Genomic DNA, 144,179 nt, shown 5'->3' on the forward strand with positions numbered 1-144,179 from the left:
AACATGGCCATTGAAATTTTTTTTTGGGGTCACACCCAGCAATGCTCAGGGGTTACTCCTGGCTCTGCACTCAGGAATTACTCCTGGCGGTGCTTGGGGGATCATATGGGATGCTGGGATTCGAACCTGGGTCGGCCTCATGCAAGGCAAACTACCCTACCTGCTGTGCTATTGCTCCAGCCCTGACAACGGAAAATTTTTAAGTAAGAGCTTAGATGGGGCAAACAATGACTCTGTCCACTCTTGGATCAGATAAAAACAGGGTAAAAATCGGATTGCAGATCGGTTGCATCTTTGCTAACAATATCCTACCTCTGCGGAGAACTTAAAAAGCGTGTGATTCTGTGGCTCCATGGTGGCGGCACGGAGGGATCTGAAGCTAGAGCTGTATGCAAGTATCACTTGTGGACCTTCTTCTGGAAACGTCCACCACACTGTCCTTTCCAAGCCCTGGCTGTTCTGCTGTCTTGGATTTGGCAGGTGACTGGGGCAGTCTTCCGGCTCCAGCTTCCTGAGGTTCTGGATGCCGCCGCTTCCCTTTCTCCCAAGTGCATCGGCACTAAGGTAACCCTTTGGCTCCGAAGAACAGAATTCAGCCTCCGGCCTGCTCTGGCACCCTCCATCCCTGGACCACTGCCCAAGCAGCTTTACTTACCCCTCCGGCTTTCTGCTACCAAGAAGTTGACCCTTCACCACAGCCTGCTGCTGCCACCTAGTGGTCACAGGCTTCATATTTTGCCCCCTAGACGCCTCCTACTACGCTTCTTTCACCAGGCAGGACTAAATGAACAGTGAGGTGGGGGCAAGCGGGGAGTGAGCCTGAACTATTTTGAGATTAAATGTCTTGGAGTAAAAAAAAAAATCCTGGCATTGAGGACTGAAGATAGCTGAAAGGTCTCGAGGCTCGAGTGTCTGTCTGTCTTGCCAGGTCTCAGGTTCAACCCTTGACACCACATGGTGTCACCACCCCGAGCATCCCTGGTCCCAAAGGGACTGCATCACTGGGGCCAGCACTGAACACTCTGGTCTGCGCAGGCAGCTGAGATCACTGGGAGTGGCCCTGAGGCCCCCTGAACATTGGCTAGCTCACTTGGAACACCCCCTACTGTCCCCATGTGTCACTCTTCTGTGTCACTGTCCCGTGTCACTGTCCCCTGGTGACCTGGACTGATAACTATCGCCCTAGCCCAGCAGAGAGATGAAGGAACAAGCGAGCGCCACAGGCTGGTTGGTCATCAGTGACTGTTTATTCAAATCTCTCATCATTAATGACAGAGAAATCGTGAAGGGTTGGGGGATAGCAATTACATGGGGTGGTTGAACATTCACATAAACAATGAACAGAGGTAAAGCCCTTCCTTCCGGGGAAGTTCTAGGAGATCCAGCCAAGGACAGAATCTCATCTAGGGGCTCCAGCACTCCAGATTCCCACAGGAGATCCACCCAAGGGTGGAATTTCATCTAAGGGCATTTTGCTTTCTCCTTTCCCTTGTTAGTGATCCACTTAAACAATCATATTAAATTAATGGCAGAGTCTCTTGCCCCCACGCCTGGCTGTCTTCACCAGGGCCCTTCAGAGCAGGGCAAGTTGAGTTTCCTTCCCTGCACCGAGCAGAGCCCCCGAAGCCGAAGACCTCCGGAACCCAGCCACAGCCATGCTCAAGGCCACTCTCCACACACTCGGATGAGCCTCGTGCTTGAAGGAACCAGCAGAGAAACCCAGATGTGCGGGACCCGGGGCTGAGATCTCCATGCCTGCTTGGATCGGGACTGGGCCTCCTCCACCCAGATCCCCCATTTTTCCAGCAGCTAGGCAGCCACACCCACAAACTGTCCCTGGCACCATGTAATCTCATCAATGGCCAAGATCCAGAGACTAAAACAATGCTCCAGGAAGCACACAACCTCTTATAGCCTAGTTCTCCCTCTCGGAGAATCTAGCAAGGTACTGAGAGCATCCTGTCCGCATGGTAGAGCCTGGCAAGCTCTCTATGGCATATTCAATATGCCAAATACAGTAACAATGATGGGTCTCATTCCCCTTACCATGAAAGAGCCTCCAATGCGGCACTGCTGAGAAGAACGAGTAAAGAGAGGCTGCTAAAATCTCAGGGCTAGGACGAATGGAGATGTTACTGGTGTCCACTCGAGCAAATTGATGATCAATGGGATGACAGTGATATAGTGATACAGTGATTAAATTAACTTCTTTATCTTATTTCTAGTCATTTAGTATGAATACAGTAAAAGATATAGGATTTATCAATACCTCAGATTAAGCTTTTCCTGGGAGCATCTCACTATATTTCCCAGACCACAGTCCTCAGACCAGGTTAGTTTTTCCTCACCCTGACAGGGCCCTTATTCAGTTACTTCTTTTGGGGTCTTAACAGAATTTGTTCCAGGACCATGCTCTTAATTTATCGTACTTTTCATGGCCCTCCGGCTGCCCCTTCCTCAATGCCAGGGTAGCTTACGCATGCCCTGGGTCCATCCAAGTCCCTTGGCACAACCTGCCTTTTGGAGTGTTAGGAACTAAGGGCAACTGAGGCTTAACTCAAGTAAATATGACAGATGCCAGGAGTAAATATTATTTGGAGTCAACCAACTCCCATGTTACAAAAGTATAGCTTTGTCTTCCTGGGCCTAGATAAAAAGGATATTGCTCTAAAATAAACCATGTGAAGGACATAAAGGAAAGAGAAAAGCAATATTCCACTTACATACACAAAGTCCAGAGCGCTCAGAAGATTTGACTTTACAAGTTAGGGTGTCTGAACTGGAGATATTTGTGAGTAACAGATAGGGGAAGAAAAGCACAAAGGAGAAGCTTAAGATAAACTGGAGACTGTGAGTGCCCAATGAGATAGGGTGTGTTCTCAGGAGCACTGTAGTGGGGGTGAGACAATAAACATAAGCTCCCTGTGGCGGAGAAAGGACAAACCAATGTTAAACCTAAAATGATAGAAACTATAGTCCAACACCCTTGTACATCCCCAGGCTCTGGCAAACAAAATACCTGGAATTTCCATATTTCCCACTTGAGATTCATCCTCACTCAGCACAGAGACCCCACATTTAAATTATAAACTGTTACTCTGCACTTCTTCTGACTTTGAAATAAAAAAAAAACATGCACAAGAAACTCCTTGTAGCTTCCTAGACAATAGCAATTAGGTAAGAAAAGGAAACAAACAAACAAAATAGCAATGAAGAAGTAATGCAATGATGCTATGTAGATGACACAAAACTATTTTGTAAAAAAAAAAGCCTATTTAAAACAAAAAATACATAAAGTAGGGGGTGACAAAATCAATATATAAAAATCTACTGCGTTTCTATACACAAATACACAATGAACTAAAACAGAAATGAACGACACCGCTTTCTCATTCTTATAAAAATAAAAAAGGATGAAATATGTAGAATAACACGAGCAAAGGAGGTGCAGGAGCCAGGGATATGGTCAATGAGCCGGTCCTGCATGCTCTAATCCAGTTTCAATTCCAAAAACCCCATATGGTTCCCCAAACCCTCCCAGGAGTGACCCCTGAGCAGAGAGCCAGGAGTACTCCCTGAGCACTGCTAGGGGTGTCCCCAAAGCAAACAAGCAAAAAATAAAAACAAACAACCCCCCCAAAAAACTAACAAAAGAACAAAAAAAAACTAACAGAAAACTAACAAACCCTTTTATTGTTTAATAAAAGAGGTGTAGGACCTATACTGTGAAAGCAGACATTGGTAAAGGAAATAGAAGAGGGGACGAAGAGATAGTACAGCAGGCAGGGCTCTTGCCTTGCATATGGCTGACGTGAGTTGGTTCCCCAGCACTACATATGGTCCCCTGAGCTCCACTATGGCTATGAGTGATATCTGAGCACAGAGCCAAGAGTAAGCCCTGAGCAAAGCCAGGGGTGGCCCCAAAGCAAGCAAGCAGCAAACAAACTTAAAAACAAAACAAAACAAAACAGATGATATAACGAAATAGATAATCCATGTTTGTGGACTAGAAGAACACACAGAATGACCATCTTACTAAAATCAGTACTCAGATTCAGTACAACCTCTATCAGAAAAATGCTTTTTCCATAGAAATAGAATTTAAAAATGATATGAAAACACCAAAGATTCTGAAGCATCAATGCAATACTGAGGTTAGAAAAAAAGACAAAGGAAGCCTCATGCTTCCCGATGTCTTCGGTACTAACAGCAATGAAATCATTGCAATAACGGACTAACAACAGACACACCAATCAGAGGCACAGAATGAAGAATGAAGATGTAAACCTACAGGCATATGACAACGAATACACAACACAGAAGGCCAGAGTATACAATGGAGAAAGAATAACTCCTTAGACCGCTACATGTAATACGTGTAATGTATATATGTAATGTATACCTACATTTGTCTATGTACACATATGTGCATGTACGCATATATAATGTAAATGCAATATAACTAGAACACCATACGCAAATATTAATTCAAAATATATTTTAATGTAAGGCCTGAAATTATGTAATACACAGAGGAAAAAACACACTCATTAAGTTCTTTAATATCACTCGTTAGATGTCTTTGAGGATTTGACTCCAACAGCAGGGAGGAAAACTGATATAAACAAGATAGAAACACGGTACCAAGTGTCTGCACAGCAAATCATCAGAAAAACAAAAACAAAAGGGCAACCTATTGAATAGTATAAGATATTTGCCTCTTGCATATGAAAAAGGATTAATATGCATGATTCAAAAAGCACTCAGACAACAAATGAAGAACGTATACAACTCAATAATAATACAACCCGATTTAAAAATAGATCTGAATAGACACTTCTCCAAGAACAGATGCAAAAGGTTAAGAATCACGTAAATAAATGTTTATCATCATGTATCATTGGGGAAATACTGTCAAAACTACAATGGTATCATGTCACACCTGTAATAATAGCTTATATAAAGAAACAAACCCCTCTACTTCTGGTCCTTCAAAACAAAAAAAAATGTTGCTGAGAATGGGGGTAAAAAGAAACCCTCAGACATTATTAGCAGGAATACAAATGATGCAACTATCATGGAAAGTACATAAAATATTAGCAATAAAAATATTATATGATCCATCTATTCCAATTCCATATATTAACCTGAAGAATACAAAAACATTAATTCAAAGAGGTTGTCAAACACCCTAGTTTGACCACAACAATTTTTTCATAATCAAGATAGGGGAACAACCAAAGTGTCCATTAAAAGGTGATAAATAAAGATGTAGTATATGTACAAACAGAATACAACTCAGGAACATGTGTGTATGTGGGTGTGCATTAAATCTTGCTATCTGCAAACCTAGATGGACCTAGAAGACATTATTCTAAGTCAAATAAATCAGATGGAGAAAGACATCTGATCTCACTCAAATGTGGAAGATAAAATACATGAACAAAACAAAGCAACAGATAGCAAGAACAAAATGGTGGTAACCAGCAGGGAAAGGGAAAAAAGTGTGTAAAGAGGATCAACCATATGGTGGTGGAGGAAAAGTAGATTTTCCGAGGTGATCCTGACACTATGCACAGACGCTGAATTACAAGGTTGTGCCTGAAACTCATTTAATATTTCAAACCAATATTATTTCAATAAAAGTTTAGAATAGGCAAATACATTGAGACATTCTAATAAGGTTGGTAAAAATGTAGCATCAAATATTTGGGAATGACTTCACCTGTTAAATACATATAATAAAACATAAGTCAAAGTACTTCATTTCACAAAATAGATTTGATACAAAGACCTATACCTAAATTAAGTTTAAAACAGCAAGATGAGTTAAAATGTAAGTAACTGTCAGTTTCTTCTACACTTTAGAATACCCCTTATGTATTTTAAAAATTACTGACATACAGTTCAATTTCTAATATGAGTGCTCATTATTTATCAATATTAAAGAACAAATAATCCATTTCAATATACAAAATGAAGGGTTGTTGTCAGTTTTCAATTCTTAAAGCTAGTTGCTAATATTTATTCTGCTTAAAATATAGCACTGAAAATTACTTACATTTAACACGTTATGAATAAAAATAAGTAAACTTTTACCTTATAAGAATAGCTGATATAAAAAAATTATTCACCTGAGAAAAAAAGTCTTTTAATTTATGCAGTGTTTTCTTTTGGGGAAGAAGATGAAAAATTAATGTTAGCAATATTAAAAATAATTTAAGATAAGCATTTATATCTTTCAAAAATTAATGCTCGTTTGTACACTACATGAAATAATTGTATTTAATTCAGAATACATCTAAATTAAAATGTCAACTGACCAATCATCAGAAAATAAAACCATTAACACTAATGAAACTGTGCTCCAAGTATAATTGCTAGAATCTTTAGCAAAGCATATGTCATATATTATAATATGTTATATAAGTAACTATTTTCTTACTCACCATACTTTAAAATGTCACAGTGTCAACAGTGATAGTTCTCTTTCAATCCAAAGAACACCATATTTTAAACAGTTACCAAAATGTCTGTTTAATTAACTTACTGTAACAACATTTTAATGATGAAAATACTGATGTGATCATTTGTGTCAATTTAAAAGAAAAAATGTTTTTAAGAAATCTCCATTTATTGAGAACAAATTATAAGCTCAGGTTAAGAGTCAACATAGTGAATACATAGTTCACTCTCATAAAACATTTTTGTTTTTCCAAGAACCTAATTCCTAACCACTGCACATAGAGGTTTGCCTTAGAGGGAATAACCACAGTCACTCCATCAATTGCAGCCTTAACTTTAAATTGTATCAAGAATGAAAATATGAGCTGTTCTTTTCAACTTTACCTACCATGTGTCCTTAGACCAATTTGTGATTGTATGGAAAAGTTATCATAATCAATTTTAGATATTTTGAAATAAAGAAATATGTGCTTTAAAATGTGAACTGTATGTTATGAATAAAGATATATGTCATATCTGACTTTCTGCCTCATGTTCTTATCATCCCATCTACCCTTGCTTTCCTAAATGCTAAGTGAAATTGTACTTCTAAATAAGAAAGATATGTGAGGGGCCGGAGCGATAGCACAGTGGGTAGGACGTTCGCCTTGCACGCGGCCGACCTGGGTTCGATCCCCGGCATCCCATATGGTCCCCCAAGCACCGCCAGGAGTAATTCCTGAGTGCAGAGCCAGGAGTAACCCCTGAACATCGCTGGGTGTGACCCAAAAAGCAAAAAAAAAAAAAAAAAAAAAGAAAGATATGTGATAAGAGAATCAGAAGACTCCTAGAAATAACATTAAAAACATGACCAAACTATATTCACTTCTAGTGTGTAAAAATCTAAAAAAAAACCATAATATATATTTTCAAAAAGTCTACCAACAAAAGCATGATAATGGTACAAATAGAATAATGAAAATATTGGTTTGATGTATAATATAAGTATAATCTTACATTTAACTTTGCAGGGAAAAGCTATACTTGACATCTTTCACACATTCACAGATATAAAGTGAAGGTGACCAAATAAATGTGAAAAAGCAGGTATGTTTCATGTTGGTCATGTTCCTCTTCCAAAAATCGCCCATCTTTGCCTGTATGGTCAGTTTCCTGAAAGTCTATCACTTCACAGAACATTCTGGTATACTATAGACAGTTCTGTTTCTTATTCTGAGTTATATTTAGTATTTGAGATAACATATAGTTTTTTAAACACATAGTTTTCTAAACACATAGTTTAGAAAAAGAGAAATCCAAGGTAATTATCTTAGGCATTAAAAGATGTCTGTAAATCCGTCACTGTCACTGTCATCCCATTGTTCATCAATTTGCTCAAGTGGGCACCAGTAACGTCTCCATTGTGAGACTTGTTGTTACAGTTTTTGGCATATCAAATACGCCATGGGGAGCTTGCCAGGCTCAGCCATGCGGGCAGGATACTCTTGGTAGCTTGCCAGGCTCTCTGCGAGGGATGGAGGAATCGATCGGCCTCATGCACTTTTTTGGTGGGAGTGGGGCTTGGACCATACCCGGTGGTACTCAGAAGTTGCTCCTAGCTCTGTGCTCAGTAATCACTCCTGGCAGTCAGTGCTCAGGGGGCCCTATGGGGTGCCAGGGATCAAACCCAACCTGCTGTTCTATTGCTCCAGTCCCGTAAATTTACAATGCCTACTTAGCAATGGCTCGCTGAGAAAATTCAGTGTGCTTTTTATTAATTTATCTACAAAGGTAAAGATTTTTTACCCCAATGTCTTTGACTAGTATTCATCACGCAGACCTAAAGTTAGCAAAAGTTATAACTTTGGCTCAAGATATGAAAATGAGATTCCTAGGTAAAGAATAAAAAGTTTGGTACCTGGAGGCAAGTGACTTGATAGAAAGAGATAAACTGGGTCTGGCATGAATTATCAACCAGGAAGGGGTTGCCAAAGCCAAGCAAAGTTTTCAGACAGCTTATTTAGTCAGCGGACCTCAGAGATAGTTGGTAAAGTCGGTATTTTTAGAATATGCATAGTTGTAGCCAGAACACTCAAGGGAATATGTCATGTCTCTAACTGAGGAAGGAGCCCTACTTCAAATCACAAACGTCTCAGAACCTAGTAGAGTTAAAACCTATGTTAAGTAGGTAAAGTTCATGGACTGGAGCGATAGCACAGCAGATGTGGCATTTGCCTTGCATGCGGCTGACCCAGGTTCGATTCCTCCATCCCTCTCGGAGAGCCCGGCAAGCTACCGAGAGTATCCCGCCTGCATGGCAGAGCCTGGCAGGCTCCCTGTGGCATATTCGATATGCCAAAAACAGGAACAACAAGTCTCACAATGGAGACGTTACTGGTGCCCACTCAAGCAAACCGATGAACAACGGGAGGACAGTGCTACAGGGCAGTGCTAAGTAGTTCAAACATTCTGGAAAGACGTGGTGATTTAGAGTGACTCTGCACCAGACCTTTTGCTTTGCTGTTCTACTAGAATACAAGAAACACATTCCTAAAATACTGACTTGCAAAGTTAATATTTTCATTTTATCTAACTGAAATATGCCATCGAGCATAATTCATACTATTTCATGCCTATAGCCCATATATGTGTTCTACAGGAAGTGGTTCTAAGATGATATTGCCCATAACCTTACTTGAACTGTTAGAGTGCAATTCTGATTTTTTGCATCAGAGAAAACCATACACAGTTTACTGCTAACCTTCAATTAGCCAAACCTCACTTATAACGTGCCACATTCCAAAGTGAATTTGAGGTGTCACTAAAAAAACCTAAATAATGAAATACTGACAATTCTATAGGGATATGAAATACTAAAGTTTACCAACAGGGGCCGGAGTGATAGTACAGTGGGTAGGGCTTTTGCCTTGCACGTGGCCGACCCAGGTTCGATCCCTGGCATCTCATATGGTCCTGTGAGCACCACCAGGAGTAATTCCTGAGTGCAGAGCCAGGAGCAACCAGTGAGGATCTCCAGATGTGACCCCCAAAATCAAAATTAAATAAAAGAATAAAGTTTATAAATAAAAAAGAGTGAGTACTACCAAGAAAATTATTTTATTTTGAACTAAAATTTCACGTCTTTTGAAAGTTATTTTCCATGAATGGTCTAAAGGTACAGTTTAATTCTTCCAGTTCTATAGATGTCTGTGCCTTCTGGTCATAGCAAAGAATGAGAATGCTTCTAATAAGATTCTAGCCAAAAACTTCCCTTCATTATCGTAATGAAGACAGTTCTGGATTGCTATAAGCTAAAGAAACATAAGCTCACTGTGATTACACAACGATGTAGGATGACATTGGCTTGTCCTTTCTCCTCAGTACCTAAGTTATCCATGTTTTAATTTATCTAATAAAATGAGATCCCAATACATTTATTATGCTTGATGGGTGTCGCCTATGGGTATAACTTCCTGCAAACCTCTAGCTGCACTGAATGTGTAAAATTTATGCTTCAGCATTTTAGAATGTCAACTTCCATAGAAAGTTTATTTTAGAACTCAAAGGGAAACAAGGAACTTTTATGTTTTTATATGCATTTTTATGTATTAAATTTTGTATCTGATAGGGATAGTACCTATGCAACAAATGCGGCCTCGACTTAAAAATAAAAGTCACTGTTCCACATGAAACTGCTCCACCATTATTTCCTTAAATCATAAATTTCAGAAGTGCTGCTTTAGAAAGGTGAAAATGTAAATACACATTTCCGCATACAGACTACAGTTCAATGCATTTCAGATACGAACCTGAAGTGTGCAATTAATTATACATAAGTTTTATTGAAAGAAAAGCAAAAGAAACACCACAACATTTCAATGATAAAAATTAGGGGGAAAAAAAAATCTCATCTGCTTTCGTAGTTCTCCAGTTACCATTCAAATCATGAACATTCCAAAGCCAAGTAAAGTGAAAAAGAAATAAACCCGGTAAGCAGACTCCACAGTACAATAGAAATACGGTAAGCAGACTCCACATTACAAATCAGAATACTACTCTATCTTCCTGTGTCCTCTGCCACCACAGCGTACTGTTTAAAGTCCCGCAACTGTTATCTTCTTCCTCCTGTTCTTTAGTGAGTTCCACGAAAACCTAAGTGGAAGGAGAATAAATGAATACGGAACTCTGCGTCACAATCATCATAGTTCAACTAGAGCTTTAAAAATGACTATGTGTCTACAGCAATCGTCAGAAATAATTTACACTAGCTAAAAAGTGAGTATGTGTCTAACGACATTAATGCTTGAAATATCAAGCCTTGCTGTTGGAATCTAAACAGAACCATCTCCACTATCACAGAGAGGCACGTAGAGAATAGATTGTTTTTGATCAATGGATTTCAGTAGGATTTTCACGAAGGGTGGTATATATTTAGGCAACTGTCATTTCAAACATGCCAATAATTGATTATGATAATCTATTTTCTTTACTGGAAGATGGAGCTATTCACAATATAGAGACGAGACGAAGAACATGTTTTTAAAATCATGCAATGTTTAAAAATAATCTATAACAACCAAGTTTTTATGCTTTCTTCCTTCCCTGCCGAACTACTTTATTCCACTTAAGGATTTTTTAAAATTTTAACTTTATTTGGCAGCTCAGTAAAGGGTGCTAGGAGGGCCCATTTGGGATGGGAGATGCGGGCTGAAAGTAGACTATAGCCCGAACATGATGGCCACTTAATACCTCTACTGCAAACCACAACACCCAAAAGGAGAGAGAGTAAAAGGGAATGTCCTGCCACAGAGGCGGAGTGGGGTTGGGGGGGATGGGGTGGGGGGGTGGAAGAGATGCTGGGACCATTGGTGGTAGAAAATGGGCACTGGTGGAGGGATGGGCACTCGACCATTGTATGACTGAAACACAAGCATGAAAGTTTGTACATCTGTAACTGTACCTCACAGCGATTCACTAATAAAAATTTTTTTTAAAAAATTAACTTTATAGTACCTGTTCCAACGTTGCTTGAGAAAAGCTATATTCTTCGATGGCAAAAGTATGTTTAGCTGTTAAAAATATAAAAACAGTATTTCACTTTTCAAATTTTTTAAAGAGTAAAGGATAATAGCTCTATGTGATTTAAAATGTTTTTGAAGTGTTTTTGCCCAATAAATATTTTAATCTCAGTAATCAACTCGCTGAAACTTGAAGCTGCCAAAACATATTTTTCTCTTCCTGCTTCTCTTCCTTCCCATCTCCAAGGCCTCCGCACTCCTAAGCACTTAGGTTTACTTCCTAAAATGTTAAGATTTTATTCACCATTGTTTAGTTCCCATGACAGAGTTCCAATTTCTAAACTTTGCAAACACAGTTCTTTTTAATCACTTGAAAGCCACCTCACAATGTTTTCCAAATATTAATTACCTTCTTCCAGTTTAGCAAAGGATTGTGACAGGGACTGAACGTCTTCCTTAGGAATTTTATAAGCCAAGATGGAAGAAAAACTGAAAACAAAAAGAATGCATAAAGAAACATTTTAAATTGTGAATTTAAAATGTGAATTTAAAATTTAAAATGTGAATTTAAAATTTATTATTTTCTAAAGCTGAAGTTCAAAATTAAAATTAATTTATATTCCTATTTTAAAATAGATAAATACAATAAAATGTTTTATAATATATAAAAATAATTTGTAAATGTATGTAAAGAGGTATAAATAGCTTTAAAGCTTGATATTTCGTTTTGTTGTTGTTTTTTGTTTTGTTTGGCTTTTTGGGTCAGACTAGGCGATGCTCAGGGGTTACTCCTCGATTTGCACTCAGGAATCACTCCTGGCAGTGCTGGGGGACCATATGGGATGCCAGGGATTGAACCCAGTTCGGCTGTGTGCAAGGCAAATGCCCTACCCACTGTACTATCCCTCCAGCCCCAAAGCCTGATGTGTCTATGCATAAGATAGTAACTCGCTTTGCTACTGAATAAGAGTGTGACTACACTATCCAATATTGAAAGAGCCAACACATATAAAACTTTCATATGAAATTTCCGTCATCGGACTACAATTACTCCAAGATTAATAATATTATAGACTTTCCCCAATCTTCAATAAACCAGTTTTTATGATGATTCTGTTACAGAAAATAAAACTCAAATTTAAGAATCTTTACCTTTCCTGACGGCTTGCATTTGGGAAAATATACTGAATTTCTCTGTGAAGACGGTCTATTTCGAGGTTTTCTATCCAGTCCTTTAATTTAATTTCCAAAAAGTAGCCTTTCCCAAATTTACTTTTCAGATGTTGGACTGTCCCGATACATCTGCAGTAATGGAAGGAAGTACCTTGTAAAATTACTTACCAGGTTTAAAGACTTCTCACTTAAAGAATGATTCAAACAAAATTTTTGCTTGAAAACTTATAAACTTATAGAAAAGTCACAAAAATAATGGATCATCTCCTACTAATTTCCTTAATATTTTTCATGTCAGGGCAATTTGTGCCAATTGCAAGAGCAATATTGTTTATTACCATTAACTTAACTGTCAACGGAGTCCACTCGTCTTTCTGGAAGTCCTTTTTCTGTTCCAGGATCTATCCAGGATACCACAGAGTACTTGGTACCACTTCTCTTAGTCCCCACTAATCTATGAGTTTTTCCCTCTCCTTCTTTTTCATCACTCAGACAGTTCTGAGAACTGGTGGGGCTTCTGGTCGAATGTTTTCTTATTTAGGGTAGTCTGACATTTTTTCCCGCCTGACTTGACTGAGATTACAAAGTTGTTTTGTTTTTGCTTGGGGGCCACACCCAGCGATGCTCAGGGCTTACTACTGGCTCTGCACTCAGGAATCACTCCTGGCAGGGCTCAGGGGACGATATGGTGGGGGCCGAGGATTGAACCCAGGTTGGCTGCATGCAAGGTGAGTGCCTTATCCACTGTCCTATCTCCCCAGGCCCCAGGAGACACCAGGTTTTTGAAGAAACACTAGCGGTGAGCACCTTTCTCATCACATCGTATCAGGCACTCCATGATACGCATATAACGCTGCAGAGCTGATGTGATGTTTGTCAGGTTTCTCTACGATACAGTCCCTCTCTTCCTCTTTTCATGCATCAGCGGGGACTCGCTAAGCTTGTCCTTAGGAGATGGCGAGTGAAGCTTCCTGCTTCTCGAGGGAGAGCTACCTAATGCATTACTGGCATCCTTCAGAGAACAAGATTCGCCTTCTCCCACACGATCATTTATTGATAAATGTATAAACATACTGATGGTTGGGGGTTAAAAATCCATCATGACGCTTAACAAGTTTTGTTTGCTTTTGGTTTGGGGACCACACCAGGCGGTGCTCAGGGCTACTCCCGGCTCTGTGCTCAGGGATCACTCCCACCAGGGCTCCGAGGACCATTAGGGGGCGTGGGGGAGCCCAACCCAGGTCAGGCGCAAGTAAGGCAAATGCTCTGCTCACCGTATTCTCTCTAGCCCCAATGCTCAACAACTTTTTATTTATTTATTTTCAACAATTTTTTAAAATAACAATTCCAACCTGCTGAAGCCAATTCCAAATGCAAAAATTAGACAGCCATTTTTTTTTGAAGAATACTATGAACAGATTTCCAAATAATTATATTGGAGGCTCAAATCATTTGAAAACTCAGTTAAAGGTTTTCGAACTCAGCAAACCTTTCAGAAACATTTCCGTTCATATGCATTACTACTGGTTTTTGAAATGCTACTCAAAAGCCCTCTCTCATGTCCCCCCGAGGGTGCGTTCGTTGTTGTGGGGGCCTGTACCTTAACTGCCCAGCCACCATGATGGCCACCCGGTCACACACCGCCTCTGCCTCTTCCATGTAGTGGGTGGTGAGAATAGCAGCCCGCTTTTTGTTTTTAAAGGCAGTTCGAATGGCTCGCCTGCAAAATGAGGGAGGGAAGAATGCATCTGAACGTTAATCAAAACCACTGGGTCTCTTGAAAGCCAACTAGTTATGAAGTTCATTACAGTGTATCAAATTACCAAGTGTTATGAGAGCCAAGCAAATTATGATTTCTCGATTCTAATTTATTTGCCCTTAGCTTTGAAGACATGCCAAATAGTAACTCTGTTGATTTTTATATAATGCCATGTAAGAAATATATTTTGAAAACTGATATTGACCCATGCTATAAAAATATGCGACAAAATGAACACACACACACACACACACACACACACACACACGTATGTGTTGCAGGCAGCAGGGCTGATTCCTGTCTTTGTGCTCAGGAGCCCTTCCTGGCAGTGCTCAGGAGCCCAATAGGATGAAACTGGCGTGGCCGTGTGCAGGGTACGCACCACCGTCCATACCCACTCTATTATTGCTCCAGCCCTGGGCATCACACTTTATTTTTGCTTTTTGGACTGGAGTGACAGCACAGCGGGTAGGGCATTTGCCTTGCATGTAGCCAACCCGGGTTCGATTCCTCCGTCCCTCTCGGAGAGCCCGGCAAGCTACCGAGAGTCTCCTGCTTGCACGGCAGAGCTTGGCAAGCTCCTCGTGGTGTATTCAATATGCCAAAAACAGTCACAAGAAGTCTCACAAGGGAGACGTTACTGGTGCCCACTCGAGCAAATCAATGAACAACGGGACAACAGTGCTACAGTGCTACAATGGGTCACACCTGGCGATGCACAGGGGTTGGTTCCTCCTGGCCCTGCACTCAGGAATTACTCCTGGTGGTGCTCGGGGGACCATATGGGATGCTGGGAATCAAACCCAGGTCAGCGGCATGTAAAGCAAACACCCTCCCCGCTGTGCTATCTATCACTCCAGCCTCTGGGCCGCATATTTTTAAGACATTAAAAATTTATGCTCCCAGGGCTGACGTACAGCACTGTGAATTCCTGAGAGAACTTCTGACTAAAACTGAAGACAATCATTTGAGGAAGATTATTTGTATGTTAAATGACTAAGGAAACAACTGGGGGGGGGGCTTGTTTTGGGGCCACACCTGGTGGTGCTTACTCCTGGCTCTGGGCGCAGGAGCAGTCCTGGTTTCGGGACCACGTGGGACACTGGGGGTTGAACCTGGGCTGGAGCAGGTGCGCTAAGCACCTCCCCCACTGTACTATCTCTCGGCCTTGGGGAAAACCTACTTTAAAAAGCATCCAGGGCCTGGTGTAAGGCTCAGTGAGACAAGACATGACCCAAGGCCCGGGGTTTCACGCCCTGGAATCACATAAATAAGAGAAAAAGGAGGGAGAAAGAGAAAGAGAGGAAGAGAGAGAAAGGAAGAAAATTAAAAAAAAAAAAAAGCTTTAGACAGAAGTGCTCTGTGTTTCAGTAACTGCCTATGTAGCACTGTAGCACTGTCGTCCGTCCCGTTGTTCAAGCACTATCGTCCCCCTGTGCATCGATTTGCTCGAGCGGGCACCAGTAACGTCTCCATTGTGAGACTTGTTGTGACTGTTTTTGGCATATCGAATACACCACGGGGAGCTTGCCAGGCTCTGCCATGCGGGTGGGATACTCTCAGTAGCTTGCCGGGCTCTCCGAGAGGGATGGAGGAATAGAACCCGGATTAACGGCGTGCAAAGGCCCTATAGGCTGTGCTATTGCTCCAGCCAATTATCTGGAATACATAAAAAAAAAAAACCCACTTCAGGAAAAATATTAAGTTTCCAAGTGTTAAAGGGAAATTTAAATTCATCTCTAATTACTATGGGATTTTAAATTAAAATATCTATAAAACCAATGTAAAGCCATTAATTATCATTAAAAAAACTGATTCGAAAAAAAATAAATAAAAAAAACTGATTCTTTTTCTCTAAAGTATAATGCAATACAGAATGTGTCTTATCTGTCTTTAGTATCATACTCACCACATATGCTGTTTGGCTTTAGGATCCATACCTGTGGACGGTTCGTCCAGCAGAGTGACCTGAGGATTTCCCAGCATACTCAGAGCAAAACACAGCTGGACGGAAAGAAAACAGTGGGGAGAGAAGCAATACTCAGACTTCACTATTAGCATTCTACCAAGGCATTAAACTCTCAATGAAATAGACAACCTTTTTTATTTTCTTTTTGGGTCACACTCAGCGATGCACAGGGGTTACTCCTGGCTCTGCACTCAGGAATTACTCCTGGCGGTGCTCAGGGGACCATATGGGATGCTGGGAATCGAACCCGGGTCGGCTGTGTACAAAGCAAATGCCCTCCCCGCTGTGCTATCGCTCTGGGCCCTAGACACCTATTTTTTGTTTTAAAAAAGTACCTTTCGCTTGATTCCTGCAGGAAGTTTCTTTATCGTTTTCTGAGAATGTTCTTTTAGATCTAGTGCATTTGTTATTCTGTAGGATAAAAACACACACACACAAAATGAATGTACTGTGATGTATATAAATACCAAAAGTTTGTGACTTCTGGCAGGGCTGTGTCTAGCACAGTCCCTTGAAACTTACTATGATTAGACCCCTAATTGACACTGTTGGAAGCAAATTAAGAACTTGATTTTTAAAAAGCTCACACAGCAATTGTGCAACCTCAAAGATTCAGCATGCCACCCCACCCGTCCATTCCTCTCAGCAACAACCCCATGACGAAGGGAATTTATTAGGGAAAGAGCAATTTTATGTTTTAGTTGTGTGTTGTAGCAAACAACATAAAGTAAATTATTTTGTGCCTGCTAAGAGGACAGGCTTGTGGGGGTGCTGGGTGTGAGACTGGGGACATTGGTGAAGGAACGTCACCCTAGTGGTGGATTTGGTGCTGGCTGAGACAGGAACACCTAAAACAACTGTGGAATTCCCACAAGAACGGTATTATGAACAACTCTGTAAATCTGTAGCGCTGTGCACTGTTGTCCCATTGTTCATGGATTTGCTCGAGTGGGCACCAGTAACGTCTCCATTGTGGAGACTTGTTGAGACTGTTTTTGGCATATCGAATATGCCACAGGGAGCTTGCCAGGCTCTGCCGTGTGGGTGGGATACTCTCGGTAGCTTGCCGGGCTCTCCGAGAGGGGCGGGGGAATCAAACCCGGGTTGGCCACGTGCAAGGCAAATGCTCTACCCGCTGTGCTAATAATGCTCCTAAATCACATATTTAAATAAAGCTTGAACAAAAGGGGCTCATGTTAATGTTAGTTTATAGGACTTACAGGGACATTCAAATAATGTTGTAATTAGAAATTTAAAATCATCTTTAAATTTTCACGGCTGTCCCAATTTCGTAAAGAATAGAAGAAAAAAGTAATCAGCATTTTCTATGAAAATGATATTCCACAGACATACGTGTTGCTACCAAATTTAAAAACAACATGGAAACCATTCTCCAGATGAGCAAAGAAGGTCCTGAATCTTACCGAGGGATGACTTCTTTCATGTCACTTGCACTCATTCCTTTCACGGCCCCATAAATTTCAAAGTGTTCTTGCAACGTCAGATCTGGCCACAGCGGGTTGATCTGCGGACAGTATCCCATACATTTCGTAGGCTCGTCTTCATCAGCGGCATCTAAAGAATAACCTCCTAGAAACACCTACAGAAACACAAATCCAATTTCAGAAAGTATTTTAGGCTTAATCTCTATTGCGAAACAAACAAACCAACCAAAAAATTCGAGTAGATGATTTTAGATTCCCTCCTACATCAAGCGTCATAACTGGTCAGCATTATGAGTAAAAGAAGGAGATAGACGCCATAGCCGGGTCTACTGATTTGGCCAGAAAGAGGGGAATGGGGAAACACAGCGCTGAGGAGAGAGCAGGCCCCAGTTTGTAACTAGGATTATCAAGAAAGCCCCACCGGAAAGCAGTATTTGGGACAGGTGGTCAGTAGATTTAGTCACGTGGGGTTTTATGAGGTAAGAAATAGGAAACATGAGAAAAAGCTAAGGAAAAAAAAACACACACACAGCAAAGCATGTGTCTGGTTAGTTCTCAGGAAGGTGAGGATCTTACTGGGACTGGTCTGACGCAGACATGGCAGGAGAGAGGGGCAGGAAACAGGTGGTACCAGAGCAGGGTTCTTTAGTGGGGGAGATAAGTGTATGAAGATGCTTTGAGGACAGGGTCCAGACTAGCTCCAGCGCCTCCAGAAGTTCGTACACACTGCCTTCCATGGAGCGAGTGAACAAATCCCCCTCACACACAGTAATTATATAAGTATACTTATATGGGTGCTTGCGTATGTGGCCGGAAATCTAACCATGGGCATCATTTTTCACAGATCACCCAAGTAACCAGACTTTGACCAAACTGCATTAAAACGCTAACACTAAAAACGTTTAAGCATCCAAAGCCCAACGGGTCATAATACATTTATTTTCATTAAAAACGTAAATCATAGTTAATCCCACACCCCTGCAGATGATACCTGGCCTGAGGTTGGTTGGATATCACCCACCAGAATGTTGATCATTGTGCTTTTGCCCGCACCGTTTGGACCCAAGAGCCCCAAGATCTCTCCTAAAAGAGTAGAAAGGGGAAAAAAAATCATCATATACTAAGTTGCGCTGCAAATTAATCTTTTGGAAGTGATTTTTTTAAAAAAAAAAAGTAATTAAACACTAGCCTTTTTTCACACAGAAAGAGACGTATTTAGTAGCCACTTTCTTCACTTTTCTTGTAAGAAAATCTTTCTTGTCATCAAACTCTTTATGCAAATTGTTGACCATAATGGCAGGTTTCTAGTAAGGAAATAAAAACAACGAATTATAAGGTAGATACCTATCATGAAATAATAGGCTACATACAAGTCATCACCATGATAATTAATTTGCTAGTAAAGCAAATTCACTTGTGACTGAAGTAATGGCTAATTTAAAAGTAAGTGGTCAAAGCAAGTGGAAAAAAAACATAAACAAATGGACTACATTAAACTAAGAATCTCCTGTATCTCAAAAGAAACAGTGACCAAAACAGAGAGAACCCACGGAGTGGGAAAAATTATTTACCCAATACCCATTAGATAAGGGGTTAATATCCAGGATATATGAGACATTAGTAGAACTGTAAAAGAAAAAAAAAACCCAACCCCATCAAAAAATGGGGAGAAGAAATGAACAGAAGTTTCCTCAAAAAAAGAAATATATATGGCTAAAAGGCATTTGAAAAAAATACTCCACATCACTAGTCATCAGGAAGATGCAAATCAAAACAACAATGACATGTCTTCTCACACCACAGAGATTGTCACACATCAAAAAGAACAAGAACAACCAGTGCTGGCACGGATGTGGGGAGATAGAAACTATCATTGTTGGTAGGAATGCCGACTGGTCCAGCCTTTCTGGTAAACAATATGGGCATTCCTTCAAAAACTAGAAATATAACCCCGAAATACCACTTCTAGGAATATATCCGGGGGTGCTAAAAAGCACAGTAGAAATGACATCTGCAACTATATGTTCATTGCAGCACTGTTCACAATAGCCAGAATCTGAAACCAACCCAAGTGTCCGAGAACAGATGCTGGTTAAAGAAACTTTGGTACATCTACACAATGGAATACTATGCAGCTGTTAGGAAAGATGAAGTCATGAAATTTGCTTATAAGTGGATGGACATGGAGCGTATCATGCTAAGTGAAATGAATCAGAAAGAGAGGGACAGACATAGAATGACTGTATTCATTTGTGGCATATAAAATAACATGAGACTGACACCCAAGGAAGTAGACACAAAGGCCAGGAGGACTGCTCCACAGTTGACTGCCTGTCTCATGAGCTGGAGGAGAAGGCAATTAGGACAGAGAAGAGATCACTAAGCCAATAGTGGTTGGAGAGATCGTTCAGGATGAGAGATGTGTGCTGAAAGTACATAACGGACAAAATATGATGGCCCCTAAGTATCTGTATTGCAAACTGTAATGCCCAAAGGTAGAGAGAGAGTAAGAGGGAAATTGTTGCCATAGAGGCAGGGGGAGGGGTGGGATGGAGGGGAGATGGATACTGGAATATTGGTGGTAGATAATGTGTACTGGTGGAGGGATGGGTGTTCAATCATTGTATGACTGAAACTCAAACATGAAAGCTTTGTAACAATCTCATAGTAATTAAAGAAAAAATAAGTGTCTACAAAAAAGAGGGGGATAGTGGAGAGATAGTGCAGGGGGCATGTTGCTTGCCTTACACCCGGCCAACCCAGATTCAATCCTCAGCACCCAGATTTGGTCCCCGATCACCACTAGAAGTGATTCCTGAGTGCAGAACCATGAGTAAGCCCTGATCATTGCTGGGTATGACCCAAAAGCCAAAACCAAAAAATGAAAGTGAACTAAAATGATTTTTTTCCCAAAGAAATATTTTTTTTCAATTGATTGTTCTTAGAAAATGGTGTCTGGTTTCACACCTGTAAGTGGGAGACTGCTCTTTGTACATTTGTTTATTTTGCATTTTATTGAATGAGTCCGATCAAGTTTTATTTCGATCATCTTGTGGTGATCCTTTCCTCACTACACCGCAGCCCAGTTCTCACCTTCCTTCACTGCAGAATGGGCCGCTAACCATTCTGCTCAGTCCTGTGGGGACTGTCCCCTTTGCACACTTCACTCGACAATACCGTCTGGATTACCTCTTCACAGCACTGGCAACTCATCAGCTCCTTCACCTTCAGTCTTTCTGCTTTGACATCTTCATCCTCATCTTCATTGATTGGAGGGTCTGGAAACTTCCTAGTTTTGGGTTTTGTTGACAGGGCCCTAAACACACAAAGTTTTTCAAACAATTAAGAGTTTCGAACAATTAAGATTGTAAGAAATGTAAACACCACACTGAGCAAAGACTGAAAAAGATGCCAAATATGGGACCTAGAGTTTTAGAGGTGAATATGAGAGCTGTGTTTAATTTATTGACACGGTTGAGATACATAATCTAAAACCATTCTTTTATTCAAGTCTATTTTTTAAATCTTATTAATTTTTTAAATTGGATCACAGTGAAATATACAATAACAAAGTTGTCCATGATGGGGTTTCAGGAATACAATGTTCTAATACCTATCCCTTCACCAGAGCACACTTTTCCATCACCAATGTCCCCTGTTCCCAGTTTCCCTCCTGCCTGCTCTCTCTCTCTCTCTCTTACTCTTTCTCTCTCTCTTTCTCTCTCTCTTTCTCTCTATCTCTCTCTGTCCCTCTGTCTACATCTCTGTCTTTCTCCTTCCTTCCCTCCCTCTCTCTTTCCTTTTGGCTTATTTTTTTATTTTTATTTTTTTTGCTTTTTAAGTCATACCTGGCGATGCTCAGGGATTACTCCTCGCCCTGCAACTCAGGAATTACTCCTGGCGGTGCTCGGGGGACCCTATGGGATGCTGGGGATCTAACCCGGGTCGGCTGAGTACAAGGCAAACACCCTCCCTGCTGTACTATCAGTCCAGCCCCTCTCTTTCCTTTTAGGCATTACGGTTTGTTATACAAATAGTGAAAGGTTATCAGGTATATCCCTTTACTGACTTTCAACATTTAGTTCTTGTCCAGAGTGACCATTTCTAGCTATTATAGTGGACCCTCTTCTAGCCTAACTGCCCTCCACCCCCACCCCCACCCCAACCCCGTATACTGTGGCAACCTTTCAACCAGTTTAAGAATATTTTTATGACCAGTTTATGTCAGGCAGCGTTTTCATGCAAAGATACAAAATTTTTTGTATTTTTTTTTAAATATGAATCATTGCCTCAAAGAACTTACAGTCTGCGTATAAATGAGCTCCCCCAACAGATCAGATGCAAAAGGGCAGAGAGAGAAACTCTGGGCTATGGAAGGAAGAAGATACAGGAAGGAAACGGAGATAGAGATGAACAAATCTCAAAATAATGCTGATGGGTCTGGCTTTGGATTAATGTGACTTTCTCTACCCCAGAAAGGCCCCAAAGGGAAAGCTACAGAGTGAGAAAGGAAACTGACTGAATAATATCCCTAACTAGACAAAGTCAATGACGATTTTGAATAGCTGCAGAAGTTCTTCTGGGACTAGGAAAAGTCAAAATTGATGGAAGATGTGAATAGCACTGGAGCACTGTCATCCTGTTGTTTATTGATTTGCTCGAGTGGGCACCAGTAATAGTTTCATTGTGAGACTTCTGGTTACTGTTTTTGGCATATCAAATTCACCACGGGGAGCTTGCTAGGCCTCGCCAGGCGCGTGGGCGGGATACTCTCGGTAGCTTGCCGGGCTCTCCTAGAGGAATGGAAGAATCGAACCCCGGTGGGCCACGTGCAAGGCAAATGCCCTACCTGCTGTGCTATCGCTCCAGCCCAGAAGATGTGAATAAGTGTGCATAATTTATAATAGTTTGTTTTCTGAGATGGCAAGGCCTTCTACTAAGAAGCAGGAACAAGTTGAGGTAAGGTAAGTTTGGAAGCGTGAGGGCTACAGAGACAGCTTAGGATAACTATTTAAATCAAGGGAGATGCAGCAATGGGAAACAAATTATCAAATGCTTCCTTTTCAGCAGGTCCGACTTTAAGCGGGAGAAACTCCAAACAATAATAGTGAGTTTTGTGTTGAAATACGGAATGTAATCAAAGTAAAGAGAAAGTAAAGTGAAATTTATCAGCTACACAGGTGGGGTGGGGGGCTGGGGATGTGGGGGGGGCAGGGGGGGCTATACTGTGATTCTTGGTGGTGGAGCATGTGCACTGGTGAAGGGATGGGTGTTCGAGCATTGTATAACTGAGACTTAAACCTGAAAGCTTTGTAACTTTCCACATGGTGATTCAATAAAATAAATCAATCAAGGGAGATGGGCCCTGGCAGCCATGCTATCAGCTCCATGCATTGCTTCACTAATAATAATAATAATCGCAGAGACACCAATCTGTGAAAAATTTCAGGTACTCCAACCCTAAAGTCTCAACCTTGCTGCCGCATTCCACAGCGTTCCAAGTCCAGCAGGAGTACACCAAATTAGACGGGGAAGTAACGCAGGAGCCAACTAAACTCAACAACAACAAAAACCCAGTCACACAGAAGGCCTAACTAGCAAGAACCAGTTTAATTAGTCCTCAGACAAGGATTTAACGATCCCGTGGTGAGACAACAGTTTTCACAAATTTTCTTTTACTGGAGTATTTTTTTTTTTATAATCCCGTAGCCATTTCATTGTAACAGGCAATATAAAATAAACTGCGCCTGCGAAGGAGGCAGGCTCGGGGTGGGGGCAGGAAAACGGGGACAACGGTGGAGAGAAGGTTACGTTGGTGGTGGGATTGTGTCAGAATATCCACAGTCCATAACAACTGTACTAGGAGCAACACTGTAAACCTCAGTACTTAAACAAATTATTTTATTTTTATAAAAGAGATAGGAACATACCAAATGGAATAATGAGACAGGATTACCAAATAGCGTTAAAAAAAAAGCTCAATTCATATTCGGGATAAATGTCATTAAACTATATACTTCATGTTATTTTTCTCCTGCTTATAATTATCACTGTCACTGTCATCCTGCTGTTCATCGATTTGCTCGAGCGGGCACCAGTAACGTCTTCATTGTGAGACTTGTTGTTACTGTTTTTGACATATAGAATACGCCACAGGTAGCTTGCCACTTATAATTATATTTCCATTTTTTTTTTTAGTGGACAGTGCAAAGCAGTACAGAAAATGGGGCTGCTGAAAGCCTGAAAGCCTCAAAAAGTGATTAACCATGTGGAAAGGCTGGTTAGAGAAGAAAATAAAGGTAGGCATTAGCTAATGCATTTGAGAGAACGGGGAAAAAACTCAGGCTCATAAAACGCAGGCGAAAAGAAATCCCAGGGTCATAAAACGCAGTTGAAAAGAAAACTCAGGGTCATAAAATGCGGGAGAAAAGTCCCAGGGGACTAACAAGAAAGATGGAAAAATAAGATTACCGTTAGAGTTCAAGATTATACAGTTACAGATTGCACAGATCGTAAGCGCATGAATAGTACTGATGCAAAAACATGGATCCAGTGGAACAGACAAAAAATTCTGATTTAGAGAAATTCAGACTGGAGCGATAGCACAGCGGGTAGGGCGTTTGCCTTGCACGAGGCTGACCCGGGTTCAATTCCTCGGTCCCTCTTGGAGAACCCGGCAAGCTAGCAAGAGTATCCCGCCCGCATGGCAGAGCCTGGCAAGCTCCCCGTGGCGTATTCAATATGCCCAAAACAGCCACAACAGATTGTATCAAAATGGAAACGTTAATGGTGCCCATTCAAACAAATCAATGAACAACGAGAAGACAGTGCTAACAGTGCCAGAGAAATTCAGAAACTGAGGGATGAATGCTGAACCACCCCCTAAGGCAGGCAAGGAGGAAGCAGAGACACCCAAGGCAATGTTCTCTATGATGTGAGGAGCACACAGCGAGGAAGAACTCTTACACGTTTTTGTTTTTTTTGCTTTTGGGGTCACACCCGGCAATGCACAGGGGTTACCTCCTGGCTCTGCACTCAGGAATTACTCCTGGCGGTGCTCAGGGGACCATATGGGATGCTGGGAATCGAACCCTGGTCGGCCGCGTGCAAGGCAAACGCCCTCCCCGCTGTGCTATTGCTTCAGCCCCCAGAACTCTTACACGTTTATTGACGCTTTCCTGATGCTTCTATATGTCAAAATTCTGCAAGTGATTTTTCTTAAATGTAAGACTTTAAAAACTCAGAACCCATTTCATACAAATAGCTACAATTCAATAAAGTTACTTCTTCCTGAAATTTAAAATAACCTTTAAATAGAAAATGCAGATTTGGAGAAAATATTTTCCAAGTCAACTATCTGATGAGAGATTTCATTCTGAATCTGTAACTCAGCTTCTGAAGCCAATGTAATTTCTTTTTAGTGGGAAAAGAATTTAAACTGACATCTACCAAAAAATATATGTACACACATATACACATACAATATGTGTATATATGTAAACATACACACATACCTATATATGTAAATATATTTAATATATATTAAATACATATGTAAATATATTTTACATATATGTGTGAATATATACATATAAATATGGTATGTGTGAATATATATACAGATACAAATATCTATATGGAGACAGAGAAGAAAACAATGAAAAGACATTCGCCATCATGCATTACCAGGGAAATGCAAAAGAAAACAGTAAGACATCTCTTCACAACCACTAGAAGGGCGCTACGCCTAGCACGTCTGACAGAAGGGAATGCTGTATCCCGTACCCGCAGAAGGAAGGAGGCCCAGGGGCTGACGGGGACAGCGTCTGCCTTCTAGCATCTGTTCCCTATGAGACGCGCACTTGTCAAACCCTCTTGGCGGTCATCTCAGTAAAACCATTGTGTTGCTGAAATAACTAAAAGCTTTTTTTTTTTTTTTACTCAAGTTGACAGTCTTTGCGATACAGCCATACAATAATATTACTCGGGAGGAAAACTGGGAATGAAATGCCACTACGAACTATGAAGAGGAACAGTCTAAACCACCCCCAAATCTGCATCTTTCATGCAAAGATTATTCTGAACTAGTTTTTTTTTTCTTTTAAGTAAAAACAGGTTTTATTTGGAAGCTCTGAGGAAGGCGGGGTTGGGGGGGAACAAGGGAGAGGGAGAGAGACAGAGACAAAGAGAGACAGAGAGACAGAGAGAATAACGCTTCCCCAGAGTGCGGAGAGAGCTCCGGTGCCCACCCCAGTGGTGACATCAAGCGGGTACCCATCTCAAGAGGGGAGGCTGGGCCAGGTGTGCCCAGATGCTCAGACACACGGACCAGGCAGACACGTGCTTGAGAAGTGCATGTGCCTAAGCTGTTGTTTTTTTTGAAAGAAGCAGCAGACCGAGAAAACTTTTAGAAAGCCCATATAAGTCACTCGTTTGTAAGACACATTTACATTACTTAGGAAAGGTTTTTGTGTAAGGCTCTCTCTCTCTCATTCTCTCTCTCCATCTCATTCTCTCCCTCATTCTCTCTCTCCAATGGGGCAAGCAAAGCCTTAAATTTCTATAAAATCATGTGGTTTTCCTCCTGAACTGGCCTGCCCCCAAGTATATAGGAAGAACATATATAATATTATATGAATAGATATAGCATATCCAGAAAGTATAAAGATCACCAACCTTATGCCAATTTTCTCCCATTAAACATTTTTTTCTATTAAAGATTTTTATTGTAAAGTATCTTAGCCAAGAACTCAGAATGATCAAAGGAAAATTATATTTGCTCCCCTATAGCTGCACTAAGGATGCTTGTCTTCAAAAATCACATGCACATAAGTCCACACAACCCAAAAGACTATATAGTACATAATTCCATTTATATAAATGCTCACACTTTGAAAATCTTGATAAGGACTTTAATTTTTTTAAGTATATTAGTGTCGTACAGGGTTGGGGGGGGGGGTCAGGGGAGGAATATAGGGAAATAATAACAAGGTTCCTTTGGCATTGATGGAAATGATCTAAAATTTAGATTATGGTGATGACTACACAACTCTGTCAACATACTTAAAAATATTGAAACTTGAAAAAAAAAAGAGAGAACTGACCTGAAAAAGGGATCCTTTCTTATTAATCTGCCTCCATATTTTTTCTCATAGTATTGTAAAATGAAAATCCATAGCACACACTGTATATAAGGCTAAAAGAAAACACACGAACAGTTCAATATCCATTTTTTAAATACCACCAGACTGAAGGCCACATACAGCGGGTTTCCTGCCCTCGAGAGAAGACAAAAACAAAACGAATCACAACATTTTTTGTTTGTCAAGTAAGTTAAGAATAAATTGGTCCTACAAACCCAGGCAGAGAGGGGGGGAGGGTGTCTGCCAGCAGTGCTCAGGGGGGCCCTGGGGTGGGGGGATTAGTCTGCATCCCTAGCCTAGGGGGCTGCTTCCCCACCCTCCCAAAACAAAACTGCAGCACTGCACTGTCCTCCCCTTGTTCATCCATTTGCTATAGCAGGCACCAGTAACGTTTCGATTATTAGGCTTTTTGTTACTGTTTTTGGCATATGGAATACGCCACAGGTAGCTTGCCAGGCTCTGCCGTGTGGGCAGGATACTCTCGGTAGCTTGCCGGGCTCTCCAAGAGGGATGGAGGAATCGAACCCGGGTCAGCCCCGTGCAAGGCAAATGTCGTACCCGCTGTGCTATATCGATCCAGTCTAAATCCTCGAATGTCTTGAATCCTCTGCGTTATTTACTGGTTTTCAACTTCATCCAATTTTTTTAAAAAAAAACTTTTATTTTTACTTCTAAGAAATTCACAATTACTATTAAATAAAATTGTTAGTGAAAAGAAAAAAAACCAAGTTACTAAAAAATTGCCATGTTCAATAAATAAAAGGTATGACCACCAAAATGCACATTAGCTCCATGAATGAACATATTTTAATTTCATGTGCCTTCATGGTTGGGGGGTTTTTCATGTTTGGTGTGTGTGTGTGTGTGTGTGTGTGTGTGTGTGTGTGTGTGTGTGTGTGTTTGGGCCACACCCTACAGAATTCGGGACTCCTCCTGGCTCTGGGGGATCCCTCCTCGCTGCTGCTGGGGGAATGGGGATACTGAGATACAGCACGGGTCTGCTGCGTGCAAGGTAAGGACCTTCTCCACCGTACAAACTCCAGTCCCTACGCAACTTCACTCATATGCATTAGGATAAACAACAACAACAACAACAACAAGCAAACAAACAAAAACCCCAGAAATCTAAAAGCAACCAAATGACTCTTAAAGTAACATGCGAGCACACTTAAAAAGAAAAAAAATCTTACCGTTATAACTGCCACAACAATTCTGGCCCAAGCCTTACTGGGGTCCTCAGTTCTTTGAATATTCTCCCAAGAAATCTAAAACAAAACAAAAACATGTTTGAAAATGTGTATGCGGCTGGTATTGTGAGATATGTTTGATCCTTTATTCCTGGCATAGAATTTCTAACGCTCTTGGAATTCCTGAGTGACGGGAATGACTGGGGTATCTTTCATGATTTAAGATAAGTCCCTTCAGATCACAGCTGAGTTTGCATTTGTGACGTGACTCGCAGACGATGGGGGCTGGTTACTGGAGGAACCACGATCCGGTCAAGGGGTTCCAGGGGGCTGGAACTTTCAGCCCTATCTACTGCCCCCAGGAAGGGTTTATTCAGGGTTTGGGGAACTAACAGAGTTTCCAGACACATTTCAGCAGAGTGGGGAGAGCTTCCCCAGATGGTAACTGCATCCAGTGCAGAGTGGGGAGAGCTTCACCAGATGGTAACTGCATCCAGTGCAGAGTGGGGAGAGCTTCACCACATGGTAACTGCATCCAGTGCAGAGTGGGGAGAGCTTCACCCGATGGTAACTGCATCCAGTGCAGAGTGGGGAGAGCTTCCCCAGATGGTAACTGCATCCAGTGCAGAGTGGGGAGAGCTTCACCAGATGGTAACTGCATCCAGTGCGGGGAGGTGAGGACACGCTTCAAACTCCAGGGGACTCCCAAAGCTCCAACACTCGGAGCCCTTCTGGGTTTGCCCCCTGGTATCGTTAACTCTTCTAATAAGCCAGCCTGGCACTTAGAAGTCCCATCGCAGCTAATCACGGAATCTGAGAATGGGGTCACTGAGCACTGGACTGCAGCCTAGTCGGAGGGAAGTGCGGGTATCCTAGGGGCCCACTATTTCCAAACAGCATCAGAAGCACGGGGCAGTCTTGCGCTTCATTAGACACTCAGTGCTTCAGCTCTGGGGCTCTTGCTAGTGTCAGAATTGCTTTGCAGGGACAAAAGAACTCCACACATTAAAAATCAAGAGTGCTATTAGTAGTAATTTCCCTTTAGCTACAATGCGGGGACACATTTGAATGGAAATGAGAGAAATGCATTTGACTCAGCAAAAAACTATTCTCCATAAATAAATTAGTTATTATATCCTATTCCCAACTATTTTTTTTATCTTTGGATGTATAAATTGAATATTTAAACTAAAGCATAACAGAGGTGGGTGACTAGAACCATCCTAAACAATAACATTATTTTTCTAGTCGCATGAAAATTCCTTTCCATATCCAGACTTAATAAAACCAAACTATTTTATCTTTTCTTATAAAAAAAAAAATCTACTACTTTTTTTTGGTGGAAGAGGCACACTCTGGAAATTTCCTAGGGGTTATTCCTGGCTCTGTATTTAGAAATGTCTCCTTGTAGGCTTAGGGGAGCATATGGGACGCCTGGGATCAAACCCGCTATACCATCTCTCCAGCCCCAAATCCACTATTCTTCATTTTCTTTAATGCCCTTCCTAGTACATTACATTATTTAGTCCTTGAAAAGCTCCTCCAAATCAAACATTGAGTGAAGTCAAATGATACTTAGAATTTAGAATTCATTTTGAGTAACAGAGAAGAACATAATTCTTCTCCCTTAAGACTAAGACACAAATAAATGGCTGTGTTCGTAGTATTCAAATCAAACCCTAGCAGCTAAATGGTTTGCTTTTTTTTCTTTTTTTTAACTAGTCTTAGTACAAGAATTAAGATCTCAAATTAGGAAGAATTTATACTATTTAAATACAAAAAGACCTACCTTTATGAAAGAAATCAGACAGCCCAGAAGCGGATAGATCGGAATGAATATGCAAAAGGTAGCATGAAGAACAGTTGTAGCCGTGTGGTCCATAAAGAAAGTTATTTCTGTGACTGCAATGCAAGCCAGTGCTAACTAAAGAAAGGGGGAAAAAAGTGTTTAGGAGTTTCCTAGAAACTACTACCAATTTGCTTCTATTTAATTTTTTTTATTATTGAATCACTGTGAGATACACAGTCACAAAGCTGTTCACAGTTGAGTTTCAGTCATACGATTTCCCACCACCAATGTCCCCAGTTTCCCTCCCGCCACTCCTCCCCCCAGCCTGTCTCTAAGGCAGTGCTCTCTTAACTCTCTCTCTCTCTCTCTCTCTCTCTCTCACTGCCTGCCTGTCTCTCTCTCTCTCTCTCACTGTCTGTCTGTCGGTCTGTCTGTCTCTCTCTCTCTTTGGGGGTTTCCAATACGGATACTGAGAGGATGTTGGGTCACACTGGGTTGTCCTTGCTCCTCCCGAAGGGAGCTGAGGGTTTACTGAGCCACTCTCACAACAGTGCAACTGAGGCACACCCAATTCCATCAGGCACTGACAATCCTAAATTGCTCTTCTCTTTCTTTATATCACTGGCACGGTCTATTTAGCAATGTCCTTTTTGTACAGACACAGGAAGACAGTTGATGCTACGCCATGTAACATGGGAGTTAACTCCCCCAAAATCAGACTTACTCCTGGACAGCCACAGTTACCTGACTTAAGTCTCAGCTGCCCTTCGCTCCTGGCACTCCGAGAACAGGGTTCTGGTGAGGGATTGGATGGACCCAGGACAAGCTGTGATACTCTGGCATGTGGGATAACAAGAGCTGATCCTGTTTGTTCCTTGACCGATTGTTGGCACACAGCTCTTATCCAGAGTGCTCATTTCCAACTATTTTTCTCTCCCTTCTCTAACCCACTGTCCTCTCCCCAGCACCCGAGGCAGGCTTCCAACCATGGGCCACTCCTCCTGGCCCTTGTTTCTACTCGGGTATTCGTCTCATATTGTGTTTTTTTTTATATCCCACAAATGAGTGCAAAGATTACTGATTTTATTCCTCAGTATTCATTATGTTTTTCTCTAAGTGAAACATGGAACCAGAAATGACAGCCAAAAAGCATCAGGATGCTGATCTAATTTGTAGTTGATAGTCTTGTCATGCAGCTGTTAAAAATTCTCTATATTATCTCCTCCTGGAATGGATGATGCAGAAGACACACACACACACACACACACATACACACACACAGAGACACACATTGCCCACATACAAATCACACATACCACTCAAATACCATACACAAACACCACACATGCCACACCACACACATACCACATAGACACATACCACACACCATATGCACACCACACATACATATTCACACACAGTCAGCTATCTAATGTCTGTACTCAAAAGACACAGAAACATTTTTAGTATAATTATGAAAGAGCTCATGACTTTCAGATAAACTTCTATAAAAAGTTGGCATAAAATAAAAGGTAACTTACCACAGAATAGATGAATGACCAAAATTCTTTGGTATTTAAAATTTTTTTAAAAGAGAAGGAAGCAATATATGTAAACAAAATAACTGAGGGAACATAACCAATTAAGCAAAACACCTGTGAAAAAATGAATCAATTTTTAATAGTTAGCAAAAGATGTGATACAAAACATTGGAAATACTTAAAATACTAAGAAATAATTCTCTTCAAATTTTATTGCTCAAAAAAATACTTAAAAAACTGTAAGCATTATTTATCTGAATTACTAACCACAATGATCTTAAGTCAATAAAATCCCTATTTTTTTCCATGTTTGCTAAATTTATTTATTTATTTATTTTAATTTATTTATTTTTAATTAGTGAATCACCGTGAGGGTACAATTACAGATTTATACATTTTTGTGCTCATGTTTCCCTCATACAAAGTTCGAGAACCCATCCCTTCACCAGTGCCCATTCTCTACCACCGGTAAACCCAGCATCCCTCCTACCCTCCCCAATCCCATCTCCCCTCACCCTACCCTGCCACTGAGGCAGGGTATTCCCCTTTGTTCTCTCTCTCTAATTAGGTGTTGTGGTTCATAATAGAGATGTTGAGGGCCACTGTGTTCAGTCTCTAGTCTACATTCAGCCCGCATCACCCTTCCCCCGCATGGCCTCCGACCACATTATACTTGGTGATCCCTTCTCTGAGTTGCCCTCTCCCCAGAATGTGAGGCCAGCCTCCAAACCACGGAGTCAACCTCCTGGTACTTATTTCTACTATTCTTCTGTTCTTGGGTGTTAGTCTTCTATTCTGTTATTCTATATTCCACAGATGAGTGCAATCTTTCTATGTCTGTCTCTCTCTTTCTGACTCATTTCACTTAGCATGATACTTTCCATGCCGATCCACTTATATGCAAAGTTCATGATTTCCTTTTTTCTAACAGCTGCATAGTATTCCATTATATAGATGTACCATAGTTTCTTCAACCAGTCATCTGTTCTAGGGCACTTGGGTTTTTTCCAGTAAAATCCCTATTTTTACCAAAAGTCAAAATAATCCCAATTGTCATTTAAATAAAATACCATTTGTAGTTATTTCTTACAAGTAAGATGCTCTTATCACTTTCACTAGCTAGTTACAATTTTACTTTTCTTGATCGACTTGACTTTGAACATTTTTATAGAAAAAATTTTGCCAATTTGCAAGGCAAAAATGAACATGTAAGTTCAGTGTGGTCTGTAGAAAACATTGCTAAGCTGATTATTAGCAAACCCAATATCACCTAGTTGTTTTTCCATTTTCCTAATATAAATCATTAAAATGGAAAGGGCTTATCTAAGTAAATATAGATGCAAATAATACCTTTCCTTAGAATTTTAAGCTATGTTTTAAATTATGTGTCAAAGGAGCTTATCTAGAGAATAAAAAGGAAAGTGTCTGCCACAGAGACGGGGGAGGGGTGAGGTATGCTGGGGACACTGGTGGTGGAAAATGGAAAATGTGCACCGGTGAAGGGACGGGTGTTTGATAATTGTATAACTGAAACTCAAACATGAAAGCTTTGTAACTGTATCTCACGGTGATTCAATAAAACTAACTAAATAAATAAATAACATTCTGTTCATAAATAGTCTAAGTAGAACAGATATTAACTTACCACAGAAAGGGAATCTGGAGCATAAAAATATAATCCATAATGAAATGCAAATAAACTTGCTAGCATCAAAATAAGAACAAGGAAAAATAAAGGAATATCGACAATAGCTTGTCCAATCCAATATGCAGATGGTAAAAGACCTGAAAGTTTTAGTTGAGTATAGGCTTTTATCTAAAAAAGGAAAATGGGAGGGAAAATGATGGCAATTGACAAAGAACTCTAGCAAATTATTATAGAACTCTCAACTTCACATAAACAAACGATACTTCTTGCATCATATTACAGTCTTGTGGATAATAAAAGCTGCTATGAAAACTAAATATAAATTCCATTAAATATAAATGCATCTCATTACTTCTGAGCGTAACAACTTCAACAAATTTTCTTAAATCAAACTAAAGCAATGTAGTAAGAAATTCTAAACTAAAATGAAAAGTATCATGGGATTACAGTGGTACAAATGGTAAGTAGTTAAAATAATGTATCTCAAAATCTGGAAATAAGAAACATGTTTAAACAGAAAAAATATTCTCAGGTTTTAAAAGTATCCTTTATAAAGGCACTAAGAAACTGCTAATCCTTCCTGGATTTATGTAGGGCTTTTAGCTCATGTGTGAAACATTTGCTAATATATTTAAAAGCTTTATAAAGTGCATAAAAGTTGTCATTTCCACCATAAGTAAATAGCATTCTCTGGGTATGCATAATAAAATGGCCATAATTTTATTTTCATGCTCACTATTTAACTTGAAAATTTTAAAAGCTTTTATACATACAGTTATCTAACAATTTTACTCAGTCAATTTCTGTCATTTACTATATTAAGTACATGTATGTAAAAGAACTAGCAGTGAGAATAGAAAAATGGAAAGATATGATAAAAGTGGACAACTTCCTAAAGTACTGAAACATAAACCAAGCCAAATAATTTTTTTTTTAACATAATCCATGTTACTTGCTCAGAGATTGTTGGTGAGAAAGTAAAACTGTATATCCAATTCAGCAAAAAGTTCAACAACTTCCTTTTTTTTTTTTCTTTTTGGGTCACACCCAGGGATGCTCAGAGGTTGCTCCTGGCTCTGCACTCAGGAACTACCCCAGCAGTACTTGGGAGCCCTATGGGATGCGGGGAATCGAACCCAGGTTGGCCGCGTGCAAGGCAAACGCCCTCCCCGCTGTGCTACTGTTCCAGCCCCTCAACAATCTCTTATAAAATGAAGCACGTAAACATCAGGTTCTCATCAGGTCGGGTTCTGATGAGGATAATAATTTTCTATACTTAATGAAAATGCTTTTTCATGTCACACACACAAAAAAAATCAAGTGCCTTAAAAATAGAATGTGTTATCTAAAAAGTTAAGAGGTAATTTCCCATGCCAATTAAGAACATAATGATCACAACTCGATTCCTAGGTCGGTTATTTAAATGAATCAACTCAAGTGTGTCATATAAACACCCCCATTCTTAATGTCCTGATATCTTAAACTGGGTAACTAAACTTACAATGTAATAGGAATAAAAGGATATAACGCATGTGGAAAGACCTCAAATAATACACTTTGTTGTATAATAAGTGTAATTTATACTTACTTGCTCCTGAAACCTGAAAAAATAATAACCTTCACTCTTCAAAGATATGTCGCTCTTTATATGAGATTTATTATTAGCAAACTCTATCTTGCAATGTTTTTCTGAAACTGAGTCATTACCTTATGATTCTCTGCATTTTCCATGGCAAAGTATGGTGGCATAGCAGTAACAATGATTCCAAGTAAAGCTGCTTGAAAGTACAGCTCAATTCGAAACACGATGTCTGTGATTTCCTAAAAGACAGTCAGAGAACAACAGAACAACGGAACTGAGAATAACTTCCTGTCATCCTAATAACTTCTAACAGACTCTCAAAGCCTCTGAAGAAGGCGTCAGGGAGATTCCACGGCACATCTCCCGGGCATGGTTCACACGAAAGTAAAGGTGATAGTTACTGACCCCAGAAAGACACATGCTTAAACAGTGATCTGAACCATGCAAATCATTGTACTTCCATATTTTAATCTACAACGTAACAATCTAGTATACAAATTAAGCTCTGCCATTCAATTTAAAATAATCCATAGTGCCTGGAAATTAAAGTAAGCCAAACCCCTCGTTTGATCCCTGAAGCTATGTCGTGGTCTCCAGCATGGAACCCTCATGCCTGTATCTCTGACCTGGCAGTGGCCCCCAAACATATCCCACACTACAGTTGGGTGAGGCCCCTATTTGAAAAACATAAAATGAATAATAATATGTGTGACCCGGGCTCGATACCTCTGTTCCTCGTGGAGAGCCCGGCAAGCTACCGAGAGTATCCCGCCCGCACGGCAGAGCCTGGCAAGCTACCCCTGGCATATTCAATATGCCAAAAGCAGTAACAACAAGGCTCACAATGGAGACGTTACTGGTGCCCAGTTGAGCAAATCAATGAACAACGGGACGACAGTGTCACAGTGCTATAGTGAAAATCTATAAACCTATGCTCATCCTGTTGGATACTAACCCTAAGTGTTTTAGGCTTCACGGGTGAATTGTCCCTTTTTCTACTCCCAGAGAAGCTTATCCTGCCCTTGCTAGCATCCCTAATTTAAAGTTTATCTTTAACCTTTCCTTTGTGTTTTACCTCTCATGGCCTCAGTTCCCCAAGTCAGCCTTGATGACTTATAAGCCAAACCTTTCTGGCAATTCTGAACTTTGTATTTGTACTGGCTTTGTATTTGAAGTGCTGTCTATTTGTACCTGCTTTTCTATTTCCCCTATAGCCTTTTTATATTTTACTATAGAGCAATGCTCCTTGGTTAAACACAGAAAGGCCATTAATACCATGCTCCTAATATCTGGGAGTTGATTGACTCTGAAATATACCTACTGGACATATGTCATAATTACTTGACTCAGGCTTCAGTTGCTATTGTTCCTAACACCCCAAAAGGGCCCACCATGGGGACTGGCATGGACTGGGGGCAAGTACCCGGCTTCGAAATGGGACAGTCTAGAAAGCATAAATGCATGGTCTTGATGCAAGCTGTTATGACTTAAGAGACAGGTCCGCCGTGGGGAAGGACAGGCTTAACTGGCTTGAGGACAGTCAGGGATTTACGGTAAAAGCCTTGCTTGCTCTCAGAGCCCAGAGAATTAAGTGTCGGGATCTCTGTCTCTTACTGTGTTCATCCAAACAACTGCAAGTATTGCTAACTCAGGGGCTGGAGCGATAGCACAGCAGGGAGGACGTTTGCCTTGCACGTGGCCAACCCAGGTTCGATTCCCAGCATCCCATAGGGTCCCCCGAGCACTGCCAGGAGTAATTCCTGAGTGCAGAGCCAGAAGTAACCCCTGTGCATCGCTGGGTGTGACCCAAAAAGCAAAAAAAAAAATGTATTGATAACTTATACAACTAGAAGGAAAGATAAAAGCAATGTAGACGTCCCTGGAAGACAAGAGTGTCTCCTTGCCTTATTCTCCCCAAGAGAATTTCCTCTGCCAACTGTTGGTATCTGTAAATGACCAGTCACACCTATGCCCTTACCTCAAGGCCCCTCAGATATTCTATAAGTACGATAGCAGCTCTGCATTAAACGGGCCATTTTCCACCATCAGGCTGTGTGCGGGCTGGAGCGATAGCACAGCAGTTGGGCGTTCGCCTTTCACGCGGCCGACCCGGGTTCGATTCCTCCGCCCCTCTCCGAGAGCCCGGCAAGCTACCGAGAATATCGCGCCTGCATGGCAGAGCCTGGCAAGCTACCTGTGGCGTATTGGATATGCCAAAAACAGTAACAATAAGTCTCACAATGAGAGACGTTACTGGTGCCCGCTCAAGCAAACTGATGAGCAACGGGATGACTGTGACAGTGACAGTAACCTCCCTTGTAACTATTAAGGAAACACAGTAATAATTATTAATTCCAACAGTGTTAATATTTATGATTCAGGCATATAAAGTTGCTGCACTAGACCCACACCACCAGTGTCATTATCTCTCCATCACTGTCCCTAAGTCCCTCTGACCTGCCCCCTTCACCTCACACACACCCTGGGGGGTTGTTTTCATTGACCATATTCAAGTCCCTTGTTTAGTTTCCTTATATGCCACCTATAAGTAAAATCACCTTGTGTCAGTCTTTCTACTTGTGACTTACTTGGCTTACATAAAACCCTCTAATTCTATGCATGTATGAGTAAAATGCAGGAGTCCATCTTTTCTTATGGCTGGGCAGTAAGTACATCATGTACATATACCACAATTTCTTTACCCACTCCTGTTTTGAACACCTGGGCTATTTCCAGATCTTGGCAATTATTAATAGCACTGTAATGAACGCAGATACATTAAAAAAAAAACAAACAACAACAGCCACTTTACAAATTCGTGTTTTGTGCTCTTGGAATAACACAGGATTGGAATTTTTAGATCATAAGGTACTTCCATTTTAATTTTTTTGAAGTCTCCAGAAGTTTTCCCAAGACAGCTAACAAACCTACAATGAATGAAGGTTCTTGTTTTCACTGCATTCCCTCTAGCACTGGTTATTCCTAACCATATTTTTTATATAGACCATTCGCACTGGTGTAAGGTGATATTGCTGTGCATTCCTCTGATCATTACCAGTGACGACGAGCACTTCCACGCGTCACAATGTAAGTGATGCCCTGTCTCTATCCACTACTGCCTTCTCAGGTCTTTTACAACACTTTTTATATCTGATTTTTTTTAAAGTTGAAGAGCCATGATTTACAATACTAGTAATGATAGGGTCTCATGCATACAGTGTTCTGACGCCCACCCTCCACCAGAGTGTCCACGTGTCTCCACCGCTGTCTCAGGTCTCCTCCTGCCCACCCTTTGGCCTTCCTAAGCTCAGTTCTGTGGGCCAGCTGTCAGGTCCTGCTGCCTTTGGCCATCTCCTACTCCAGTACTATATTTCTGTGTGTCTCACACAGAAGAAAGCGTCCTGTATCTGTCCTTCTCCTTCTGGTCCATTTCACTCGGCATGATTCCCTCCTCACCCTCTAGTACCCAGAAACATGAAAATGAAGGAGAGAGAAAGGGGAAGAGAGAGAGAGAGGGAGAGACAGACAGACAGACAGAGACAGAGACAGAGAGACAGGAGGAGGAAAGTGAGAGGGAGTTCCATGACCCCTCCAACTATTTTTCTCTTTGTCAACCTTTTTCTTTTTATTATTTCTTTTATTAATTCACCATGTGGAAAGTTACAAAGCTTTCAGGTTTAAGTCTCAGTTATACAATGCTCAAACACCCGTCCCTTCACCAGTGCACATATTCCACCACCAAAAATCATAATATACCTCCCCCTTCCCCCCACCTCCCCAGCCCCTCACCCCGCATGTGTAACTGGTAAATTTCACTTTTCTGTTTGTCAACCTTTCACACCTAAAATTCCTTTCTTATTTATTCATCCATTCATTGCTCAACTCTTGAGGGTCTGTCTTTTCACACTCATCTTCTGCAATTCTAATCAAAGTAAGAAAAATTTTTTATAAAGCCAAAGGACAATATGCTTAGTATGATTTTATCTTACATGCAAGCCATCTGATACAAACCATACCTTTTTTTTTTTTGTATTTTTAATCTTGGTGAATGGCGTTGGCTATATCAACCACTCAGTGTCTACCAACTACAAGCCGTCATCCTCACCGGCTATATCCAAAGAACTATTAAGTCCTGAGATGTCTGTCTTGTGTCTTTTTAAATCTATTCACTTCTAACCATAAATACTTATTCCAACTGTAAGTCAAATACCACAATTTCTCAACTGAGTTACTCCAACAATTCACTACTTGGCATCCACCTCCACTCCTGTCCCTCTAGAACATTCCACACTGACAGCTTAGGTGTCATTTAAAGCATGACTTGACCTGTGTCATTCGTCTGTTGAAAACCACTTAGTAATTCCTTTCATCTAGTCAGAAGGGAATGAAAATCCCTTAAGACAACACGAATGACCTTTCGTGGCCTGGTCTCTGCTGAAATGTTAAGTTTCATGACTCATCATTCTTTCTAACTCTATTACAGTAATGTCATAAATACATCACCTTTCTGGAGTAATTTCCTTTGCACTTCCAAGCCTTTGTACCTGCTGCTTCTTCAGTGAGTACGCTGTTCCTACTTCAGTTTTCAATTAGCAGTTGCCCTTAAAATCTTCACTAATTGCTTCCTACACTTGACCCCTGATCTTCCACCCCTACTAGCTCTGTGCTGATGTTCTTCTCGTACACTAATGTCTTTATTTTATTACAGCTCAAAGCTTCTTTTGCATATTACCTATCCCCGCCTGCTCCTGTGTGCTGCCTCCATAATACCGAAAGCTTCTTGTCCTCCATCGACTACTCCCTCCCTAACGTTAGCAAAGTGCTCAGCTTCTAGAAACACTTGATAAATGCATCTAAGTGAATACTGAGATATGTTATGAGATTCTTAAAGGAAACATGACATCTCCTCTCTGAGCTATAAAGATAATTTTCAAACAGTTGATTAAAGAGTATTAGGAATTTGGGGCCGGAGCGACAGTACAGTGGGTGGGGAGCTGGCCGCGCAAGCAGCCAAGTCAGGTTCCATCTCCAGCATCCCATATGGTTCCCTGGGTACCACCAGGAATAACCCGGAGCACCTTCATGTGTGGCCCCAAGAAGCCAGAAAAAAAAAACCAGGAATTTAGTATATAACAAAATAATTATGGTTTCATAAAAGGAAGGTTTTTTTTTTAAAGAACCTATTAAGTATCCGAGTGAAAAGATATGCGATTTATCATATTGAGTTAACAATTCAACATGATAAAATTACATAAATATGCAAATGAAAAGTATGTATCACTGAATAGATTTCTCAGGAATTGATATAGCTGATATATTTATGAAAAGCTGATGCTTGACTAAATTAAATTAACATTTTAGTCCACAGAAAACATTTATGACTTCAAAAGTCGTATCCAGAAGAAAAATAGTTTTGTTGTGGGCCACATTCAGAAGGGTTTGGGGTTGCTCCTGGTGGTGTTTTGGGGGACATGCGGTGCCAGGGATGAAACCAGACCTTCACGACAGGACGCACGCACTCCTGCCTGTGAGCTCTTTCTCCTGCCCCCAAACGACCGTGTGGGTGAGCTCTCCCGGTTCTTTCAATAGACCACATCTCTATTTTTTATGAACATTAGTTCTTTTGTAGCACTGTTGTCCCATTATTCATCGATTTGCTTGAGCGGGCACCAGTAATGTCTCTATGGTGAGACTTGTTACTGTTTTTGCATACGGAATATGCCATGGGTAGCTTGCCAGGCTCTGCGGTGCGGGCGGGATACTCTCGGTAGCTTGCTGGGCTCTCCAAGAGGGTCGGCCGTGTGCAAGGCAAATGCCCTACCCACTGTGCTATTGCTCCGTTGTAGTCATCTTAATTTTATACTATGATTAATAAAAAATCTGTATGCTTTACCCAAAAACATATACATCAAAGTAGAAGTTCCTTGAGCCTACAATATGCTCCTAAATTCAGAATGTAAGCCACCCCCAGCTCAAGTTTAAAGAAGAGTAGAAAAGGTCACAGGATGAAATGATAAAGATTTTATCAGCTACCATCACAAATTTAAATCATTATTTTATACATAACACATATACACAGTCCCTCTCCTACGCAACCACATGTGTGCATATGGGCACACACACACACATGCACATACACACGCGCACACATACACATGCATTTAATAATTTGCTTACCTGGAAGAATGGGGTATTCCAAATTTGAATGCGTTCCGTTATATTTGCACGATAAAGATAGTAGTTACTAATAAGATTCATCAATACTGGCAAAGAATATACCATGGTACTGTTGAAAGCAACGGTAAAAGTATATTCCTGCAATTTAAAAGAGAAACTCATTTATCACTATTGAAAAATATATTGTTGCTGTGCACAAAGCTTTTTTCACCAAGAAGTTTCTTATTAACTGTCATAAAAGTTGACTCAATCAATTAAAAAAAAAACCATTCAAAAACTTCACACATAAAGAAAGGCTGGCTTGGAATCTACACATATTTTGATATCTTAAAGAAAAATTAGATGCCTTATAGCTGTTCTTTACTGATCCCCCACTAGGGCTAGTTATTTCCAGAAGCAAGTTCTAAGTCTAACTAATGAGGGGAAGCCAGCACGAAACTAAGTCCAAAGAACAATGAATCTTTTAGCGCCATCAAAGGGACAGTCACCCAGGGCCATTGCTCTTACCGGCTCTGAATGCATCACGTTTAACGCGGCACTATGCGGAGAGGCGGAAACGTAGTCACTGTCGTTAAACATCGTGACCATTATGTTCTGGTCTGTCAGAAAGCTAATAAGATCATTGATATCTGAGTCTGCAATTAGAAAACAGGCAGATCATTTTTAAAAGTTGGTTTAAATGAGAAACAGACGTAGACTTTTAATAACACTGGGAAGAGCTCTCTCTTTAAAAAGGAAAATCTCATCACGATTAGCTGCGATTTCATTAAGAACATTAGCTCTGGAGCCAGTTAGCCTAGATTCAAATCCAGTCATGCATACTTTGGGCCTTCAAACACAACTACAGTTCCTGTACAATTTTCAGTTGCAACTGCTGTTACTATCATTCTTCACATTTGACACATATAAATTAGTTCAATCATGAGGTTAAAAATCTTTCTGTCAATCTGATGTAACAAGATAAATCAGCCAGAGTCAAAAAGGTAGAAACCAAGGAGTCAGGCGACACCATGCACTGGAGAACTTAGTTGAACAGTGACGTTTTCTAAGTGCCAATTACCTAACTTCCTCAAAGTTTTAAAAGACATCATCAAGACTCTGTGTTCTTTAAACTGTCTGGAGCCAAGCAAAGCATTTTTGGATGCTCTCTTGAGATTCAGATTCTACCAACACGCCTGAGAATTGTCAATAGTCCCCCTTACACCATCACAGAGTCAGGCTTCTAGGAAAGACAATCGTGACTTTCAGAGAAATTAAAAACAAAAGAAGGGGGCCTGAGTGATAGCACGGCGGGTAGGGCATTCGCCCTGTACACGGCTGAGCCAGGTTCGATTCCCAGCATCCCATAGGGTCCCCCGACCATCATCACCAGGAGTAATTCCTGAATGCAAAGCCAGGGGTAACCCCTGTGCATCACCAGGTATAACCCAAAAATAAAAATAAGATAAAATAAAATAAAATAAACTGAGCTGGACTGCAGGTGGAATTACACTCAGCACCAAACTTCAGCATCAGAGAGAAAGATGGTTTTGGTAATATTTCTCTCTTAATCTAATGCCTTAATGGATCTGCTGTTTCCAGAGTAACTTCGTATTAAGAGGAGGGATACCTGAGAGCTGAAGGAGCACTGATCAAGGACAACGATCAAGGAGGCTGGCAAGGGGCGGGAGGGGGAGGGGTGCAGTATTCACACAAAGGGCAAGTGATTGCTAATGGGATGTGGTTTTATTTAGGACCAGTGAGCCGTAAGAAAACATGGGAATCACAATGCTAAAAGATACCAAGAAATGAAACTTTGAAGTTACTTTCTGTAGATCACTGAAAAATATACTGAAAGCAGAGAGATGGTGGTATATGTACAACTCCCCAAATTCACACACAAAAAAGAGTCACATCACAATATCAGTACTCTATTTTAGCAGTACTACATTTTAGCAGCATGAAATGAATATTTAAAACTAAAAATAAGGCTACCAGAAAAAATATTTTTTATCAAAGTGCATTCTGACTCCAAAATAGGGCTCGGTATAAGCGGCAAGTCAGGATTTAAGAGAAACGTTTCTAAGAGCAAGTTATGATCAATCCTAAGTCTGATTATTATTTTTTTTTCTGATTATTATTTTAACTACAGGCAGGAATTTGAAGCTAACAGTAAATCAAAAGAAGAAGTATATCAGAGTATAGGAAACGTTGAAAAATAATAAACCCAACAGTGTTTTTAAGTATATAACATTCAGAAAAATATTCTAACAATAAACAGAGATATGTAAAAGATTTTTCTTCTGCTGTGAATGTGCTAGTTAAGAAAACTTGATTTTTCTCCTCAAAAATCTTGAGAACTAACCTTGGGCCTGATAGGATGTGTCTAGCTCAGCTGCCCAGACTGACCTGGATTTGATCCGAGGTACCCCATAAGGTTCATCTAGAAAAAACCCTGAGTGCCACTGGCTGCGGCCTTAAAACCAAAAATTCTTGAGACTCTAAACTCTCCAGGAAGATGAGAAATATAGAGCAAAGGGATCATGAATGAATAAAATTCAGTGTTAGTTTTTGATTTTTTTCTTAAAAAAAAAATCAATGCTACTGTAAATTTTATTTATTTATTTATTTTTGCTTTCTGCGTCACATTCGGTGATGCTCAGGGATTACTCCTGGCTCTGCGCTCAGGGATTACTCGTGGCGGTGCTCAGGGGACCATACGGGATGCTGGGAATCGAACCTGGGTTGGCTGCTTGCAAAGCAAATGCCCCACCCGCTGTGCTATCGCTCCAGCCCCACTATTGTAAATTTTTTAATTTGTTCTGAACCTTGCTGAAGGCACATGACATTTTCAGTTTTTCATTTCTATTATATAGAAATAATCAACAACAAATCCAAAATATCCATTCCAGATTTAATGCATTTGATAGTTAAGTATACATATGGTGATTTTTATTAATTCTAATTCCTTTTTTATAGTCCTTGAAAAATTAAGCATTTTCATTTAGTACACAAGTATTACATTCTGTAATTCTTTCTGAAGAAGGTTATATTATCATTAACGTTTTTGCTCTTTCCTCATAAATGCTGAGATCAAACATGGTACTCCGGGGGTCTGGAGAGCTAGTACAGTGGGTAAGGTGATGCCTTGCCCATGGCTGGTCTGGGTTCAATCCCCGACATCCCATACGGTCTCCTGGAGCACTGCCAGGATTGGCGCCTGAGTGCAGAGTCAGTAGTAAGCCCAGAGAAGAGACATATGTGGCTCCAGAACAAAATCAACAACAACAACTGCCCCCCTCCCCCCACACCCCCCCACCAAAAGCGGCACTCTGAATGTTGCTACTATTCAATCGGAAATTTTAATAGATTTAAAGTTGTGAATTTAAGGTAGAACAGCTACATGTTGCTTTTAATACTGAGTCCCTAAAGCTTATATAATGCAGTATATTATTATTGACTACAAAATTAAACCAAAAAGAAAAACAAAAGTTTTATGAAGTGGTGAGCTGGAGCCATAGCACAGCGGGTAGGGTGTTGGCCTTGCACGTGGCCGATCCAGGTTCGATTCCTCCGTCCCTCTCAGAGAGCCCGGCAAGCTACTGAGAGCATCCCGCCCGCACGGCAGAGCCTGGCAAGCTCCTCGTGGTGTATTCAATATGCCAAAAAAAGTAACAACAAGTCTCACAATGAAGACATTACTGGTGCCCGCTCGAGCAAATCAATTAATAATGGGACGACAGTGCTACGACAGTGCTATTAAGTGGTAGAAGTCAAAATATTTGGGGGCCAGAGCCACAGTATAATGGGTAGCGCATTTTCCTTGCCAAGCTGGGTTGGATCCCTGGCACCCCAGATGGTCCCCCAAGTCCTACCATGAGTGATCCCTCAGCTAAGAGGCAGGAGTAATGCTAAGCATCTCCAGTGGTGGCCCAGAAACCAAAAACCAAAACACAAAGAAATCAAAAAAGTCTGACATGATGACCCAGACTTAAACCAAAATTTCCTTTCTGGCCTATATTACTTGGCACCAGTAAGTTTCAAGTTTCTTGCAGAAAGGCCCTATCTTTACCTTCCATATATTTCTAACATCCACATCTCTGACCTATGTGTACCCATCACCCCCTGCCCCGGCCACCACACATTCACAGACCTTCACACACTCTCACCAGTAGAGTTTTGAAGAAGCAGACTTGTTCTGTATTTATGAGGCTTCTCTTCAGGTTTTAGAAAATATAAGTCCGGAGCAAGTTTGAGGGGAACCACAGCATTTTTAAAAGAGTGATGCACCAAAAACATAAAAATCTGAACTGCAAAAAATATTAAAAGCAGAAGCAACCTGAAAGGAAAAACATATACAGTTCAAGGCATATCAACATCTAGGTCTATGTCAAAAGTCTTCCTTTACTTGATGGGATAAAGGTACTAATCTTACACTGCTGACGGGCGTGGTGTTGAATTATATGCATGAGACACCATTACTAGTAGTTTTGTAAACCACAGAATCTCAATGAAAGTATAAAAGAGAAAAGAAAAAGGTACTCATCTGAAAAAACGAAGAAATTTTAAAAAATATTTAAAGGTATCGCACTGGAGAGCAGAATTTCTCCTCTCTAAATAATCTCATGTCAATAGTACTGAAAAAGTCAATAGTCAATGGAAAAATTCAAGTTATAAAAATATTATTTTAGAACAGGATCACCCCAAAAATTCTGTGAATAAACCAATAGGTACAACTCTTGAAAACCCAGATATTACATCACATTTATATCTCTATGTTCCTAAAAGAAATGCTTCCTGCCTTACCTCTAGTCTATTTGCTCTCTTTAAGTGTCAGAAGATACGTAATATAAAGACATTTTAGATATAGGGATGAAAGTTTAAATAGGGTAAAATTCTAATTCTAAATTCTAAAATTCTAAAATTTCAAATATCTTTGAAATTTTATCCTCCCAACATTAAATTCCATTGTTCCTTAAAGTCTTAAGCAAAACAAAACACATGAAAGTCACAAAAAGTATATCTCTATGCAATACTACATAATTATAGTACTCAAAACCTACCTCTATCTGTAAGGAAGACATACTAAGTTAGCCTGGAAGGATCTCATTATAAGTGACAGAAATGGGCAGAAAGTTTGGATTATTGTACTTTGCATTGTATAATTTTAATCAAATACAAGTTTTTAAAAATTGTTTTAAATGGCTATTAACTACATCTAAGCCAAATTTTCCACAGCACACTACACTGAATTCTACTTCTGAAAAAGTTATAAATTTTTAGGTTTTAAAAATGTCATGATTAGGGGCTGGAGTGATAGCACAGTGGGTAGGGCGTTTGCCTTGCATGTGGCTGACCCAGGTTTGATTCCCAGCATCCCATATGGTCCCCTGAACACCACCAGGAGTAATTCCTGAGTGAAGAGCCAGAAGGAATCCCTGTGCATCACTGGGTGTGACCCAAAAGGCTAATTAATTAATTAACTAATTAATTAAAATGTCATGATTAAATGCTATTTGGAAACACTAGGTCAAATAAAATTGATGAAATCAATTTTTTACAATGAAACTCCTAGTATTTTATATGCTAATAAACAACTCTTCTGGAGAGAGAAGACTCAATATTTCCTAAATACATAATGGCCATCTGAATATTTATTATTTAAAATATGTGCATATACGTGTAACATGGGCTGGAGCGATAGCACAGCGGTAGGGCATCTGCCTTTCATGCAGCTGACCCTGGTTCAATTCCTCTGCCCCTCTCGGACAGCCTGGCAAACTACCAAGAGTATCTCACCTGTAAGGCAAAGCGTGGCAAGCTACCCGAGTCGTATTTGACGTGCCAAAAACAGTAACAGCAAGTCTCACAATGGAGGCCTTACTGGTACCTGCTTGAGCAAATCGCTGAGCAACGGGATGACAGTGACAGTGACAGATGTGTAACACAGGACTGGAGCAATAGCATAGCAGGTAGGGCATTTGCCTTGCACAAGGCTGATCCGGGTTCGATTCCTCCATCCCTCTTGGAGAGCCTGGCAAGCTATCGAGAATATCCTGCCCACATGGCAGAACCTGGCAAGCTACCCGAGGCGTATTCGATATGCCCAAAACAGTAATAACAAGTCTCACAATGGAGACAGTACTGGTGCCCGCTCGAGCAAATCGATGAGCAATGGGAAGACAGTGCTACAGTGCTACAGTGATGTGTAACACACATGCAATTACATGTGTGTTATGGTTCTAATGATAGGTTCATCTTTCCCCCAAGTGCTTGTACTAATGCCCTAAGCCTGAACATTAGGAAATAAAGTTCAGGAGGTTATTGGGACTGGATCAGGCCAACAGGGATTCCTTCCCGGTAAGACTAGTGGTCAGTGACTTCTCCGGGAAGGAAGGCCCATCCCCCTGCTCTGACTCTCCTGGGCTCTGGGCTGACAGGTGACTTGAGCACACAGGCTGAGGGCTGGCCGTGAAGCCAGGAAGAGCCTTAACCAGACCCTGCTATGCTCAGACCCTCCAGTCGCTAAAACCTCGAGACTATTCATTTCTGGGGTTTTAAGCCACCTGGTTGTTCTCTCTGATTACATGGCAGCCCAAGCTAAGACACTTTCATTCGTTTGCAAGGAGTATTTTGTTCAATATAAAGAAACAGGCGACTTCAAATAAACATTTTTTTGTCGGTAATCCACAGGAGTATTGCTCATGCTTGACTTGGCTGACATTTCTTTGATCCTCAATGATATTTCCAAAGAATTCAGTGCCTAGCAACCTATGGAGACCCAGTTGAGATTAATAAACTAAATTGAACAAATTCATCATTTTAATCACAGCTCCACCATCTAACTATGAAAGCCTGTCTTCTAGCTTCTACAATAAGATTTTTTTTATTTTTTAAGTGTTTATTAATAATTGTAGTAGATGCAAAGACCATCATAAAAAAATCCCATTGCTCATCGATTTGTTCAAGTGGGCACCAGTAACATCTCTCATTGTGAGACTTATTGCTACTGTTTTTGGCATATCAAATACACCACGGGTAGCTTGCCAGGTTCTGCCGTGCAGGCGCGATACTCTTAGTAGCTTGCCGGGCTCTACGAGAGGGGAGGAGGAATTGAACACGGGTCAGCTGCATGAAAGGTGTATGCCCTACCACTGTGCTATCACTCCAGCCCATCATAAAAAAATACAAATAAAAATTTGAACATAATTATAATGGTTCCATAAGTGTACACTTGAGAATATTATTTGCCATTTTCTTATTTTAGGGATAAATCTTTTATAAATGCAAGCTTAAAAGAAGGGTGACATCTAACAGCATCTGATGAAATTAATAGAAGAATGACTTTCTTTCCTGGCTTTGCACTCAGAAATTACTCCTGGCAGTGCTCATGGGACCATATGGGATGCTGGGAATCAAACCCAGGTCGGCTGCGTTCAAGGCAAACGCCCTACCCGCTGTGTTATTGATCCAGTCCCGAAGAATGAGCTTCTGATATTGTGAAATGATAACGGGTATTTCCAACAAATCCATTTGTTTACACTATACACGTTTACGGCGGTAAATCTAATGTGGATCCCCACAAAATGGCCTCCGCGGGCAGGAGAGAAATGAGCCTTACACTGATCTCACTGATTTGCTTTCCCGTTTCAGGGAGAGCAGGTGAAACTTGGCCATCGTCAACATCTGCTGCTTCCACAGGCGCATGGTGCTCACTCGGGCAGCCTTGGTTTCCGAGAGAATGAGGAAGCTCTGCTCCATTTCATCAAAAGATTTGGAATCCATCTCTTCCTCGGGCGGCTTCTGAGTAAATATGCTGTAGTCTAGTTGTCAAGACAAAAAGGCAAAAGTAGAAATTTACAAAATATTACTTGAAGAGGCAAAAACCTTTCTGAAGAACGTCAATTCTCAAAAAGTGCAATGTGGGGTGGGGGGTGGGTGATGGAGGATAAATGAAAATTTTCTTGAATTTTTGCTTTACTACTAAGGTTGGACACAGAGACACAGCTCTTAGATCCTGGGAAATTCTCTACTGGGTATAAAGACAAGAAAGGCATGTAGATAAGGTCACCAAGACACATGCCCAAGAATAATCTTTGTTAGTGCCCTATCTAGAACAGTCATAAAATATTAAAAGAGCCCAGATGTCTCTCAATGGGTGAATGTATGTGCTGTGAAATACTCCTGCTAACAAAACAATACAAGAGGATCAAAATACAAGATAGTACAAAATAATGAAATCCTCGTGTTACAGAACGGCATAATATGTGCGCGACAAGTTACTCACAAACACAGTAGTCTGATTCCTACCAGCAGGACATTAAAAGCAGTGAGAAATGAGATTTTGTTGACTGATTCCGTTCTACCAAAATCAAACAAAACTAATTAATGGCCGTAGAAGCCAGGATCATAAAATTTAACTTCAGGAGATGAAAAACTGGCTTCAGCATTTAGAAAAGCCACAAAGAATGACTTCTGAGACTCATCTATCTTAAAATTAAGCAAATATTAAAAATCTCAAGAGTGGATTGTTCTAAAGTATTATTTCATGGGGTCAAAGTGATAGTAAGGCAGGTAGGGCACTTGCCTATAGTATCACCCAGGTTCAATCCCCGGCACCCCATATGGTCCACCGAGCACCCCATGGAGTGATTCCTGGGTACAGAGCCAGGAGTCAGCCCCGAGCATCACCTTTTCGGCGTACCACTCAACAGCTTTGATGAATGACTTGGTAGGATGAACCAACAAATAATTTTCTGCTGATACTCAGTTGACTGCCCACACTAAAAGTAGATACTAAGCAACTGCACACCCAGGTATTCAGTGAGCACTAATTTTTCTTCTGCAGCATTCGATCATTTCATATTACACTTAACCTTAGAATAAGAAAACCGAGTCTTCCAAACTGAAAGCAAGTCCACGTTAGCAGTGAATTTATTCTGTGTGGCAAATTAACGGTACTATAGAAAAAAGCTAAGTAAGACCTAACGGGTATAGCTCCATTATGCTAAGTAAGTAGGACATACACAAGCATTGACTCCATCGACTTCCTTTCCATTATCCTAAGCAATAAAAAAAAAAATGTATAGATCGATGTGCTGATAACGCTTTCTGCATCCTGGCCTCTAATTGCATTTCCTCTTAAAATGGCCCGTGGCCAAATTCAAGGTCTTTGTTATGTCTCCAACTGCAATGAAAAATTCCCACATTTCCGTCTGAGCTTTGCCGACTCCACATTCTAATATGTTCTCATCAGTGCGACTTTTCTCCGTCTTTGGGGAAACATCCCCGTTCCTTCCCCTGTCCTACCACTACCACCATCTCACCAATTCTCAGTCCGGATCGTTTCCTCAATGCTCCATCTCGACCCGAGTCAGAGAGACCCGGGGCCAGGATCTAAAGACCTTCCTCTAAAGACCTTCCAAGAAAAGATGTCCTGAAACTGGAAAACTGACGCCTCATTTTCCAAAGCTTAACCCTACGTAGAAAGTTTCTTTTGCAGGGGCAGAGGCTTTCTCTGGGTGCTAAGCCATATAGATTAGGGAACTGTAGATTATTTCCATTTTGTTTTTGTTCCTCCCCGTTTTTACATTTTACGGCAGCACCAGCCGGGGGGTAGGGGGGTATCCTTATTCTCTGAGGGAGCCATCAGTGAGATCTGCTTTCAATTATCTGTGCGAGCAACAGTCTGAAGTTTCTGTGGAGAAGGAAAGGTTTCAGACTCTTTAATCAACATTCCTTTCTTTGGCAACATGAGTTCAGGAATCTGAGAGGTTGGTGGCCCTTTAGAGAAGATTCCAGCGTGTGAAGGCTCATCGCTCTGCTGCAACGGTCTTGTCTGTTGGTCCCTGTTAAAAAGTTCTCCTTCACTGTTTCTCATTTTATTAGATTTTACTTATTGTACAATTGCTTTCGGGCTAAATGAATCATATTAAGATGCCTTGAAATTATAGCACTCCTTGATTGAGAAACTGAAATGTTTCCTGTCATTTACTCCCTTAAAGACTTAAATTAGTCTGTGTTATTTTTATTTTTTTGCTTTTTGGGTCACACCCGGCGATGCACAGGGGTTACTCCTGGCTCTGCACTCAGGAATTACCCCTGGCGGTGTTCAGGGGACTATATGGGATGCTGGGAATAGAACCTGGGTTGGCCTCGTGCAAGGTAAATGCCCTCTCCACTGTACTATCGCTCCAGCCCAGTCTGAGTTATTCTTTTTTATTTATTTACATAGCACTGTAGCACTATCGTCTTGTTGCTCATCGATTTGCTCGAGCGGACACCAGTAACATCTCCATTGTGAGACTTGTTACTGTTTTTGGCATATCGAATATGCCACGGGGAGCTTGCCAGGCTCTGCCGTGCAGGCTGGATACTCTCGGTAGCTTGCCGGGCTCTCCAAGAGGGAGGGAGGAATCAAACCCAGGTCGACCGCGTACAAGGTAAACGCCCTACCTGCTGTGCTTTCGCTCCAGTCCTTAAAAAAAAAAAAAAAAGAGGTAGAAAGAAATGGTGCCCAGGTTCCATTCCTGGATTAATGACTCCTGAGTGGGCGTAGCCCTGGTGGCCCCCAGCCCTCAGGGTCAGTCTGAGCTGCACTGTCTCCAGTCTAAGCACTGGCAGCCCCACAGAGCAGGACTTGAGCAGCACTTAGTAGGCACTTTCCAACATACTGACCCAGCTCTGATGTGTATTACGCTGAAGGGGGATTATCAAGGCCCCTCGGGCTTCCACGCCACCAAAACCCGCATTGCCTTCCACTGATAAAATCATCTGTTCTCACTGTATTCTTCACAACAGTCAACAAATAACTGACCAGTGCCTTCTTCTAAAACCCCTACTTTCTCTGGGTCTCACTACCCCACCCCACTCCCTGCCTCTGAGGCAGGTACCATCCTTCTTACTCTCTCTCTAATTTGGGGCCTGATTATTGGCAACACAGCTACTAAGAGGCCATCGTGTTCGGTCCTTGATCTACTTTCAGGGCACATCTCCCATCCCGGGCGATCCCTCTAACCATCACTGACTTAGTGGTTCCTTCTCTCGAGATCTCCTTTTGTGAGGAGAGAAATCACGGTTTCTTCCCAGCCGACTGCCTCTGTCCCTCATTGCTCCATCACAGGACTTGCCCTTCTACTTTCATCTCTGCTTTCTACCTGAGTGACTTCATCACCTCCATAACACCCAAACTCGTCTCTTTAGTTCTCATATCTCCATTTGGCTATAAATGTGTTGATCCAACCACACTGCATATCCCCACTGTCACTGTAGCACTGTCATCCTGTTGCTCATCGATTTGCTCGAGCGGGCACCAACAACGTCTCCACTGTGAGACTTGTTGTTACTGTGTTTGGCATATCCAATATGCCACGGGGAGCTTGCCAGGCTCTGCCATGCAGGCGGGATACTCTTGGTAGCTTGCCAGGCAATCGGACCCGGGTCGGCCACATGCAAGGCAAATAAATGCCCTACCCACTGTGCTATCGCTCCAGCAGTGCATAAGACACACAATTTAATTTTCCCAATGATTTTGCATCTGCTAGCTCTGTTAGTATCATATGATATGACAACTACATCTACCTTTTAAAAATAATCCTATTTCACTCATTCCACAGGAATAAAATGATCTCTTCATTGGATAGCTATAAGTTATGAGAACAAAAGCTACATTTAAAAAACTCAAGGGTTGTGAATTCATTGGTACATCTAATACATTGGTCTGCGGGGGGCGGGGGGTGTCTTAAGTGTATTTAAGTGTGTTCTTAGCTCTAAGAAAATGTCACACAATTTCCTAGATTTTTTATTTAAAATTTTTCATTACATTTTTTTTTCTGGTGCTGGGAATTAAACCCATGGCCTCACAATCGCTAGGGCTGAGAGACAGCCCTGACGCTAAGATTCTAAATTCTACAGCAGAAGGACTTCACTTTAAGTTTTGAAAGTGGGAGAGGAGGCTGCAATTCCAGAGAACACTCAATCTCTCAATGAAAGAAGACACCCTCGGAATTCCTACACAGCAAAACGTCCTTGATGGCAGGGACTGTGGGCCACCTCAGACTAATTCCAGCCCTTGTTTGAAATGAAAATTTCTACCTGAGCATCAAATATCAGACAAACACCTCTTCCTTTTTTGGTGTGGCCCTATCAAAGTCTACACATGGACATACTCAGTTTCAATCTGAGGGCGTACAGCACCTGGCCCTCTGCTCTCCTATTTATATGGCTGTAGCCTACGGGGCAAATGGTGTAGTCATTTTTCTCTGCAACTAAACAAGGTAAATAAAGCTGATATATTGGTACCTCACCCCGCCACTCTGCATATGGTGCACATGAGGGCGGTATTCATTCGCCATCTGAACATAATTCCTTTTGCCACATCTCCTAGTAGTCACAAGCAGTAAATACAGACTTGCCGTGCTGGAACTGAGGGCCTGCATTACATCATGGAGCACTAAACATCCTGCACCTTCTGGAGAATGTCATGGACCGCGTTTTGATGTCACCTGACCGCGAACACTGCCAGCATATTGCTTCAAACTGCCTTGATGAATTCTTGAAGGAAAAAAGAAAATGCACACACACACACACACACACACACACACACACACACACACACACACATATATATAGGGCAGCCCTGATGTTGGTGCGATGGTGTGCCAAGTAGACAGACGGAAAAATCACCTTCCTGACAAAGAGAGGTTCATGCCCCGGGTGTGAACGGGCTCAGGGTCTCCAGCGTCTGGTATCGGAATCCGTGAGCGGTGGGCACCGCATGCTAAGGGAGCATTCCATTCTCTCCACATGCGGCATGCTAATAATGACTTGGAATCAATAAGCTTATGTCACGACAAGCCGAAACACTTTGTTTCGTCATGCGCATGCGTATCCCCGCATGAAGGTTTTAATCACCATCCGAAACAATGTGACCCAAATTCATGCCTAAACTAACTTCCTCCTATAAGATGCTTCTTTCCCATTCGCAGGAGATGCCAATTCCGTACCATTATCAAATAGACAATTGAAACTTTTTTTTTAAATTCTTCCCATCCCCCTGGCCCGAACAATCTCTCAACAAGCCAGTGTCGATAACACTGAATCACTTAAATCTGTTCCTGTTTCTCCTCCTTTCACCACCATCCTCATTCCAGCTAAAAATAACTCTAATGATTAACTAACTGGTTTTTCTACTTTCACATATTGCCTTGCAATTCATGCATCATATGACAACAAGAATGTGTTTGTTAAAAACACAAGGAAGATCGATCCTGTCAACATTTTGCTTTAAATTTCTTGGTAGCCTCAGAAGTAGTAAGAACACAATCCAGATTTTTTTCAAAATGTGAAAAAAAAGGAAAAGCAAACACGCTGTGGCCCCTCATGTATGCGTATGTCCTTAGCATGTACTACTTTCTCCTGACTCGCTCAGGCGCAGTCATGTGGCCTTTTTTTAGTCATCACAGGCTTTCGACACATTCCTCAATGAACAGCTTTGCAGATGTAGTTCCCTTTACCTAGAAAACTCTAGAATAAACACTTCAGCTATTTAAGATTCTTGTGATCCAAGCCTCCTTTATGTATGAGTTCAATAAAATCCTTGATGAAGAAAGGAACTAAGTTATCTATGTCTCAAAACCCTCCATTATTTCCTTCCTAACTTGCATCACTTTTTTGTTTTTGTTTTGTTTTGTTTTGTTTTGTTTTTGCTTTTTGGGTCACACCCGGCGATGCACAGGGGTTACTCCTGGCTCTACACTCAGGAATTACTCCTGGCAGTGCTCAGGGGACCATATGGGATGCTGGGAATCGAACCCAGGTTGGCTGCATGCAAGGCAAATGTCTTACCCGCTGTGCTATTCGTATCACTCTTAACAAATATTTGATAAATATATATACCTGCCCCTACCCCACCCTATCCTTTCTAGCAAATTTAGTTTTCACGTATTTTTTTTCCCTTACATTAGTTATTTGTCTGGTTCACTGTGCAAAATGTTTGATTCGTTTTGTGCTTACCTGCTTGGTCAATTTCTGCTTCAACTTCTAGCTTTAAGAACACATCTTCCAAAGTCGTCATTGAAACACCGTAGGAGATAACACCCAAATTTGAATGCGCATCCAGAGCAGAAAACAAACCTAAAAAACAACAACAACAACAAAGCAGATAAAAATGTCATATTAATCATATTCTTCTGAATTACTCTGAAATACCTGGGGAGGGGCTGGCCCCCAGCAATGCTGCCCCTGGCTCTGCGTTCAGGGATCACTCCTGGCAGGGCTCAGGGGACCACAAATGGTACAGGGACCACACCTCGGCCCGCTATATGCAAGTGCTTAAGCCTCAAGTGCTATATGCAAGTGCTTAAGTCTAGATAGGTGAGGCCCAGAGTTTGAACTGAGGGGCACCGCAGACATGCCTGAGCAATGCTGAGATGGAACCCGGTAGCCCGGGTCACTGCCCCGTGTGGTTTCTGTAAGACACTGAAACATAAAATTCTCTGTGAAAACTGACTATCACAAAATTTATTTTGCCAGCATTGTCAGTTTTAAACTTCTGATCTCAGGACCTCTTAATTATTCTTCGCAGTGCAAAGAATCACAAGGATTACTTGTTAATGGAAATAGACCTATTCAACACTTCTATTATAAATTAACACTAAGAAACATTTTATAGATAGAATGATAGAGAGGGCACATTAAGTTAGCATAAAGTTAATTAATCTTTTTTTTCTCTAAAGAGTCCAGTTAAAATCCTGTTGTTCATTGATTTGCTCGGGTGGGCACCAGTAACTTCTCTCTCCATTGTGAGACTTGTTACTGTTTTTGGCATATCAAATATAACAGAAAATTTCTAATTATGAAAAAAAATTGCTGTGGAAATACTCTACCTACATCAATACTATCCTTTTAGTTACTAAGAAATTACTAAAAAAAAAAAAGGATAAAAGTCACTGAGTTTGAATTTCTCATAAGTTAGAAAAATGGCACATTAAAATGATTCAAGGCAAAAAGAAAAAAAAATAAAGTGGGGCTGGAGAGATAGCACAGCGGGTAGGGCGTTTGCCATGCACGAGGCCGACCCGGGTTCAAATCCCAGCATCCCATATGGTCCCCTGAGCACAGCCAGGGGTAATTCCTGAGTGGAAAGCCAGGAGTAACCCCTGTGCATCACCAGGTGTGACCCAAAAAGAAAAATAAATAAATAAATAAATAAATAATAAATAAAATGATTCGAGGGTATAAGCATGTAATTATGTATGACTAAGTAATTCATTCAGGAATAATACGACTATAAACAAAGCTGAAGACATGCTAAAACAGCTATATGTGTACATATGCATATATGTGTGCTCTAGTCAGGAGTCCTAGAAGCAAATGGAGTGATTTCTTTCTGGATAATGAGGCAAAATCAACCGTTTACTTCATATATTAGTTTCTTGCATTTTGTCTAAAAAAGAAATGCAGGAGAAACATATTAGCTTCTGAGTCTGGTTTTCAAAATCGGAAATTCTGAACACCTCTGATTCTGGAAGAAAATGCACAGAAAAGTAACAAAGTAAATATAAAAACCAATTTGCAGAGGGCTGGAGCAATAGCACAGCGGGTAGGGCGTTTGCCTTGCATGCTGGCCGACCTGGGTTTGATCCCCGGCATCCCATATGATCCCCGAGCACCACCAGCAGTAAGTCCTGAGTGCAAAGCCAGGAGTAACCCCTGAGCATTGCCGGGTGTGACCCAAAAAGCAAAAAACAAAAAAAACTATTTCCAGATAGGTCAATAACCAAGAACCAAGGAACTAACCATACCTGAAAATTTGTCCATGTCCCTGAAAGGTAAGCTATATATAATCTGCTGGTCATTCTGCTGCAGTAAAGTAGCTCCGGGTATGTGTTGTTTAACCAGAGAAGAAAGAGATTCGGTGGCACAATATTTGTCAACGTGCATGCTAGAATAAAATAACAAATCATTAATTTTTACAGTTGCTGAAGGAACTTCAGCAAAACAAAAACAAAATTCTCAGTGCTTTCAGTTTACATCAAGGACATAAAAACAAAAAGCCAACATCAGGGCGAAGCCTAGACATATCAGCAACCAATCAAGTATATAACAAAGAAGCAAAAAGGAAAGTTAATGAAGAATGAATGATACCTCAGGCGGTAGCCAATCCCCCATTTACTCTTGAGAAAAATTGAAGAACCAACACATTTCAACATTCCCTGTGATATGACAGCTTTTCTATCTGAAACAGAGATTTATATTTCAATGTTTAAGTTTTAACAACATTAAAAAAATCATCCTTTATAGTTTTTAATCAGTATGAAATAGCAATGTATTATTAGCTAATTAATGTCAACAAACATGAGGAAAATACTAGATGATCCCCTCTTATTTTTTAAAGAAAAACACAGTGACAGATAGAAAACATTTAATTTATCCACAATAAAGCTAAGACCTATACACCCAGGCAGTCTAACTCTGGAGTGCATTTTGATAACACTATTACAACTGTTTCAGACTCTTCCTCAAAGACTTATTATTGCAAGCATGCTTCTATAATTTAATTTAAAGCCAAATGTGAAAATGACAAAAAGCAACATTTGCAATTGAATTTGGCAAAAAACAAAAACAAAAACAAAAACTACCAGACAAATGAATGATGTGCCAAATCCATTACCTTATAGCTACATATCATAACCTCACTATATCACTGTCATGAGCCCGTTGCTCATCGATTTGCTCGAGCGGGCACCAGTAACGTCTCCATTGTGAGACCTGTTGTGACTGTTTTTGGCATATAGAATATGCCACGGGGAGCTTGCCAGGCTCTGCCTTGTGGGCGGGATACTCTTGGTAGCTTGCCGGGCTCTCCGAGAGGGGCGGAGGAATCAAACCCGGGTCAGCTGTGTGCAAGGCAAACACCCTACCCGCTGTGCTATCACTCCAGCCTCATCCCAATATATATATTTAAAATAATTTCATATATACAGAAAGTGCAAGAGCACAGTTTAGTAGCGAGTGACCCCAAGAGAGTAAGCAGGCATCCCTCTACACACGCCTGCGTGCGGGGACCCCTGGGGTGCTTCCCTTCCTGGGGATGAGAAGAGCCCAGAGCTGGCGGTGTCAGTTTGCTGACCTGTCACTGGGGCTGCGCAGGGCTGGACTTAGGGGTTAAGCAGGAAGAGGCTCTAGCCCAGCCCCCGGCCAGCCTGGCTGCCCCAAAGTGAGCCACAAAAGGTGACCCTTAGAACACCAAAAACAAGGGCGTTGACCCCTGGGCATTGAAACAGCAGCGGCAACCACAAATAAAAGTGGTGGAAAAAATTTTTTATTTTGTTTTAAAACAGTAACAAGTCTCACAATGGAGACGTTACTGGTGCCCGCTCGAGCAAATCGATGAACAACAGGAAGACAGTGACAGTGACAGACAGTGCTTTGTTCAAAACTGCACAAAACATTGTGAACATAGGAGAACAGAGACTGTTTTCTTAGACAGGCAAGTTTGTAAGGGTGACCTCTGACTCTGTATCTGAAAGTCTGGACTTTAGGGGGACTTCTCACTACTCCCAGAAGAGGGGATAAACTCGACAAGTTAAACAAGGTTGTCCTGAACACCTGGCTTTCCTCTGGGATTCTCGTACATGCTTGCAGCAGGAGCCCCCCCCCCAGAAGACCAGCACCCATAACAACCTTTGGCCATTTGGCAGCAATAGGGCACAAGTGGGTTTCACTATTAGACTACGCTTTGTACATGCTCTGGGTTCCGTGGGGAGAGGATGCAGAGGCCCTGCTTCCCCACAGTTCATGGCCAAGAGCCTTCCCCTAGGTGGACTTAACTCTCCCAGGTCCTATGAGTGGAACTGTACACACACACACACACACACACACACACACATTTTGCAATCCTTTCCAACTTAAAACCATTATTTTAGGAGCCGGAGCGATAGCACAGCAGCGTTTGCCTTGCACGCGGCCAACCCAGGTTCGATCTCCGGCATCCCATATGGTTATATGGTCCCCCAAGCACTGCCAGGAGTAATTCCTGAGTGCAAAGTCAGGAGTAACCCCTGAGCATCACTGGGTGTGACCCAAAAAGCAAAGAAAATAAAAACCATTATTTTACAAAGACCCCACATAAATCCGGAGAGTCTGTGGAACTCTACACACACATACACACACATACACACATACTTTGCAATCCTTTCCAACTTAAAGCCATTTTCTTACAAGGACCCCACGGAGCCATTCAGCATTCCAAGATTCCTGCATCTCTATGTACCATCTCCTATTTGGTCCCGTGGCCTTATCCTCCCAAAATTAAAGTAAAAGTTAAAAAAAAAAAAAAATCTCACCAGCAAGAATGTCAGCTTCATCCATGAAATGAGTACTAAACACGGTCACCCGATTTGCTTTTCTGTATTTTAGAAGATTCCAGACAATATGCCGAGAACAGGGGTCCATTCCAGCCGTTGGTTCATCTAGCAAGAGTATCTGGGAGGACAGGGGTGAGAAAACCAAGAAACACATGGGAAAACTCAAACCCAGGATATGCATAGGAAAGCTAAAGCATACCAAATTTATGTGGACACGGAAAAGTTACGTTTTCAAATTTTTATTTCCAACCAGAATTATTAAATCTGAATTCTTCACTCATATGCTTAAAGTGAGCATAACTTTACAATTATTGGCTTGATGGGGCTGGAGCGATAACACAGCGGGTAGGGCGTTTGCCTTGCACACGACCAACCCGGGTTTGATTCCCAGCATCCCATACGGTTCCCCGAGCACCGCCAGGGGTAATTCCTGAGTGCAGAGCCAGGAGTGACCCCTGTGCATCACCAGGTGTGACCCAAAAAAAAAAAAAAAACACAAATACAATTATCGGCTTGGAAGGGGAGTAGCTTTCTTGGTTAGGTTTTAGAGGACTCAGAGAGACTCCGCAGTGAATCCCAGAAGTCAGCAGCTGACCAGAGAACTCTCCAGACCTCGTGCTGAGCTAATTTCAGTGGGACACCTCCGATGGTGCGGTTGTCCCCTCCTCACCCACCCCAGATGAACCCCCGCAGGGACTAAGACTCCAGCAAGAGCGGGAACGGGCTGTCCCCCTCCTGTCTGCTCACCCCCTGGGGTCCCAGCTGTCATGCTCACGGAACTGCCTCCAGGGGATGTGGCAAGAGTTTGACCCAGAGACCCACAGATGAACCTCAAAATGGATTAGCTCCCTAGAGAGATGTCTCCGAACCCCAATCATTGACAATTTTAGAATTCCAGGAGTGTGCAGCCGCTTTCATGGCCGCAGGACTTCTCATGATATTCCTAATAAGCAATAGAAAATAAAGCATCTAGCATTAGCCTGCGGCAGGCAGGCTTGAGTGGTGGTGGGAAAATTTGAAATAATAGGGGTGGGAAGGTGTAATGGTGGTGGGATTGCTGTTGAACTATTGAACGCAATCAATTAATATGGACAACCTTATGAAAATAAAATTCAAAAATAAAAACAATAAAAATAAACTAGTAAATAAATAAATAATATATAGTAAAAATTCCAAAAAGTTTTAGAGGACTCATATCCTTAATATAAAATATGCAACTCAAAGCAACAATAAATTAACCTTAACCTTTAGTACATTATTTTCATCTGAACTACTAGCTTGTGGGTACAATTATTGTCTGAGAAATCTTAAAACAACAATAAATAAATCCAACACATTTAGTCCAGTATTTTCATCTAAACTACTAGTTTGTGGACACAGTCATTGTCTGAGCAATCTGGTCTTATTAGTTCAAGAGAAGCAATTTTTTTAAAGAGTACTTTTAATTTTAAAGACGTGATATTAGGAGTCGGAAGAGAAATTAATATAAAGATCAGAAAAACCCAGTCATTCCCAAGCTAAAGAAGAGATAGGGTAGGACGGTGGGAAGAAGGGTTCGCTTGCTGTAAGCCTTCACTCCGAAGCTTCCAGCACAGGGCAAAGTCTGTTATCTGCTGGCCCGCTGACTACAGGAGATAGAACAAATACAAAATAGGGCCATCCAATAGAAAATCACCACACCAGTAAAAAAAATTTTTTTTTAATAATTATATTTCAGGAGTAGTAATTATTATGATAAATATTATTCTTCATATTTTTCTCTATATTTGTAATAATTATTTGAAATATAACTACTATTGAAATTTAACATTTTTTTTTTGGCCATATTCTCCCGAGGTTTGGGGCAGGGGTGAGGCGGGTGGGTGTGGAGACATACCCAGCCGTGCTCAGGGTTTACTTCTGGCTCTGAACTTGAGTCACTCCTAGTGGTGCTCAGGGGACCGTATGAGATGCCAGAGATCAAACCTGGGTTGGATGTGTGCAAGGCAGGCACCCTACCCACTGTGCTATCTCTCTGGTCCACCTCCATTACCGTCCCCAAGGTTATTTTTGCTTTTTAAGAGACAAAACACTCCATACAAAACAAAAGTTAATCCTTTTCATTTTCCTTGATGGGGTAACTATTATCATAAATGTTATCTTTCCAGATTCATTTGAAAATCTCATTACAGCAAAATGGATAGCAGTCGTGTTTTACGTGTATATACATATACAACTTGAAATTATCACATCTGAAACACTAATATTTATTTACCTTTGGATTCCCAAGAACAGCAATTCCTAAAGACAGTTTTCTTTTCTGACCACCACTTAATTTTTTGGCTTGATTATCTTTGATAGCTTGCATGTCTAAATCCAGTAAAACCTTTTGCACCTGTAAGAGTCAAGTTGAACACTGTTATCTTTTAAATCATACATTTATATAATTATCAAATATAAAATGGGCCCATTTTAATATAACTTTAAGAAAACTTTTTTAGTACACAACTTAATTTTGCTTTAATTTTGACATAAATTTATATATAATTTTGAAATAACATGCGACCTCTCCCAAGGGAACAGTGCTATGGGTATGTGCATGTATGTGTGTGTATGTGCATGTGTGTGTGTGTTCGTGTGTGTGTATATGTGTCTGTATGTGCTCATGTGTATGTGCAGATGTGTTTGTGTATGTGTGTGCGTGTATTTGTACCAAAAGGAGGGTGAAGAGGGGAATAAATAAGAAAGGAAAGGAAGAAAGAAAAAGAAAGCCTCCTATTGAGAGGCTATAAGCATGCACTGTCGCACTGTCACACTGTAGTCCCATTGTTCATTGATTTGCTCGAGTGGGCACCAGTAACGTCTCCATGGTGAGACTTGTTGTTACTGTTTTTGGTATATCAAATACGCCACGGGTAGTTTGCCAGGCTCTGCCGTGTGGGCGGGACACTCTCGGTAGCTTGCCGGGCTCTCTGAGAGGGACAGAGGAATCGAACCCAGGTTGGCTGAGTTCAAGGCAACCGCCCTACCCGCTGTGCTATCGCTCCAGTGACAGTGCTATAAGCATCCCCCCCTCAAAAAATAAGGACTACCTTATATGTTCCATCACCTTTGTCTTGGTAATAACATGGTTTATTAACTTGGAGCCGGCTTTCTATTTGGACTTCCACGCCTATTTTTACTCAGCAAGTTATTAACAAAAGATTATTTATTTACAGGGAATAATGACATTTAGTGAATGACATACTTCTTGTATTACATTATTAGCTGGTATTCCTTTGATTGAAGCCAAAATAGATAAATTTTCTTCTACCGTCAGAACGTCAAAATGGATATCTAACTGCGGACAAATGCCAATCATTTTTCTTGCTTCAAACATTTCATCTATTTCTGAGACTCTATGTCCATATATAGATGCAAACCCTAAAAGCAAAATATATGTTTAAATTTACGTTAAGTGTTAAAAGCAAATATGCTTTAATATAGACTAGTAACTTAGCTATTTTATATGGAACAGACGTACGGTAAGAGCAAATATAAATCTGAAGCCACAAGACTAACACATCTTCATTTCCATACTACAGGTGACTGTCTTCTGCTATCCTGCATCTCATGTTTGGGTGTCATATTACATAATGGGGAAAAAAGAACTGAAACTTAACACTAAACACAATTATCTGTTGGTCTGTTAGACATACTTCTATTCCAGCAACAATTTTCCTTCGTCTCCAGTTATTACGCAATAGTGGAGAGTATAAAGAAATAAAAATTTTCCTCCAAACTGGGTTGTGTGGGCTTGAGAAATTCACTTAATCTGAGCGCCAGCCTTTTCTCCTCTATAACCTCCCTTGTAACTTTCATGGCAAGTCCTAACAACAGCCCAAATTCTTTCATGGGTTTTATTAGCATCAAAGAGCAACACAAACGGGAACGGGCATAAAATCTAATTTTAAAGCCACACTTAAGAGATGGAAATACAATACATGAAAATGTGGTTCTTTCCGAAAATAGATGCCAAATAAAAATAGGTGCCAAACTCAGGATTTTTAATTAAACAAGAAGTCATTGTATCCTCAACTAAAAAAAACAATTAAGGGAAAAAAAACACCTATTTCAACACCAGTTAGTCACAATCATTAATAAAAATTAATCAGTTCATATGTCAAGAATAAAAATTACATCAGGTCACCCTGGTCAATAACATAATAAAATAAGGTATTGTTTTAAGTCAAAACAGCTCTCACCATCAGAAGGTGGACACAATCCACAAAGAATATTCATCAATGTACTCTTTCCTGTTCCACTGTGGCCAAGTAACGCAGTTATCTGACCCTCATAGATGTCAAATGACAAACCTGGTTCAAGAAAGGAAACTCAAATGTAATTCTTATTTTTACTGAACTATAGAAGATAAGTCATCAAATGAGAGCAATCTGAAATTTCACCATCATCATTATTATCATCATTATCCCGTTGATCACAGAATTTCTCAAGCGGTCTCAGTAACGTCTCCATTTGTCCTAGCCCTGAGATTTTAGAAGCCTCTCTTTACTCGTCCTTCCCAACGATGTGGCATTGGAGGCTCTTTCAGGGTCAGGGGAATGAGACCCATCATTGTTACTGGTTTTGGCATATGAATACACCATGGGGAGTTTGCGAGGCTCTCCCATGTGAATAGAAACTCTTGATATCTTGCCAGGTTCTCCCAGAGGGAGAAGTGGGCTATAAGATGCCGTGCGGCCGCTAAAATTACGCCACTAAATTCAGAGAGATGCAAAGTTACCAGCACACTCAAGAGCATACTGGATTATACAGTACAGTATAACAATAGTTCTGTTCTGGTCAGTGGAATGGCCACATGAAATGGAACAACAAGAATGCTTATAAAATAGTGATATTTTTGGTTACACAAACACATCATGGGGATCTTCAAGGCTATTAGAACAAATAAAAAAAAATGTTTCCAGGCAAGTTAAAAATTAGTTTCAGGCAAGTTAAAAATACTGACAGCACTTCTGTATGAAAATCGTTACACCGTGAATAGATGATAACGATAGGACATAAGAAAATCCTATGTGTGTATGTGTATATAGTGGCAAGAAACCAGAAATTAACTAGTAACATGTGACTGGTTCAGTAAAAACAAACAAACAAGCAAATAAACAAACAAAAACACCTGAAATGTTCAACATCAAAAGAAGAAAAACAGAATGGAGAAATGTCACTGGTTAGAGGCACTACTGATGGCTAACAGGAGAAAGGGATCTGAAAACCCAACTTCCAATCACTGTAGTCCTGATTTGATTCAGTAATGAGAAGGGCAATAGCCCCAAGCTGGAAGAAGAAAAAATGAATCCTCCTTTCATCCAGAGCACCAAATCAACTCTACCCTGCTCAAATCATCTCTACTCTGCTCAAAAGCAACACGCAACACTCATTCAAAAGCAACCAGGCAGGAGAAAGCAACATAAAACCATAAACATCAGAAAGACCGGAAATACAGATCTTTAGGAAAAATGCTGGCAGCCGGTAACAAAGAGTTAAGTCAAACTGTGCTATCATTTCACAAGAGGATGTTGACCAAGGACTAAAAACTATATACAAGAATAAAATGGGAAAATAAAAACTAGAAATGAGGAGTGGGAAAGATTTCAAAGAGTTTAACAACAAATGGGCACCACCTAAAAGGAAGCTTAGTGAATAACATACCAGAGAAAAATGTGTAAATTAAAGCAAATGAAGGTATGTAATTAAAAATTCAGAGAAGAGAGCACTGCCAGGGGTAATTCCTGAGTGCGGAGCCAGGAGTGACCCCTGTGCATCGCCGGGTGTGACCCAAAAAGAAAATAAAAAAATCAAAGAAGAGAATAAAAGTCAACAAAATAAAAATGAGAGAGTACAAAGGTTCAGGCATTTGCCTTGCAAGGTCCCCTGAGCATTGCTGGGAGTGAGCCCCAAACACTGCCAGGTGAGATCCAAAACCTACAGAGAGAAAAAGTCGCAACATGTATAAAAAAGAACTTGAGAAAATAACAGAATGAGTACTGGGGGGGGAAATGGGGAAATTCTAAGACAGAAGAAAACAATTATCAAGACAGATCTGTGCTTTAAGAATCACTATACAGGGGCTGGAGCAATAGCACAGCGGGTAGGGCATTTGCCTTGCACATGGCCGACCCGGGTTCGATTCCCAGCATCCCATAGGGCCCCCTGAGCACCGCCAGGAGTAATTCCTGAGTGCAGAGCCAGGAGTAACCCCTGTGCATCGCTGGGTGTGATCCAAAAAGCAAAAAAAAAAGAATCACTATACAACTGACACATATAAAAATAAACCAACAGAACACTAAGGCATGTTGTAGTAAACTTCAGAAAGCCAAAAATTTATCTTTTAAAACAGGTTGAAACACCAGGAGAGGAAGAGGCACAATACTCTCAAATTTTAAAACAACTTCAATATCATTGCAAACTAGGACACCTCCAATTTTAAAAATCAAGTAGCAATAAAAATTGATATAAAACAGAATTTCAAAAAAGCACTGTTACAATTATAAAGATAAAAGTCAGGAGAAACATATATAAATACTCACAAGAGAGAAATAATGATGCCACACTTTTGCAGTCAGCACAATGGGAACAGGACAACACAGAACTATATTTTACAGTGTTAAGTGAAAGTGCCAAAGTAAAATGATATATCCAGAGAAATGTCCTTTAAAAAGGAACTGAGGGGCTGGAGCAATAGCACAGCGGGGAGGGCGTTTGCCTGGCACACAGCTGACACGGGATTGATTCCCAGCATCCCATAGGGTCCCCCTGAGCACCGTGAGGAGTAATTCCTGAATGCATGAGCCAGGAGTAACCCCTGTGCATCGCTGGGTGTGACCCAAAAAGGAAAAAATAGAATAAAATAAAATGGAAGTGAACATGTAAAATTTATAAACAAAACCGAGAGAATTATCAGGGGCAGACCAGCAGTAAAGGGGATGCTGAAACCTCCTGCTAAGGGCAAATTCTCCTAGACGGAAGACCAGAAATGGAAGCGGTTCATTTCTAGCTCCTCTGGACCTAACTCTTATGGAAAAAAGTCCTTGGTTTTATTTGTCCTTGTTCATGTCAGGAAAACAACTCAGTGACAACAGTCAATTATGTGTGGCCCCAAATACCCTGTACATGCTTCCATTGGCACTCTCTCTGATCAAAGCTCCTCACCATAATCTCCAACACTCAACCTTTCCTTCTCCTTCCTGAGTTATGGGTCCATCAAAGAACATGAGTCTTACCAAACTCCCTGCCCAAATGGCCCCATGGAAAGACCCAAGAAAGAGAAAAGATTCCCCAGGACTCGGCCCAGCAGGCCTCCCTGTGCGGACTCTGTGTCTCTCTGGCCAGGGGACTTTCTAATAAACTGTCATTTTGCTCTTCAAAATGCCCTTCTTTGCTAAGTGCTTTCTGCCAAACCACCGCTCAGGACAATCCCCCAAGTCTCTTCAGAAACACAGGACTTTGGCAGACATTTCTCTGGACTTAGTTACTAAAATACTAAAATACAGAAATCCAAAACTATGCTGCTGCTAGTGCGGCCTCCTGACTGCATATCTCTTCATTCTCAGCAATGGAAAACAAATTACCAAATGCTTTCTTTTCAGCAGATCGACTTTAGGGGGGAGAAACTCCAAATCAATAATAGTGAATTTGTTTTGTTTAAATATTGAATGTAATCAAAGTAAAGTGAAAGTAAAGTGAAATTTACCAGTCACACATGCGGGGTGGGGGGCTGGGGAGGTGGGGGGAAGGGGGGAGGTATATCGTGATTCTTGGTGGTGGAATATGTGCACTGGTAAAGGGATGGGTGTTTGAGCATTGTATAACTGAGACTTTAACCTGAACGCTTTGTAACTTTCCACATGGTGAATTAATAAAAGAATTAAAAAAAAAAAAAGAAACACAGGACTTGACAAAAATAAAAGAGGTGAAAAAACAAACGATAGGTGAACTGTCCTTAAATATATATATATCTCAATTACATCATCCCTGGTTTTAAAAAACAAAAATACATGTAAGAAAAAAATACATGAAAACAAAAACAGACTGGAACAAGGACCAAAGTAAGAGCCTGGCCTTTCGAATGCTGGGAGACTAGAAATGTGTTCACTTTAATAAGAACGCACAGTCGGCAAATCTACCGCCGCCTCTTCCAAAGGCACATCAAGATTTTTGCTGCCATGACCGGGGCCTTGAGTACCAGTCCAGGTTGCCTGGATGGATGGACACATCGCTACACCTTTCCCCAAAAAACTGGTGGGGCCCAGAGGGGCATAAGTGCTGTTAGAGCAAAGAGCAATGTGGCTAATTTCTTTAAAGGCTGATCCTTGTAAATAGGATTGAAATGCTCCCAACCTCTCTCTCTCTCTCTCTCTCTCTCTCTCTCTCTCTCTCTCTCTCTCTCTCCCCCCTTCCCTCTCCCCCTCTCTCTCCCTCCTCCTCTCTCTCTCCTCCTCTCTCTCTCCCTCCCTCCTCTCTCTCTCTCTCCCTCCTCCTCTCTCTCTCTCCCTCCTCCTCTCTCTCTCTCCCTCCCCTCTCTCTCTCTCTCTCTCCCTCCTCCTCTCTGTTTTGGGGCCACACCTGACAGTGCTCAGACTCTGTGCTCAAGGATCACTTCCAGGCGGAGGTCAGGGGGCCATATGGGGTGCCGGGAATTGAACATGGTTCAGCTGCATGCAAGGCAAGCATGTGACCCTTCAGCCCTGCCCCAAATCTCCCAGGGGAAGAAGGAGAGAAGGAGGGGAAAAGGGAGCGGGATAGAGAAGGAAATTTGGGGGTTCCCAAGGTTATTTGCAAAGGTACAAATTTGATCCCCAGCACGAGGCGCCCTAAGCACCACCCGAAGAGGACCCTGAGTACTCAGCCAGGGGTGAGTCCCAGAGCACCTCCAGGTGTGGGCCCCGAACAAGGACCTGCTTCGCTTACGGAGGAGAGGAGCCCGCGGTTAGAGTACTAACAGGTGTTCGTGTGCAGTGGCTTCCAAGAACCCCCTAAACTCTTCCTCCTTGGGGCTGGAGCGGTAGCACAGCGGGGAGGGCGTTTCCCTGGCATGCAGCCGACCTGGGTTCGATTCCCAGTATCCCATAGGGTCCCCTGAGCACCGCCAGGAGTAATTCCTGAGAGCAGAGCCAGGAGTGACCCCTGTGCGTTGCCAGGTGTGACCCAAAAGGCAAAAAAAAAAAAACCTCTTCACTCCTGAGGAAGGAAAGAGAACTGAACAAAAGCCACTGGTTTAGTGGCCTTTACTGAAGCATCATTTTATCCAAAGGAAAGCCTACGATGCTACTTTTTTCTCTTTTTTTTTCTTCAGTGAAGTAAAAGCAGTCTCTATTTGCAAGTCTTAAGGAAGGACAAGGAGAGAGAAGAGAGAGAAGGAGAGAGAGAGAGAGAGAGAAACAGAGAGAGACAGAGAGAGACTAAGGGAGGGAGGGAGAGAGAGAGGGAGGGAGGGAGGGAGGGAGAGAGAGAGAGAGAGAGAGAGAGAGAGAGAGAGAGAGAGAGAGAGAGAGAGAGAGTAAGGTGCTCCCAAGGGAATTTGGGCTTCTGCACAGCAGGGAGAGCCCCAGTGCATAGCCCAGTGTCACCCTATGAAGGTGCGAAAGTGCACAACTAAGAGAGGAGATGGGTGGGCGACACATGTGCTGGGGCACACGGGCAGCTGGCCACGACACATGGGCTCGAGCAACACACGGGCGCGGGCAGCTAAGCTGCCTGTAGTACTCGGGCTATCTGTGCACAGGCGTTCCTGACACAGCTCCCACTCGCTTTCATGTGTGTGTGATTCTGTTTCCTTTGGGGGGACTCACCGGACGGTGGGAAGTGGGGAGAGCAGGTGGGACAGGATAGATCTCAGGGGTGATCCCCACGCTCAGAAATAAGGCCTGACCAGTGCTAGGATGGTCCCCCAACACACACACACACACACACATACACACACACACACACACACACACTCAGAAATAAGGCCTGACCACTGCTAGGATGGGCCCCCAACACACACACACACACACACACACTAGGATGGGCCCCCAACACACACACACACACACACACACACACACTAGGATGGGCCCCCAACACACACACACACACACACACACACACACACAAACACACACATGGCCAGAGCAGTAGTACAGAGTGTAAGGCACTTGCCTTTGTGTACAACTAACCAGGGTTCAATCCCTGGCACCACATCCCTGGTGTCCCAAGCAAGCCCTGCCAGGAATAATCCTTGAGCACTGGAGTCTGGAGTAAGCCCTGAGCACTGGCGGATGCAGCCCAAAAAACAAAGCTGTGGATTTATAACAGGGAGAATGAAAAAGTGCATAATAAAAAAAATTCCCAATTGCTTCCAGGGCAACCAGCCTAGTGGGATGTAACTCGCGGTCAGTAAAGGCAGCAGAGGGATATTACCCTAGCTGCAGTCCTAAACTGCCAGTGTGTGAGACCCAACCAGACCACTCAGCGAAGCCACCAGGCTGACTCAAGAACTCCCCAGTCGAGAGAAGAGTCTTTAGCCAAAGTACAGCAGCAGCCTGAAATCCATTAAGCTTTAGGGTGGTGAAAGCATAAAGGATAGTACAGAAATGGACAAACAATTTCACATTAAAACGCTAGGGAAGGCAGAGCTAAGATCCCCAAAGAGAAACACAGAAATCGTTTACCATGGCTTTGCCATTATTAGCTTGACAGAGACTATTCACCACCACAAAAGATTAAATGTCAACAGTTTAAATTTCCCACAAACAACACAAATCGTTCTTCCACTGACACTTTAACCCCGACTAGATACGAGGAAGACTACTTACTTCTCAAAGCCTCCACGTTTTCACCTTTCTTTCTGTACGTCTTCTGAATGCCATTGATTCTGAAAAACACCGTTTTTTCCATTTGAACTACTTAATGGCAATCGTAAGTATCTGTTTGCACGTATAAAGTTTTTTTGGATCCCAGTGGTCGTATTTATTAGGAACACTATTATATTTGCTTCCCACTAAGACAACAGAGCAGAGTGCTGAAATGAACTGAAACTCGAAGAGAAAAACATAGCATTCCTTTCTCTGTTTCCGGCCTAGGATGGGGCTGGAGCGATAGCACATTGGGCGTTCGCCTTTCATGCAGCCGACCCGTGTTCGATTCCTCCGCCCCTCTCGGAGAGCCCGGCAAGCTACCGAGAGTATCGAGCCTGTGCAAGCTCCCCGTGGAGTATTGGATATGCCAAAAACAGTAACAATAAGTCTCTCAATGAGAGACGTTACTGGTGCCCGCTCGAACAAATCGATGAGCAATGGGGTGACAGTGACAGTGACAGGGTGGGGATTCAGCATGAGAGATTCCCCTTCCGTGCAGTGCCGGGAATCGAGTTCAGCCTCACGCGTGCATGCGGCCTGCACCCGGGTCTGCACGCTCAGCCTCTGAGCACTCAGTCCCGAGTCCCACTCAGGACTCCCCTTTCCTTCAGTGGGGCACGGCGGGGCCAGCAGGCCGAGGACACGCCCAGTGGGCTGTGCCAGGGAGGCAGAGATCTGCGGGTAGAGGGGTGCGAGGGAGGCAAGCCCAGGCCCTGCCACCTCAGGCCACACACAGCCCAAGACTCCTTCTCCTCCTTATAATGCATCATTCATTCGCTGTTGCTGTGGTTGCTGTTTTTAATAATATCTGCTCCCGAAAAGAAACAAAAGGACAATTGACAGATTTCTTTTCCTACTTTTCTTAAATGAATCAACTACGTTTTTGTTTGTTTGTTTGTTTGTTTGTTTGGGGGCCACATATGGCGATACTGTGGGGTCACTCCTGGCTCTGCACCCAGGAATTACTGCTGCTGGTGCTCGGGGAGACCGTATGGACACCCGGGGATTGAACCCGGGTCGGCCGTGTGCAAGGCAAGCGTCCCACGTGCTGTGCTATCTCTCCTGCCCCTCAATTACTTTTTACATCAGTTACAACTGCGAGAATAAAACGAAGTGATATTTCACACAGCAAACATTCAAACTACCTATAAACATGGGGAGATTCTCTCATCACATTACAAATACTTTATATAATGTTTTAAAAGAATTAATGGTTGTGTTGTCTATTTGAATTTTACCCTTGAGAGGGCAAACGTTGGCCACTTATTTCAGACTCTTGCTTTTAAGCATCTTTTAGCTTTTCTTTTTTTTTTTTTTGCTTTTTGGGTCACACCCGGCGATGCTCAGGGGTTACTCCTGGCTCTGAACTCAGGAATTACTCCTGGTGGTGCTCGGGGGACCATATGGGATGATGGGACTCGAACCTGGGTCGGCAGCGTGCAAGGCAAACACCCTACCCGCTGTGGCCCTACCCGCTGTGCTACTACTCCAGCCCCTTGCTTTTAAACATATGACCCTCTTGCTTTTAAATATTTTCAAAGACAATTCAAATGAGGCAAATGCCACCAGCAATTTTTATACCTACACTGTTCAAAGATTTAGCCATACCTTATTGCTTCTTTTCCGATAAATTCTGAAGAAATAGGTTCAACAATTTCACTGAAACTAATATTCCCATTAATATTGCCCTCTGATAACTCCTTATAATTTCTCTTGCTCTTGGACCAATACGATGGTTTCAGAAAATATAAAGATGATCTCCGTAAGCCAAACTCCCCTGAAAAATAAAAAATGCCGAGTTATCATAACAATTATTTCTTATAATCATTAACCTAGTTTTTAAATCATTGAGAGAGTACATAAAACATGGTAGCCTAGATGTGACGCTTAGGTACAAAGTACTAAATCAATATTGGGGGGGACGGGGTGTTAGCAAATAACTAGTTTACAAAGTTTTCAAGTTGCTGAGAACGCACACAGGAATATAGAGGCAAGTAAAATCATTTTATGAACTAAAGCAACTTACACTTAATGGGCCCATGTATACACCAAATGACTATAACTCAATGCAGATCATGAGTTATGTCACATAATACTAGTAATACAAATAGCTGTATAGAGGAAAAGTTTATATCCAGGGGCCAGAGAGGTAATATACAAAGGAAGGCATTTGTTTTGCATGTGGCAGTTTTGGTTCAATCCTCAGTGTCTCAGAAGGTCCCCTGAGCACCGCCAGGCCTCTCTCTGAGCACAGAGCCAGCGATATTCCCTGAGCACTGCCAGGCGAGGCTCCAACAAACCATGAATAGAATCAAGGATACTCAAGACACACAAAAAAAAATTTTTAAATCAAGTTGACACTATGTAGGTGAAACAAAATGTCTTTAGGTCAAATCTAATAACTACCTGCATACCTGGAATGACTTGATCAAGATAGACAGCCAATAGCACATAAAATATACTATTAAGTGTTAGCATAATCAGAGTAATAATTAGAGGGTATGGGCCGTCCGCCAAATTAGAAAATAAAGCGCCTTCATTAAAATCTTCTAAATGCATGACCTGAAAAATAGAAATCCCAACTTTAATGTGACAAAACTAGGTAAAAGCTAAGGCTACTTATTCAGCATAATCAGAACCACAGTAACCAACCTTGTCCCTCCCTTGAAGCGACTGAGCAGTCTACAAAATTATTTTAAATTCAAATTCACCAAAATATGGCTAGCAGAGTTAAGCCCTTCGGTTCCCATCAGGAAGTTTGTTTTGTTTTCCAGGAATCTCACACAGAGGCACCAGCAGGCTCACCCCGGCACTCTGGGAATTTGCCCTGGGTCCTTTCTGAATTTGATGATGCATCTTCCCAGTGTTTTCTCATTGGGGGATCCCAAACTGAGAGCCTATCAGGACCACCTCAGCTCACAAGTCAGCACCTGGGTTAGAACTCATAGCTTTCTTTGCACTTGCCAGACAATCACTCTGCCGTCTTCCAGGGCCCTGGAACATGTGTCTGAAATGCTGTGCTTTTGAAAACTAGCGCTGGGGGCTGGAGCAATAGCACAGCGGGGAGGGCGTTTGCCTTGCACGCGGCCGACCCGGGTTCGATTCCCAGCATCCCATATGGTCCCCTGAGCACCGCCAGGGGTGATTCCTGAGTGCAGAGCCAGGAGTAACCCCGGTGCATCACCGGGGGTGACCCAAAAAGAAAAAAAAAAAAAAAGAAAGAAAACTAGCGCTGACTGTGACTATGGCGTAAAATGAAAATAAACGATGGTGCTAAAATTAGCTGCCGGAAACCAAGGGGTTATGGTTTGCACAGGAATCCAACGAAGTCTTAGAGGAAAAGACTCTGGTGGGCATCTTTTCAGGCCTGAGAGAGAGAAGTCCCTCTGGCAGACAGGATTTTTGAAATATTCATAGCAGAACCCAGTGCTAGAGCAGGAGGAAGTATACGAGAGGTGGGGGCCTTAATTAGGCCCGGCCCTTTCATTAGGTGAAGGAGCTGTAATTACATCCAGTACTGCCTTTCAAAATGACGATGAACGCAAGAGTGACATCTTCAGTCCCTCCGATTCACAACAAAACTCTTTATGTTGACGTCTGCACTTGCAAGTGAAAGGTACAGGTTCTCAAAAATGCAACACACAGCCCTTAGGTCTTAAGAAACTAAAATTAACTCCGTATTCATGAAGAATCTCTTCTGCTTCACCAATCAGAACATTCTGTCCAATGTTACGGATATGTCCAAGATATGGATAATCTTGAACTATTGAACTATGTTTTTCTTTATATAGCACCCATGTTTATGTTCTATTACATGAATCAGTTTTTTCTAAGAATTTTCCTCTTTAGCTGAGTGCTTTTGTGATGAACCACGAAAGCCAAAATGGAACACCTAGGGGCTGGAGTGACAGCACAGCGGGTAGGGCGTTTGCCTTGCACGAGGCCGGCCTGGGTTCGATTCCCAGCATCCCACGTGGTCTCCCGAGCACCACCAGGAGTGCAGAAACAGGAGTTAACCCCTGTGCATCTCCGGGTGTGACCCAAAAACCAAAAAAATAAAAATAAAAATAAAAAACAAAATGAAACACCTAAATAAGGCAATTCCATGAATCCTAGACCAATGAAAACAACAGGATTTATTTATTTCAAAACTAATGTCATGGAAAAGTCGCTCTGTTTCACACACAATTTTTTTTTGCCAAGTACACCTCTAAGAAAATTTCAGAATGGGCAGTAAAATTTCAGAATTGCCATAGAGCAATCTAGAATACCTGAAGCTTAAAAAGATGATTTCTAACAAAGTTTCCGATATGAAACAGAGTGAAGCAAAAAAATAAAACACTTATAAGCAGATCATAAAAATGAATAACTTACAAAGTGGGGAAATATAAACAAAATCAATATAAAATTAACTCATATTCAAATATCAGTTCATTCTGAGGTTGAAATATTTATTTCATCGCAAGCAAAGATATTATTGGTAGTTCATATCAAATGTTATATGAACAAAAATATTTACTGAAAGCAAGGGAAAGGAATATTACATACCTGAGCAATGCCAATCAGAAAAGTACACTGACAAAAGGGGCTGAAGAGCCACACTAATGATTTCGGGAAATTTTCCATGAGGACTATTAGCAGGCCAACAAATCCAAAAGCCACAGTGACTAAAAATTCAACTATTCCCACATGCTTTGATTTTTTAAAAAGAGGTGTCAGCATTAAAGCAAAAAATACCTATAAGATATAAAGACTAAAGTTAATGCAATGTTCATAAGCTGGCATAAACATTAAATTTTGCTCATCAAAAAACATTATATTCATTGTACACGTATTAAAATATAACTAATATAAAAATGTATCTACATGGAGCATCTTATAGCAAAATAGTTTGAAACTCAGAATTTCAGGAAAACAAAAGGGGAAAATCTATGTATAGTTAAGAGCATCTTAACTATACATACGAAACTAGTAAAAGAATTCAGAGGTATTTCATGTGAAATACATTATTTAAAAAAAAAAAAGTTAATTTAAAATCGAGACAATTCTGTAATACCCCTAAAAACACAGAAGCATAGATCATTTCATCTTTCATGGCATATCAACTAGAAGTAAATGAAAGACTTAAGACTTTGCTTTACCAAGCAAATGTTTTAACAGTCCTTTATTCCCATCTTAAGTTAAAATACTCACAGATGATAATCCATACAGGAAAAAAAGTAGAAATACCACAATGCAGCTACTTTGTGGGAATAACGAAGAGGCTGTTGCAATGACTGCCATAAGAAGGGACATAAGAAAAATCAAACTTGTATACAGAAGAACCCAGGAAAGCCTACAATTAAAATACAAATACATTTTTGGATAAATGCAGACAGAGCCTGAAATAGTTATTAAATATCATAAAAATCAGCTTGATTTCAATTACTTATTTCTTTAAATTAAGTCAACCATTTCTTATGTATTCTCATGTATTAAAAATTAATTTTTCTTTTTTAATAATTTAAGGTCCAGGACTGATTAAAGTATAGGTAAGTGTGTAATTGGATACAGGTATAAGATGTTGTCTTCCCACAAATGAAAGAAGTTTACAAATTAACAATTCATGATTAATTTAAATCTAACAGTCTTAAAATTTAGAAAGTACACATTTCTGGTTTTCCAAAAACAGGAAGAGATAGGGTTTTTTCGTGGCAAAAACTACTATAAATAAAAGCTTCCTCACGAACTGACAACATATCAGCTACACTTATACAATGTGACACAAGAAGATAAACAATGGATTCACTGTTCTACTCAAAAATTTTCCACAAAATCAGAGCTCAATGGAATCGCCACAATACTTATTTTTATTTTTCAATGACATATCAGGATAAAATGCATTATGTAATAAAGTCATTTAAATTGTGCTTAAAAATATCAGTGACTAAAACTGAATCTATCACCATACAGAGGCAAAACTGAGGCATCAAGAGATTAACTGATAAACTTAAATCTTCCAATAATTGTTTCCTACAAAAATCTTTAAGAATTCAACGCATTTTTTTTTTTTTTTTTGCTTTTTGGGTCACACTCAGTGATGCACAGAGGTTCTTCCTGGCTCTGACTCAGGAATTACTCCTGGCGGTTGCTCGGGGGACCCTATGGGATGCTGGGAATTGAAACCAGGTTGGCCTCATGCAAGGCAAATGCCCTACCCACTGTGCGATCGCTCCAGCCCAAGAATTCAATGGGTCTTAAAAGCCAATCAATCACTATAAAATACACTGGAGTGGAGAGGGAGAAACAAAACAAATACGCTTACATAATGATCAAGTGTTATACTTGTTGAAATGGAATAAAGGTTTTTTAAAATGGAGTAAAATACAACTTTGTATGCAGAATATTAACTTTTCTCAAAACTAAATGGGATCAAAACCAAATTTTTATCTACAGAGTAGAAAAAGTAAATAAAATACTTAAATTATCATTGTAATAAAATGCCAATATATTAAGGCTGACTTGTAAAAAATATTTTTTCACTTGTTTCTTTAAAAACTACTTGTATAATTTCATCTTAATTCATACAAATAACTTTTTCTTAGGGATAGAAAAAGCCTACACATACTACATATATGTAGCACTATAGCACTGCCGTTCTATTTTTCATCAATTTGCTCGAGTGGGCACCAGTAATGTCTCCATAGTGAGACTTGTTGTTCCTCTTTTTGGCATATCGAATACGCCACGGGGAGCTTGCCAGGCTCTGCCGTGCAGGTGGGATACTCTCAGTAGCTTGCTGGGCTCTCCGAGAGGAACACTATTTATTTATTGAAGTTTATGTAAAACTTATTTATTGAAGTTTTTATATGCAGTCTCTCACTACATATATAAACTTCAATAAATAAGTTTTTCTAAGGAATAAAAAAGTCAATAAACTACATACATAAACCTCAATAATTTTAATGATATTTTAATACACCTTAATTCATACAAATAAGTTTTCCTAAGTGATAAAAAAGCCAATATACCACATATATAAACATCAATAATTTTAATAATATTTGAATGGCATGTCTGTACTATAACAGCGTAGAAGAATCTAGACAGGCAATTTCTAACTTCCAATCAAGATTTCTTATCTACAATATGTTGAAATGCATAAAGCATGTCTCATTGATTCATATGAAATGTGAAACCAAATTTAAAGATGTTATATCAATATAAGCCTGCCAACTCCCCTTGCCTTATGTTCAAACAAATCAAACAGTTGCTGAGGTTTGCCAACTGGCTTCAAATTCCAAAACAAAAGCAATCTTGGGGGAAAAAAACAACCAGACTCTGCATTTCATCAAATCAGATATATAATAAAATTACATTCTGAACAATTTGTATCTTTAATATGATAACTAATTATATTAAACAGAAGCTCTTAATAACATACCAAAAGGCAGTATCATGAAGTCCCATTATCTTTAAAAACTCTTTTATTTTTTTCTCTTTCTCTGCTACAATATGAATTGCCAAGAAATATCCAAAAGGTGAAAATGCTATCACGAGGTATATTAAAATCACTCCTCGGGGAAAGGTATCTATTTCTACAACAGCGGTTTCTCCCATAATAATAGCTTTAGTTGACTCCAGCTCCTTCCAAAGAGAGATATTGGTCTTCAACTAAAATTCAAAAATGAAAATACATTTCATTAATCTATTTTTGTCAGTAGTCCAAATGTGATCATTATTATTCAAATGTTAGTCAATCCCTTAACACATACACACACACACACACACACACACACACACAAACACACACACACATGCACGCACTTGGGCAATCCTCAAAAAGTTGCACACTAACAATAATATTCTAGACTCTACTATAATAATACAGGATATAATATTGCTTTTGAAATACTGTATCAGATCTAAGCAAGTCTTAAAAATGTTAAGTGTAATATCTAGTCACAATCCTATGACAGTAAAGTATTAAAACTGGCTCAGGTGCAAAAAAGGCCACAATCTGAATTTTTACCACTAGTCAATTGAGTTTTGGAAAGTCACTTACTGACTCTATCTGTGCTTCAGTTTCATATTAAAAAAATGGAAATTATAACCAATCTCACAGAATTGTCAAAGATCACATGTGCTAATATTAGTAAATAACTTAGAAACAATTTTGGCAAATTAGGAGATAAATGTGAACGTTCTAATAATATACTACCGTGATTGAGATAATGAAGACATTCACTTTCTTTAAACTTCTTTATTCTAGGAAGAAAGTTCCCAAATACAGATCCTTAATATTACCTATGTTAACACAGATGTATTACAGACATGTAGAATGCTGAATCATATGATGCTTAGAAACCATCAAATAAAAGTAGACTTCCAAGGGCCCAGAAAGACAGTACAGCAGGTTCAAAGTCGGGTACCCTGATGGTCCCTAAAGCCTCACCAGAAGTGCTCCCTGAGTGCAGGGCCAAGAGTCAATCCTAAGTATCACCAGGAGTGCCCTCCCCACCACAAGAAAATACAAAGATTTTCAAAATATTCAATCAGAAAACGTGACTTATCTCTTTTCCTGAAGGATTCTACCAAGTCAAACCAAATCTAACTATACACCTTAGGTTATAATTACCACAATATGGTTTGGTTCTATTTTTCTTGTGTTGTTACGGTTACCTGGATGATGGCAGCATCTATTGATGCTTGTAAGACTGTGAACCCTGAGGACCAGAACAGAGCAGCCTCACATGATTTTGAACAGCCGGCTGTGGGGAGATGGGGAAACTGAGTCATGCTTTCGGACACATGCAAGTGTTTTCTGTCACAGATAAGAGCATTCTCAAAGGAACGTTACATGTGTTAGTAAGACTGAAGGATGTAAAGACAAAAAAGATCAGTAACAAATATAATTATCTGAAAGAAGACCCTATTCTTTTTTTTTCCTATTCCTTTGATAACATGTCTCTTTATAATGACTTAGCCTCAAAGCACGACCTGATTTAAAGAAAATGTCAGATTAAGAGAAGGAAGTTGGGGGGGCGGGGAATCTCCTTAGGGGCATTTTGGAATCAAGTCACACATTCAGTACTTAGTTTAGAGATTTTGTTTGTGGTTGATAATATCTGCTCATTAAAAGAATGAAGACTGTTTCCCATGTTTTAAACATAAAACAAAGAAAGCTGACTTTTTACCATTACCACATGAAACATAATTAAATGGAAAAAAAGAACAGATTTAGAAAGCCATATATATATATATATATATATATATATATGCAATAGAGAATTTGTACTTTGTGTTACTCCAATCAATATATGCATATTTAAAATTTTAAATGGGAGTGGAGAGTTAGTACTGGGGGTAAGACATTTGCTGTGTTCACAGGACACTTTTCTGAACAAGCGAAGATATTTTAATATGCTGATCATACCCCCTCATCAAATTCTGTGTAAGCAGCAAATACATGCACTTAATTTATTTTCAAATGCCTATTGAGGGCTATTTACCTCTTGAATCCGTATAAATGGAGGATACAGGAATCAATTCAGGGAAAAAACGAAGTTCGTAGGACATCGAATCTCTGAAGACCACCCCGGCAAATTTGGTGGGCTCAGAAAGACTGGACGCTACCAGTTCTCTTTCATTTGCATATTCTTTAGTAACTATAACTAGAAAACATTAGAGCAATATAATCAATTCAAAATGGAAAACAATAAAATACTGTGATAAAACAGTAACAAATCTAACATTATTATCTGTGGACTGTGATGTTTTATAAATACTTCAAATCCTTAGAAAATGAATACAGCCCTTCTAATAAAATACTGACAGACAAGTCACATAAGGTATTAATCTGTAAAGTGTAATATTAAACAGAACAGTGTAGTCCATTGACCTACATAATAATAACTTCATGATAAATAGACATCTTATTTTTATAAACTTCTTGGAAGGAAAATCCCATAATCCCCAGGAACTAAAATTGTACTTTTAATAACTATAATCCAACTCCTCTAGGAATTAATTTTGTCATTTAAGACAATGTTGTTTCTCCTTCGGAAGTGTATTAAGGAAGTGTGTGATCACAACTCAGCTGCCTTGTACACGAGGTAATCCTAATGTGTAAGCAATTTCTCAAAGCTTGATTTTTCAGCAACTTGACTTTACTAGAGACTATGAGAATACGTTTCAGAATATGTGAATATAAAGAATATGGGATTAGCACCAGCTAAGCATGTGAGCAACTTAATTCTCTGAACTCTCATAGCCCGTATTTCCTAGCTGATTATATTGAGGGCCAGGATCAAATGTACTTCCAAACATGAAAATGTTTTCTGCATTATGAAATATTAATTGTCAATTATCGGGGCTGGAGTGAAAGCACGGCAGTCAGAGCGTTTGCCTTGTGTGTGGCCTAGCCAGGTTGGATTCCCAATACCCCAGACGGACCCTTGAACTTGCCGGAAGTGATCCCTGAGTACAGAGCCAGGAATAAAACCTCAGCACTGCTTGGTGTGGCTCCCAAACCCCCAAATAAATGTCAATTATTATGATTTTCCAGGCATGAAGGACATGGAATTCCAGGATGGATCTTGGTAAAGAGGGTGGGTGTTAGGTCAACAAGCCCACAAGACACATTACCATGTACATGTAAATACATCCAACTTTCAAGCATCATTGTTAAAAAGACCGAACTTTCAAAGAAGTTATTTTTTTCCCAACATCTATGTTAATGCATACTACCTAGAATTTCTTTGGTGCTTACATGTTCCTTCTATTCAGTCAGTGATTTTTTTTTCAAGCAAAGCAAAATAGTTTTTTTTTTTTGGGGGGGGGGTCACACCTGGTGATGCTCAGGAGTTACTCCTGGCTCTACACTCAGAAATTACTCCTGGTGGCGCTCAGGGGGCCATATGGGGTACTGGGAATAGAACCCAGGTTGGCTACATGCAAGGCAAATGCCCTCCCCGCTGTGCTATCACTCCAGCCCTGCATATAGTTTTTATGGGAAGATATTTACTTACAGAAGTGTGAGAGGAAAGAGAGGGATGTGTGATGTGTGTTTTAGAGAGAATCCAGGCTCTCCTGAGCGGAAAAGACAGAAGAGAGAAAGAGAGAAAAACATCTTCAAGAGAGAGCATGGGCTTCTCTGGAGTGGAAAAAGCGCAGAATTACCAAGGAATTTTGTTCTCAACATTTATCAGTTTTTTTAGCTAACATGATAAATTCTCATGACTAGTTTTGTCACTTGTACTTATTATGATAAAATACCAATTAGACGTGTTTGATAACAATATTAAACACTGAAATGTCCAAAAGAAACTAATGAGGAGAAATTTTAGCTCTTGCTTGTGTAAACACCTTCTGTGAAGTGACACCTTAATCAAACAATGGAACTGAATTACTACTACCTAGAGGACATAAATTAACATATTGCTCATTATTTTCTGCAAGTCAGTACTCCATCACTATAAGGTACAAACATCCTGTCACTTTTCTCAGTCATTCCCTCACATTTGCTAACAGTCACTTTGGATTCATTTGTGCCTAACTGCTTACACTGTTTTCTGGTTGGTTTATTTGTTAAAAAAAAAAAAAAAAAAAAAGTAGCACTGTCCTCCCATTGTTCATCGATTTGCTGGAGTGGGCACCAGTAACGTCTCCATTGTGAGCCTTGTTGTGACTGTTTTTGGCATATCGAATACGCCACGGGTAGCTTGCCAGGCTCTGCTGTGCGGGCGGGATACTCTCGGTAGCTTGCCGAGCCCTCTGAGAGGGACAAAGGAATCGAACCCGGGGCAGCCAAGTGCAAGGCAAACACTCTACTCGATGTGCTATCTTGGGTAATACAGACTTAGGTCCTTTGGAGAGTATGAATATTGTCCTAGTATTTCTTCAGTTTATACCACAGACCTCAATAAACAGCCACTAGAAATTTAATAAAGATTACGACTTTGTATTTTCTAGCATGTCAAGTATCGAGTCAGTATTAAAATGAAGTATTCCTTTGACTCTTTCCATCTGTATAAATAATCTTATTTTAACAAATGGTCTAAGAATGAAACAAGAAATATTGTCCCTATCACCAAAAGAAGTGAGTCTCACAAGAAACCTAAGACAGCAGAATTAAATGGCTCAGTGTTATTGTTGTTGTTGTTGTTGTTTTAATAAAGCTATGCCTTGTTCCATATGTGTGCTTTAAAGATACACAATAGGGTAACAACAAAAGGCCAAAGGCGGGGCTGGAGCGATAGCACAGCGGGTAGGGCATTTGCCTTGCATGTGGCCAAGCCGGGTTCAATTCCCAGCATCCCATAGGGTCCCCCGAGGACCACCAGGAATAATTCCTGAGTGCAGAGTCAGGAGTAACACCTGTGCATCGCCAGGTGTGACCCAAAGAGCCAAAAAAAAAAAAAAAAAAAAGGAGGGCCAAAGGAAATAGAACGGGAGAGTAGTTGATCCACAGAACGGAGTTTGGGGGAGGGGGTGTTACTGAGAGGGAAGGGCCTTTGAGGTCTTGTCTGGTGATGGGTGTTGTAGTGAAATGACGTTGAGCCACCATACTGTAAATCACAGTACCTCAATCAATAAAGATTAAAAAAATAATTTTTGGTGGGGGGGGGGAAAGACTGGAGCCATAGCACAGCAGGTAGGGCAAACGCCTTGCATGTGGCTGACCCAAGTTATATTCCCAACATCCCACATAGTCCCCTGAGCACTGCCAGGAGTGATTCCTAAGTGCAGAGCCAGGAGTAACCCCTGTGCATCGCCAGGTGTGACCCAAAAAAAAAAATTTTTTTTTAAAAGAAAACTATGACATGCTAAGAGCCCAAAAAGTAAAAGAGGGATTAAGACTCAGGGCTGACTGGCACATGATCCCTCATGCACCGTGAGGTTTGGCCCTGGAGTCCCCGGGTACTGCTGGGGTAGCCCCAGTCACCCCAGCACTGCAGTTTCACATCCCCACACGGAACCAACACTCAGGATTGGTCCCCACCCACCCCCCCCCCCGCAGGGAGAAACCCAGATTCAGCTCACGGTACCGTCAGGAAGGTGCTCAGTGGAGAGCGTCTGCATGATGTCCCTCGTGATGTTCGTCACTGGAGTATATCCGAGGATGAGGCTCGAGAGGAGAGATTTGTCCAGAGGGTTGAGTTCTGTGTCAGGCACTTCTTCGTATTTCTCATTTGGATGCATCATGCTAATTAGTATTAGCCAAAATAAAAAAAATAGTGGAAAGAGAATTTCCTGTAGTTAAAGGAAACAAGTGGAATGATTACAAAGCGTAACGCTAACAAGATGAACCAAGATTTCTCTGCAAATAACATAGCTAATATGAAGAAAAAAACAGATTTTTTTTCATGTTAATATGTGTGCTTTTATGCTTTTCTGTATACAAAGTTGTGTAACTCTACCACTGTGTGGGGAAAAAACACCCTATACTGTCTTTATGTCATTTTTCCTTCACTTTTTTCTTTTTGTTTTTTGTTTTTTGGGTCACACCCAGCGATGCTCAGGGGTCACTCCTGGCTCTGCACTCAGGAATTACCCCTGGCCATGCTCAGGGGACCGTATGGGATGCTGGGAATCGAACTCGGTCGGCCACGTGCAAGGCAAACGCCCTCCCCACTTGTGCTATCACTCCAGCTCCCTCCTTCACTTTTCAAGTAGGGGGATTAAAAAAAAAGAGAGAGAGCCGTTCTATCACAAAGGGAACACTGTTTTATGCTGCACACCTCACCTAACTCATAGGATCATTTTTCTCTTCACAGTCATCTTTGCTGGTGTACTTAGAGATTTAAGTCACATCCCTAAAGGACTCTGTAGGGGCTAGGGAGATAGCTCAAAAGGCTGGAGCACACTCTTTGCTTTCAGGAGCTCTGGGTTCCATCCCTGACACTGCCTGATCCCCCAAGCACCTCCAAGGATGACCCCAAGTACTGCTGCGTTTAGTCCTCCCTCCCCTAAAAAGAAAGCAAAATAAAAACCTGGCATTTAAACATCTTATAGCACTAATGTAAAACATGATTAACTCATAATGACTTCATTTATAGGTCAATATATTAATAACAAATTTTAATAGTAATCTATAAATTATCATAATAAAGATTTTATTTAAAATAACCCACCCAGGGCCAGAGAGATAGCTCAGTGGGTGGAGCACTAGCCTTGAATGTGGCTTGAATCCAGGTTCAATCCCTCGTATCCCATACCCAGTAGGCGTGATCCCCGAGTTCCGAGCCAGGAATAAGCTCTGAGCACAGTCAGCCCCCAAACAAAACAAAACAACCTATCGAACATCATCAGGAAATGCCTTTGTTCAATTCCAAGTTAAAAGAATTCTTCGTGAGAATTCTTACTAAGGAGCCAGAGCGAGAGTACAGCAGGTAGGGGTTTTGCCTTGAACACAGCGGGTGCAGCTTCGGTCCCCGGCATCCCATGTGGGTCCCCCGAGCACCATCAGGAGTAACTCCTGAGTCCAGAGCCAGGAGTGACCCCTGAGAATCAATTGCCAGGTGGACCCAAAAAGCAAAAAATAAATAAAAAATAAAAAATAAATTCTTAATAAGAAATAGCTTTTAACTTTAAAACTCAGTTTAAAAGTTAAAACTTGGGGCTAGAGCGATAGCACAGCAGGTAGGGCGTTGGCTTTGCACGCAATCAACCCGGGTTCGATTCCCAGCATCCCATAGGGTCCCCCGAGCACCACCAGGAGTAATTCCTGAGTGCAGAGCCAGGAGTAACCCCTGTGCACTGCCGGGTTAAAACTTGGTTCTTTAATTATAAACTTCTACTACTGGAACTTTATTTAGTTCATTCAAAAGCTTCAATACAAATGAACTATTGTTTCATCTTGTTCTGTTTTCAGGAGATGATAAATTACATATCTTTGTCCTTGAAAAAGATTATTTCATCCTTTAAGATGATTATGAGCTGAGGTCAGAGCAATAGTCCAGTGGGGAGGGCATTTGCCTTTCTTGCACATAACCATCCGGGATTCGACCCCCAGCATCTCTTATGGTCCTTTGAGCACCACCAGGAGTGAATTCTGAGTGGTGAGCCAGGAGTGACCCTTAAGCATCACCGGGTGTGACCCAAAACAAAAAACAAACAAGAGTAAAGGATTATGAGCTGGTTTGCCAAACTTAGTACTTTTTCTTTTTAAAGTGACATATCCTCATCGGTACAAACATACAACATAAACATCATAATCTTGGGCAATTACGAGAAGCTGGGAGACGTCAACTCCACAAGTCATCAAGTGGTCGGTGAAAATGTCAGTCTATGAAACTTAGTAGAGACTTGGCCAAAAGTCCAAAGTTAAGCACTAATATAAGGAATTAATTTTTAATTAAGTTTAAGAATCATCCCTTGGCCAGCAGTGACAAGATGCACGGTCCCTCGGGCTACTGATCAAGCTGCTTAAAGGCTGTGATTCCAGAGACACACAAGTGAAACTGGAGACTCGGAACCCAGCGGCTTTGGGCAGAAATCCCTCCAGATTTAATTATGAAAATTTCAGAATTCCAAAATTGCAGCTATTCATAAGCAGCAATTGAAAACAAACTGTCTAATGCTGCCTTCTCAGCAGGTCTGAGTGTTGGGGGAAAATCCCAAATAATAACGATGGGCCTGGTGTCGAAATAGTGAATGTAATCAAAGTAGAGAGAGAGAATAATGTGGAAACCATCTGCCGCACAGGCAGGGGGCGGGCGTGGGAGGGGTGGTACACTGGGGGTTTGGGTGCACTGGTGAAGGGACGGGTGTTTCAGCGTCGTACAACCGAGACTTCAACTCGAAAGCTTTGTAACTGCTCTCATGGTGATTCAATAAACAAATTAAAAAAAAAAAAAGAAGAAGAAGAAGCATCCCAAACTTTAACATTTGGAAACAGTGAGTAATTCAGTAATTCAAGCTACCATGACATAGAAGTGTGTTTTTACTTTACAAGCAAAATAAACTGAGGATATTAAATTACAATAAAAATAAAAATATACCCATCAGAAAACAAATCATCTCTTCAAGGTGTGACCAATCAGAGCAAAATAAACTGCAACAACGGGGCAAAACGAAGAGGCGCTTAACTCACCTGAACGCTGCTTTTCTTAGTCCTGCATTTAATCAGGTAGTTCTTCAGCAGGAGGGTTCTGGTCTGTCTCCACACTCCCACCTCTCTGATGGCCGTAGCCATACTTTCCGGATCTAGCAAAGCAGATGTTTTTCAGAAAGGAAAAACCAAGCCACAAACAAGCCAACGCACCGTCAAAGCCAGGCTGCTTATTCAGCGGCAAAAGCAAAGTCAGTCGTTTCAGTTTCGGGCTCTACAGGAGTTAAGCGGGGCGCCAGCAGGGAAAAAGCAGCTGGAAGACTGGGTAGTCGTGTGCCAAGGAAGGAGGGCCGGGATTCAAAATATCACAGAACATCACTCTGGCCAAGGCGAAAGACCAAGCGAAACATGGTTTTTCTTTTGCTATCAGTGGAACTGGGCACTCTGTAAGGAGGCCTTGGAGCACAGAGAGAGATTCCAGCCCTGGTCTGAAGGAAAGGAAAGACGCCTTCCGCCGGCCCTAGGCATAGGGAGGGCAGAAGCTCCCCGGCTTTGTGCCTTTCCTGAAACTCCCAGCCCGGGATCTCAGGAGCCCAGCGGTGAAGGCCACAGGCAGCCTCATTTCTGAGGCAGGAGAAACTCTCTCCGGTTAGTGGCGTGAGGGTTTAAAAGGGTTAAAAAGCGGGTGGGGACAAACTCATTCCAGGGCTCACTGCTCCACCGCAGGCCACACGGGGCCCCACATGTGAGAGATCCAGCTGCAGATGTGTGAGGGGAGGGGGGGAGGCAAGAGAGCCCCCGGCTTCCGCTGCAGGACAGAAAAAGATAGAAAAGGCTTGAGGGAAGCGGAAAGGAGCCGGGAACACAAACAGAGGTGCGTGGAGGGGCCCAGGGGGGCAGCTGCTCTGCGGGCAGGGGGCTGGGAGAGAGCCCTGCCAGGTCAGGTCGGTTCCAACCAATACTGTCACGATGGCAATGACCTCGCTGGACCAGACCCGAGTGGCGAAAGTAGGTAGAGGGATAGACAGGATAAGCTTTTAGCATCTGTATTGCAAACCATAATGCCTGAGAGAAAGAGGGGGGGGGGGCGGGAGAGGAACGGAGGGAGGGAGGGAGAGAGAGGGAGAGAGAGAGAGAGGAGAGACAGAGAGAGGAGAGAGAGGAAGAGATCTCGAGAGGAAGAGAGAGAGAGGAAGAGAGAGAGAGTGAGAGACAGAGAGAGGAGAGACAGAGAGGACAGAGAGAGAGAGAGGAAGAGAGAGAGTGAGAGACAGAGAGTGGAGAGACAGAGAGAGGAGAGAGAGGAAGAGAGAGGAAGAGAGAGAGTGAGAGACAGAGAGAGGAGAGACAGAGAGAGGAGAGAGAGGAAGAGATCTCGAGAGGAAGAGAGAGAGAGTGAGAGACAGAGAGAGGAGAGACAGAGAGGACAGAGAGAGAGAGAGGAAGAGAGAGAGTGAGAGACAGAGAGTGGAGAGACAGAGAGAGGAGAGAGAGGAAGAGAGAGGAAGAGAGAGAGTGAGAGACAGAGAGAGGAGAGACAGAGAGAGGAGAGAGAGAGAGGAAGAGAGAGAGGAAGAAGGAGAGAGGAAGAGAGAGTGAGAGACAGAGAGAGGAGAGACAGAGGAGAGAGAGAAAGAGAGAGAGGAAGAGAGAGAGAGGAAGAGAGAGAGTGAGAGACAGAGAGAGGAGAGACAGAGAGAGGAAGAGAGAGAGGAAGAGAGAGAGAGGGAGGAAGGGAGAGAGGTGGGGGGAGGGAAGGGATGGGAAGGAAGGGAAGGAGAAAGGGGAGGAGAGGGAAGGGGGAGGGGAGGGGCCTGTCATGGAGGGGGGGCGGGGAGAAACCGGGGACCCTGGTGCCGGGACATGACCCCGGTGGAGGGCCTGGTGCGGGAACACTGTATGACTGAAACCCAACCACAAACAGCTTTGTAATGCTCTGTCTCGTAGTGATTCAATAAAATTTTTAAAAAAAGAAATAGATCCCTGCCTCACTCTGCACACAGCCAGGCCCCGGCTTTGGGAAACTCAACTGCAACTAAACCCGCGGCTGGGAGACTGAGGATGGAAACTGTCCACCCCGCCGGGCAGGCAGCCTGCCCAGAGATCGACTCTCACTATCGAATTGAAGCAGAACCCAGTGTCTCACAGAACCCAAAATTATTTGGTAAAGGAAGCGCGTGGAAATGATTAGCTCTACTAAGAAAAGGGGCTGGAGCCATAACACAGCAGGTAGGGCGTTTGCCTTGCACACGGCCGACCCAGGTTCGATTCCTCCGTCCCTCTCGGAGAGCCCGGCAAGCTACCGAGAGGATCCAGCCCGCATGGCAGAGCCTGGCAAGCTACCCGTGGCGTATTGGATATGCCAGAAACAGTCACAACAAGTCTCACAGTGGAGACGTTACTGGTGCCCGCTCGAGCAAATTGATGAACAACGGGACAACAGTGCTACTAAGAAAAGAAAGTCTGGGGGCGGAGGGATAATACAGCAGGTGGGTGCGCAGAGCTGTCTGGGCCCCCAAGCACTGGCAGCGGTCATTCCTGAGCACAGCAGCGGGAACAATGCCTGAGCATCACTGAGTGTGGCCCAAAGGCCAAAAACAGGGAAGGGAGAGGAGGGGAGGGGGAGGAGATTGAAGGGGAGGGGAGGGGGTGAGAAGGAAAGGGGCAGGGGGGAAGGGAAGAGGGGGAAGGGAAGGGAAAGGGAAGGGGCAATGAGGGAAGGGGAGGGAGGGGAGAGGAGGGGAAGGGAGGGGAGGGGAGGGGAGGGGAAGGGAGGGGAGGGGAGGGAAAAAGAAAGGGCAGTGAAGGGAGGGCAGGGGAGGGGGGGAGGGGAGGGGAGGGGAGGAAAGGAAACAAGTGCCAATCACAAGATAGCACATTTGGGAATTATTTGACAAGAACTTTAAAGCTGCTGTGTCATATTTTTTAAGTTTGCAAGCAAAAATAAATAAATAAATAAATAAAGCATTCTTTAATTAAAAAAATACAGAACATCCCCGCAAAGAAGCAAGATATGAAAAAAATCATCTCTAGGACACTAGTATCCAGCTGAGGCCTCGAGACATTCTTGGAGGGGGGGCCAGTGTAGGCCACTTCCCACCCAAGCAAAAAGCCCCCCTCCCCCCCACAGCTGCTTCCACACCCTAACACTGCCGCCAGGCCTCTGCCAGGCCCCCCTCACCCCCACCCCCCGCCTCAAAACTGGGCCTCAGAGACCCTGATCTGCTGAAAGGTCCATGTCCTTGTGGATGCAAAGTCCAGGCCTTCCTGGAGTCGGGCAGACAGTGTCCACCTTCCTCCACTCTGGAAGCCCCGGTGGGCACTCACACCCACATTCCACCACGGCCACCACGTAATCTCATTCCTGGAACCAGCCTTGTTCCAGGACTTGAATAAATCTCTAAATCTTGAAAAAGATCAACAGCCACAGAAAAGAAAGGGAAGAAAGGAAGGAAGGAAGGAAGGAAGGAAGGAAGGAAGGAAGGAAGGAAGGAAGGAAGGAAGGAAGGAAGGAAGGAAGGAAGGAAGGAAGGAAGAAAGAAAGAGAGAGAGAGAGAGAGAGAGAAAGAAAGAGAGAGAGAAAGAAAGAGGGAGGAGGGAGGGAGGGAGAGAGGAAGGGAGGGAGGGAGGGAGGGAGGGAGGGAGGGAGGGAGGGAGGGAGGGAGGGAGGGAAGGAGGGAGGGAGGGAGAAAAAGAAATGAAACAAGACATACACAGCACCAAACAGGAATTTTGGAATAAAAGGAAATGCATGAATGATTTCCATGGAGTGGGATTAAATGCAGAATGAAGGAGAAGAGAGTGCATGAACTTGAAAGAGAAATAACTCGGCACTACCTACAGGAGAATAATGTCTGCGTGAGAGCACATATCTGATAACAAATTCAACGGTGAAATGAAAAAACTCGTAAGCCACTGGTGGATGCCAACCCGGTAGAGCTGCTGAGGAAACTTCCCCCAAGAATTAGACACAGAATTATCCTAAGATTCCATCCCATTCCTTGGGCTTAGACCTCGACCCGACACCATCCACAAAAATCAGATCAAACTGGATTAAAGATCTCAACATCAGACCACAATCCATAAGGCACATCGAAGACAAGGTCGGCAAAACCCTCCACGATATTGAAGCTACAGGTGTCTTCAAAGATGACACGAAACTAACCAACCAAGTGGAAACAGAGATAAACAAATGGGACTATATTAAACTAAGAAGCTTCTGCACCGCAAAAGATACAGTGACCATAATACAAAGACAATCTACAGGGGTCGGAGCGATAGCACAGTGGGTAGGGTGTTTGCCTTGCACGCAGCCGACCCGGGTTCGATCCCCGGCATCCCATATGGTCCCCCAAGCACTGCCAGGAGTAATTCCTGAGTGCAAAGCCAGGAGTAACCCCTGAGCATCGCTAAGTGTGACCCAAAAAGCAAAAAAAACAAAAAAACAAAAACAAAGACAATCTACAGAATGGGAAAGGATATTATTCACCCAATACCCATCCAATAAGGGGTTGATATCAAGGGTATATAAAGCACTGGCTGAACTCTACAAGAAGAAAACATCCAACCCCAGCAGAAAATGGGGCGAAGAAATGAACAGAAACTTTTCTAAGGAAGAGATACAAATAGCCAAAAGGCACATGAAAAAATACTCTGCATCACTAATCATCAGGGAGATGCAAATCAAAACAACCATGAGATACCACCTCACACCACAGAGAATGGCACACATCCAAAAGAATAAAAGCAACCGCTGTTGGAGAGGATGTGGGGAGAAAGGGACCCTCCTACACTGCTGGTGGGAATGCCGACTGGTCCAGCCCTTTTGGAAAACAATTTGGACGATTCTCAAAAAATTAGAAATTGAGCTTCCATCTGATCCAGCTATACCACTTCTGGGAATACATCCCAGAGAAACAAAAAAGTATAGTCGAAATGACATCTGCACTTATATGTTCATTGCGGCACTGTTTACAATAGCCAGAATCTGGAATAAACCCGAGTGCCCAAGAACAGATGACTGGTTAAAGAAACTTTGGTACATCTATACAATGGAATACTATGCAGCTGTTAGAAAAGATGAAGTCATGAACTTTGCACATAAGTGTATCAACATGGAAAGTACCATGCTAAGTGAAATGAGTCAGAAGGAGAGGAACAGACAAAGAAAGATTGCACTTATCTGTGGAATATAAAATAACAGAGTAGGAGACTAACACCCAAGAATAGTAGTATATAATACAAGGAGTTTGGCTCCATGGCTTGGAAGCTGGCCTCACATGCTGGGGGAAAGGCAGCCCGGATAGAGAAGGGAACACCAAGTAAAATGTGGTTGGAGAACCCGCTCGGGAAGGGAGATGCGTGCTGAAAGTAGACTATAGATTGAACCATACCCCTATTGCAAACCACAACACCCAAAAGGAGAGAGAGAACAAATTGGAATGCCCTGCCACAGAGGCAGGGTGGGGTGGGGGGGATGGGATTGGAGGGTGGGAGGGATACTGGGTTCATTGGTGGTGGAGAATGGGCACTGGTGGAGGGATGGGTTCTCGAACACTGTATGAGGGAAGCACAAGCACGAAGATGGGTAAATTTGTTGCTGTACCCCCACGGTGACTCACTTATTAAAAAAAAAAAAAAAAAAAAGATTCCATCCCATTCCTGTCAAGAGATCTGACAAAACTGAAAGCGGAGACTCGAGGGCGTGTTCTCGAACATTCAGGGCAGCACTAGGTCCTGTCTGCCGAGAGACAGAAACGGCCCAAAGCATCGATCAACAGGTGAGCAGGAGCGAATTATGCCGGGTACACACCACAAAAATGCAGCCGTGATGCCCGGGACAATGGGTCCCCAAGTGGCACGACAGACAGAGACACGACCACGATAATGCAACAGCAGCAGGAGTTTTATCCCGGCTAACTGAGGCCAACTATCTCGCCCACAGAGCGGTCTCCTGACGGTGAGCCCGACTCCAAGCAGCAAGCAGTTCACATGGGTTTCAAAGTCAAGCAGAGCACTGTGGTCACAGCGGTCAGGCGACAACGCTCAGGCAACAATTAAACCACAGCTTCCAGTAACGGTGGCTGGTTACCTGAGCTACTCATTCGCCAGGGTTAACAAAAGACAACGTCCGGGGCCTTGCGGCTGACCGGTGAGCATCCGAGCATCCGGGGCGTTGCGGCTGACCGGTGAGCCCACCTGCTGAGCCAGGAGCCCTCCCAGGGGACTCAGGTTGGCTCCGCACGCACGCCGTTTGATTTCTGCGTGCCTGAAACTGTTTCAGTTCTAGGAACTGAACCTGAGGCCCAGCTGATTTTCCTCATTTCAGCCGCCCGTCCCCGTCACGGCGCCAGCTGCGCCCTAGGACACAACGACAATAGCGAGAATTGATGGACTGGGGTCTGAGAGAGACAGAAACACAGACACAGAGGCAGAGAGAGACAGAAAGGCAGAGAGACTGAGAGAGGCAGAGACAGAGAGAGCGGCAGAGAGAGACAGAGAGACAGGGAGAGACAGAAAGACAGAGAGAGACAGAGAGGCAGAGAGACAGAGAGAGGCAGACAGAGAGACAGAGACAGAGAGATAGAGAGGCAGAGGCAGAGACAGAGACAGATAGAGAGGCAGAGACAGAGAGGCAGAGAGAGACAGAGAGGCAGAGACAGAGAGATAGAGAGACAGAGACAGAGAGATAGAGAGGCAGAGACAGAGAGGCAGAAAGACCGAAAGAGAGAGAGAGAGAGACACACACACACACAGAGAACAGCGCCCACCCCACTCCTTGGTAGACACATGACTCCCCCGCCCCTTCCAGGAGGGATCCAAGAGCACAAGCCAGAACTCAGCTCTGTGGGGCTGGAGCGATAGCACAGCAGGTAGGGCGTTTGCCTTGCACGCGGCCGACCCGGGTTCGATTCCCAGCATCCCATAGGGTCCCCTGAGCACCACCAGGAGTAATTCCTGAGTGCAGAGCCAGGAATGACCCCTGTGCATCGCCAGATGTGACCCAAAAAGCAAAAAAAAAAAAAAAAAACTCAGCTCTGAATAGCAGCAGGTGTGGCCCCAAGACAAAAAAAAAAAAAAAAAGAAAGAAAGGAAGAACGAAAGGGTCAGCCACTGGGCTGGGGACAGCTCGGCGGTGAAGCACCTGATCTGCAGACAGGCCAAACGCGCGATTCCCTGAGCAACCCTCACGCGGGTACCCGGCTCGGTCCCTGCAGCACTGCCGTGTGGGGTCCCCGGGGCCTCGTCACCATCTCAGGCGTTCTGCAATGACGTGTGGGCAAGCGCCACAACTCAAACGCATGACTGGGGCTGGAGACGCTGAAGCAGTGAGATTCACAGCACTGGAAGGTTCAACAGTCATCTCTGGGTACAGCCCTGTGGTCCCCCGAGCACTGCAGGCCGTGGTGGTCCTAGCAGCTCCTGGTACGGCCAGGTGGGTACTCCTAGCATCAAAAGGCCTGAAAAGGCATCATCCCCTCAGGCCGGGGTGGCCAGTAGGTCCCCTGGCCCTCCTGAGTAACGCCTGGGATGCCCCTCACACAGGACCAGAGGGTGTGACCACCCGCAGCAACGCCGCCCAGCAACGCAGCAATACCAGGAGGGAAAGGGGATCTGAAGGGGGGAGGCGGGTGGGAACCAATAACCATCTCTGGGCCAACAAGAAATGCGGAAAAACACATAGTCACGCCAGGATGATTTACTGTAAACAGAAAACCAACACGGCAGGAACATTCCCAAACTATCTGCCAAAACACATCGATTTGGTGGGTACCACTGAATTATTCATTCAAATTGAAAGCTCTGTTTTTCAGCTTCAGAAAATAGACCGCTCTGGGGAGTAGCTGACGGACTCCATCTCTTTCCTTCCCTGGGACCGGCCCTCTGAGCGCAGAGCTGAGCGTTAACAGTCTGGTGCCCCCTGGCAAGCACAGGCAACGGAAGAACACACCAGGGACATGCACAGCATGTATGAGAACAGCAAAGGAACATCATGGGGGTGTGTTTTCGCATGCACGAGGTGCAAGGAGACCAGGGGTCAAGGGGGGGGCTCTACGGACCACACCGTCTCCACCGGCCGGGACTGTGCAGCCGGGCTCCCGAGGTACTTGATCGGGACACAAGGGATTTTCTGCCCTGCACTCAGACAGAGGTTGCGGCTGAGCTGAGCTGGGCAGGCCAGGTCTCCGGGCCAAGGTCTCTGCAGCCTTCTGGCGGGGGGTAGGACCAACGCTCAGCTCGCCCCTGACTCTTGCAGACATAAAGACGGCCCCGCTGAGACACCGTGCCAGTCCCACCGCTGCCCTGCGATGCCTCCAGATTTCACATTCCTACGGCCCCAGTCAGGAGCACAGCAAACGTGACGGGAAAGTCACGGGGAGGCCCACAAAGCTCCAGACGCAGAAAGAGTCGCACAGAAAGGCTCAGCCACCACCTAACGGCTCAGCAGATCCCCGGACAATGCCTCAGTGACACCATCATGAGACACGTGCCGTAAGAAGCAGCATAAAGCAAACCAGTTTGTGCCTGCTAAGGGGCAGACAGGAGGTGGGGACAGGGGGTGGGGCGGGAGGGGGTGGGGGCCCATTGGTGGAGGGAAGGTCCCACAGGCAGTGGGATTGGTGTTGGGTGAATACTGAATACCCAAAACAACTGTACTCTGAGCAACTTTGTAAACCATGGTATTTAAATATAATTTCAAACTTTTTCTTTTCTTTTTTTTTTAAATTTTTTATATTTTATAAAGTAGTTCACAATCTTTGATTACATTTAATATTCAGGGGCTGGAGAGATAGCACAGCAGGAAGGGCGTTTGCCTTGCACGCGGCCGACCCGGGTTCGATTCCCAGCATCCCATATGGTGTCCTTAGCACCGCCAGGAGTAATTCCTAAGTGCAGAGCCAGGAGTAACCCCTGTGCACTGCCGGGTGTGACCCAAAAAGAAAAAAAAAATTTAATATTCAAACACTAATTCCACCACATTCAACCTTCCCACTACCATATTTTGGGGGGTTTCCATCCCAAACCCCAATCCCTGCCCCAAAGCAGAACCAAAATAATATAATGTTTTATTTTCTATCTAAGGTTGGCTGCCTCCTACTCTGAATCCCACCAAGTGAGGTGCGGTATTCTTGGAGCACGGGTAGGGTGTGTTGTATGAAGTGTCGTATGCAGCTGTGTGGTCCAGGAAAAGGTTCACTCATGGGTGATGCTCGGCCCAAGCGTGTGGAGAGCATCGGTGGGTGGACAGGGCGGCGGCTCAGTTCTGGAAGTTTTTGGCTGCCAGGGCTGGGTCCCTTGGGGCGGGGCGGGCTTTTACCCACCCCCCTCTGGGGCGCCCCGAGTGAAACAGCCTGGCGCAGGGTCCGGCGGCTTGCTTAGGGCAAGCGTCAGGTGGCTCCCTTCCCGGAGAGAAGGACGTGTGATCTGGACGGTGGCCAACGATAAGATCACCTGGTGCCAGCCCGGGGTGGCTCACGGGGGTGACTGCAGAGTGGCCAGAGATGAAAGTTTTTCTTTAAAAGTGAATTCTGAGGTTCCGCTTTGGTCCAACCCAGAGCTAAGAGACGTGGTGGGGGGGGGCGCTCACCCCACACAGAGCAGGGTCCCGCCTTGCCTGCTTCCAGCAGCTTTTCCCTCCGCTTCTGTTCTTTGGGTCTTTTTATTTTCACTCTTTATTTCCTTCATGAAAAGGTACTGCACTACTTTGTGCTACAGATCTTTTTCTTTCTTTTTTTTTAATTAATTTTTATTTATTTATTTATTTATTTATGTTTCGATGAATCACCTTGGGGTACAATTACAGACGTATAACCTTTCGTGTTTAGGTTTCAGTCATACAGTGATCGAGTACCCAGCCCTTCACCAGTGCCCGTTCTCCACCACCAATAATTCCGTCTTCCCTCCCACCATTCCCACCCCATCCCCTCCTACCCCACCCCGCCTCCATGGCTGGACATTCCCTCTTTGCTGTCTCTCCTTACGGGTATTGTGGTCTGCAAGACAGGTACTGAGTGACCGTCATTCTGTCTGCGGTCTACTTCCAGCACACCTCCCCCGTCCCGAGCAGGCCCTCCGAGCACCCCTACTTGGCGGTCCCTTCTCTACCTGAGCTGCCTTTCCCCCACTGCATGTGAGGCCGGCTTCCCAGCTGTGGAGCAATGCTCCTGGTATTCACCCCTACGATTCTTGGGTGTTAAGCCTCCCGTTCTGTCTCTTTATATTCCACAAATGTGCTACAGGTCTCTTAAGGAGACCACCTCGGCAATCTCATCGGTCTGAGAGCTCATCTCTCCTCCTCCTCTGTCATCCTTTTCCCGTGAGTCAGAAAAACTCTCCCGGTTACCGCAAAATCCCACATAAACTGGGCTAAGAGATGCTCTCAAGTTACGAGAAGGAGAGGCCGCAATTTCACTTGATATCCACACTTCGGGGGGGCGGGGAAGGAAGGTGAGGACTCTGGCACAAAACAATAAAAATTTTAAAGACATAAAATACAGACCCACTTGCCCTGCAAGCTTGAGGCCGCCGAGTCAATCCCCAGTGCATCCCACACACGCACTGAGCACCGTCCCTTGTGACTCCGTTGTTTGGGAACACCCCCCCCTCCCATCTCTCACAGGAAAAACAGTGCCAGCTCAGGCACACGGCCAGCTCTGGGCACCCCTGCCGGGAAGACGAGCCCTGCCCAGAGCACCCAGGAGCACCGCGCCCCTGCAAAGCAACACCACCAAGAAAGGAACTGAGCGATGCCATGAAGCGTGCAAGTACCACAGGCGAAGCCTGAGCTGCCGGTGGGCACTGCGACCGAGCACCTATCACTCACGGTCATCACGGCTGTCCATCAAAGTCGTGAAATTAATATCCCAGGAGGGAAGACAAAGACTCTACCCTATTTATGGACCAAGAACAAGGCAATTAAGACAAAGCTGTTTGACAGCTTAAGAAGCGGAACTGACTAGTCGACATAAAAGTCTCCGTAGACCGGCCAAGAGAGCATCTGACGGCAGACTTAGTGGGTGAGAAGTGAAATCTGCATCTGGGAAACCTCCCCGAAAGGATGGCGAGGAAGAAAAAGAAGAGATGGATGTATAAAATGAATGCTATGCAATTACAGAGACAAACTAATACTAAAACTCATCTGAATAGACTTTTCCTTTTTATTATTATTATTATTTTTTTTATTTTGAGTCACTGGGAGACACACAGTTCCAAAGCTGTTCATGATCGGGTTTCAGTCATACAATGATCCAACACCCATCCCCCCACCAGTGTCCATTTCCCACCACCAGGGACCCCAGTTTCCCTCCCGCCAGCCCCCCCACCCCCATCCTGCGTCTATGGCTCTGTGACAGACACTTTCCCTCCCTCCCTCCCTCCCTCCCTCCCTCTCTCTCTCTCTTGAATAGACTTTTCTTATTACTCATAAGCTCTAGTCTAATCATACGAACATAGTCAATTTATGTAACCTTTATCTTCTTCTCCAGCCAAACCATTCGCAGAAAACATCATAAAGAAAATGCTTGTTTTCCTCGTGACTATGAAACACCTGGCCTGCCTGTTTTTAAAACATGAGGAATTTCCGGTGAGGAAAAATAATCAACTCTGTGGTGATCCTGGCAGAGTATGTGCAGGGGGGGTGTGGGGAGGGGCTAACTTACAGGGCTGGAGCATATCCTGTGCAGGCTCGGGTCCAGGCGGGGCCCCTGGCACCACGAACACGACTCTCTAAGAACCGAGCTGCTGCCAGGGAAATACTACGGGGGCGAAGGCACTTGCCTTGCATGTGGCCAACCGCTGTTCGATGGCTGGCACGACGTCTGATCAGCGCCGAGAGCGATCCCGGAGCGCGAGGTCACACGGGCACAGCTTGCAAGTGGGCACGGCTGGGTGGGGTCCCCGAAACCCAAAAAGCAAAACACAGAAAAAGGAGACACAAGTCAGCGAAACAGGTGTGAAGGTAGAACTGCTGTGGTACACCTAAATCTAACGTCATGTACCAACTACGCTTCAGTTGCAACAGAGAAAAAGAAATGCTCGTAACATTGAGTCTTGCTAAGAACTTGGTTCCCTCTTTATCTAAACCAGAGGTTCCCAAACCTCAAAGACGTTTGTGGTGATGGGGGTTGGGGGGCGGGTAGAATCTGCAACGCCCCCTTCGCCCCCCACTGGGGCATATACCCTGAAGACAGAACCAAACAGAGAGAGTACAGACGTTTCCCTTGCAAACCACTGACCAGGGGTTTGATTTTTGTTTTTCCTTTTGTTTTCGGATCACACCCTAGCAGCGGCTCAGGGCTGACTCCTGGCTCTGTGCTCAGAGAGCACTCCTGCCCGGGCTTGCGGGGACCACATGGGGATGCGGGGGATCGAACCCAGGGTGGCTGCCTACAAGGCGAGCACCCTGCCCACTGTCCTATCGCTCCGGCCCTTCCCTAAGCCGGGTTTGAGATTCCCAGCACCGGATATGGTCTCTTGAGAATCACCCGGAGTGAGCACTGAACACAGAGCCAAGAGAAACGCCTGAGCACTGCCAATGGTGCATCTCAATCCCCCCAAAAAGGAACAACCAGAATATGAATTGCCCGTGTGGTGACTACCGACTGCCCTCTTAGCCCATCTACTCGGGCCCCAGGAGGGGACGGGGCGCAGCACCCACTTTGGGAAACAGTGATCTAAATACGAACTTCAAAGCAATCTTCACACCCTCTTTGCCCCCTTACCCCTCCGTGGTCACCAGGTCTGAGTCAACCCATGTGAGGAGAACTATGGAAGTGAAAAAAAAAAAAAACCAAGAAAGTACTTACTGGCCTTAAGAAGATGATCTATTCACTCTTGTAAAAGAATACTGTATCACTGTATCACTGTTATTCCTTTGTTCTTCAATTTACTGGAGGGGACACCAGTAAATTCCTCTCTCTATTGCTCTCAGCCCTGAGATTTTAGCAGCCTCTCCTTACTCGTCTTTCCCAATGATTGGAGGCTCTTTCAGAGTCAGGGAAATGAGACCTATCGTTACTGTTTTTGGCATATCGAATATGCCACAGGTAGCTTGCCAGGCTCTGCTGTGCGAGCGATACTCTCGGTAGCTTGCTGGGCTCTCCAGGAGGTATGTATATCTGTTACTATATTTTGGATATGAATATGCCACGAGGAGTTTGCCAGGCTCTCCCATGCGGGCAATAAACCAGGAGCTTCATTTTATAGTCTGTAGATGTTGGCCGTTGATGGGATTACGGGGTGGGGGCAATTTGTGCAGTTTGTGGGTGTGACTGCCTAGCTACTGGAAAATGGGGAATCTGGGTGGAAGAGGCCCAGTCCTGATCCGAGCAGCCTTGGAGATCTCGGCCCCGGGTCCCACACACCTGAGTTCCTCTGCCACTTCCTTCATGCATGAGGCTTGTCCGAAAAATTATAAAAGAATACGATAGAGTTCATTGTATTCTGGAGCGATAACATAGCAGGTAGGGCGTTTGCCTTGCATGCGGCCGGCCCGGGTTAGATTCCTCCGTCCCTCTCAGAGAGCCCGGCAAACTACCGAGAGTATCCCGCCCGCGCAGCAGAGCCTGGCAAGCTACCCATGGCGTATTTGATAAAAACAGTAACAACAAGTCTCACAATGGAGATGTTACTGGTGCCCTTTCGAGCAAATCGATGAGCAATGGGATGACAGTGCTACAGTGATTGTAAAAGAATACTTGCAAATGAGAGGATGCTTAGGAAAACCTTTTGCTTCCTCGCCAAAAATGGACACGACCTTGTCTCTGGAAAGTAATGTCTGTCCTTGATCAAAAAGTCAGAACGAAACAGAAATCACCACGGCGGATGCCTCCAACTCCCACTGGCCATCAGCAAACTCCCACGTCCTTCTCACTCTCACCACCTCACAACCTGTTCTGCGGGATTACGGCGGGGCAGCCGGGCTGGAGGGAAGGTGTGGGAAGACTGGGCCTCTCCAAACTGAACATTTCAGTCCAACACAAAGAGAGACGGTCTGAATTACACAATACAAAATTTGACAACAACTCATTAAAGAAATAACTGGGGGTTGGAGTGACAGCACAGTGGGTAGGGCATTTGCCTTGCACACGGTCCACCCGGGTTCAATTCCCAGCATCCCATATGGTCCCGAGTAATTCCTGAGTGCAGAGCCAGGAGTAACCCCTGTGCATCGGATGTGACGCAAAATAAATAAACAAATAAATAAATAAATAAAATAACTAATGACTACATGTCCTAGGAAGCATTTCACATTTATTAAGGCAATTTCAAAAAAAAAATGTGCTCGAGGGGTCTGGAGCCAAAGAATAGCAGGTAGGGCACTTGCCTTGTACGTGGCCAACCTGGGTTCAATCCCTGGCATCCCATAGGGTCCCTTAAGGCCCCGCCAGGCGTGATTCCTGAGTGCAAAGCCAGGAGTAACCCCTGAGCACTGCCGGGCATTCCTTCCCACCCTCCCCCCCCCCAAAAAAAGAAGTGCATAATTTCTAAAAATAATTGTTTAAAAAATTATTTATTTAGAAGGTTATGGTTATTTGCAAGCTCCCCGTGGCGTACTCGATATGCCAAAAACAGTAACAACAATTCTCACCGTGGAGACGTTACTGGTGCCCGCTCGAACAAATTGATGAACAACAGTGCTACAGTGCACGGTTATTTCTGAGCAGAATTAAGATTACACGCTCTAAAATAAAGTTAATAGGGTCAAGGCCGTCCCAGTAAGAGATGCTGTCACCTGGCTTGAAAGATTGCCACGGAGGTTGGAAGCACACGCTCCTTACCTGCTCTAGATCAGCGTTCTTCAAGATTCTGAAGAACACCGAGGGACACGCACGGGCGTGCAGCCGGGTGGCTCAAGGCCATGGCTGTAGATGGCTACCAGGGGTTATTTCTGGCCGAGCTGGGCGAAACTACCATTCCTTCGTCCCACGGCTACAATCAACAGATCAACGGCCATTAGATGGGTATAATAACTATCTGTTCCCTGGCCTTCCTCTTTCACCTGGCCATGCGCTCTCCGACCTGGAAGGCGGCCTTATACATCTCCGCTTCCCGATGGCTAGGGAGCGTATCCTAACAAGCCCGGCTTTCCGAAAAATCCCTTTACCGAGACTGGCAGAGACGCCTGAGAGAGCCAAGATTTGCAGGGTACGAAGCACAGAGTGAAGAGCACGGTGCCCCCACAGCCCTGTTTGATACACCTTCTGCAATAGCGTGTTTGGCCTGTTCCAAAGGACTGGGCCCCCCCACCACGACTCAGACGATCCTGGAGCACTTAAAAAGTACTTGAAATTCAAATTTCTTGTCTACAAAGCGTTACTAGAACACAGCCTTACTCATTCCTCTCAGCATCATCTGGGACTGCTTTTGCACTACAACAGCGGAACTAAGAAAGGGAGACAGACCATATGGTCTGCAAAACCTAAGACATTTACTATCTGGGACTTTTGGGGGGGGAGGCAGAAAAGTTTGCTAACCTCTTAAACTTCACTGTCAAGGAGGAAGGAAAAAAAAAGAAAAGGGCCATATTTCTTGCACATTTGCTGCGAGGGCGGGGGTGGGGGGGTAGGGGGGTGGGGGGTAGAGTTATGCACCAAACATAACCGGAGAGAGTGGGGGGAGGGAGAGTTAGAGAGGGAGAGGGGGCTGGAACTCCTGGGAGAGAAAAAACTGAAATCAACGTGCTATCGACGAATAAATGTGCTTTTAACCCCATGCAAGATCTCCTTGCACTATTCCCGGTGAGAAGGAAAATAACTTCTTAGGTCACACCATTTCAACGGCTGATGCCTCCCTTGTCTGCCTGGTTTTTTATCCCCAAGGCGCACCCCTCCCCCCAAGTCCTAACGGTCTCTAACCATGGTTCTCCTGCACAGAGGGACACATCATCCCTAAAAATCTGTCCTGCCGCCGCCCTCTGGCACACATACACACGTGCAACACACACACACACATACACACACACACACACACACGTGCAGCACACACGCATCTTGGCTAGCGACGTGGGCTCACAGCTGCCCCCCTTCCTTGGCCCGCGGCGCCCCTGCAGACCTTGGCGCGGCGACCCACTTTCCACCTCTGCCCGGGGAAGCGCAGCACCTCCCACCTGCAAAGGCAGCGGGGTCGGGGTGAACGGGGAGCTGCACCCCGGGTCCTGCAGGAGGAGGAGGGCGAGCCCACCCCGCACCCCCACGCTCCCCACGCCCCACCCCATCCCATCCCACGGCCAACGCTTCTCCCCTCCCGCTGAAAATATTCTCCTTCGGGGGGCTTTTGTATTTCAGGCTCCCACACCTTCTCCACCCCCCCAAAAAAATATATATATATATATATTCATGCCATGCGATCTGCGTCTTCCCCCGCCCCCCGCCCCCAAACTCGGGGGTCTCAGAGGCAGCCCGCAACGATCGAGCCCCACTTCCCCCAGCCCCGGACCCCCACGGGGAATAACGAGCGCTGGGGAGGTGCCAATGGATCTCCCACCTGTCTCCCCTCTCCCGAAGGATGCCCCCTCCCCGGGACCCCCAGGGGGACCACCCCCACCGCGCCCACCCACCCAACACAAGCAGCAGCAGCAGCAGCAGCAGCCTGGCGATGAGGAGGGGTCCCCTCTGCGCCCCCGACACTCGTGCGCGCTCCCGACAGGGCCAGCAGCCCCCCGCGCGCCCACCCACCCACCCACCCACCACACCCCTCGGAAGCCCGCTTGCACCCCGATATCTGAGGCCCCCCTCCCCATCAGCCTGGGTGCAGGCCCCGCCCCCTCCTGGGCGCCCCCCTGGCACCTGCAGCCCCTCTCCCGGCCCTCGCCGCCCCTCTCCAGCCCCCACCGCGGCCGCCTGAGGCGGGGGGGTGGAGGCGGGGGGGGTTCCCCCTCACCTCGGGGCTCTGCGGAGAGACCGCGCGCGGCTGCCCGAGCTCGCCCAGCCGACGGAAGGCGCGGCCCCGCGCGCGCGCGCGCGCGCTCCCGGCGGCCCCGTGTGCGCGCCGGCGCCGCAGGCCTGGCAGCGCGCCCGCGAGAGGGAGGCGCGGCGGGCGCCGGAAGTGGCGCGCGCTCCCGCCCCTCGGCGCCGAGCTCCTCGCGGCCGCGCGCCGGGGGGGCGGGGCGGACGGGGAAGCGCGCGCCCGCCGCGCGGCGCGGCGCCGCGCCCCGCCCCCCGCTCAGCCCCGCGGCCTGGTGGGGGGACCCCGGGGACCCGCCGCCTCCTCCGCCGGGACGGGGCCGCGCTCTCCCGGGGACGCTCGGGCGAAAAACAAACCCTGCAGACCTGCCGCTTCCTGGCGGGCGTTTCGCCCGCGACCTTCTCTTCTGCCCCTCCCACCCCACCCCGCCCGTCTACTTTGTGTTTGTTTTGTTGGGGGTCCACCAGCAGGCTGCTCGGGACTCTGCACTCACGAATGACTCCTGCTGGGCTCTGGGCTCTGGACCCGTGTGGGGTCCCGGGAATCGATCCTAGCTTCGCTGCGTCCAAGGAAACTGCCCCACCCAGTGCACTGTCGCTCCTGGCCCAGACTCGCTTCGACTTTGTAAAAATGTATTTATTTTTAGATTGCATCACTGGGAAATGCAATATAAAGTTGTTCGTGATTGGGTTTCCATCCTAGATTGTTCCAACACCTGTCCCTTCGCCAGTGTCCGTTTCCCACCCCCAAAGGTCCTCAGTTTCCCTCCTGCCAGGCCCGCTCCCACACCCCCAGCCTGCCTCTATGGTGGGTACTTTTTCTTCTCTCTCTCTCTCTGTCTCTGTCTGTCTGTCTGTCTGTCTCTCTCCCTCTGTTTCTTCTTCTTCTTCTTCTTCTTCTTCTTCTTCTTCTTCTTCTTCTTCTTCTTCTTCTTCTTCTTCTTCTTCTTCTTCTTCTTCTTCTTCTTCTTCTTCTTCTTCTTCTTCTTCTTCTCTCCTTCTCCTCCTCCTCCTCCTCCTCCTCCTCCTCCTCCTCCTCCTCCTCCTCCTCCTCCTCCTCCTCCTCCTCCTCCTCCTCCTCCTCCTCCTCCTCCTCCTCCTCTCCTCCTCCTCCTCCTCCTCCTCCTCCTCCTCCTCCTCCTCCTCCTCCTCCTCCTCCTCTCCTCTTTCTCCTCCACATTAAGGTTTGTATTTGAGTCACCTTTCCACAGTGATCTTGGTCCCCTAGTGCTTTCAGGGCCGATGGATGAAGGAACCAGTGTATAGGCTGCTAGCCAGTAGTGACTTTATTCAAATAAATCAGGGTTATTATAGAGAAATCTTAACGAGTTGAGGAACAGTTACACACAGGTGTGGTTGAAGAGTAATGTAAATATGAACAGATGTTAAGCTCCTCCTTCAAGGGAAATTCCTCTAGGGAGATCCACCCAAGGGTGCCATTCATCTAGGGGCTCCAGCATGCTAGACTCCTTCCTAGGACATCCTCCCAGGGGGCAGAATTCCATTTAGGGGCATATCGCTTTCTCCTTTCCTTTATTGGTAATTCATTTAACCAATCATTAAATTTGTCACTTGTCATCCCATTGATCTTCGATTTGCTCGAGCCGGGCGCCAGTAACGTCTACATTAAATTTACTTCTTAATATTTCTAGTCATTTTACATAAACACAGTAAGAGATACAGACTTTTATCTATGCCCTAGAATAAGCTCAAATAGTCTCTCTGGACTTCATGGTAAGGGGTATCTTTTCCTGGGGACATCTCGCTATATTTTCCCAGACTACAGTCCTCAGGCCAGGTTAGTTTTTCCTAACCCTAATAGGGTCCTTATTCAGTTATTTCTTTTGGGTCATGTCAGGGTTTGTTCCATGACCATGATCTTAACTTATACTTCATTATAGCCCTTAAGCTGACCCATGTCAAAGCCAAGGTTGCTAAAGGTTTGCCCCAGGTCCATCCAAGTTCCTCAGTGGAACCCTCCTTTGGGGATGTAGGAACTAAGGTCAATTTAAGGGCAACTGAGACTTCAATCAATATGATGGATGCCCAAGAGTTAATATTTTTCAGAGTCAATGAAACTCCCATTTATAAAAGCATAGCATTAGCTGTCTTCCTGTGCCTATCCAAAAAGGACTTTGCTCTAAAATAAAAATATGCAGAGGACATCAAGGAAAGAGAAAAGCAATATTCCACTTCCACATACAAAATCCAGAGCTATCAGAAGGTTGGACTTTATAAGTTGCCCTGTCTGATTTGCGAGATATTTGTCACGAACAGAGAGGGAAGAAGAACACAAAGGAGAGGGTAAAGATGAACAAACACAGAGGATTGGGAGTCCCTCGGGAGCACTGTGGTGAGAGGAATTCAGCTAGACTGAGCTTTCTGCAGGAAGAGAAAGGACAACCCAATGTTAAGCCTAAAATGCTTGACACTATAATGCAACAGTTTACAATACAAGACTCTTAACGATTATCATGTATATTCCTTTCCCTACTTTCCCTATCCTTTGGTTCTTGTTCATAGTGATCATTTCCAACTTTCATTGTCATAGTGGTCCCTTCTCTATTCCTAACTGCACTCACTGTACCCCTGACCCCCCACTTTTGGCAGCTTCTAACAGTGAAACAGTCCTCCTGGCCCTTGTTTCTACTGCCCTTGGTTATTAGTCTCCTACCATCACATCTATTTTTTTTTTTTGGCTTTTCGGGTCACACCTGGCAATGCTCAAGGGTTCTCCCTGGCTCTGCACTCAAGAATCACGCCTGTCAGTGCTCAGGGGACCATGTGCGATACCGGGGATCGAACCCGGGTTGACTGCGTGCAAGGCAAACGCCAAACCCGCTGTGCTATCGCTCTAGCCCCCACATCTACTTTAAGAATCCTTTTTCTTGCTGCTTCTTGGCTTTGGGACAGTCCTCTCCCAGAAACTCTGCCTTTCCTCACTCCACGTGGAGCAGGGCGGCGGGCACTGGAGCTGGAAAAACCAGACCTTGTCCTGAAATGAAACCTCAGAAGGGGGAGTAACTGGGCAGAGATGGCAAAACTGGGCACCTGCATCCGGTACCCGGCCTTGAGCCTCACTTCACCCCCCCACCCCCATCACGTATGCCTAAAATGCAGAAACGGTCACCTACGCCTAGAAGTGTCATGCACGCCTTAAGCAAGTCATCCTAACCGCAACATATCGCCTTGAAGGGGGTTGGACGGGGATGGGGGCGGGCGGAGGGGGGGTGGGGGTGGCGGCTGCAAAGCAGAGAGGAAACATGATAGGCCAATAGTGTTAAGCCCTAATGTGCCTGGGTTTCTGGTAAGCCGAGACTCTCTATAAGAATGTGTGTCTTTGGGGCTGGAGCGATAGCACAGTGGGCAGGGCGTTTGCATTGCCCATGACCGACCCAAGTTCGGTTCCCAGCATCCCATAGTGTCCCCTGAGCACCGCCAGGAGTAATTCCTGAGTGCAGAGCCGGAAGTAACCCCTGAGCATTGCTGAGTGTGACCCAAAAAGCAAAAAAAAAAAAGGAATGTGTGTATTTGGCAATAAAGTTGACTCCTGGAGGGGTTTCTCTGAGCGCTTGTATTTTTCATCCCAGTGTGCAACGCGCCCGGCCGCCTTGGGGATAACTGTTCCCCAACGACCCCACACCCCCTTCTGCTGCCCTCTCTGGTGTCTGGAGAGTTCTCACGATCAACCCTGCTTTCTTCCATCAAAGACGGACTGACCCAGGGGGCTCTGGGACAGTGAGGATGCTTTTAGTTCCTCAGCTGTCCTCAAGAGAATCTGGAGGTGTGATGGACCCGATTTTTCAATAGCCTGAGATATAGCACTTGTGGGAGATTTTGTTCTGCAGTTATCTATTCTGCAGTTTGGTTTTTTGGTTTTGGGGTTTTTGCTTAAAATCTGTATATATATATATATAATATATATAATATATACATGGGGCCAGCGCAATAGTCCAGGAGGTACGGCTACTTGCCAGGAGCTACTTGCCTTGCACGTAGCCAACCTAGGTTGAGTCCCTGGTACCCATATGATTTCAGGAGCCCTCCAGGAGTGAATCCTGAGTGCAGAGCCAGGCATGAGCCCTGAGCATTGCCAGGTGTGCAATGCTCCCACGCCCCCAGGTAATAAACATATATGTATATATGTAATATGTGTGTATTACCAAAGTACCTAAGGGTAATCAAAGGCTACTGTAAATCTGGGGTCGGAGAGAGCTCAAAGGGCTAAAGGAAATGAAGCATGCCGGAGTCCTCGGTTCCATCCTCAGCACCACTTGATTCCACTCAAGAACTGAGAGTGTGGAGGAAAAAAAAAAAGAACTGAGAGTGCAGTCCAAAATAAACAAACAAACAAAAAAACCCTAGTCCGCCTAGCTGGGAAGATTTTCCCATTGATGTATGCTCTTGGCACAATGTCTACAATGTCTTTGCTCTTTGCTTTCGCACAATTGTTTTTTTTTTTTTGCCTTGGATAATTAAACTATTAAAAATCTTTTTGCTGCTCATGATGACTATTTTGCATGGATGAGTTTCCCACATTTTGCTACTGGGGACTGCGAAAAGAAATAAATAAATTAATGAGTTTAAGAAGAAAGGATTTTAGTTCTATAGATTCTGTCCACCTCATAGTTTTGATTTAAAAAATCCTATCTCTGGTTTTGGTGGTCTCAAAACCACAAAACCACTTCAGTCAAATTGCCCCTCAAAAATCACTCTGCTTAATTCTGCGAATGTGTGATGTGGCGTGTGTGTGTCTGTTTGTGTGTATACGTGTGTGTGTACACACCAAAACACTGAAGAGGGCAGCTAATAAAAACTGGGGTTTTTGTTGTTTGAAATATCTAGTACATCTTAGTTACAAATTCAAAAGAAAGCACCATTCATGATAGAGAATCTATGGACAAGCAAATGAAAGGAGGGCTAAATAAAGTTGGTAAACAACACCCAAAAGGAGAGAGAGAACAAAAGGGAATGCCCTGCCACAGAGGTGGGGTGGAGTGGAGGGGGTGGGGTGGGAGGGTGGGAGGGATACTGGGATCATGGGCGGTGGAGAATGGGCACTGGTGGAGGGATGGGTACTCGAGCATTGTATGACTGAAACACAAGCACGGAAAGTTGTAAGTTTGTAAAAATAAATAAATAAATAAATAGATAAATGAGAAATGACAAAAAATAAAATAATAAATAAATAGATAAAGAAAGTTGGTAAAAATGTGTTGTCGAGAGTCAGAGCAATAGTACAGCATTGCACGTCGCCGACCCTGGATCGAACCCTGGCACCACATATGCGCCCCAGAAACCTGCCTGGAATGATCGCTGAGAACAGAGCCAGGAGTAACTCCTGAGCACAGCTAAGTGTTGCTCAGCCTCCCCCTCCAAAAAAAATGTGTTGCTGAAATAGACATTCGCTAAACCGCCCAATACGACTTCTTACTAATAACCTCAAAAGTCTAATCACTTCTCCCTCTCTTCCGGGCATTTCTTCTCTGAGTTCCTTATCCGTTAGCCTTCTCTCATTCATTCTGTTAGTCTTCCCGTTCTTGCTTCAAAAGGATGTGCCCTCAAAACAATTCTTCTCTAAAACTCTCCCCACTCCTGAACAAAAGTGACGTCATAGTTCTCCTAGCACACACCACTGTCATCGGACAAACATCACTTCACTTATGTAATGTCATTTTTTTTTTTTGCTTTTTGGGTCACACCCGGCGATGCACAGGGGTTACTCCTGGCTCATGCACTCAGGAATTACTCCTGGCGGTGCTCAGGGGACCATATGGGATGGTGGGAATCGAACCCGGGTTGGCCGCGTGCAAGGCAAACGCCCTACCTGCTGTGCTATCACTCCAGCCCCCGGTAATGTCATTTTTTATTACATTGTAAGTCTCTGGAATACAATTTTTTTTTTGCATGTTGGTGACACCCAGCGATTCTCAGCGGTTACTTCTGGCTCTGCACTCAGGAATTATTCCTGGCAGTACTTGGGGGACCATATGGGATGTCCGGAATTGAACCCAGGTTGCCGTGTTCCAGGCAAATGCCCTACCTACTGTACTATCGTTCCGGCCCCTGGAATACATTTTCTTGACTGCAGAGATATTACAGGAGGTAAAGCACTTGCCTTTTGCATAGTCCACTCAGCTTGATTCCCAGCCCACCAGGAGTGACTCCTGAACACAGCCACAGGAATAAGATCTGACAACGGCCAGTCCAACCACACCCACCCCCAAAGATCTTTTTTCTCATACCAATATAAAGATACAGATTTTATGCATCCGATTATGCAGTCACTTTGATAAATCTCCTGACGAGAAACACACGTAGCAGAGTGTGCAAGTGTCATTAATTTCGCCATAAAATATCACCACTCACTCAGCAAACTCTACCAAATTTTTTTAAAAAAAGGGAAGACACTCAATTATTTATGGATCGATGACACAATGATAATGACAGTGCAATTTGGGGGAGAAAGGAGATGCCACACTCAAGAAGATCTTTCCATCAAGAGACTGCCACAGAGGAATGGATTGACTTTAACGTATGTCCCCGTCTCTGAGCCGGCTATGTATCTGGCTGCCTGTACCTTGTAAATCATTTTGCCTCCCTATCTCAGCCTAAATTTCCATAGTTGCCAGTTCACAGGACTAAAGAAACTGCTGCAGGACAGATGTTCCTGTCTGAGTTTCTGTATCTAGGCAAGGCAAACAAGCCACCCATTGCTAGGCTGTTGTCATGGAGGCAACCCACATCTCATTAATAGATTTTCAGACAACAAATCACCTGGGGATACGTGGATCACAGATGTCATAAACAGCTTTAACAAGTTGTCTGGCCGGATAAGAAATAGTAAACAGGAGTTTGGGAGGTATTTCATGGAGAGAAAGAATTTGATGGCGAGATTTAATGTAGATCATCTAGATTGTCTGCCCCATATCAACCAACAACTGAACCACCTCAATTGGAGAACAATGAATTCTACTTATGTTGGGTTTGGGTGTTTTATTTATTTATTTATTTATTTATTTTTGCCTGCTAGAAACCAAGGCCATCTTTAACGAATTTCTTGTATTCTTTTAACTGTAAAAGGTAAAAAATAGGAGACAAATTGTTAAGACCCTTTTTATGTGAAATCGATCCCTTATTTGATGAGATCATCAATACATTGAAAATTACGTATACCAATATTTCAATCTATTAATTAACCATGAAGATTTTGGCACACTCAAGACTCCTGGCACTGTGCTCATGGGTCAAAACTCGTGATGCTGGGGGCTCCCCATGTGATGATGGGATTTGAACCCGGGTTTCTGAACTTTTAAGTGAACGACATGATGCCACAAATTAAAAAAATCGAAAACAATAAACCGCAAACACTCAGCCAAGTGGGAGAAAATATTCACACACCGCACGTGCATCAGACAATGGATTCATCTCTAAGGTAAGTAAAGTATTTCTAAAACTCAATAACAAAACAATACCAAAAATAAGCAAATAAATGAAACCTTTTAAATGGGGAAAGGAGACAGGTTTACTCAAAGAAGATGGGCAATGGGCAGAAGAAAAAGCATTCATCATTGATTATCAGGTAAGTGCAAATCAAAATGATAATGAGATATCATCTCCCACTGTTGAGAAGGGCTGACATAAAAAAGAAATGGAAACAACAAGTGTTGCGGATGTAGTGAAAAAGGTACCTTCATTTGCTACTGATGTGAATATTGTTTCGTACAGGCCTTGTGGAAAGTGGGATGGAGACTTATTAGAAAATTAGAAACATAGCTTCCAGGGTAGGAGTGATAATATACTGGTAGGGCACGTGCCTGGCACACAGCTGACCCTGGTTTCATCCCCAGTATCCCGTATGGTCCCCCAATCTCTGCCAGGAGTGCACAGCCAGGAATAAGCCCTGAGCACTGCTGAGTGTGGCCCCAAAACAAAAACAAATGAACTAAAAACCAAAAAAAGAACAGATCTTCCAGTGACTCCCCTCTGGGAATTTACCCCCCAAAACGCTAAAACCTTAACTGACAAGGATACGTGTACACCGATTTTCATGACAACATTATTCGCAATGACCAAGGTCGGGAAACAATCCAAGTGCCTAAAAACAAATGAATAAATAATGAAATTGGGTTTATATATATATATATATATAAATCTATGTATGTAAATTGGAATTCTACTCAGCTATGAGAAAAGATGAAATCATATATAGTTGGCTGCAACCTGGATGGAATTAGATGCTATCAGGCTAAGTGCAATGAGTCAGAAGGAAAACGACAATCACCAGTCTCCCTCATCAGTAGAATATAAAGTACAGAGCAAGGAATGATAGTCCCCAGTGGAAACAACCCTGAGACAGTGCCAGTAAATAGGAAATTGGGGCAGCAAAGGAGGGATGAAAGAGGGGAGAGGGATGGAGGGTTTTGACGCTCAGCTGGTGGGGTTGATGGATTGGCACTGCAATTATAAAACTATAGCTTAGAAATAATTGCTAACCATATTACTGCACTTTTAAAAAGGAAATAGAAGCACAAGTAGAAAGAGGTGTATATTAAGTGCCTTGGATTCTTAGTCAAATTCTAACTTTGCAGATGAGCTAAGAAAAAGAAATCAACCATTATTCTAAAAGAAAAAAAATAAAGAGCCATGAAATTAGAAGGAAGAGAGTCTCTGTTCTGCAGTGAAGATGCATAGTACAAACTCTAAAATTCCTTACAGAAATCATGTGTCGAGTCAGCAGCTGCACAGCAGCCTCAAGAGAAAAAAAGTTGAAGAGACTGGTTTTAGCCAGAGGGGAGACTATTTTAGAGCGCACAGAGAAAGAATCTGCATAACTTTTTATAAGTGCAAAATCATGGAGCTACCAAGGAGAATAATATCAAAGTTAAAGGAGAAACTTTTGACTCGATAGGACTTCGGCTGTCTTCAGTACGTAAAATGGATGCTTGCCTTTGGTATGAAAATTAGACTTCCAAGGGGCAAAGATAAAATACCAACGTAGAACAGGCACTGGAACTGGAGAGAGATGAGAGATAGTAAATAAATGCCTATCTGTTTCAACTAAGCTCGGGTTACCAGGCACAAAGAGAACCTCACAGCTGTTTACTAGTAACATAAGACCAGTTCCGTTGCTGGTCAGTTCAGAGAACTTAAAAAATGAAACGGGTGATAGCATGCTTTGAAAATTATTAAGAGGAACATAGTTATATTGCTGGAACCTGGGTCATGTCAAGGTCAGGATCTAAAGTTCTTTTTAAAGAATGATAAAATAAAATCATGACTATTAGGAAAACAGAATGGTTTAAGGTAGACACTAAGAACTTGATAACAGAAAAAGGTATGATAAATATACAACTAAATGAGTTTTGGGGCATTTAGTTAGGTTGCAATGGGCCAGACTCAACAAATAATAGGTTATACCCTGTCTCTGCTTTTTATGCTGTGAGCTAAAATAGGAGTGATGGTTATGGCCGGGATTAATTTCAAGGAAACACTACAATTCAGTCTTTCAAAAATTTAATTTGGTCTTTAATGATATGTGTGGCTGATACCATAAAGTATCACAAAGGGATTGATCGCATAGAAACTGTGTTTATGTAAACCCAGTGTTAGGTGGAGAAGCAGAGCTAAATTTTTTTTATTTCTGCCATAAGTTCCATAGGTGAAAATGTGAAAAGTCATTCTAGCCAAGTCAGAGACTCCTATAGGGTATAGAAACGTGAAACATGAATGTAGATTATACTAAGAATTTGAACTCTGAGCTAAACTCTAAAAATAAAATGTTGCCAAATATGCTATGATTACATTTATTTAAAATGAAAAAAAAAAGTATCGCCGAAGGAGTGGAAATAGGACAGATTCTGGTTTAGCCTTGTAATAAAACATCCAGTGGTGTGGTAGCGTCTGCCAAGATCAATAGGAATGAATAATACATATCAGGTAACTGGCTTGGTGTGTTTTTGGAAACATCTCGTACCTTTTGAAACACAAACACCTTCCCCTTCCTCTCACTGGGGGGATTCCGTTGCCCATGCAAAATGCACTGTTCCCTGGGGAGAGGCAGAATAATGCCTGGTCCAGGAAAAGAAGTGTACAACTTCCAAACACCTTCCCTTACATGGGGAAAAAAAAAAAGAGGATTCCGTTTGTTAAGCAGCTAATCTAAAATAAGGAAATTATCCTGGATAAGTGGGTGCACTCCAGGTCATCAGAAGGATCTTTCAAAGTAGGGAAGAGAGGCCAGAGAGAAAGCACAGCAGGGAAGGTGCTTGCGTGTGGCTCACCCGGGTTTGATCACTGGAATTATATATACTCCCCTGAAGTCTGCCAAGAGACATGTCTACTGGTCCAAGAGTGAGCCTTAAGCATAGTTGAGGGTGACCCCAAACCAAAAAAACATTTTTTGGTTGTTGCTTTTTGGGTCACACCTGGCGATGCACAGGGGTTATTCCTGGTTCCTCACTCAGGAATTACTCCTGGCAGTGCTCAGGGGGGCCATATGGGATGCTGGGGATCGAATTCGGGTCAGCCACGTACAAGGCAAGTGCCCTACCTGCTCTACTATAGCTCCAGCACCCCTCTCAAATATTTTAATTACAAATAATAAATAAATAAAAGGAGGAGAGGAAATCAGAAGAGGATTTGGGGACCTAATGTGAGATGGGCTTAGCCCAGTTTTGATGCATAGGAAAGTTCGGGCCTTAGACTCTCCCCCTAGGACCTCGAAAAAGAAAAAAATGCAAAGTAACCCACGAGCAAATTCTGTGTTAGACTTCTTTTTTTGTTTTTTTAATTTTATTGAATCGCCATGAGATAGTTACAAGCTTTCATGTTTGGGTTACAATCTCACAATGATCAAACACCCATCCCTCCACCAGTGCACATTCCCCACCACCAATATCCCAGGTATACCCCCCTTTCCCACCCTCTCCCTGCCTCCATGGCAAACAATATTCCCCATACTCTCTCTCTACTTCTGGGCATTATGGCTTGCATTGTGTGGGACTTCTAACCCTAGAGGATAATAGGAGTATCTTATTTATCTATTTTTGTATGTATTTATTTTTGGTTTTCAGGTGATGCCCAGAACTGCTCAGGGTTTACTCCTGGCTCTACACTCGGGAATTATTCCTGGTGGTCTTCAGGGGACCCTCTGGGATGTGGGGAATTGAATCCAAGTAGGCAGCCAGCAAGGCGAGTGCCCTACCTGCTGAACAATCCCTCCCACCCATCACCTGTCTGTGTTCAGGGCTTACTCGTAGCTCTGCGCTCAGGGATCACTCCGGCCTGGCTCTGATGAGGTGAGGTCTCAGGCATCAAACCCAGGTCAACCTCTCTATGCAAGGCATGAGCACCCTACCCTCTGCATTATCTCTCCAAATCCCTGAATGTGCATTGTAAAAAGTCACAAAGTATGTGGTCATTTATTACAGCACTGTCACTGTCACTGTCATCTCGTTGCTCATCGATTTGCTCGAGCGGGCACCAGTAACGTCTCCATTGTGAGACTTGTTGTTACTGTTTTTGGCATATTGAATACTCCACGGGGAGCTTGCCAGGCTCTGCCGTGTGGCGAGTTACTCTTGGTAGCTTGCCGGGTTCTTCAAGAGGAGTGGAGGAATCGAACCCGGGTCGGCCGCATGCAAGGCAAGCTCCCTACCTGCTGGGCTATCGCTCCAGCCCTTATTACAGCAAAAGCAACAAAAGGAAAATAACACACTACTGACAACTTACCGTCATTGTCTGCCATGTGGCCCTGTGATTATTTAGCAAGCACACATGATATCTTTCATATCTGTATGGCCAACCCCAAAAGGAGGGGTAGGACGGGGAGAAGGAGGGTACCTGCCACAGACAGACACAGGCTGGGGTGGGGGTTAGGGGGAGGGAAACTGGGGACATTGGTGGTGGGAAGGAAGTGTGCACTAGTGGAGGGATGGCTGTTGGAACATTTGGTGAGTGAAACCCTACCATGAACAGCTTTATAACTGTGTATCCCATGGTGAGTCCATTTTTGTTTTAATGTCTTTTTTTCTTTCTCTCTCTTGGAGAAACAACACAGTGCCCTGGAAAGGACAATGCATTATGGCTTAGCTGTATAGATTTAGAGATGAAATAACTGTGCTCCACAGTCACATTTGCATAGTTAGCTTCCTACCATCACCGCTTTTCTTTCTCATTTGTCAAATAAGATTCAAGAAGAACTGTCTCCTTGAATTCTCTGGGTTGCTTCAGGGAGCTTGTGAGATGAGATAGGTGAAGTAATCAAAATCACTCATTAAGCACATGGTATGCGCCAGACATCATTGATAGATTTTGTGCATAGCTTCCCATGGAGTCCTCTCAATGACAGAGTGAGCTGCTATTATTTTCCCACCCCTAAGGTGGGGAGAAATTAAGTGTTTCAAGAAAGAGAATGTATCAGATATTACAAATAAGTGATGGGAAATCAGTATGCAGAGCAAAAAAAAGATAGGTGTTTCTCTAAGTTATTTTCCCAAAAATATTTTCTTTGTTCAATTACAATAACACAGCGGGTAGGGCGTTTGCCTTGCATGAAGAGGACCCAGGTTTGATTCCTCCGGCCTTCTCGGAGAGCCCGGCAAGCTACCGAGAGTATCCCACCCGCACGGCAGAGCCTGGCAAGCTACCCGTGGCATACTCATTATGCCAAAAACAGTAACAACAAGTTTCACCATGGAAATGTTACCGGTGCCCACTCGAGCAAATCGATGAACAGCGCAAAGACAGTGTTACAGTGCTACAGTGCTTGTTCAATTACAGTGTACTACAAGTAAGTGTCAACGTTTCTTCCTTGCACAATTCCATCACACTTATTCTCTTCAGTAATCCATCCCCTTATTCTTTTTTTTCTTTGTTAGATTGATATTGATCTTTGTGTGGACAAATTATGAAAGTACAATTTATTACCCGTACGTATGTGTACAGTCTGAATTGTATAGTTAGTTAACACGGGTTATTACTAAATCAATGATTCATTTCAGACTTCATCTTTCAAATTGACATAAATGCAAAATGGGACTATCTGGGGCTGGTGCGATAGCACAGCGGGTAGGGCATTTGTTTGCCTTGCATGCAGCCGACCTGAATTCGATTCCCATCACCCCATATTGTTCCCCAGCACTGTCAGGAGTAATTCCTGAGTGCATGAGTCAGGAGTAATCCTTGTGCATTGCCAGATGTGACCCAAAAAAGAAAAAAAATGGGACTATCTATTCCCTCATCCTGCAAATGATATTTGTGGCGTGCCTACTGTATATCAGGCAGCAGCCTAAGTATAAAAATAGAATAGGTAGGATAAAAAAAAAAAGGAGGCCTGGTACCAACTATTAACAAATTTTGGCTGCACTGAGGGCTGGAGACCAAACTGAAATGTTGGTGGAATGTGGTCAGGAGTATTAAGAGGACAGCGGTCAGTGGAAAGCATAAATAATTCATGTAATACTGGCCTGAGAGGTCAAGGAACATTGTCTGAAGGAAATCCTGTCTATTAACATCTGAAGGCTAATTAGGCAAAGGGGAAAGAATATTCTAGCATGGAATTGTTTGTTACCTCGCGATTTTCAGCCTCTTCAAATAGATCCTGCTTGCAGATCGTTCAAAATCTGTTTAGCGGCACACTCTCGTCATTAGGGGATTTTGTCTGTCTGCAGAGGCCGAGTGTAATTCCGAAAATCTCGCAGGCAATCTTCAACACCGCTCTGCAGTTTTTTTATTTATTTATTTTTTGCTTTTTGGGTCACACCCAGTGATGCTCAGGGGTTACTCCTGGCTTTGCACTCAGGAATTACTCCTGGTGGTGCTTGGGGGACCATATGGGATGCCAGGGATCGAACCCGGGTCAGCTGCGTGCAAGGCAAACGCCCTACCCGCTGTGCTATCACTCCGGCCCCACCGCTCTGCAGTTTAGCCTTCCAGGACTCACTACCAGTTGTCCAGTCAGGGGCTGCGGCCTGTGCTCTGCCACTGAGTGTACAACTTGCTCTCAAGCCCTGATGTGACAGGTTCAAATTTTCATGCTTAATAAGCTGTTGGTCTATAAAAGTTTTCATTGGATCCCACATCCTTTTCATCCCATGATCAAGAAATGGAGTTTAAACGGATTACTTTTCCTATATAATTCGAACGTGGCCTACTTTTATTGTAATCATCCTCATTTTTATCATCATCTATCCTATACTCCAGTGGCAAATGAAAAATAAGTCCGTTTCCATGCAGAGGACCTCATCGCTGTGGTTCCCTTCTATTACCACTAGATGGTGCTTGTATGCCTGAGAGACCAATGCTGATTCTGTTTACCTTCCTGGGAACGGGTGAAACCTACCCATCAGAGGATCAGAAGAAGACACTCCTGAAATATCAAGCTAAATCTTAAGCGATCGTGGTTCTTATATGTACCTTAAAAAATAAAACCAACCACTAGAGAGATGTACAGTGGGTAATAAGGCGTGCCTTGCACACAGCAGACCCAGGTTCGATCCCCAGCACCACCAGGAGTAAGCCCTGAGCATTTCTGGGTGTCACCCAAACAACAACCCCCCTCCCCAGTACATAAATAGACAAACAAAGCAAAAAGTACAGTATACATATACATATACTTACCCTGAGCACTGCCAGGAGTGAGCCCTGAACATAGGACCAGAAATAAGTCCTGAACACAGCAAGGCTCAGCATGCTGCCATCAGAACAAAACAAAACAACAACAAAAAACAAACAAACAGCATCATCGACAACCAAAAAACCCTTTCTTTTCTTAGGGATAAATAGGACAGTAATAACATTTAATTAAGTATCTTTAAAAACATGATCATATGGGGCTGGAGTGATAGTACAGCAGGGAGGGCGTTTGCCTTGCACGCTGCCGACCCAGGTTTGATTCCCAGCATCCCATAGGGTCCCCCGAGCACCTCCAAGGAGTAAATCCTGAGTGCAGAGTCAGGAGTAACCCCTGTGCACCACCGGGTGTGACCCAAAAAGCAAAAAAACAAAAAAAAAAAGCTCATATTATTCTATTCCATCCCCATTCATTTTTTTCCCCTTTTATTTTTGCCTCCGACTAATATTGTCATTCTAACACCCTAACACGGCCAACTGGACCACTGGTGGTTTTCTCCAACCTCCCGTGTCCCCCTGGACGCTTGTGCAGACTCCTCAGCAGAGGGGCAGCACCTCCCCCTTATTACTTCCAGAAATCCCAGTTCCCTCCCAAGACGTGCCTCAGGGGGCCTCCCTCCCTTGCGTGCCCTCCTGCTCCCACCACACCCAAGGGCTTCCTCCACCCAATTCCCTTTCCATTCTCGAGCAAGCTTAGCCATGCACATCGTCACCAACGAGCTCCGCGCTCTTCTGTGTGTTGATGCATTGCTTCTTCCCGCCTCCCGTTGCTGCTGTTGTCCTTGGTGCCGGTGTGGAAGTCGCACACCAGCGTCTGTGCCCGCTGACTGTGGTCCTCGCCCGCAGCCACACATGAGCTTGCGACACTTTCCCCCTGCGCCGCGGTGCCCGCTGAGGTTTGCGAGGTTTGCGGTCCTTTGCCAGGGCTTGAACCCCGGTCATCTGTAGGCAAGCAGACTCCCCACCCGCGCACTCTCTCTCAAGCCCCCACGCTCCTTTGGCTGTGGAGCTCTCATGCGTGCTCGCGGCGGTCACTGTGGTGTCGGTACCTGTGTTCACCAGAGCTAGCGCTTCCTGGTTGCGGCGCCCACACTGCTCTCTAGCTGCAGTGCTCACTGGCAGTCGTGCCCCCTTTTTTGTGGTGCTCGCACACATCTGGTTGCACTGTGGTGCAACCAGAAATCTCTTGTAGTGCCAACAACTGCAGACAACAGCAGATTGCCAGACGCAAACTGTGGAGCTGCCAGGATTCCACTTGGTACTTGTGGGACACCAGGGATTTGAACTCGTGACGTTTGCAAGGCAGATGCGCAAGGTCCTGTGTGTTTCCTCTGGGGACAGCATTATTCTAAAGCTACATGCATATGCCTCTCTCTAGTGTTTCAAGCCCTTCTGTCTTGTGATTATTAATGCATCTTTCTCTCTCTCTTCTCTCTTTCTTTCTTTCTTTCTTTCTTTCTTTCTTTCTTTCTTTCTTTCTTTCTTTCTTTCTTTCTTTCTTTCTTTCTTTCTTTCTTTCTTTCTTTCTTTCTTTCTTTCTCTCTCTTTCTCTCTTTCTTTCTCTTTCTCTCTCTTTCTTTCTCTTTCTCTTTCTTTCTTTTTCTCTCTTTCTTTTCTTTCTTTCTTTCTTACTTTTTCTCTCTCTTTCTTTCTTTCTTTCTTTCTTAGTTTTTCTCTCTTTCTTTCTCTCTCTTTCTCTTTCCTCTCTCTTTTTCTCTCTTTCTCTCTTTCTTTCTTTCTTTTTCTTTCTTTCTTACTTTTTCTCTCTTTCTTTGTCTCTTTCTTTGTCTCTTTCTTTGTCTCTTTCTTTCTTTCTCTCTTTCTCTCTTTCTCTCTTTCTTTCTTTCTTTCTTTCTTTCTTTCTTTCTTTCTTTCTTTCTTTCTCTCTTTCTTTCTTCATTCTCTCTCACTTTCTCTCCTTCCTTCCTTCCCTCTCTCCCTCCTTCCTTCCTTCCCTCTCTCCCTCCCTCCCACCTTCCTTCCTTCCTTCCTTCCTTCCTTCCTTCCTTCCTTCCTTCCTTCCTTCCTTCCTTCCTTCCTTCCTTCCTTCCTTCCTTCCTTCCTTCCTTCCTTCCTTCCTTCCTCCTTCCTTTCTGAAGGCTCTGTGCTCGGACATCAATCCTGGTGGGGCTCGGGGGGAATATATGGGCTTCTGGGAACCGAACCTGGGTAGGTTGCATGCAAGGCAAGCACCCTACCTGCTGAACCATCGCTCCAGCCCCTAATGACTCTTTCTTAATCTCAGTATTAAATAATGTTTATCTCTTGAGTGAACACTCTTAGTCATCTTCATGTTTTCTGAAATATTTAACAGTATTATTTATTGAGTTCATTGGAATGGTGATATCCATAAAATCAGTCAAAAATCCTTTAAAAATTGTTTTTGGCCTTCTATGTGATTCTCAGGAGGCCCTAGAATTCTTTCCACCAATTTCCTGCGAACCCGCTGGAGTGAAAATACAAGGTGGGTAGGACTCTGACCTTGGATGCACCTGACCAGGGTTCGGTTCCCAGGACCACGCATAAGTTCCACGTGAAGTGGTCTCTGAGCACAGAGTCAGGAGTAAGCCCAAAGCACCACTGAGTGTAGCCCCCTAAAGCAAACCAACAAACAAAATGCCAATTCCGTGCCCACCAGGCCAGGCATTTTATATGAGGACAGAGGACGCCAAGCTGATTGGCCCTGTGGTGCCAGGGATTACCTTGACCACCACAGGACTTGGAGGTCTCCTAGACTCTACCCTGTGATGTCCAGAGAACCGGGTAATTCTGGGGATCAAACTGGGTCAGCCCCGTGCAAGGGATATGAGAGTACCCCGGTAATCTCTCTCTCGCCATGTTTCATCAAAAATTCTAAGAATCAAATAGGTGATGCTGATTCTTAATAATAGTCTCTGGTTTCATTTGGAAACAATTCATTAGCAAGTTCTTTGGAATCAAATCAGCTTGTGGCCCAGAAATGGTGGCAGAGAGGGCACGAAGGTTGTGCCCTGAACCCACCGCCTCCAACTGTGGAAATGGGGGATAGAATACAACTATTTTTTAAAAATATTTTTAAATGAATTAACATCAGATACAGTTACAGACTTACAAACTTTCGTAATTACGTTTCAGTCATACAATGATCGAGTACCCATTCGGTCACCAGCGCCCATTCTCCACCACCAACGTTCCCAGCAGCCCTCCCGCCACCTCCCATCCCCCCCCCTTGCTCCCCCACCCCAGCCCCCTTACCCCTGCCTCTGTGGCAGGCACATTCCCTTTTACTCTCTCTCTCCTTTTGGGTGTGATGCTTTGCAATACAGCTAGTAAGCTGCCATTGTGTTTGGTCTATAGTCTACTTTCAGCACGCATCTCCCATCCCAAGAGAGTCCTCCGAGAATCATTCACTTAGTGGTCCCTTCTCTATCCCAGCTGCCTTTTCCCCCAGCATGTGAGGCCGGCTTCCAAGCCGTGGAGCCATCCTCCTGGCTCTTATCTCTATTATCCTTGGGTGTTTAGACTCCAACTATTTTAAAATACAAATCTGACAGATGATCTTGGGACAATAAGGTGACATCTCTCAATCTCAGTTGCTTTATCTGCTAGGTGGAAATAATAACTATCTCCTTGGGCTGGTAGGAGAATGAGATGATAAGTCATCTCAAAATACAGATGTCATTCTTTTTAGATCAGAGCGCAATCACCTCTAATTTGTTGAAAATTTGTCTAAGCCGTTATTTAAGACAGTCTTACTAAAGCTGCAAGTTACTATTTTATATGGTTGTCTGTCTGTTAGTAGAGGGAAATCCTCTTCTCTTTACTTCTCAAGTTGTGTGTTTATGTTGAAGGGGAGGGATATTTGGGTTATGCTTGGTCATACTACATGCCCTCCCCTCAGTATTATCTCTCCATAGTCAGGGTTTACTCCTGGTTCTGTGCTCAGGAGTAAGTCCTAGCTGTGCATCAATGACCATCTGCAGTGCTATGGATCAAACTGGACTTAACGGAATGCAAGGCAAGCACTGTAACCCCTATACTATCATCAGACCAAGAATTCCCTTCTGTGAGTAAATGCTTAATTCTCTGGAACTGTATTGAAGAAATAGCCGCAAAGGATTACTCTATCTTTTCTTGGCTACACTATTTATCCTAGGGATAGATGCCAATGGAAAGATGAGACAGCATGTGATTTTCTAAAAGAATAAGATTCTTAAATCTCATACAAAATTTTTTTTAATTACCCATTGAGTCTGTGTGACTTGACTTTCTAGCAAGGATTTGATTATAATAGAGTTTAATATAAATAAATAACATGTTCTATAGGACAAGAAAGACAAGCATTTTCATCATAATGAAATGCCACTTTGATTTTGAAAAATCTAAAACACCAGCGTTTTCCACACAACCATGAACATAAAGGAAGAATTCAATTAAAACCTAATTTTGATTCCAAGTACATTATATACACTTAATTACATCCTCTCTGCTCAATTTAAAGAGCACTACATGCATAAGAAATTAGAACCATCACACGTGCACTTCTGAGCTGAACAAAACAAGCATCACTTCATGGTTTTATTTTAGACTCACAAGAGGTTTTTTTCCCCCCCAGAAATAACATTTTTCTATATGAAGAACTGGTATTTTTGGGCACTTCTCCACCCACTCATCACTCTGCTCCAATGATCACTCCAATTCCTCAAGTTGGTGGTTTGATGTGGGTTTTTTATATATATTTTTAGAAGATGAAAACCAACATAGATGTTACAAAAATAACATTAAGATCCAAATTTAAAGTCCATGAGAAACACTTTTTGGATTGAGGGCATTTCTGTCTGAATTTCCCATAAAACAAAAGTCTAGTAAGAGTGACTTTTGAAATATCCTTTGTTTGACATTGAAGTGCATCTTTGGCTGAGTGGGCCGGTGCACAGGATTTTAATTTTCCCTTTGCTTTTTTTCCATGATCAACTCTATGTGCACCTCTTGCACCGAAATTTAATCAAGCTTCTGGTTCAGGAGGACCCAGTAGGTCTGCAGTGCCCTTGAAGGGCTAAAATGGGGGACACAACTTGAGAATGTTCCGAGGCAAGACAGATTGACGTGAAAGATATTTTCATTTCCACTCACTTGGTGCCAACTCAGGGTAAAGTTAGGAAAACAACACAGCCATGCTGTCAAGTACAGCTCAATGGAATCAGAATGGAAAGGTGACTCAGACAGAAAGTCCCAACACCGTGAATCTGTCCTCAAGGTGATTTTCAGTGGCAAAAATTGGCTTATGACTCGTCCCATTTAGTGCTTCACTGGGGCTACCCGTATTTGCCTTTGGTGCAACGTTCCTGGACTAAAAGTAGCTTGTAACATGGAATTCAGCTCTTGACTCTATCCTATTTCCCAAGGCACTGATTTCTGTTTTGTTATGGAGGAGAGGAAGCTGTGGTAAATAAAATGACCAATGCAGTACAATTGAGGAGGGAAAAGGCACTCTACTAAGAAGACATTTATTTTTGTTTGGGGGCCACACCTGGCAATGCTCAGGGCTTGCTCCTTGCAGGATAAGTGGACCATATGGAGACGCTGGGGATTGAACCTGGGTCAGTTACATGCAAGACAAGTGCCCTCCCCTCAGTATTATCCCTCCAGCAACTAATAAGGCTTTATTTAAATGCATAATCAAAGTGGCATTTTTGTGTCTATAGCAGTTTTTCTTTATTACTGCTTTCTAAAACAAAAATGGCATCATTCTTTACAAAATAGGTGAAGAGATTCATTTGAAGGAAGCATGTAGCATAGCTCTGCGTTTTGAATGTTTGTTTTTGGGTTTTTTTTTTTTTTGGTTTTTGGGTCACACCCGGTGATGCACAGGGGTTACTCCTGGCTCTTCACTCAGGAATTACTCCTGGCGGTGCTCAGTGGACCATATGGGATGCTGGGATTAGAACCCGGGTCGGCCGCGCGCAAGGCAAACGCCCTACCCGCTGTGCTATCGCTCCAGCCCTGAATATTTGTTTTTGGACCACACTTGGAGGTGTTCAGGGCTTACTCCTGGCTCTTTGCGCAGAGATCTCTCATGACAGTGTCAAAATGGACTCTATGTGGTGCCAGAGATCAAACTTGGCTCAGTCATGTGTAAGGCAATCTTTATGACAGTACTAACAACACAAACTTTGCTATATAGTGAAATATCTATAGGGCAATGCCATCACTGGTAACCACCTGTTCTGGTCTGTCTTTATAGCATCCCCACCCCAAGGGGCACTTAATGCAAACCCTCACCGCTGCTTTGATTCATGAGTCTTACCCATTCTTCTCTTGGGGATTGTCAGCTCACATTTCCCATCCAGACATGGACTAATATTAAACTGAGTTTATCATGATTTTTTTTATCATAGATAGCCTGGACTAGAGCGATAGCACAGCGAGTAGGGCATTTGCCTTGCATGTGGCCAACCTGGGTTTGATTCCTCTGTCCCTCTCGGAGAGCCTGGCAATCTACCAAGAGTATCCCGCCTGCACCGCAGAGCCTGGCAAACTACCCGTGGTGTATTCGATATGCCAAAAGCAGTAACAACAAGTCTCCCAGTGGAGATGTTACTGGTGCCCACTCAAGCAAATCGATGAACAATGGGATGACAGTGCTACAGTGCTACAGGCTTTATTTAAATGCAGGCTTAAGTCAAATCAATCATATATTTTTCACTCTTTATTTTTAACCAACCAGTCTAAGAAGGTGTTTTTTTTTTTTTTTTTTTTTTTTTTTTTGCTTTTTGGGTCACACCTGGCGATGTACAGGGGTTACTCCTGGCTCTGCACTCAGGAATTACCCTTGGCCTTGCTCAGGGGACCATATGGGATGCTGGGATTTGAACCCGGGTCGGCCGAGTGCAAGACAAACGCCCTACCCGCTGTGCTATCTCTCCAGCCCCGAGTCTAAGAAGTTTTAAAAGAGGGTAGTGCACTTGTCTTGTACGTAGCTGACCCAGGTTCAATCCCCAGCATCTCCGTATGGTCCACTTAGCCTACCAAGAGTAGGCACTGAGCATTGCCAGGTGTGGCCCCCAAACAGAAATAAACAAGCCTTCCTAGTAGAGCGCCTTTTCCCTCCTCAATTGTACTGCCAATGGTCATTTTTATTTACCACAATTTCCTCGCCTTCATATTAAAACAGAAATCAGTGCCTTGGGATATAGGATGGAGTCAAGAGCTAAATTCCACATTTCAATCTACTTTTATTCTAGGAACATTGCACTGAAGGCAAATGTGTGTTGCCCCAATGAAGCATGGAATGAGTCATAAGCCAGAGAGATAGCTCAGTGCTCTGAGCATATGTTTGCATGCAGGAGGCCCAGGTTTGATACCACACAAACCCAGACGTACCATCTAGAGTGATTCCTGAGCACAGAGCAGCATTTGGTGCCCAGAAACTTCACATGCACACATATAAGAATATGAATGAGATGGGGCCAGAGGATAGTGCAGCAGGTATGACACTCACCCTGCACTCTGCAGACTCAGGTTCAATCCCTGGCACCCCACATGGTCTCCATCGGAAGTGTTTTCTGAGCACAGAGCCAGGAGTAAACCCTCTGAGCACTGTTGGGTGTGGTCCCCCCACACAAACAAACAAAAGGTGAAATAGATATGCTATCTAATTATGTTCAAGAAATAAAAACAAAAATATAAATGATAATATATGAAAGGAATTTTAAAAAAAAATTTTATTAGTGAATCACCGAGAGGTGCAGTAATAGATTTACAAACTTTCGAGCTTGCATTTCAGTCATACCATGATCAAGTACTCATCCCTCCACCAGTGCCCATTTTCCACCACCAATGGTCCCATAATCCCCCTCACCACATCCCGCCTCTGTGGCATGGCATTCCCTTTTGTTCTCTCTCTCCCTTTTTTGGCTGTTGTGCTTTGCAATAGAGGCATTTGAGTGGCCATTGTGTTCGACCTATAATCTACATTCGGCATGCTTCTCCCAGCCCGAGTGGTCCTCCAAACACCCTTTACTTGGTGTTCCCTTCTCTATCTGAGCTGTCTTTTCCCCCAGCATGTGAGGCCAGATTCCAAACCATGGGGCAAACCTCTTAGAGTACTTATTTCTACTATTCTTGAGTGTTAGTTTCCTATTCCATTACTTTATATTCCACAAATGAGTGCAATCTTTCTATGTCTGTCTCTCTCTTTCTGATTCATTTCACTTAACATGATACTTTCTACGTTGATCCACTTATATGCGAATTTCATGACTTCCTCTTTTCTAACAACTGCATAGTTTTCTGTTGTGTAGATGTACCAAAGTTTCTTTAACCAGTCATCTGTTCTCGGGCACTCAGGTTTTTTCCAGATTTCGGCTACTGTAAACAGTGCAGCAATCAACATACAAGTACAGATGTCATTTCTACTAGACTTTTTTGCCTCTCTGGGATATATTCCCAGAGTGGTATTGCTGGGTCAAATGGGAGCTTTATTTCTAATTTTTTGAGAATTGCCCATACTGTTTTCCAAAAGGGCTACACCAGTTGGCATTCCCACCAGCAGTGAAGGAGGGTCCCTTTCTCCCCACATCCTCACCAACACCGGTTGCTTTTGTCTTTTGGATGTAGGCCAGTCTCTGTGGTATCAGATAATATTTCATTGTTGTTTTGATCTGCATCTCCCTGATTATTAGTGATGAAGGGCATTTTTTCATGTGCCTTTTGGCCATTCAGATCTCTTCTTTGAGAAAGTTTCTGTTCATTTCATCGCCCTGTTTTCTGATAGGATTGGATGTTTTCTTCTTGTAGAGTTAAACCAATGCTTTGTATATCTTTAATATCAACCCCTTATCAGTTGAGTACTGGATGAATATCCTTTCCCATTCTGTAGACTGTCTTTGTATTTTAGTCCTTATTTCTTTTGATGTAGGGAATGACATATCCATTTTGTGGAACTTGGTATGTGGGCAGGTGGACATGGCTATCGAAGAGATCCGAGTAGAAGTCGTGAATAATCCTCTACATTGTTTTTATGGAAGATGTGATAGATCCATCAGGACGTTGGAGGGCAGTCATCTTGGTCTTGTTGGTGGTGAAGGACAGCCAAGCGTTGCAAATACTTTTCCTGGCTTCTGCCACATCAGCCAACACTGCTGCTCTTCTCTCTTTGAGATCTTTTATCGCTTCTCTGCACAACTTTGCTAACTTGGACATTAGCTTATGATTGCCTCAGGCTCATGCCAAACCATGTTGGCAAATGAGCTCGAGAGTTTCCGAAGACAAGCGTCTGTTTGTGGCTTTCCCACTCTTGGCATTCCTCGGCAGTCAATGAGGTGCTGAACCAGTCGATCGTATTCCTCGTTGATGTTGTCAACGATGGCATCTTCCCATGTTGCCACAATAGTGCCAAAGAGCTCCCAGTTCTGGGAGTTCTCTTAAACTTAAACTTTGCCGTCCTTTCTCTCCGCTATGTGAAATAGAATTTTGCACGAAGGAGATGGTGGTCTGATCCCGTTTGGAATTTTGGGACAACAGCAACACCAATCAGGCAAAACCATCGATTAAATATGATGTGGTCAATTTCATTGTGGAACTGTCCACCGGGAGACTCCCATGTCCAACGCTTAGATTCGGCCTTCTGGAACTGTGAGTTTCCATGAATGGTCTTGGTTGACATGATGAACTCAGACAGTCTCTCACCCTGTTCTTTTCATTCTAGGTCATGGGTCTCTCATCCTGCCAGCGCCAGATAAATACCTCATCGGCCAACCTCCACTGTGTCCACTACCCAGCTACAGACATGCTCCAGGCCACATTCTGGACACTAGGGCTGAACCTCACACATGAAAGAAGGCCCACAGAACTAGGTAAAGCAGAACTCTGTGACCTTGGACTCCAGGCTCAATGAGACCCAGAAACAGAGATCCTCTATCTGCCTCTCCCAATCTTCAGCGCCCCAGGGGTTACACCCAGACGAACCACCCTACCAGCGCCGGATAAGTACCTCATCGGTGGACCTCCACTCTCTCCACTACTCAGCCACCACCATGCTTCAGGTCACTTTCCAGACATAATAAGACAATGCCCATTGTCCATAATTACTGCACCATATTTGATGGGGTTCAAATATGGTGTGAACCATGGGAACACCTGTAAGAGCGATTAGAGGGCCCTAAAAGACCCCATCCCTCAGGGCTGGAGTGATAGTACAGCATGTAGGGCATTTGTCTTGCTCGTGGTCAACCTGGGTTCGAATCCCAGAATTCCATATGGTCCCCTGAGCACCGCCAGGAGTAATTCTTGAGTGCAGAGCCAGGATTAACCCCTGTGAATCACCAGGTGTGACCCAAAAACAGAAACAAAAAACAAAAACAAAAAAGACTCCATCTCTCCTGGAAAGCCCAGCAAGCTACTGAGAGTACCCTGCCTGCATGGCAGAGCCTGGCAAGCTACCCGTGTCATATTTGATATGCCAAAAACAGTAACAACAATGGGCCTCATTCGCCCGACACTGAAAGAGCCCCCAGTACGGCAGCCTTAAGAAGGATGAACAAAGAGAGGCTGATAAAATCTCAGGGATGAACTAGACTGCCAAAACGAAGAAGGACTAAAATGACTGTGTGTACTTTCAATGCACGTACACTGGCATCTGAAGCATCCATCGAGGACCTGATGGTGCAAGCGCAGAAGATCAAGTACAACATCATTGGTCTGACCAAAACGAGAAGGCATCAATCACATCACACCATTTTTGACACTGGAGAAGAACTGTTCCTCAGAACATGCGACAACAGAGGTGTCCCCGTCAACACGAACTTGGCTATGAGTATTGATTCATTTGAATACCTAACAACCGAATCGGGGGATTACGCTTGAAAAGATGTGGCTCACTGCCAGCAGTTTCTATCTTCATCATTTATGCACCAACATCCAGCTACAATGAAGAAGAAATTGAGAAGTTCTACATGGAGCTGGAGAAGTTCTATAAAGAAGACCACACCTTCTATAAGATCATTGTTGGTGATTTTAATGCCAAGATAGGACCAAGAAGGCCGCCCAAAGAACTCCACATCAGGGTGTGACCCAAAAAGCCCCAAAACAAACAAATGAACAAACAAAACCAAATATCTTTAGTCAATGTTAATAATATCTATTAATGCATTGAGAATTGAGAAAATGAAAAATTATTTATTAATTTGAAGGTTGTAATGGTGAACACATTAATGCCAGCTTATTATTATTATTATTATTATTATTATTATTATTATTATTATTCCATCAACAGCCAACATCCAGAGACTTAATAGCAAGCTACCAGAAGAGAGCAATGCAGAGAGTCTCTTGCCCGCATGCCTGGCTGTCTTCCCCGGGACCCCTCGGAGGGGATGGGCTCCAGCTTCCCTCCCCACCCCAAACAGAGCTCCCGGTGGCCGAAGACCACCAGAATCTAGCTACAGCCATGCTCAAGGCCCCTCTCCACAGGTTTGGACAGGCCTCACACATGAAGGTACCGGCAGAGGAACCCAGGTGTGTGTAATTCCATCAACGGCCAACATCCAGAGACTTAAAAGCAAGCCCCCAGAAGCGCGCGGCCACGCAGTATCTTATAGCCTACTTCTCCCTCTGGGAGAAACTGGCAAGCTTCTGAGAGTTTCCTGCCCACATGGGACAACCTTGCAAGCTTCCCATGGTGTAATCATAATGCTAAATCCAGTAACAAGCTGGATTTCATTCCCCTGACCCTGAAAGAGCCCCCAGTGCTCTCTGGGAGGGCCGAGTTGAGAGAGACTTCTAAGATCTCAGGGAAAGGATGAATTGAGAGGTCACTGAGCCTGCTCGAGAAATCGATGATTAACAGGATTTCATGATCATGATCATTATTAATATTATTAAAATATTAGTATAATATTGACCTCACAGATACCCCATAGAGAACTACTTTCCTAAAATGTCAGTCTGTTCCAGAATATGAAAGGCCATAATTAAGCACAGAGAGAACGTAGTTGCTTTGATTTAAAATAGCTAAGTCTCAATAAAAGGTCTGAGATGTTCAAAATAACAGAAAATTTTGTTCCCTTGGTTTCCTGATTCATGCTTCACCTATGATATCAAAGTTCATTGCTTATCCTACATATAGTCTGCCTACATGGAAAAATAGTTCTTATTTTGTCAGAATAATGTTCTTTGCTTTGTGCCAATTTTTTGATAACTTTGACTACTTAAGAAAAAGAGAAAATTCTTAGGAAAGCTCAGGTTCTTTATGATATTGCTATTTCCAGTGCTTATTTTTCAATGTCGACACTTATTTTTATGTAATTACTTGTTTGTTAGTGTGGGGGCTACTCCTGACTCTGGTTCAGTGCTCAGACCTCCTGCATGCAAAGCGTGCTCTCTACTACGCTCTCTCTCTCTTTTATTTCTTTTTTTTTAATTTTTGGGTCACACCCGGCGATGCTCAGGGGTTACTCCTGGATCATGCACTCAGGAATTACTCCTGGTGGTGCTCAGGGAACCATATGGGATGCTGGGAATTGAACCCAGGTCAGCCACGTGCAAGGCAAACGCCCTCCCCACTGTTCTATCGCTCCAGCCCCTCTACTAGGCTGTCTTTTAGCCCCATTTCTTATTTCTTAAGTAAGCAACAGAATTTTACATCTTTTATCCCTGAAGACTCAGATTAAGCCAAAATCAAGACTCCATGTTTGGAGGGAATCCACTTCCTGGTTTTTAGATTGCCATATATTTTTATGCTTATTTTTAAATATTAAATTGCCACTTTGGTAACTTCTCAAGCAACCTCTCATTGTCCTATATTAACCAAGTCCCCAAATTTTCTTTGACAACTTCTTTAATTGCCTTGCCTGACTGAGGATAAAATATAGAGAAAGAATTTAGGGTATCTTTCATGCTAAAATTATCTGTGCAATTTCACAGAGGGCCTTAGGATATGAAGAGAGGCTTGTTCATTTCCTTTTCAAGTGGAGATGCTAGAAATAATTAGGTTAACTTTGATGTGTTACAGCAATAAAAGTTGTATGGGGGGTCATCACGTTATAAATTAATCTGATGACTTTATATAGTCATCAAAATATAAATTACACACAGCCTGGCCTCAGTCAAATTTAGTAGTAAATACTTCAGAAGTAGAATGCATCATGGGAAGTCCCTGGGGTTTTTTTTGATTCTTTCAACTACCATTATGGTTTACACTGTGCATGAATACTAATGACCAAAATTCCCTTTTAAAAAAATTTCTATTTTGGGCCAAAGTGATAGTGCATTGCACGAAGTTGACTTGGGCTCGTTCCTTGGCATCCCATATGATTCCCTGAGCACTGCCAGGAGTAATTCCTTAGTACAGAGCAAGGAGCAGCCCCTGAGCATCACCAGGTGTGATGCAAAAAGCATATAAATAAATAAATATAAATATGCTGCAAATAATCATAATGCCCAAAAGCAGAGAGAGAAAGAGAGAAAGAGGGAGAGAGAGGAGAAAGTATGGGGGAAACTGTCTGTCATGGAGGCAGGGGGAGGGCTGAAAAGAGGGGGGGTATACTGGGGACATTGGTGGTGGAGAATGTGCACTGGTGGAGGGATGGGTTTTCGATCATTGTATGATTGAAACTCAAACATGAAAACTTGTAACTGTATCTCATGGTGATTCAATGAAAAAAATTTTTAAAAAGGAAGATGAATGGAATAAACCACTGAAATATTTTTAAAATATGTTGCAAAATACATGGAAGAGTCTGGCAAGCTCCCCATGGCATATTGGATATGCCAAATACAGTAACAATAACAGGTCTCATTTCCCTGACCCTGAAAGAGCCTCCAACCATTGGGAAAAACGAGTAAGAAGAAGCTGCTAAAATCTCAGGGATGGGATGAATGGAGACGTTACTGGTGACTGCTCGAGTAAATCGATGAACAACGGGATGACAGTGCTACAGTGCTACAGTGCTATATATATATATATATATATATATATATATATATATATATATATATAAAATTTTCTAGGTATTTTTGTTTTGGAGACACAGCCAGCTATGCTCAGGCCTTACACCAGGATCTATGATCAGGAACACTCCTGGTGGGGATCAAGGGACCATATGCAGTGTGAGGATTGATCCCAAGTTGACCACATGCAAGGCAGATGCCCTACCTACTGTGCTATCTCTCAAGTTTCCAAGACCAAAATCGTATGACGGAGAGGCTAAGGACTAGCTCAATGGGCTGGAGTATATTTTCTACATGCAGGAACCCTTGTTCTGATCCCTGGCACCTCATAATTCCACAAATGTGAATCTGGGAATAACACCCAAGGACCATCAGATGTGGCACACGAGCACACACAACACACACACACACACACACACACACACACACAACTGAATGACTGGCCAGAGAGATAGTATAGTGTTTAAGGCACTTGCCTTGCACATAGCCAATCCATATTCAATCCCCGGCATCCCATACGGTCTTCTGAGCCCACCAGGAGTAATTCCTGAGTGCAAAGCCAGGAGTTCCTCCTGAACATTGCCAGGTGGGTCCCGAAATAAAAAAAAGTACGAAATAGCTATTTAATGTCCTTTGAGAGATAAATTTAGTATCCCCATTCCGATATTACTGGTCACCGTAACAAATTAGCCACAGTTATTAAATCTATTACTGATAGATAACTTCGTGTTATTCTAATGTGTTCCAAAAGTTCTGTTACTAATTTAAAGCCAGAATTTGTGTCTCAACAGCAACAACAACAAACTCGAGCTGGAGAAATAGTATAAGGTTTAAGGCACTTGCCTTGCATCTTGCATCTTGCCTTAAACCGAATCCAATTCAACCCCTGACACAGCCTATGGTCCTCTGAGCCCTGCCAGGAGTGACCCCTAGCCTATTGCCAGGAGACCATGAACAAGCCCTGAGCACAGCTGGGTGTGGCCCCCCACTTAAAATAAAAAAGAAAAGAATAACAAAAAGATGTGTCTCGACTCTTTGGAGACTCTACTGATGGACTTCATGCAACAGCACTGAGAGGGCTGGCCACGTGCCATCCCCAAGGCACCTCGAAGTCAGAATTCAGTCGCTGACTCATCCGCCACCTTGGCCTTCTTAATCCATCCCAGAGGACACAGCACCGGCTCTGCAGACCTTTGGGTCTGGGCCCTTCCGGTCTCAGAGGCAGCTGCAGTGGAGGAGGCAGGCAGAGTCTCCAGGGGGAAGGTGGAGGCAACCCCAGAGTTACTGGATATCCCAGCTGGCGAGGTCCCAGAGCAACATCTCCGGGCAAACTGCCCCTTCGTGAAACTTCATGATGGGAGAGAGGCAGAATCTTCACCACAGGAAGACCGGACAAGTTTGTGTCTGCCGGTTCCAGGTGCTCGGGCCCGGGGACCTCCTTCCTCGCCACCATCACTTTCTCCTTAAAAAGGACTTTGTTACTAAAGTACTAAACTACAGAAATCCAAACCCGTGCGGCTGCTAGTGTGGCCTCTCGATCTCATATCTCTTCATCCTCAGCAATGGAAAACAAATGATCAAATGCTTTCTTTTCAGCAGGTCGACTTTAGGGGGGAGAAACTCCAAATCAATAATAGTGAGTTTTTCGTTGAAATATTGAATGGAATCAAAGTAAAGTGAAATTTACCAGTTACACAGGCGGGGTGGGGGGCTGGGGAGGTGGGGGGGGAGGGAGGAGGTATACTGTGATTCTTGGGGGTGGAATATGTGCACTGGTGAAGGGATGGGTGTTCGAGCATTGTGTAACTGAGACTTAAACCTGAAAGCTTTGTAACTTTCCACATGGTGATTCAATAAAAGAATAAATTTAAAAAATAAAATAAAATAGGACGTTGAGAATGACATTCTGCTTCTTCTCGGGTATCTACAAGGCAGGGGCTGCTGCATCCGCACTGCTGTTCTTTCCAAATCCATGGAAAATCAGTGAAATTCTGAACTGGAAAGCAGGCTAACGTAATGAAGCATGAAGCAAACCTAGTCTTCCGTGGTTTTTTTTTTCTTTGTATGTACAACTCAGACAACACTGCATTCTATGATAATATTGGCTTAAATAGGTTCATAATAATTTCCATGTAAATTGTATCTGTTGTATGCTCTGTAGCACTGTCATCCATTGTTCATTGCAGGCACCAGTAATGTCTCCATTGTGAGACTTGTTGTTGCTGTTTTTGGCATATCAAATACACCACGGGTAGCTTGCCACGCTCTGCCGTGAGGGCGGGATACTCTAAGTAGCTTGGCGGGCTCTCCGAAAGGGATGGAGGAATCGAACCAGGGTTGGCCACATGCAAGACAAACGTCCTACCCGCCATACTATCGTTCCAGCCCATCTGTTGTATATATACAATAAATATAGATTCATTGCCATTGAATGTATATTAATTTATCCCACTGTATTGATTTCATATAAAAATGTAAAAGCTTTGGTGAAATTCATCATTTGGCTTTTTAAAAACCTGCATCCCTTAAATAACAGGCCGGCTGTATAAATAGCCCTATTTCAAAAGCACTTGTTTTGGGTAAACACCTACCCACATTTCCTCTTTAAATATATAACTTTGCCTGACAACCTTTTTCTATCATTTTTGATGTGGTGTGTTATAATTTCATGGCATGTCAACACAAGAGACAGTTTGTAAACGAAGGCTGGAATGAGTTTTAACAATTTGCATAGAAATGATCTCCAAACTTAGTCGTGCCGTCCTCCACACCTCAGAATGTAGGTTAACTGGGCTGTGAAACTAAAAATGCTTAGTGGAAAACAGATGGTTTTTCTGAGTGTGTCAAAGCAGTTCTGGAACAAGGAACGCAGATGCCCAAGGATATAGTTACCAGCATCATATTCTGATAGAGTCCAAGATAGCCCTGACCTCTGTTTCATTGCCAAAACGTTTGTTGGCATCTTCTGGATCAGGATACCATAATCCCCAAAGCCTACGCAACCCAGTTGAACCGATTAGCCTCATGAGTTTGGTTGGAAGAGGGAAACACAGATAGAAATTTAGGTACCGTTGCCTCTTTTAATTCCACTGTCTTCACAAATACAGCCTGGCTAAATTTACTAGCATCGATATTAAAATGAGTACCACAAAGCTCTGCGTGCATCTCCAAAGAGTCAGTGTTCCTGGGTGAGTCATTGCTATGTTCCCTGGAGGAGTTGGGCATAAACCCTAGTTCAAAAAGAGATTCATGGGCCTAAATGAATGGGGGAACACCTAAGTCGCATCAAACTATTAATGAAATGACTTGCATGTAATGTGAAAGTCCAGGTAGGTCACCCTTCTGGGGACTATGGTCTACAAAGCAAGTGACATTTCAAAGCTGTGTTCTCAGAGTACAACGTTTCATCCTTGGTAAAATTAGGTCTAGGCTAATGCGATGAATCAGTATTTGAGTCAAGCTCATTCACTTTTAGCGCATCACACATTGAAATTTAGATACTATTACCTCTGTGAATTCCACTGTGTTCACATAGACCAAGAAAGAAGTCAGGTCTGTTAGAAGCATCTCAGTGCAATGCAACTCATTTTATTGCTTTTGGCTTTCTCTTTAAGGGAGCCCCTGGAGAGTCTTGGAGCAGAAACACGCAATAATCGAATGTCCACTTAATCAAGACACTCTGGTCTGCTGGGTTGAAAGTAGACAGTGTAGAAGACAGTAAAATCAGTTGAACTCCTGCAATAATCCAGGCGACAAATGATAATGACTTCCACCAAAGTGGTAATGAAAAAGGCCAATTTCTGGAAAGCGTTCAAGGTGGAGTGAGTCTAGAGATTTTTCTCATGAACTGGTCGGTGAGGAAGGGAGTGTATAGTCAGAGCTATCTTCAGAGTTTGGGTCTTAAATAATGAATCAAGTTGAGATGTAATTAATGAGATGGGAAAGACCGTAAGAACAACTGGTTTGGGAAATTCTACAAAACCCGCTAGGATATAGAAAGCTATTACAGGAATTAAGATGCTTGCCTTGTATGCGGTTGACCCTTATTTAATCCCCTGTACCACATGGTCCCACGAGAGTCTCAGGATGCAGCCCTGAAGGCCCCTGAGCACTGTACAGTAGGCTCAGATGTGCCTGGCTCCACAGGGCCAGAGCAGGTGAGCACCTATGGACCCTCCCAGTGGATCTCCCTAGTTGGACGAATATCAGTGGGAATGGCCTCTGGTCCCCTGAGAGCTACTTGAGAAGCTGCCCCCCAAAAGACAAAGAATTTCATATTACATCATTTAAATATTCCCCCATAACAGAGCCTGGCAAGCTCCCCGTGGCGTATTCTATATGCCAAAAACAGTAACAAGTCTCACAATGGAGATGTTACTGATGCCCGCTTGAGCAAATCAATGAGCAATGGGATGACAGTGCTACAGTGTCAGTGACAGGAATAAATATTAAATTATCAATAACAGAGAAATAATTGAATATTAATAAAATAATGATGGCATCAGCTATAATGTGCACAAAAATATGTAAATAAAATGATATCAATAAAATGGAAAAAAGTAAGAAAGAAAAAAAAGGGGGTTCGATAGGCTTTCCTTTTAGGAGGCCTTGGTTCAAGCCTTAGTACCATATAGTCCTCTGAGCACCTCCAGGAACAACCCCCAGGTACTGAGCTAGGAGCGGCCCATGAGTCCTGCTTGCTGTGTCTTCCCCAAAACTCCAAAATTAATTAATCAATAAAATAGAATAAACCAATAGCAATCTAAATTATATATTGTATGTGTGTATATATATACATATATATGTATATATATATATGTATATATATATATATATATATATATATATTGCTTTTTGGGTCACACCCAGCGACTCTCGGGGATTACTCCTAGCTCTGCACTCAGGAATTACCCCTGGTGGTGCTCAGGGGACTATATGGGATGCTGGGAATCGAACCCGGTTTGGCTGCATGCAAGGCAAATGCCCTACCCGCCGTGCTATTGCTCCAGCCCCCAAATTATATTAACTAAATAATGCATAGTTGTTAGCAAAAATACAAAAGATATTGTATTAATATCTTACTAAATATTCACATTTATAATGAAATATTCAAAACATCCCATCTTCACAGGCATGTGTTACATATTATATACATATATTACTTTCTTTAACCATTCACCCACTGGCAGACACTTAGGTTATTTCTGTTTGGGGCTTTTATCAATAATGTTGCAATAAACACGGTGGTGTAGATATCTTTTTGAGATAGAAAGTTTCTTCAGCTATATACACAGAAATTGAATTGTCACATAATATAATGGCTCCTTGCTAGAAAAAAAATATGTTGAGGGGTCAAAGTAGTAGTACAGCAGGCAAAGTGCTCGCCTTCCATGCGACTGACCTGGGTCCAATTCCCAGTGCTACATATAATTCCCCAAATGCCATCAGGAGGGATCTCTGAGAGCAGTCAGGAGTAAGCCCTGAGGACAGCCGAGTGTGACCTGAAAAACAAACAAAAATTATTTTGAGTATCTTCATACTGTTTTCCATCGTGGCTGTACCAATTAACATTCCCACCAAGTAGACACAAGGCTTCCTTTTTCTCTATATCCTTGTGTTCACTTGTTTTTTTCGTATCTTTTTGATCATCAAGCTGGGAGAAAATATTTTAAAATCCATGAATTTCAATGTGATGACCTAGTGAATTTCCAGCTTGTGAATTCCAGATAAGTTGAGGCCTACTTTTTTTTTAAATTTTTTTTTAATTTTTTTTCATAGTGAATTAATTTTATATAAAAATATGTTAAGGTATTTTTTTAATTTAATAGTTTATTTTTAATTAGTGAGTCAACGTGAGGGTACAGTTACAGATTTATACATTTTTGTGCTCATGTTTCTCCCTTACAAAGTTTGATAACCCATCCCTTCACCAGTGCCCATTCTCTACCAAAAGTAAACCCAACATCCCTCTCCCCCCTCCCCAGTCCCGTCTTCCCCCACCCCACACTGCCACTATGGCAGGGTATTCCCTTTTGTTCTCTCTTTCTGATTAGGTGTTGTGGTTTGCAATAAAGGTGTTGAGTGGCCATTGTGTTCAGTCTCTAGCCTATATTGGGCCCGCATCATCTTTCCCCCACATGACCTCCAACCACATTTTACTTGGTGTTCCCTTCTCTGAGTTGAAGTTGAGGCCTACTTGTATGTAAACCGAGATTCAGGTCATCTGGGGATGACTTTTAATGTACTAATATAACTTCTTTCTGTTTTCTCTTCCTTGGTCCCAACTTCCCTACTATGTACAGGAACCCAACGGACTCCAGCATGACCTCAGAATTACGGAGCCAATTTTTCATGCTACTAATGTATTTAATTTACGAATAATTCTATGATGTTTCTATAAGAACTTTCTATATGTCTTAAGTTTCTATAAGAACTTGGAGGGTTGGGGGCAGGGTGATAGTATGGAGGGGAGGTTGTTTACCTTGTATACGGTCGACTCAGGTGGATTCCTGACATCCTCTGAGCATCACTAGGAGTAATTTCTGAGTGCAGAACCAGGAGTAAGCCCTGAGCATTGCCAGGTGTGGCCCTCCTGCCCCCACCCCCCCAAAGGGAACAACTTGGAGGGCTATAATCATCATAACCATTCTAGGAAGTGGTAAGTATTATTATCCTTATTATACATAAAAGAAAACAAAATAACATAATTCTTTAGCAACTTGCCCAAATTCTCATGTCAACAGAAAAACTTAGCAGAAATGTTAAGAGAAAAACTCTACCAGAAATGACCCTCGCTTCAGTTTTTGCAACATTAGGGAAAACCTTTTAGGATGAAGACATGGAGAGATTTGCTAGTACTCTGGTGGTAATCATTTTATAATTTATAAATATAACAAATCAATACACTAAAGGTATGCAAAATTATGTACTAGATATGTCACGATAGGGGCAAAGAAAGGAAAGTTGTGGGAAAATCAGTTGTATGAGCTCCCACAGGAGGTTGTAAAATTGTAAACTTTGTCATTTTCAATGAGGTCTTCCTGCAGACCCACAGTTTTTCATATCATGCTCAAATTGTGCTATCTAAATTACACTGAGATGGTGGGAAGAAGGCCAATCAGTGGAGAATACAGTGAAACGTGAGTATATATAACAAGTACTGTGAAAAGATTTCACAACAGTTCGTCTTGCATTTCTGATTTTTCCAAATGCGAAGGTACCTGAAAAGAAAATTTTATTATTTTTGTTTTTTTGTTTTGTTTTGTTTGGGGGGGTGCACACACCATGGTGCTCAGGGTTTACTCCTTGCTCTGTGCTCAGGGATCTCTTTGGCAGGCTCAGGAGAAAATACAGCGTGTCAGGGATTGAATCTGGGGTCCAATCTGCGTGCAAAGCAAGAATCTACCCACTATGCTATTCCTTTGGCCCCAGAAAATGTTATTATGTTTAAAAAATATCTGCTCTCTGGGCTGGATCAATAGCACAGCAGGTAGGGCGTTTGCCTTGCACACGGCCGATCTGGGTTCAAGCCCCAGCATCCCATATGGTCCCCTGAGCATTGCCAGGAGTAATTACTGAGTGCAGAGCCAGGAGTAACCCCTGTGCATCTCCAGGTGTGACCCAAAAAGCAAAAATCATCATCATCATCATCATCATCATCATCATCATCATCATCATCATCATCATCATCTGCCCTCAGCAGAACAAGTGATTTTTCTTTCAAGCCAGGCACGTGATAGGACAAGTCAGAGAAACTCTGGTGCAAAGGGAGGTTGTAACACAGAGTCTGCTCACCAAAAGTGCTCCTGTTTAGGTCATGCAGTACTTAAACACTATTTCTCTACTGCTGGAGTAATGCACAGATTGTAATGAACAGAAGAAACATCTTATCAAGGCCAGAGAGAATTACTCTGGAATAAGACAAGAACATTGACTGGATGACTTCAAAGATCAGAGCTATGCACTCAATTCATAGTCGATGTCTTGATTTATTTCCTTAACAATAAGCTATGGAATGTTTTTGCTTACTATTGTAATGGTAATGCCAACCTGAATAAGCAGATCAAAAGGTTTAATAGAATTTTCCCACTTGTCAATAAATCCATATTAATGATCTGTATTTGCATTTCAGTTGCCAAAGTAATTCAGAAAAGTGACTCTAAGTCTAATAAATTTGTGTGTATAAATACTGATATATTTATAAAGTGACTCTAATTCTAATAAATTTGTGTGTATAAATACTGATATATTCATGAAGTGACTTTAACAAATTTGTGCATATAAACACTGATATATTCATGGATATATATTAAATTTAAACATGACTTGGTTTTTCATTTGAAGAGGAGCAAAAAGTTTAGCTATTTGGATTAAGTAGTTGCATTCAAACTTACAAATCCATGTTCAAGTATATAATTAAAATCATCTCTTTGGTTCTATAACAGGTTCTAGGGATTGAACGCACGCAAAGCAAGTGCCTTACCACTGTAGTACTCTTCCTCTTAGCCAAGAAGGAGAATGCTTTGACATAATTTAAAAGAGAGAGTGTCACTCAATGGATCTGTCATTTCAGAGAATGTCTACTTGAATATATTTTGAACCAAGAAATACTAATCATATCAGTGAAAAATTAAAATTAGAGAATCACTGTATCACTGTCATCCCATTGGTCATCGATTTGCTTGAGCAGGCACCAGTAACGTTTCCATTGTGAGACTTGTTACTGTTTTTGGCATATCGAATACGCCACGGGTAGCTTGCCAGGCTCTGTCATGTGGGTGAGATACTCTCCGTAGCTTGCGGGCTCTCTGAAAGGGATGGAGGAATCGAACCCGGGTCAGCCGTATTCAAGGCAAATGCCCTACCCACTGTGCTATTGCTCCAGCCCATATATATGTATATATGTATATATATATTATTAGAGAAAATATTTATTATTTCTTTATTGTTGTGGGAAGATCAGACTGGGCAGTGTTTGGGATTGAATCCAGGGCCTTGAATATCCTTGAATGGCTCTACTACTTAAGCCACATTATAATTGTAATTATAAACTGAGTGCTATTTGAGTAATTAAATAATGTAAGTTTATAACATTTGCATTCATGAAAGAAAATGGGCTTTTTCATATCAACATTAGGTCTGGTCTTATTCTAAACTATAACCTTAGAGAATTTTGTTAACTAATGTATTATTTGGTTTATTTTTATCCTTGGTAGATTTTATTTATATTAAGCACTTCTTTTATTCCTATATATTGAGTCCTTGGCTGGAGCAATAGTACAACAGGTAGGGCGTTTACCTTGCACATGGCCTACCGGGGTTCGATTCCTCCACCCCTCTCAGAGAGCCCAGCAAGCTACCGAGAGTATCTCACCCGCACGGCAGAGCCTGGCAAGCTACCCGTGACTTACTCAATATGCCAAAAACAGTAACAAGTCTCACAATGGAGACGTTACTGGTGCCCACTCGAACAAGTCAATGAGTAACTGGAGGACAGTGCTATATTGAGTCATAAAATCTCTGCTATTGGTGTCACACTGTCAGGAAACACTGAAATGGCAACAGGGAAAAACTCTGAGATGGGCAGAGGAGTCAGGGAACTGTCTACATCCTTCTGGCTTTTCACCTAACATTGTCTTTGAGCTAGTCTGCAACTCCATAAGATATAATACCAATAGTCATTCAAATGATCACAATTCTTTTTTGGGGGGGGGTCACACCTGGCGTTGCTTAGGGGTTACTCCTGGCTTTGCACTCAGAAATTACTCCTGGCGGTGCACAGGGGACCATATGGGATGCTGGGAATCGAACCCAGGTCGGCCGCGTGTAAGGCAAATGCCCTACCCACTATGCTATTGCTCCAGCCCCACAAATGATCATAATTCTTATCCCTAAAGATTCACAGTATGCCCACTGAGTGCCCAGTGGATCCTTCCCTTTGGATATTAACCTGTTTTACATTTCTTGTGCATTCATCTTAACATTTCTAATGGCCTTTATTTGTTTTGTCCTCTGAATTCTCCTTTGCATGTGTGTGGGGAAGGTGGGTGTGGTATTGAATTTAGGACTGGAGCGATAGCACAGTGGGTGGGGCGTTTGTCTTGCATGCAGCCGACCTGGGTTCAATTCCTCCATCCTTCTCGGAGAGCCTGGCAAGCTACCAAGAGTATTTTGCCCACATGGCAGAGCCTGGCAAGCTACACATAGCATATTCAATATGCCAAAAATAGTAACAAGTCTCACAATGGAGACATTACTGGTGCCCGTTCGAGCAAATCGATGAACAACAGGACGACAGTGCTCTAGTGCATGCATTCAAAGCATACATTCTACCACTGAACTCCATCCTTGGCCTCTCCTTGAATTGTTTATAACATATATTGGTTTCCTTGTTAATGAGCAAACTAACTCCTCAATTATCTTATCTTTATATTGGGATCATGATTTTAACCTCTAAAATTATTTCTTCGCTCACTAGACCATTGTGAGATTAAAGACAATGATGTTGACGTTTGTGAGACCCTGACTCCAAGCCTTGGAACCACGCACACACACACACACAGACACACACACAAACACACACACACACACATCTCCTTTGCCCTGTGTTAATTCTTGCTGTGGCCTTGTCACAAGAACAGGCCTTTGGGAAAGAATCTCCTTCACTTCTCTACAAAATATAAGAAGAATCCCAAGAAGCAGCAAGTGGGTGCAGAACCCCGGTTCCACATGCTTCGTGGCCGGGAGTGCCTAGGAGGCAAATCAATCACCACCATCATTTTCCAGGCACAAACAATAGTTTCCTGTGTCCACTACCCCTTGTCCTTTCAACGGCCAGCAATTGCAAATGCAGAGCTTAGAGAAGGTTGCTTCTCTAGACAGAAGCAGTATTAAAAACGTCCTGAATGAAGAGGAATAGGGGCGTCGGGGGTGTAACTACAAATGCTAGAGCTTTTGCCTTTTGTGTTTGCCTTGGGTTTGATCCGTGACACTGCCAGAAAGGAGACAGAGAAAGAGAAGGGGAAGTAAAAACCATCCCAATACACACATTCTGGAGTAAGAAAATTTAACTGAAGAATCATGATGATGTCTGCTAAGCACTTCACACAGTCTCTGAGAATGATAATTTTTATCCATATTTAGTCTACTGACCGAGTAAATATTGATTCGTGTTGACAAATCCTTGTCACAGCCAACTGGGAATAATTAAAAATAGCAAAAGATTGAGTTGAAATGACTTGAAGTTAAGACGACAATACAATTCAAAGAAAGACTTCATATGTTGAGACACATTAATTTCAGTGAAATGTTAGAATATTGGGCTTTCATTTCCAATCATATTTTAATGCCCTATTAAAGACTTTAATAATTGGGGCCAGAGCGATAATACTGAGGGTAGGGCATTTGCCTTGCATGCAGCCAACCCAGGTTTGATCTCTGGCATTCCATTTGGTTCTCTGAGCCCACCAGGAGTAATTCTTTAGTGCAGAGTCAGGATTAAGCCCTGAGCACTCCTGGGTGTGGCCCCCCAGCCCTCCAAAAAATCTTTAAAGATATGTAACAGGATAAATAGAGATGTAGTTTTAGAATGTAAATGCTTTGAGAAATAGATGAGAGTCAACTCCCATGCCCTCCCCCCAAAAATTCAGTGGAATTTAAAAAAAAACAGATGTCCAGAGCTTGCCATTCTGACTTCGTAGGCTTCCTACTTGCTGTAGATTCATTAATAAAATACGCTGTGTCACTGGGGTAGATGATAACAAGAAGGAATGGTAAATAAGAGAGTCAAAATAAAATTCCAGGACTGGAGAAGTCATCCAAGGGTTATGAAGTTATGGTTCTTGCTTTGCATCTCACTGCCCCTGGTTCAATCCCTGGCAACACCTAGGGCCAGCCAGAAATAACCCCTGATGACTGCATGGCTGGAGTGATAGCACAGCGGGTAGGGCCTTTTCCTTGCACATGGCCGACCAGGGTTCGATTTCTCCGTCCCTCTCGGAGAGCCCAGCAAGCTATCAAGAGTATCCCCCCCCGCAGGGCAGAGCCTGGCAAACTACCCGTGGTGTATTTGATATGCCAAAAACAGTAACAAGTCTCATAATGGGGACGTTACTGGTGCCCACTCGAGCAAATCGATGAGCAATAGGATGACAGTGATACAGTGCTACTGCAGGGTATAGCCCCAATTTCCCCCATAAAAATATTAATAAACTTCCAGCTGTCCTCTTATTTTTCCTCCGAGACCATTTTATCCCCCCAAAAAGATAGATCTAGCAATAGAAAAGATAAATATTTAAAAAAAAACACCCAAATTTTGAGTGAGTACATTGAATTTATATGGACGCTACATCCAGATAAATTGGGTTAGGAAACCTGATTTTTAAAAAAGAAGAAGAAAAGAGGGAAGAGTATTTAGGTACGCATCTTCATGGTGTTCCATCCAACAGAGACCTGACTACCAGTTTTTTATGTACGGAAACATGTTCTCTAGGAACAAGAATGCTAAACTGGAGGAATAGAACAGCGGGTAGGGCATTTGCCTTGCACGCAGCCAACCCGGGTGCCTGCTTGAGCAAATGGATGA

The 144,179-nt window shown here is 43.1% G+C and overlaps 1 protein-coding gene across 4 annotated transcripts; it reads right to left on the minus strand.

The window, feature by feature from the left end:
* Positions 1 to 4,481: 4,481 nt before the first annotated feature.
* On the minus strand, positions 4,482 to 103,133 carry ABCA5 (ATP binding cassette subfamily A member 5). 4 transcript variants are annotated; one of them, XM_055133603.1, is made up of 40 exons: positions 103,011 to 103,133; positions 97,908 to 98,014; positions 86,172 to 86,284; positions 83,125 to 83,329; positions 79,588 to 79,749; positions 78,758 to 78,846; positions 77,520 to 77,749; positions 75,290 to 75,431; positions 74,645 to 74,833; positions 72,511 to 72,658; positions 71,705 to 71,873; positions 70,055 to 70,113; positions 63,446 to 63,556; positions 62,449 to 62,624; positions 61,477 to 61,596; positions 59,202 to 59,340; positions 57,001 to 57,091; positions 56,658 to 56,797; positions 54,868 to 54,987; positions 48,476 to 48,677; positions 45,024 to 45,193; positions 41,383 to 41,510; positions 40,876 to 41,013; positions 34,824 to 34,937; positions 33,114 to 33,284; positions 31,469 to 31,582; positions 29,928 to 30,062; positions 28,142 to 28,216; positions 26,913 to 27,004; positions 20,998 to 21,124; positions 18,998 to 19,112; positions 18,800 to 18,891; positions 17,788 to 17,963; positions 16,699 to 16,774; positions 16,304 to 16,398; positions 14,236 to 14,355; positions 12,615 to 12,764; positions 11,872 to 11,951; positions 11,458 to 11,513; positions 4,482 to 10,596 (listed from the first exon to the last, which is right to left on the minus strand). In XM_055133603.1, the coding sequence occupies exons 2-40, from the start codon at positions 97,912 to 97,914 to the stop codon at positions 10,489 to 10,491; spliced, it is 4,944 nt and encodes a 1,647-aa protein (XP_054989578.1). In that variant the 5' UTR covers positions 97,915 to 98,014; positions 103,011 to 103,133; the 3' UTR covers positions 4,482 to 10,488. The 4 variants fall into 4 exon arrangements, with proteins under 4 accessions (XP_054989578.1, XP_054989579.1, XP_054989580.1 ...); XM_055133604.1 differs by lacking the exon at positions 97,908 to 98,014 and having other exon boundaries at positions 103,011 to 103,035; XM_055133605.1 differs by lacking the exons at positions 97,908 to 98,014; positions 103,011 to 103,133 and having other exon boundaries at positions 83,125 to 83,282; positions 86,172 to 86,247.
* Positions 103,134 to 144,179: the final 41,046 nt, after the last annotated feature.

This window comes from Sorex araneus, chromosome 3 (genome assembly GCF_027595985.1).
Source record: "Sorex araneus isolate mSorAra2 chromosome 3, mSorAra2.pri, whole genome shotgun sequence".
NCBI lineage: Eukaryota > Metazoa > Chordata > Mammalia > Eulipotyphla > Soricidae > Sorex > Sorex araneus.

Bases quoted from the DNA above. Each gene is read 5' to 3' on its own strand.
- ABCA5 (XM_055133603.1), bottom strand. The intron at 75,432-77,519 runs GTATGTTATTAA...TTTTAATTGTAG, and splicing joins CTTCATGATACTGCCTTTTG to GCTTTCCTGGGTTCTTCTGT. The intron at 72,659-74,644 runs GTATGTAATATT...TCTATTTTTCAG, and splicing joins TTCTGATTGGCATTGCTCAG to GTCATGCATTTAGAAGATTT.